This window comes from Syzygium oleosum, unplaced genomic scaffold (genome assembly GCF_021117445.2).
Source record: "Syzygium oleosum isolate NSW1041296 unplaced genomic scaffold, Sole_v2.1 Sole_v2.05, whole genome shotgun sequence".
NCBI classification, from domain to species: domain Eukaryota; kingdom Viridiplantae; phylum Streptophyta; class Magnoliopsida; order Myrtales; family Myrtaceae; genus Syzygium; species Syzygium oleosum.
The window spans coordinates 11,516,025-11,633,706 of NW_026607489.1; the positions used below are offsets into that span (position 1 = coordinate 11,516,025).

Below are 117,682 nucleotides of genomic sequence, written 5' to 3' on the forward strand. Positions count from 1 at the left end.
TAAGAAGGAGGTGAAGTTTGAATGGGATGACAAGTGTGAAAGGAGTTTTCAGGAATTGAAACACCGGTTAATGACTGCCCCTGTATTGACCATTCCGTCGGGCCTAGGAGGATTCGAGATTTATAGCGATGCTTCGCTAAAAGGATTGGGCTGTGTGCTGATGCAACATGGAAAAGTGGTGGCATATGCGTCACGTCAGTTGAGGCCGCATGAGATGAATTACCCGACGCATGATTTGGAATTAGCTGCTATCGTGTTTGCACTTAAGATCTGGAGGCACTACTTGTGTGGAGAGAAATTCCAGATTTTATACTGATCATCAAAGCCTCAAGTACCTATTTTCGCAAAAAGAGTTGAACATGAGGCAGCGCCGATGGATGGAGCTTCTAAAGGATTATGATTGCGACATTCTGTATCACCCTGGGAAAGCCAATCGAGTGGCAGATGCTTTGAGTCGAAAGTCTAGTTTGGCGCATTTAATGGTCAGGGAGTGGACTTTGTTGGAAAGACTTAGGGATTCCGAGTTTAAGTTCGAGATGAGTCGAGTATCGAATTTACTGGCCGCCTTGAGGATTGAGCCAGAAATTCAGGTCAAGATTAAGGAACTACAGTCTACGGACCTAGAAATCCAAAAGATTATTGAGATGGATGCAGTTAAGAGGAAACCGGACTTTCAAGTGTCCGAGGATGGAGTTTTGAAGTTTAGAGGGCGATTGTGTGTGCCGGATGATATAAAACTTACGGAAGAAATCTTATCGGAAGCTCATAGGAGCAATTACAGTATCCACCCGGGGAGTACGAAAATGTACCAGAATTTGAGACAACACTATTGGTGGAATGGGATGAAAGTAGATGTGGCCAGGCATGTAGCTAAGTGTTTGACGTGTCAACAAGTGAAGGCACAGCATTGTAAGCCTGGAGGATTATTGAGACCATTAGAAATCCCGAGTGGAAATGGGAATATATTACAATGGATTTCGTGACGGATCGCCAAGAAGCCGAAAGGACATGATTCAAACGGGTAATAGTGGATAGACTGACTAAATCAGCGCACTTTCTGGCTGTGCGAAAGGACTTTGAGTTGGATAGATACGCAGACTTGTATGTGAGGCAGATTGTGAGGTTGCATGGAGTACAAATAACGATCACTTCGGACCGTGATCCGAGATTTACGGCCAACTTTTGAAAAAGTTTGCAAACGGCCTTAGGAACGAAGTTACAGTTCAGTACGGCATACCATCCACAGACAGATGGCCAGTCTGAAAGGACCATTCAAACCTTGGAGGATATGCTGAGAGCTTGTGTAATAGATTTCCAAGGCAAATGGGAGGAGCAGTTACACTTGGTGGAGTTTGCCTATAATAATAGCTATCAGCAGAGCATTCAGATGGCACCGTTTGAGGCCTTATATGGTAGGGCGTGCAGGACGCCAGTGTGTTAGAATGAAGTGGGTGAACGGAGTATCACGGGTCCAGAGTTGATACAGTAAACCGTTGAGGCAGTTGAGGTCATTCGAGACAGACTCAGAACGGCGCAAAGTCGCCAGAAAAGTTATGCCGATTGAAGACGACGACCTTTAGAGTTTTAGGTTGGAGATCACGTGTTTCTTAAGGTGTCGCCTATGAAGGGATTATCTAGATTCGGCAAGAAGGGAAAACTGAGTCCTAGGTATGTCGGGCCATTTGAGATTTTGGAAAAGATTGGAGATATGGCTTACCGACTTGCCTTGCCGCCCAATTTGTCCCAAGTGCACAGTGTTTTTCACGTGTCGATGTTAAGAAAGTATGAACCAGACCTGACTCATGTCTTAAGGTATGAGGAGATAGAAGTGGACGATAAAGTGTCGTACGTGGAGAGGCCAGTCAGGATTGAGGATAGAAAAGAGCGCGTGCTGAGGAACAAGACGATCCTGATGGTCAAAGTTGTCTGGGAGCACTATGAAACAGAAGGTGCCACGTGGGAAAGCGAAGAAACTATGAGACGTCAACACCCCCAGTTATTTGAGTAGATAAGGATATATTGCAAATTTCGAGGACGAAATTTTTGTAAGGGGGAAAGAATTGTAACAGCCCGAATTTAGATGTAATTCCGGGATCAATAAAACTGATATTAATTCGCATTTCATTTTAGTAAGTCTCGCCCAGAGCTGATCACTCTCGAGATACTAACCAATAGGGTATGGCTAATTAAGAAGCAGTACGTGGACCGGGGACCCTATCGTGAAACGGACACCGATCACGAGAGACGCTGAGGGAATATTTTGGGCCAACGTGGGCCGATCGTAGGAAAGGGTAATGGATTGGATTTGGCTAAGGCCTACGATGTACAATAGGGACGCAGGTGATTCTGCAAGACCGAAAGTACACATGGCCAACCAGTCCTGAACTTGAACCAAACGATCGTGACCTCTGGAACTAGTGATAATTTCTCATTCTCTCAATGATCGAGACCATTACGATACGGATAGCCCTAGGTCGATACGCGTAATCCCTAAACAGCCGCCCGTTAGTGAGAGACCCTGAAATTGAAAGTTTAGCGAGTTTTGTTCACGGAATTGGGGCCGGATTTCGATGTCGATTTTTGAAGGCTTAAGAGACATTGGAATTTCGGTCCGGGGATGAAAAATTACGATTTTGCCCCTCGGGACGCCAGCGTTGCTTTTCAAGGCCAAATGAGGTTATTTTTCGAGGCCGACGCCATTTTTTGGTGGCCACGCATACCAGGAGTCGTTATGGCCAAAAATTGAAATTTCGACAAAAATTAGAAAAATAATATTATTTTATTCCCGAAACTTTGGCGTGGATTTTCGAGGGCTTGCGCGATGAATTTCGCGATTTCGACACCGCATTATGTTGGCCATGCTCATGGAGGGTTGGTACGGGCGAAGAATGGAACTTCGCCCCGGGACCGGAAAAATGACGGTTTTGCCCCTGGGCTATTTTTGGTTCCGAATTTTGGGGGAAAATTAAGGAAATTAATTAAAATTGGACTTATCCTAATTATGGCAGCAAAGGACCAAAATGCCCTTGAATTATTGGATAAAATTCAATATTAGCCCTTGGATGAGGGGTAAAATGGTTACTTTAGGCTAGATCTTTGACACTTGGCACCCTAGCCCCTATGGTTTGACCAAGATAAGACTCTCTCTCTCTCCTCTCACCCTCATCTGGCCAGATCAGTCCTCCCTCTCCCGTAGATCACTCCCCCTCTCTTTTTCCTTTCATTTTTCTCTCTTGTTTGGCCTTGCCGGAGCAAGCCGCCGGTCACCGGAGCACCGCCGCCGGCCGCCGTTCCCCACTGTCGACCACCACAGCCCCCAGCCTCAGCCTTGCCTCTGTCCGACCCCTTTCTCTCTCCTTTTCTCTCTCTTTCTCTCCCTTTTTCTCTCTCGGGTTAGCACCGCCGCCGCGCCGAAGCCTCAACGCCGCCGCGTCGGAGCCCGATCGGCTGAGCTGCTGCCACTGTGACGTTGCCGACATCCGTACGTCACTGTTCATCTTCGTCCGTACGGTCACTGTTCATCGCCCGTCCGTACGGTCACTGTTCATGCCGTCCATACGCCGTTGCCGGGAATTCCGCCGCCGGGTTTCACTTGGTCACCGGTGATCGGCTGCCGTTCCCGTCGTCGTGACCTTGGATTAAGTGAGTAAAATTCCTAAACCTGGATTAGGGACCGATAGTGCGTTTTACGGGTCGGCTTAGGTAGTATCGGTGTGTATTTTTGATGGGTTGAGGGCGATTGGTAGAAATTGTTATCGGGAAAATTTAGTGGATTAATGAGAATTATTTGGGGAGATTAATTGGATTAAATGACCAATTTAGGAGCCCATTGAAAAATTACCGGGTATGTCCGGGTTGACTGGTTGTACGTAATTTGTGCTTAATTGTGATTGATTTCGTACTACCATGTCGCATGTCGTGTGGCTGAATTATGTGGAGTGCGATTGACCAATGATTGGTTTGAAATTAATTATTGAATTGTGAATCGCACGTTGGGCCACACGGTATTAATTGGGCCAATTGAGCACGTGTTGTGATATTGAGTGATTGAATTTCATTGGTGCTAATGGTGCATTGCATCGCATAACATGGACACGCATTATGTATGCCTAGAGTGAGGCATGTGGTGGAGTTGTGCGAGAATGCGTGCCTGCCATGAGTGTGTGATCACCTAAAATACCCCAAAGCGTCATACGCTAGGTTCAGATAATAATGAGTTGTGTGATCACCTAAGGACCTTCGGGTCGATACCGTCCTCATGCACTTTGAAGCAGGACGATGCCCGGTACGTCCGGAAGACGACCATCCTCATGCACTTTGAAGCAGGCTCTGGTTCGTAAAGAGATCAGTGTTGCGCCTCATGCACTTTGAAGCAGGCTAGAGACACTGGGCCAGATCGGTTGCCGCGCCTCATGCACTTTGAAGCAGGCTAGACGCACTAGGCCGTGAATATTGTTGACTCGAGTCGTAATAAATAATAAATTGGGCGATTGCCAGTGTGTCAGTGTGGGCCAGTGGGCCGGAAAATGCATATGACATGTCAACGACATTTGCATGCAGGAACATGCATAGACTGGCATGCGAGTGTGTGAGACTCGGTGCATGAGCATGTGATTGGCGTACGTGTGACTATGTGTGCCACGTATGTGTCGTGATGATTATATATTGAACTGTCTAACCTGCAGGGTTAGAGAATCATTGATTGTTGTTGTGTTATGGTTTTTAAATATTTGTTTCCGATCAGAAGATTGCATGCTAGCCTAGCCTAGGTTTAGGGGTTGAACTCACTGAGATTCGTCTCACGGTTGTGTAAATCGAAACTTTTCAGACCCCCGGCCGTAAGGATGGAGAGACCACCGCCTCTTTTTGGGATTCACGTACAAATTCGGCAGTATACTAGTACCTACCCCTCAGGAAATGGGGAGGCTTTCGTGAGGTATTGATCAGAACTAATTGTGAATATAGGCGAGTATTTTTACCAGAAGCAGGAGTACATGGCGTGGTGCCACCGGAATGCCAATGGAAATGAGGGAGAGCCCCTCAGGACCTTTGATATCCCAGTCGATAGTGTTGGGTTGTTGCACCCAATTATAGCTGATGGTGAGGTGATAAACCCTGAGGTCATGCTCGAGTGGATGAGGCAGGAGGAAGAGATAGATGAGGAGCCCGATGTACTAGTGGAGGACCCCGAGCCTATGGATGAGGAGGAGGATGACGAACCCGAGGCCATGGAGCAGGACGTAGGGGAGGACGGAGAGGTTGCAGAGCTGGGATCAGACGAGGAGGGGTTCGAGATTTACCTGGACCCGGAGTTGGAGCTGGACTCCGAGGACGAGCGAGCTCAGGCTATGGATTCAAAGGAGTCGGGGACTAGCAAGGATGCCTCCGAGGAGCTGTCAGATGATTCTACTGAGTCGTCTGATCCTAACTGGGAGCCATAGAGTCGTCCCGTGTCCTTAGCCAGTAGTGAGGGCCGCTACTTTTTGGACTGTAGCCCTCTTCTCAAGTTTTAGCCTAATCTCCCTAGCCGCTTACCATTTTTTGACAAAGTGGTTACTGATCGTGTGTACCTTTTGTTTGTACTTGTAAATATTGTACAAATGGTTTTTAATAGCAATATAAATGTGTAATTACTTTCTACGATGGTGTTTGATGTATGGCTATCCTTGGCTCATATTGTAGTTGTCTGGGTTTGTTTATTTTATGCTTCCGCTTGTGTTTGATCTCTGTATGGGTGTGGGTCGGCGACGCTTCTTGGGACGTCGCAGTCAAACGACCGAAGGTGGGATGCTCGCGCTTCGTGGGGTACGGGGCGTGACAAAACTGGAATCTGCGAGCGGAGGAGAGGAACCCATTTCTAGCTGCAACAATGCCTTTGGAACTGCAAAAGGAACCGTCGAGCCCCAGTCCTGCCTTCAATGATTATGAAAAAGAAAGCTGCCGGTGGTTGAGAACCCAGAAGTAGATCGAGCATGTCTAAAATGCGTACATATCAAAGTGAAAAAACAGAAACTTCCTTTATTGCATTTGTAGATTTGCAAATGTTTTGAGCGCAGACTGACTAGTGTGTATGGGTGCTCATCACCAATGACCACAAATATGAAAGGTGAACTTCCACCTCCGCTCTCCTTACCAAAAAAAAAAAAACTTCCACCTCCACTCCAATGAATAAAATGAATGCTTCATTTATTTGCTCGCTACGTATACTTCGTCCTCATGATACAGTTATTAAATAACTTAACACAGCTTCATGAACTTATAATTACACGATGAAATGGGAATAGGTTTACAGTATCCAGAGACAGGGAGGACGCATATGGGAACTATAAGAAGGATGCCAGTTGAGGGAAGGGTAAGTCAATATACTCCATTATCTTCAACGCATCGTCTGATATGATGATATATGACCTGAAATTCATGGAAAAGTTTATGTTTCTTGTTTGCTTTGTTTTTTCACCATTATCGAACGGTGGACATTTCTTCAGAATCTCATCTCTAGCTGTGAAGGCGACAAATATTCAAATTGAAGGACTTTCCCATCGTTACTAATATCATCTTAAAATAAAAATAACAAGAGGCCAAACACGTGAGGTAGCCTTCCTCTTCCTTGAGCTTAGGGTTTCGAATCTGTTTCTTCCTTTGTTCCAGATTGCGTAGCACAAGCTAACCCGAGCGATTGCAGTAAGCTGATCCAGGAATCACAACTCATTAATTTTACTGGTGTTGGTGTCGTAAACTTGATGCTTTTCCTAGCTCGTGGTCATGAACTTGTCTAGTCATTCACCTCATCTGTTTTATCCTGCTTGATGATGCAAAAAGATAGGAATTGCAGGGCCATAGACCATGAGAACGCGTCTTCTTTCTGGCAGTTACTGGGTAGTTTTGTTTATTAGATTTTTTTCCATAGTTATATCTTGTTCTTTGAAACTGGGTTAAATACAAGCATTATATCTGCGTGTATTGTGTATATATATTGTGCTGTCTGATTTATTTGGACCCCCGGTTTCTGCTGATAGGTCTGAATTGTATGCATTCCACGCGCTACATTCTTCCATTTGTTGGTCTCAGCAGTTGATCGTCCTTCCTCACACTAACTGTTAGGACAAGTCGGTCTGTTAATTAATGGCCTTGCGCCGTGAGCTTCTGTACGTCGAAGAAGTGCCATTCTTCATGCGTTGCTGGTCTTGCTGCACGTTTAACGTGCCCGTTGTATTATTAGTCCGTAGTCAGCACAGAACGGGATAATCTACTGTAATTTGCGAAAATGTTGAACAGAAACAATGGGACGGATTCTCACCTGACTAATTAAGCAGGCGTGCGTACTCATCAGGATGCATCTAATATATGTGGATTCTCAGCCGACAATTGAGCAGGCATGTGTACTTTAGACCTAAGGAGGCTAGGAGGTCTGAGTCAAGGGTGGAGGTTCTTGACCCAAATAATGGAAGTTGGACTTGTCTTCCTGAGCTGAAATCCCCTTGTTTGGAATCTCCTCATTATAGAGAATCTGATGGGTGCTGCTATGAAGTTTCAGCTGTTGCTGTACACAAGACGAATATTATTTTATCGATGTTCTGTATGCGAGTGATCCAGACGGTGGATGGAAGCCACACCTTGAGACAGCGCCTTATTCTATGCGGCTTGCATATCATGTCGACGAGCGACGGTACGCTGTTTCTCTTGGATCAATGACATGGAGGGCTTGCGATTTAAGACCTGGGAAACCTTTCGTCGAAGGAATTGACGTTTTGAATCTGGAGCCACGGTCGACCATGGTGCGGTGCGAGCGTGATCGACAGTTGGCCAATATGGGAAGCCGGTTGTTGACTATCTTGTGTGTAGGTTCTGGTTCCAAGTCCTTCGTGCAGGCTGTTATAGCTCTAAAAAAATTTGAAGAACATAAATTTAACTTGGAAAAACAAATTAATTTCACCTAACATAAACTTAAATAAACATAATTGCTATCATATTCATCATCCTCTCGTGAAACTTTTGCTCCTGGTGCGATTACGATCATCTATGGAACTATCTATATCTAAAAAGTCTACATATTATATATCATCACGGACCAAAAAATGAATGGAAGTTGTCTTTTTCCTATTTAACAAAAAGCATCTTCATCAAATAAGTAAGTTCCAAACTAATACAATGCTCTATTAACACAGTAAAAGTATGTAGTTAAATTTTTTGTCTACATGTCTTTGATAACCATACATACCAATTCTCTTGATTATCCATTTAGTCTATTTATATTTTGTCCGGCTAATTTGCCAAACCATCTCGATATTATATCCTTGAAAGTGTTTTATACAACCTAGTAACAATGAAACACCGATCTTATATTGCATTCGGGAAAGAAAGATCAATTTTAATATTTTCATAAAACTTTATCAATTAGTATACTCTATTGCAGTTTTAATTTTTATCTAATCATAAATGGCATCATGGGCTTTCAAACTTGAATGTATAACGTGCATACAGCCCTTTTGGGATTGGAACGTTCATTCACAACACTGTGTTGATGAATACATGATCCAATCCATGGGACAGTGAGCCGCAAGATAGCCCTTCACTTACAAACAGAAAGAAAAAGGATATATGTCAAGTATTGAGATAGGGCAAGAAGTGCCCTCAGATTTTCAAATAAGAACTTGAAGTGGTTATGTCGGTCTCAAATAAGGACGTGAAATGATCGTGGAAGTTTAAATAAGGGACTGACCTTGCCGGTTGCCGGCCGGCTAAATATTCCGACCGATCAAGGGCATTTTCGTCCAAAGACAATTTTAATTATTTTTTCTTTTTATTTTTCTCATTTCTTTTTATTTTTCTTTTTAACGAGGGCCCGGCGACCCTCGTTGGCCGCTGGGGCAAGGGCCGGCCACAAGCGAGGGTGGCCCTTGCCCATGGCTTTCGAGGGCAACCACGCCCGGGCAAGGGCCATTGATCATCCGGGAAGTTTGGGCTCTTCTTTGAAATTAACATAACTACTTTAGACACTTATTTAAAATAAAATCCATTTCAAACCCTTATTTGAGAAAATGATGGCACTTCAGGTTCTTATTTGGAATTTTCACTGAGTTTAGATCTTGATGCGTGATAAATAAACAAGGGAAAGCAACAATTTTAACTTCTTATTAAACCATTCACAAATCTTCAAATGCAGGAAATAAAGCTTCAAACTCTTTTCACTTTGATTTGTACACATTTTAGATATGCTCGATCTACTACTGGGTTCTCAACCACCGGCAGCTTTCTTTTTCATAATCATTGAAGGCAGGACTTGGGCTCGACGATTCCTACTGTAGTTCCAAAGGCATTGTTGCAGCTAGAAATGGGTTCCTCTCCTTCGTTCGCAGATTCCAGTTTGATGGTGTCCAAGTTGATGTTGGTGCATGGGACGTTGTTGCTGCAATTTAGGTTGATGGCCACTTTCGTGCTGGACGTCCCGAATGCCATTTGGTAATGCACGTCGCTTATCTGTACTCCCGTTTCCTATCAACACGTCCACAGATGATTAAGTTCAATTCGGCTGACGAAGCTAAATTCGGAAGCCTTGGCAAACATAATCTTCGAACGTATACGTTGTCCGTGATCGTGATTACCGATGATAGTCACTAGTTCAGTCAACTTTAATCATTTAAGGATTATTTGTTCTCGTCTTACCGTTTTGGGACAAGCATCCCGAGCATCGCAGTAGTACTGGTCAATGATGATGGGGTTTTTCACCGCGGTGAACCTGAGATTCGAGAAAAAAACTTGGCTAACTCGGCCTCTTCCCTCCTGTCAATTTCGTAAATTTTACTTCAGTTTTATTCCAACCTCATTTCTTCTAACGCAGATAAATGAATGTATTGACAAACTCGGACATACCTGCCAAGTTTTAATTCTAGCTCCATTAGTTGACCCGTAAAAGTCGACGTTCTTCACGTGGATGTTGCTGACACTTACTTCCTCTCCATCCTTTCCCAAGCTTCCAATGCTGTCCCCACCAAAATTGCACCAAAAGCATGTACATTAATACACCTTCACAGCTTACAACTTGCCGCAAACCCATGATAATAGGGTTGCTGTTTTATACCGTGTTTGGCACCATCTATCACGCATGAGTCTACCTGATATTTTCTTGGATGTTTAGGTTTCGTATAGTAACGGTGCATTTACCTTATTCCATGACCAGGTCCACACTGGATGTCAGAAACACTGATATTCGAGGTCTTGTCGCTGATCGAGATGCAATCGTCGCCTGTCGATGAAACACCATAAGGCGATGAAATGTTACATTCATTTTCACAAACGCAACATGTCCTTCAATACAACTGAAATTATGAGAGAAAAGGAATTGAAATGTCTAAAAGTCTTGAGATAATTAGACTGATTCTCTCCCGAAAGCAAATGTCAAGCAACAAAAGAAAACACACACAGATAGTCTCAGAGGAAAGCAATGCATCACCGGTGCCTATAATTGAAGAACGAACAGAGACACCATGAGAAGATCCAATGTGGATTCCGTCGGTGTTGGGGCTCTCCTCGGGTGCGGAAATGTTCAAGGACTTCATGTAAACGTCGCTGCTTCCATAAACAATTAAATGCATCTGAGGACTGTTCTTGAAGTGCAGATCTTGCAAATACACTCCATTGCACTTTTCGATACGGAGCGTCTGCAGTAGCCCATGTCATTCAAGTACCGGACATTAGCTTTTTTCGTTCGAAAGTGCTATAGTTTTAATGTTATATTGACGAAACATTCCCCTTTTACATCTTTTGTTAACAAAAGCTGCTTTTCCTATACATAGCTACTAGTTAGATTAAAATTATTACTGCCTAATATTTAATTTGTCCTTACGATTTTCAAGTTGTAATCGAGAGTACATGAGATTATCTGGGAACAATTGTCACTAACAAACTTACGAGGAAAAATTGGTGAGAAATCAACTGAATTTCCAAAAGAGTAGAACAGTGGCAGAGTTTGTGACAAGGAGTTGAAACTTTTTCTAGCCTAGGTAAGAAATTGTTGCTCGTCACGGTGATCGGGGCATTGAGTCTGGCCATCCTCAGATTGAAGTGTATTGAGACTCAATTTATCAGCTAGAACTAGAGGAACACAGAAGCTGCTACATTGTGCAATGCTATTTGGAAAGACTGGCTTAATTTATATGTACGTATCTATTTGCATTTCTTCTCTTAAACGAATCCTCATAGGATCTTAACTATAAACAGCAATGGAAGAGAGAAAGTATCATGAATATTGCGCGATACTTACAGTCGGCGCGTACGTATTGCATCCCTGGTCCCCAAACAAATCAAACAAGAGAAAGAAGGGTTAGAAGTACAAAAGAAGTAGCATTGCAATTTGGAAATTTGAAATTACAAGCGTTTTGATTCTTAATAAAAAATTTGGAAGAAGAAAAAGGGATGATTTTTCGTTACGGTCGTGGGGTTCAATTTGCAGGAGAGGTCCCACCAGGGCTTGCCATTTCCATCAAACGAGCCCGGCCCACTTATGGTGAGCCCATTTATACTGTCGAAAATCAACCATTGATTCTTCTCCTTCCAAGCACTTGGATCTTTTGGTGCTATGATCTCTCCTAATACCTGCAATCCAATGTAAACGAGGATTATCGAACTCCCAAACCCCATTAGATCTGAACATGTAAGTTCGTTAAATCCTAGATCCGGTACTTTTCCATGCAATAAGAGTTGATCTCGTCGACTTGAGATTCTGTTCCGTTTATAAAAGAAACACCATCCATGTCGATATCTTATCTTGAATATGATAATCTAAAAATCTCGAGTTGGCACTTTGGTGCGGAAACAAAATGAGACTATGATCAATCCCCTATTCGCTCGAAAAGGATTCGATAGGTCGATGTATGGACTAAATAAGGGGAAGCAAGAAAAAGAGATATGTTGTCTCTATTTCACTTACTGTGAAATTGATATTCGACTTGCAAGGGCCTGCAAATTCCATAATGTTCAAAAGGTAGGTCTTTCCTTGTGGAACGTCGATGGTCGACGTCCCTTCTTCTGCGTTGCATGCATCATTCCACGCCTTTGTAAATGCCTACGCGTATTTCAACATGAAATCGTGAGATTTTTCGAATATTAATCTCTTATTGTCAAGTCACAAGGAAATCTTTTACACGGCCTACCGATATGGACAGGTACCAAATACTAATCACAGTGTTACCGAATCTTAATACGTATAAGTAAATAGCTGGACATAAAATTATACCGAGGAGTCGTCGGTTTGCCCATTGCCAACTGCTCCATAGTCTGAAACGCTGAACGTTTTGTCAGCAACACTGACCTCGATTTCACTTGCTAACAGTAGTGTAGAGACCAGGATGAACAAACATACAAAAATCGAGAAACCCTACACACACAAAAAATCATATTAGGCATGAAAGAATCCAAGATGACAACCACCGGGGCCTTGCCCTAGCGGTTACTATTCCTCATGGAAATGGGGAGTTGGGGAGTTCGAAACTCCCCTCCTCCGGATAGGGGGGGTTTATGGGGTGGGCCCGCCAAACTCTTTGTAGAGGAGTTCCAAAGTCCGGAAATAACAGATGGCCGACCAAAAAAAAGAAGAAGAATTCAACATAATATTTCATTTGCAGCTCGTTTTGACATATTTACCATAAGTACTTCCTCTGGAAGAAACAAATCGCAAGGCAAAGAAGCAGATAAAAATGTTGTAAAATGGAGTGATATATAAAGTGGATCGTACTTATCTTCCTAAGGGAAAGAAATCTAAATTCGATCGGTACAATCTTCAGTTTCCGCAATGTAAAATTGCCCTATTGGAAGGAATCGAACTCATTCATGCAATGCAATCAAGCAAAATTTATAAAAAGAGAAAAAAGAAGAACAAAAACAAAGATAGGTTGTTCTAACTCATCGACTGGTGGATGAAAGATCAATCCCTAATTAGCAATTAGTAGTAAAATATTTCAGATAAATCCTCAATTTTGGCAACTATTCTAGATTCTCTAATTGGAAAATGCTTAATTTGCCAATTTGTCCACCACATCAGAGGAATGTAGAGATTGCCTATCTGAATTTAACAACTATCCTTTCTCGACTCCACGCAAATCACGTTGTAGTAAATACAACGTGGAACAGGAAGCTATCTGAACCTTTTTGGGGAGGATTTGACATTTTAAATGCGAGCTCCAATGCTTTTTGGGGGAAATCTGTGTGCATTTCCTTCTTTCTTTCTTTGCTTCAATTTTTGCAGTTTTTGTACTCCCTCGCGACCGTTACCCACCTGTAATCAGGAGAAAGGAATCTCGAATTCAATTACGTTCGGGGAGAGCCGTTCGAAATCATGCCATGATTATCGAGTGGATGATGAGTCGGGCCGAAGATGTGGCATGAGGCAACCGGCTCGATATTTTCTCACTTATGTGTGTGTGTTTGCCATGCATTCTTCACGTTGAAGGGTCGTGCAATAGGGGAATAGTGAAGGGATTGCTTCAAACTTCAAAAGGGTTGAATCTTCATTCTTCACGTTGAATGCCTTTTAGTTTGGCAACATATATTTGAATTTTTTCTACTTGCTTAGAGACAGATTTTCCATAAATTCAAAATGTTTCAAAGCAACATCTCTTGATTCCACAATAATATTAGATTCAACATCTAATAATCGATAAGCTTAACCAACAAACACATCTTCTAATGCCCTTAGTCCTAATTTTGTTTGCTTAGGATCACAAATTCTATAATACGCAAGGCGTCCTCATTCTTTAAAATATTGGATATTCGATACCTTTCCTTTTCATAATTCATGTGGAGATATCTTGAATTTTTTGATAGGATTTTGTTGTGAACATGACATGCGCAAGAGGTGCTTCTCCCCACTAATTGATTAGTGATTTTGCTGATAAGATCATGGAATTAACCATATGTACAAAAATTCGATTCTTTCTTTCTGCCATTCCATTTTGTTGTGGTGTACAAGGTGTACTTACTTGATGCACAATACCATTTTCTTCACAAAATGGAGAAAAATCTAATGAGAAGTATTCTCCTTTCCGATCACTTCTCAAAACTTTGAGTTTTTTACTTTTTTTGCATCCTTTTGATTTTCAGCTATGGCCTTATATCTTGAACTCATCAAATGCTTGATCTTTTGATTTTCAACTATGGCATAATATCTCAAGACAACGCCTTATTCTATATGGCCCGCGTATCATGTCATAACTCTAAATTGAGGAAAATAAAATTTACTTGGAGAGATAAATTTATTTCACCTAACATAAACTTAAGAAACATGATTACCATCGTATTCACCATCCTCGCGTGAAACTTTTTCTCCTATTGGTTTGAAATTCAAATGCACATATAGTGAGCTCACATTAATTTATGAAAATTTCAATGTTTAAATAATGTACGTATCATATATCATCACCTGACCAATATATAAATGGATAGAATGCCCTATCAATACATTAAAGTACTTAGTTAAATTGTTTGTCTACATTGCATGTTAGTGTTTTTGTATTTTGTCTGGCTAATTTGCCACAGTATTTCTATATTATATGGTCAGAAGTATTTTTATACAACTTAGTCACAATGAAACACCGTTCTTATATTGCATTCGAGAAAGAAAGATCAATTTTGATATTTTCGTAAAACTTTATGAATTAGTATACTCTATTGTAGTTCTAAGTTTTAACCAATCATAAATAGCATCCCGGGCTCTCAAACTTGAATATGTAATGTACATACAGCCTTTTCGGGATTGGAAAGCTCACTCACAGCACTGTGTTGATGATCCCATGATATCATCCATGTAACAGTGAGCCGCAAGATAGCCCATCACTGACAAACTACAAGAACAGGACATATGTCGAATTTTGATCTTGATGCCTGAAAAATAAACAAGGGAAAGCAACGATTTTAACTACTTTTGAAACCGTTTGCAAATCTTCATATGCAGTAAAAGAAGCTTCAAATTCTTGTCACTTTGATTTGTATACATTCTAGATATGCTCCATCTACTACTGGGTTTTCAAACGCAGGCGGCGTTTTTCTTATAATTGTCGAAGGCAGGACTTGGGCTTGACGATTCCTTTAGCAGTGCCAAAGGCATGGTTGCAGCTAGAAATGGGTTCCTCTCCTCGGATTGCAGAGTCCAGTTCGACGGCGTCCAAGTTGATGTTGGTGCATGGGGCGTTGTTGCTGCAATTTAGGTTGATGGCCACTTTCGTGCTGGACGTCCCGAATGCCGTTTGGTAATGCACGTCGCTTATGTGAACTCCAGTTTTCTGTCAACACGTTCACAGATGATTGAGCTCAATTCAGCTGAGGAAGCTAAATTCGGAAGCCAGGCAAAACATAATCTTCGAATGTATACGGTGTCTGTGATCGTGATTACCAACGATAGTCACCAGTTCAATCAACTATAATCATTTAAGGAATATCCATTCTCGTCTTACCGTCCGGGGACAACCATACGGAGTATCGCAGTAGTACTGGTCTATGATGGTGGGGTTTTTTACCGCAGTGAAGTTGAGATTCGAGAAAGTAACTTGGCTTACTCGGCCTCTTCGCACCTGTCGATTTTGTAAATTTCACTTTGCAATTTTATACAAGCTTCATTTCTTCTAAATGTCAATGAGAAACTGTCACACAGATAAATGAATGTATTGACAAACTCGGACATACATGCCAAGTTTTAATTCTAGCTCCATTAGTCGACCCATGAAAGTTAATGTTCTTCACGTTGATGTTACTAACACTTACTTCATTTCCATCCTTTCCCAAGCTCCCAATGCTGTCCCCGGCAAAATTGCACCAAAATCAAGTACATCAATACACCTTCACAGCTTAAAACTTGCTGCAAACCCTTGATAATTGCATCGCAGATTTTTACCATGTTTGGCACCATTTATCCGTATGAGTCTACCTAATATTTTCTTCGATGTTTAGGTTTCGTATGGTAAAAGTGCATTTACCTTATTCCATGGCCAGGTCCACACTTGATGTCAGTAACACTGGTATTCGAGGTCCGATCGCCGATCGAGATGCAATCATCGCCTGTTGATGAAACACCATAAGGGGATGAACCGTTACAATCATTTTCACAAACCCAACATGCCCTTTAATCCAACTGAATATTTTGAGAGAAAAGGAATTGCATTGTCTAAAAGTCTTGAGATAATTAGACTGATTCTCTCCCGAAAGCAAATGTCCAGCAACAAAACAAAACACACACAGATAGTCTCAGAGGAAAGCAATGCATTACCGGTGCCTATGGTTGAAGATTGAACAGAGACAGCACGAGAAGCTTGAATGTGGATTCCGTCGGTGTTGGGGCTCCATTCGGGTGCAGAAATGTTCAAGAACTTCAGATAAACGTCGCTGCTTCCATCAACAGTTACGTGCACCTGAGGACTGTTCTTGAAGCGCACATTTTGCAAAATCACTCCATTGCAGTTTGCGATACTTATCGTCTGCAATAATCCATGGCATTCAAGTACCAGACATTAGCTTTTTTCGTTTGAAAGTGCAATGGTTTTAATGTTATATTGGCGAAACATTCCTCGTTTACGGTTTTGGTTAACAAAAGCTGCTTTTCTTTAACACAGCTACTAGTTGGTTAAGAAAATTATTGATGCCTAGAATTTAATTTGTCCTTACAATTTCCAAGTTCTAATCGAGAGTACATGAGATCATCCCGAACGATTGTCACTAACAAACTAATGAGGAAAAGTTGGTGTGAAATCAGCTGAATTTCCAAAAGAGTTAAACAGTGGCAGCTGAATTTTCTAGCCTAGGTGAGAAATTGTTGCTCATCACAGTATTTTGGGGCCTTAAATCTGGTCATCCCCAGATTGAAGTGTATTAAGAGTGAATCTGTCAACTTGAACCAGAAGAAGAATTAGGTAGCTGCATGATGCAACATTATATGGAACTAAATTAATTTAATCGAGGGGCTACTAATTAAAGCCCGAGCGCATGAACGTCAAAATTTTCACCCCATCAAATCATTTCCTAAACTAGTATCGTGTTAACCACAAGAAAACCGGATGCATTAGTGGGTATTAACTAGTAAGAAAGCAATACGCTTATGTTATGTACATGCCTATATGTACCTCTTCTCCTAAATGAATCTTCTCAAGAACTCAACTGTATATAGCAATGGAAGAGAAAGTATCATGAATGCTGCAAAAGACTTACTGTTGGGGCGAGCTTATTGCATCCCTGGTCCCCAAACAAATCGAACATGAAAAAGAAGGGTCAGAACTACAAAACAAGTAGCATTACAATTCGGAAATTTGAAATACAAATGTTTGATTCTTAATCAAAATTTGCTGAAAAGGGGTTGAAATTTCGTTACTGGCTTGGGGTTCAATTTGCAAGAGATGTTCCACCAGGCATTGCCATATCCATCAAACAAGCCTGGCCCACTAATGTTGAGCCCATTCACATTCTCAAAAGTCAGCCACTTGGCTGGATCGTACCCCTTCCATGCATTTGGATCTTTTGGTGCTATGATCTTCCCTGATACCTGCAATCGCATTGAGGAAGGATTACTCACAAACTTCATTAGATCTGAATGATTAAAGTCCACTAAGGCTTCACTTGTTCGCGGAAAATGAACAATTTGAAAAATATTTTTCTAAAAATAATCTTTTGTATTATTTAAAATAATTAACCAATTAAAAATGTTTTCATTATCGATAACAATTTATACCAAATATTTTTCGCTTATTCGTTTTTGTAAGCGATATAAAACGATCATTTTTTAAAATTGTTTTCGAAATCCTTCATTTCCCGCAAAACAAACGCACCCTAAATCCTAGATCTAGTACTTTCCATGCAATTAAAGCTAATCGCATTGAAGTTAAGACTTTCTTTCATCTATTAAAGAAGCACCATATGTTTTGACCTTTTATAAGTGGAAGAGAGAAAAAGAGATATGTTGTCTTTATTTTACTTACTGCGATATTGATATAAGACTTGCAAGGGCCCACAAAATTGATAGGATTTAAATGGTACTTCTTTCCTTGCGGAACGCTGATGGTCGATGCCCCCGCCTTTGAGCTGCATGCATCCTTCCACGCCTTTGTAAATGCCTGCGCGTATTTCAATATCAAATTATGAGATTCATTGAATATGATCTTTTATTGTCACGTCACAACGAAATTCTTTACACGGCCTACATACATGGACTGCTACAAAAAAGTAGTCAAGACGTTGCTTAATCTCGGTACGTATAACTAGATAGATCAACATAAAACTATACCGAAGAATCATCGGTGAGCCCATTGCCAACCACTCCATAGTCCGAAACACTAAATGTTTTATTGGCAACACCGACCTTAGATTCATTTGTCAACAATAGTGCAGAAACTAGGATCAACGAACATATAGAAATCGAGAAACCCTATACAGAAAAAAGCATGTTAGGGGCTATAAGAATCCTAGTACATGTTTTTTGCAGCTCATTTCAAGATGTTTACCATAGCTACTTCCTCCAGAGGAACAAATTACAAGGCAAAGAAGTAGACAAATTGTTAAATCCTTTTATTTAACCCTTGTAAACGTAAAATTACGCAAGGAGTTGATTTAAAGGGGATAATTCTTGCTTTCATAAGGGAGAAAGTTGTAAATTCGGCATTATAATTGTCAGTTTCCATATGTATAAGTACCATCTTGGAAGGAATCGAACCTATCCACCATATTAGAGGAAAGCACGTTATTGTATGTCCTCCTAGGCTAAGTTTGATAACTGTGTTTGGTTCCTGCCCAAAACAAGATAAAGTCATATATAAGAAGCATATACCCAAAATAAAATTATCCCATGAGGGGAAGTGGGATAAAGGTGGATAAGTAACCAATGTATCATGGTATGAAAGCTATTTTTCTTAAATAACAAACTTCTTAGATAATAAAACTAAAATAATAATAAAATTTGAATTCTAATATAAAAAATAAAATAAAAAATAAATTTCATTTTTATTTATATATTTGAATTTCTTTCTACTCTATAATATTTATTTTGTGTGTGTGTGTATTTAGTGTCTATATTATTACATATTTTAGGTATATAGTATAGTTTATTATTTGATAAAATTTTTATGAAGAAATGATAAAAGGGAATAGAAAAATAAAAAAAAGATATGGAAAATAAAAATAATTTGTAAATAAAAATGAAGTAGAAGAATTCAGATTTTAAATGAACAAATTCAAACTTGAAAATAATCTTTCTAATTCTAGAAGACTGACGGGCACTGGAATTTCTAAAAAAAATGGGTAGCATAGAAAAATGAAAATATCTAACTTTATATCATATCTCATCGAATCCTATCCTATCATATTCTCGTTAGAAATCCAGACCACCAAACGCAACCTTAATATTTCTCTTCATATACCACATGAATTAGGAAGTTATCCCAACCTTTTGGCGAATTGTGACACTCCAAAAATGAGCTCCAATGCTTTAGGGGAATCTATGTGCATTCCCTTCCTTCCTTCCTTCTTTCTTCTTTGCTTCATTTTCTTTAACAGTTTTTGCACTCCGCACCTCTAATTAGTAGATAGAAATCTCGAGTTCAATCACATTTGAAGAAATCTCGAGTTCAATCACATTTGAAGAGCCATTCGAAATCATGTCGTAGTTTTCGAGCGGATGACAAGTCAGTTGATGATGTGACTTGTGGCAGCCGGCTCAATATTTCCTCGCGCAAAGTACCTTAGCTCAACTCATATCAAGAAAGTAGAAGAGATGTGTGTTTGCCATGGGAATAGTGAAGCGGGGTTGCTTCAACTCCAAGGGTGTTGAATATTCGTACGACCGTGAAGCCTCCACTCCGCTCTTGATTTTGACCCAGCGCAATTCAAGATCTTACGGTACGATGCCATCGTTCTATAAGTTCGTGACACTCGTACTTCTTTAAGAATTAAGCAAGGAATGGAATAATCAAATGAGAAGGCACCTCTGTATAATTCTAAATAAACCGTTTCCCAATCCCTAAGAACCCTAGGCATGGAAGCGTTCTTCTAATAACCAAGCTGGCTCAAACTTTCACATATAGTCAAGCAACCGATACACGTTAGGTTCTAGTTTCCTAGTTACTGCTTATGGAGGCTTTGATTTATTTTTTGGTAGTTGCGTTCAAATAAATTCATATCTCTGCTCGGGTTGAAAGCCGGTGTTCGCAATCGAACTAGGAGTTTCGCAAGCAATCGCCATCATTTCCTCTGTAGGTCCGAACACCAATCATTTCGTCGACCAAAATTGGAGATGACTAGAATGGTAACTTTGCTGTTGCTTTTGCATGCTTTCGAGGCATTATCTTCTCTTCCTCCCATTACCAAAATTTGACCAGACTTTGAGTTCATATCTGTTTTCATTCTTGCGAAAGCTTATATTTGTTGAGGAAAACTCCTATTGATTTTGAAGTTGACAAAACCTTCCATGTTATTATAAATCTGATACTTATTCTGAACTATTTTATTCCAGGTATGTATATATATTCTGGAAGCTCAAAAGGAAGTTTTTCAGACTTTACAAGCTGGCAAAATAAGAAGTTCATATCTTATTGAAGACCCACATAATCTAAGTTCTGAGACGCAGACGCAGAAGTTATTCAAATGCAGACGCAGGTGCAGAAATTATTCAGACGCAGACGCAGACGCAGACACAGAATTTCTTCAGACGCAGAACTCAGAACGAAACATAATAGCTAGTGATCTGGCTTGGATTTCACAGAAGGAAAGTTTTGATTGTCTTAATCTCAAACAAATTGATTGACAATCAAACACTACGACAAGTATGCATTACAACAGATAAAGCTCTACTTATGGAAACCAAGATTCTGATTGTATGGGCGACCAGAATCAGCGGGATTCAGACTCTGTCATCCAACGGCTACTCAATCCATTTTATACAAATTTGTCCAAGGTGAAGATTGGAAGATGATCCTCTGAAAGCTGTCCAACGGCTAGTTTGGAAGTTGAGGAGTATTTAAAGAGATCAACGAGCAGCAGAAGATAGACACAGAATCAAGAATCAACAAGTCCAAAGTCTGAGCATACTCCGATCATTTCTCTTTTCTTTCTAAGCCAAAAATTAAGATCTTGAGGGACACTTTGTAAGAGTGATTGTGTAAGATAGAGAGTCCTATCATACACAAGAGTGCTGTCACTCATAAGTTGTAATTCCTCTTGATTACATAGTGAAATTCAGCCGGTAGGCTGTCAGCGTGGGAGAGTGGACGTAGGCTTGCTATAAGCCGAACCACTATAAACTTGTGTGCAGTTTTTCTATCCCTTATCTCTTACTGTACACACTGCACATCAAGAGCACTGTCTATATAAACTGTTTTGAATCTGAATTTTATTCAGACTCAACTGTGATCTTTCATTTCAGCGTAAATTGATAAAAATTGTTTAAGATCACCTATTCACCTCCCTCTAGGTGATCCTTGCTAGCTACATCAATTGGTATCAGAGCAAGTTGCTCACTTATTGAAGTGTTTTACTTCTAAGCTAACGATCTATATGGCTAGCTTGAGTGTCCCAGGTCTCATTGAAGGACAAAGCAACAACAGACCACCATATTTCGATGGCAATGAATATAGTGTCTGGAAGAATAAGATGAAGGCATTCATAAAGTCAATTGATCACATGCAATGGGATGTCATCATCAGAGGAGTCAATCCAAAATCTTCTGATTCAAAAGAAAAGGCAAACGGAAGCAAAGCAGCAGATCCTCCATTATCTCAAACTGAGATATCTAAAAGAGAAACCTTAGATTCCAAAGCAATTTATTCTTTCTATTGTGCCTTATCACCTATTGAATATAAAAAAATTGCTGCTTGTGAATCAGCCAAGGAAATCTGGGATACTCTCCTCACTACTTATGAAGGAAAAGATCGAGCCAAGGAAACTCAAATCAATCTTTTGCTTGGTTAATATGAAGCCTTCAAAATGAAGCCTGAAGAATCAGTTGCTGATATGTATGACAGGTTTACTGACATAGTAAACGGTCTTGCATATCAAGGACAACCAGTCCCAGATGCGATGAAAGTCAACAAACTACTGAGAGGACTGACAAAACAGTGGGATAATATCAAAACATCTCTTTGAGAGACACAAAGGATCAAGCCTCTATCAGTGAATGAGTTAATTGGAACTCTTCAATCATATGAGACTGAGCAACGGAATGAGGAAAATGAATCCAGAGGTAATAAGTCAATTGCATTAAAAACTAACATTGATTCTGATGCAGATTCTGAAGATGAAGATGTTGATGATGAAGAACTGGCCCTCTTCATAAAGAAGTATAAGAAGATGAAAATCAAAGGAAGAAACCTCAAAGGGAGGAAGCCTTTTGAGAAGAAGAAGACTATTGATGAAACATATAAGTCAAAGGAGGTGATTTGCTTTAATTGTAGGAAACGTGGACATATTAAGCCAAATTGTCCACTTCTGAAAAAGAAGACCAAATTTGAGAAAGCAAAGAAAGCCTTAAAAGCATAAACCTGGAGTGATACAGAGTGTGAAGACAGTGATGAAGATATCTCAAACTTCTGTCTGATGGCCAAGTCAGACTCAGATTCAGATTCTGATGCTAAAGTTGAGATTGAGGTAAAGTATCCTGATATGCCAATTGAAGTGTCAAATTACATTGATGAATTATGCTTTGAATTTAAGACTGCTCTTAAAAGAATCTCTTCTTTGAAAAAGGAAAATTCATCACTAAGGCAACAGAATGTTTCACAAAAAGAAAAAATCGATTTCCTTCAAAAAGAATTTCATCAAGTCAAGGAAAGTTGAGATTTTCTTTCCAAAGAAAATGCTGTTTTGAAAAAGGAAGTTTCAGAAATTACTTCCAAGTTTTCAAAAGGTTCAGAAACCTTGGAGCATATCCTTTCTATCCAAATTCCTTATTACAACAAATCTGGTCTCGAATTTTGTGAAGGAAAGTGATAGCTTAATTGATTTTCCAAAGGTCAAGGAGAGATTAAGACAAAGACCTCCTCGACAAGCTTATAAAAATCATTTCAAAAGGAATTTTGTCAAGTCTGTTGGCCGGAGTGCTCTTAAGTGCTCAAAATGTGGAGATCCACAACATTTTGAGAATGAATGTCCTAAGGTCTGGAGATCTATTCGAAGAGACTTTGTTAAAACAGCCTATACTAATGCTCAAGGACCCAAATAAATTTGGGTACCAAAGAAAACTTGAGATGTTGTGACTTTTGCAGGTTACCACAGAGAGAAAAAGAAAGTGGTACCTAGACAGTGGATGTTCTAGACACATGACAGGAGATCCAAGCATATTCGTTGAACTACAAAGCCTGAATGGTGAAAAAGTTTCTTTTGGAGGAAATAACAAAGGAAAAATAGTTGGCAAATGAACGGTTGAAATTGGAGGACTCACAATCAATGATGTTTCATTGGTAAAAGGACTCAACTACAACTTGATAAGCATAAGCCAACTATGTGATACAGGTTTCAGAATCAACTTTCAAGAAGATACATGCTCAGGAACAAGCAAAGATTCTTCTCAAACATTCACAGGAAGAAGACATGGCAATATTTATCTTCTAGATGTCAATCCAAACTCCACTCATTGCTTGATCTCAATCAAAGAGGATGAAGAACTATAGCACAGAAGATTTGGGCATATCAGTATGAAACAAATCTCAAAGATCTCAAACAAAAAATTGGTTCGAGGTCTGCCAGATTTGAAATACAAGAAAACAGAGTTATGCAATGCCTGCACTCTAGGAAAACAAGTAAGAAACTCTTTTAAGTCTATACATCATGTTTCCACTAATCGTGCTTTGCAGCTTCTTCATATGGATCTTTTTGGACCAACCAGAACACAAAGTATTGGTGGTAAGAAATATTTTTTAGTTATTGTTGATGACTTCACAAGATTTACTTGGGTGTTCTTCCTTGCTCATAAAAATGAAGCATTTTCATATTTTTCAAAATTTGCAAAAAGAATTCAGAATGAAAAGGGCTATACCATTTCCTGCATTAAAACTGATCATGGGGGAGAATTTGAAAATCAAAATTTTTCAGATTTTTGTGAGGAAAACGGCTTTCAACACAATTTTTCTACTCCTTATACACCAGAACAAAATAGTGTTGTGGAGAGGAAAAATCGTTCTTTGCAAGAAATGGCAAGAACTTTGTTGATTGAAAGCAAGATTCCTTCTTATTTCTGGGCAGATGCAGTTTTTACAGCATGTTATATCATTAACAGAGTTTTTCTCAGACCTATTCTTGAGAAAACCCCCTATGAGCTTTACAAAGGTAGAAAGCTCAATATCTCACATTTTCGTGTGTTTGGTTGTAAATGCTTTATTCTTAAAAATCCAAATGATCGCACTGGTAAGTTTAATGAGAAAGCAGATGAAGGATTTTTCCTTGGATATTCAACTACAAGTAAAGCATTCAGAGTCTTCAACAAGAATTCTCAAACTGTGGAAGAAACAATGAATGTAAGGTTTGATGAAAATATTCAGACTCACAAAGATGAATCTGAACCATCTCCCAACATTCAAGAGTTATGAGAAGCTCAACAAGAATCTCCAAAGATCGTAGAATCTGTAGAAGAAGGAAAAGAAGATACAATACAGACTCAACTAGAACCTTCAGAGTCTGATGATATTCAAAAGAAAGATTTGACAGAAACTGAAAACATAAATCCAGTCATCCGAAGAACCTTATCATTGGAGAAATAGAAGATGGCATCAAGACCAGATCTAAACACAAAGAGAACATTAGCAACTTAGCGTTGATATCAGAAATAGAACCAAAAGAAGTTGGAGAAGCATTATCAGATGAAAGCTGGATCGAAGCTATGCAGGAGGAACTTCAGCAGTTCAAAATCAATAAAGTATGGGAACTTGTGCCGAGACCCAAAAATCATCCTGTAATTGGAACAAAATGGGTATTCAGAAACAAACTGGATGACAAAGGGAAAGTCACAAGAAACAAAGCAAGACTGGTTGCAAAAGGCTATTCTCAAGAAGAAGGCATCGATTATGATGAAACATATGCACCAGTTGCAAGGTTAGAAGCCATTAGGCTACTATTAGCTTATGCTTGTTTCCATAACTTTAAATTGTTTCAAATGGATGTGAAAAGTGCTTTCCTGAATGGCTATATCAAAGAAGAAGTATATGTGGAACAACCACCTGATTTTGAAGAACCAAAAAGGTCTGATCAGGTTTATAAACTCAAAAAGGCCCTTTACGGTCTAAAACAAGCTCCTCGTGCCTGGTATGAGAGGTTAAGTAACTTCCTTCTGCAGAATGACTTCACCAAAGGTAAGGTTGATACAACTTTATTCATTAAAAGAAAAGGTAAGGATTTCTTACTTGTTCAAATTTATGTTGATGATATCATTTTTGGATCATCTAACGAACTGCTTTGCAAAGAATTTTCTAAGAATATGCAGAATGAGTTCGAGATGAGTATGATGGGCGAAATGACATTCTTTCTCGGCCTACAAGTGAAACAAACCAAAGGTGGTACATTCATTTGCCAAGAGAAGTATGCAAAGGAGATTGTCAAGAAGTTTGGATTGCAGAATTGCAAGAAAACAGACATTCCTATGTCTCATTCATCCAAACTGGACAAAGATGAAAATGGTAAAAATGTTGATCAGAAGGTATATAGAAGCATGATAGGATCATTATTATACCTTACTGCATCTAGACCTGACATTCTATTTAGTGTCTGTATGTGTGCAAGATTTCAATCAGACCCAAAGGAATCACATCTTTCTGCAGTTAAAAGGATAATCAAATACATTGGAACTTATCCAATGTTAAGTCTTTGGTATTCCAAAGATTCAGATTTTACTCTTACTGGTTATTCTGATGCTGATTTAGCTGGATGTAAAGTGAACAGGAAAAATACTTCAGGAACATGTCCACTACTTGGGAATATGTTGGTGTCCTGGTACTTAAAGAAGCAAAATACAATTGCACTTTCTACAGCAGAAGCAGAATATGTGGCTTTGGGAAGTTGCTATGCACAGATTCTGTGGATGAAGCAGCAGTTGCGAGACTTTGCTATTGAAGATTCAAATGTTGCAATCAAATGTGACAATACAAGTGCTATTAATCTGACCAAGAACCCAATTCTTCATTCACGTGCTAAGCATGTTGAAATTAAGCATCACTTCATTAGAGATCATGTTCAGAATGGTGATGTGAATATTCAATTCATTGATTCTAAGAATCAATTAGCTGATATATTCACAAAACCTCTTGATAAGTCTTCATTTGAATATATTAGAAATAAACTATGCATTACTTACCCATTTTCTTGAAAGTATTTGTTAGACAGGAATTTTTCAGACTCAAATGATCTCCATCTGAAAAGTCTATTTCAGACTCAAATGTAAGGTACGTCCTTAATTCAAATTTTGGCGGGAATATTTTTGGCATTTCTGGCAGGATATATTGGTATATTTTTCAACTCATGTATGAATTCTAATTTTATTTCATTAATTGAGTGTGCTCAAAATATTTTTTTCTCCTTCCAAAATTCCTAAATATTTGGTTCAATTTTTTTTCTAAAAGTGTCTTTCTTTCTAAAAACCGTACTCTCCTTTTTATAAAACCCTACCAGTACGAACCTTTTCTCTTCCGACTCACACCTTCTCGGAGCGGTCTCCTTCTCCATCTTCCTCCTCTCAAAGATCAAAACTTTCTGTTCCAAACACTCTCGCTCGATCATCCATGGCTTCCAAAAGACGGTCATCGAGAATTCAGAATAGAGTTTCACAGTACTCAGGACCACCAGAGTTCATGGAAATCACTGATTCAAAGACAGAATCTGAGAGACAGACCTCTTCGAACGACACTCCTCCAGCATCCTCTCAAAGAACTTCTGGTAAAACAGATTTCTTTTTTAAAGATCTGAAACACGTTTGGAAAACTTACCAAAGATTGAAAAGAGGTAATGCTTCCGAATCTGTTTTATTTGCCTGTTTAAAGGATAATGGTTTTAGGTTAGAATTGCAGCTTGTGGAAAAATATTCCTCTCTTCAGAATGTATCTACTTCTGAACAAAGGAAAAGTTCTTCTGAAAAAGGGAAAGCAAAAATTGGTGAATCTTCTCAAAAGATCACTTCTGTCTCAAGCTCTAAGTCTCCGAGCCGATATTCTAGTTTTTCGAGAATAAGGGAGGACGATGACGCCAGGATTGTTCATCATTTTGAAAAGAAATTGGGGATTGCTTATGGAGTGAAAGGGAAAGGCAATCTTTTTAGGAATCGACAGCATAATGATTTTTATAAAACGTTGCTGTCAAGAGGAATAATGAACCATCGAAGCGTTGATTTCGATTTTCTAGAAAAGACTGGAATTTTTGTCAAACATTATTTTGACAGGTTGGAATTGACTGAATTCTGTCGTCAGTCTGCGCCTATGTATGCAGAAGTAACTGCATATTTCTACTCCAACTTGTTCATTATGTCCCCTGATTGCATTCAATTCTCTGTTGGGTATAAGAACTATAAACTATCTACTGCTCAATTGGGTGATATTATTGGGGTTCCACATCGTCAGTTTCTTCCTATAGAGGTCATTGAAGAAGAAGCCTCTAAAGTTGCCTCAGAAAACCCAAACTTTTCCATAGGTTCAAAAAGGCTGATTACTTATCCTGATTTGACAAAGAAAACAGTGATCTTACATAAGATCATTATCAATTGTCTTAGGCCCAAAGCATCATCAAAGACTAATTTATCCAAATTTGAGGTCAAACTTATTTGGGCAATTCTGCATGCAGTCTCATTCTCTCTTCCACACACAATTATTCTTCATATGTATAGAACTGTGCTAAAGGACAAAGGTCAGCTTCCCTATGGTGCATTAATATCTAGGATATTTGTTTATTTGCACATTTTTGTCCCTGATGAATTGTGCAAGACATTTGTCCCTCTAATGTTTGTTGGAGAAAAGATGTTGGCCAAAATGAACTTCCAGCAGTTTGCTGCCAAAGAAAATAGAGAGACACCAGGACAAAGACCAAGAGAAACCCTTGGAGTTCATTCTGAAGCATCATCTCCTCAAGGAAGACCTTGGAGAAACCCTAGGCTGTCAGCGTGGGAGAGTGGACGTAGGCTTGCTATAAGCCGAACCACTATAAACTTGTGTGCAGTTTTTCTATCCCTTATCTCTTACTGTACACACTGCACATCAAGAGCACTGTTTATATAAACTGTTTGAATCTGAATTTTATTCAGACTCAACTGTGATCTTTCATTTCCGCGTAAATTGATAAAAATTGTTTAAGATCACCTATTCACCCCCCTCTAGGTGATCCTTGCTAGCTACATCAATATTTGCGGTCTAGTGATGGGAATCTATCCATGCAGGAACATTTCGCCGCATGTTGGCTCTTTTTCGTAGCACTGCATCGACTTCTTTCGATGTGTTGAGTTATGGAGCGGTTGGCAATGGAAAGACTGACGATTCCCCCATAATAGTCCCATCTCTTTCTCTTGAGTTATGTATGTACAATGTTTAGATTTCGCGACTCATCGATGTAGCGTCACTAGTTATTCACATTGCATTACACATTCAGTAGCAGCAATCAATGTATGTGTTTCTTTTTCTCTTTTGGTGAAGATGATGTGTTTGTGGTTCTGCACATGAAGACTTCGTTTCGAGGAACATCTTGTACGAAAACATTTTCCTTCTCCATCTGTTACACATAAAGAAGTTACTGAGAACTCGGCAATATTCATGGACTTGGAGTCATATGAATCGTAGGCCTTCCTGGAGGCATGGAAGGCCGCCTGCAAATTTTCATCGAAACTGTCCATTCTCGCTGTACCGGCAAAGAAAATTTTCTTTTTGAAGCCCGTGACGTTCAGCGGCCCATGCCAACCCGATTACATGTATGTTCTGGTAAGTCAAGCCTCAGACATTCCTTAGTCCTTCATCGCTCATCGCAAGCAAAATATTTACACGAGACCTACACTTGACGGCAGGGATCGTGCTTAAATTCTTTGAATTTGCCTGATTATTGTAGCTCATTGTATAGCACAGTTTCTTTAAATGCTGAATCTTTATTTTCTTAATTTCACTCGACGAAATGTCTCCGGCAACATTGCTGCACCCAACTCAAAGACAGAGTACGGTGGCTACCGCATCAATAGTTGGCTCGTCTTCTCTGACGTGAACCGTTTTAATGGTCACTGGCACTGGAATCATCGACGGGAGGGGTTCGGGTTGGTGGTCACAGTCTTGCATTGGAAATGCATCTAATGTAATTCAATATATGACTAATTGGATTTTCACATATTCTTTTGTTTCTTGATATTTTTGTTCTCATAAACATGAATTTGGAAATTCTCATATTGTTTTCTTGTTTATACGTTCACCGGGGTGCAACATGCACAGGACCAACCGTAAGATCTTCCTCTACATATAAGCTTTATATAGTGCTTCAGTAGCTCCCCTTTTTTTTCCTGGAAAACTACAGTCAACAAATTCATTCAACTTGAGCAACAACGGTTTCTCCAAAATAACGGTGTAAATGTTCAGTTCTGCTTCATGACAGTACTTTAATTTCTATGGCGCATGTGCATACATTGTACAGGCATTGGCATTTTATAGATGCAAGAGACTCGTGCTCAATGGATTGAGACATGTGATTAGTCCAAGGACACACATCACCCTCACCAGCTGCAAGTTTGCCACCATCTCCAACATCCATATCTCTGCCCCAGCAACAAGCCCTAACACCGACGGGATCGACATCTCTGGCTCGACCCATATACAAGTTCGCGATTCCTTCATCGGAACTGGTAATGCTGGTATCAGCTACAGCTAATTTAACTATTCATCTGTTCCTAACTCTTCGCAGTAACTTAATGGATGAGTTGGATTTTATGCAATTGCAGGTGATGATTGCATCGCTATTAGCACAGGCTCGTCACACATCAATGTCACTAGGATCACATGTGGACCTGGCCATGGTATCAGGTGAATATTGCAAATACACAGTCCATACTTCCACATAAATTAGAAGTATTTGATGCAAAGACCAATTTTTCTGGAGGTACATGTGAAGCAAAAACAGTTTTCATGAGAGAATTAATATTTTACCTCTTAAGCACGAGAAAATAAAAGGCAAAGCATGTTTAAGTATCCATTGGTTGAGATTGACTATTGTTAATGCTGAATTATGCATCGTTTTGCTGAATTTGGGAGCTGAATATGATCAACAATGTGCCATTTAATAAACGAGAATCTAGCATTGGATCTTTAGGAGCACATGGGGAGAATGACACAGTTGAAAATGTGACCGTGCAAAACTGCACATTGAAAGGTACGATGACAGGAGTGAGGATCAAGACATGGCAGGTATGAGCTCAAAGAAATATATTCTTCCTTTATGAAGAATTTAAGCAACCTTTACTTTTTACAACCTCTTAATGAATTAGGATTGAATACATTATATAGGGAGGGAATGGATATGCAAGAAAAATATCCTTCAATAAGATCAGATTCTTTCGGGTCAATAACCCCATCATCATTGACCAGTACTACTGCCCCACCAAAGTCAATTGCCAAAACAAGGTCCTTTCTTCAACTATAGTATTCCCTCTCTTCGAAGTTCATGAGTCCCTAAGAAGAAAGCTTGCATTTTCTTGCCGACTGATGGTGCTCAGACATCAGGAATTAGGGTGAGTGACATCTCGTATTCGGCGATATATGGGACATTGGTCACAGACAAGGTCATAAACCTGAGCTGTGACCAGAACTTCGGCTGCATTAATATCGTGCTGGATCATGTTTACATAACATCCACTGTTCCGAAGAAGAAAGCTTATTCCTACTGCTTCAATGCTCATGGAATACAAAGCCACACCAAACCTGCAGCCACTTGCTTGCTGAAATAATTGTAGGCTCTGTATCAACTGCTATATGTGAAATTTACCTTACACTCGTAATGTAATCGATAATAGCTATCCATATTATTACAAATGTTATTACATTAGGTATCTCTATATACCGAAGCCGACGTTTCTCTCTCAACATCAACCATTCTTTTGTAGACCATCTGTATTTAAGTCACAAACATTCACGTAATTCTACAATATTGACCACTATTAGTAGCTGAATACATGAAGACCGGAACAATTTCTTCACTCCATACCTTGAAGCTTTACTTGTACTAAATGCTTCAAGTACTTGCGCAGGTCAAGGCTGAACCCGGTTTTAGCTCTTACTTGCAGTTTGAGTCGACAGGTCTACACTTCACACAAGTCTGAGAGGCCAAAAACTGCGTAGCGATTGTTCGCCACATTGTCATACGCAAAGTCTAGTAAAATCTGCAGAAGTAAAAACAAATTTTAGCCTTTTAGGCATTAGTTTGATAAATTCAACGTGCAGAGAGAGATGATTAATCAGAGGGTCCTATGGACTATGGTTTCGGACAGAAGTTTGGACATTTTGGAAGGATCAGCAACATTTGAGAAACAAACAACGGGGATTCAGTAGAGGGACAGTTGGCTGATGGTAACTTCTGCACGATGACTAAGGTAGGTCTGCTCTCTTCTTTCTGAAGCTCACAGCGGCTTGAGTATTTATAAACCCTATGACTTGCATGTGATAGAATAGACCAATCTTGCAGCAATTCACAACATAAGATGGTCACTTTCTGAAACTTCTATGTCATGCCCCAAATCTGTGTCCAGAACTTAGGGAATGGCCGGTCATCCTTCATAAAAGGAAGGACGAAAAATTAACCAAAAATTAATCATTTTACGAAAAACGTATTAACTGGATAAAACCTTGCATTAATAATGGAAATAACCATAAGGTCCAAAAATGCCATATATGTACCAAACCAGAATTTCTTTGAACTCAGTATAATAAGCTTCGTTCAAGTGGTACAATAGATCCTAAACCACCGCCATCACGACATCTGAGCAAAACCATAGCTCCATAAGCGACAATCACCACTTCTACGGGATCAGATGATGAATGATGCAATTTTACAGTAGTTATGCGGCACATCAAAATCACACTCAAGCTATTACGGGACACTCCTTATCACAAGTCATTTCAATATCACAAACGGATATAAATATCAAATTCATTGTCTATGTCAAAATGCTATGGTCTCGCTCCATCGTGCGATGAGGTCCGAAAATTACATTAGCTGTAGGTAAGCTCCAAAAATCACATCGACTGTGATCACGTCTCAGAAATCACATCGAGTATGTGCAATGCCATAATATATAATCTTCCTTTTGATAAACATGTAATGCAAATTTTATTGAAGCATAGAAGAGGTAAAACTAAACATGATTTAAGGCCCATGCATCGTAAGAAAATATTTACTTAGTACAACATGTAGACTCTCTTTTGGCCAAAAGCCCCCATTTTAGTGAATATTACGAAAATGCCCTCCGGGGTTCGGTGTTAGGTTCGTGAGCCTGGCACATATCCAAATTGCTCAAAAATATTTAATATTTATTAGTGAGTTCCATCTATTGAGAGCAACAAATCTTCAAGTATGCCATATTTACCAGAAATTCATAAGATTCCAATAATCACCAAAAATTGCAATAATTCCAAAAAATGCAGAAAATTGACACAATGTAGTATGTGTTGTTCCCACAGTGAAACCGGCGTCAATATCCGATGCCGGAGTAAGCCGTACGAGTCCTTCGATGTTACTCCTTTCGCGAAGGACATAAAATTTCCGGATTTTCAAAATTCTAGTTTCGGGTTGTCCAATTTGAAGGGATCGATTCTCACTCCATAGCTAACCAAATCAAGGGTTCTAGGTGTCTATGGAAAGATCTCACGTACCTCTACCAATATGTTGCAGTCCTCAATTGACAATGTTTGCAAGAATTCCAAGTCCTCCAAACCTTGCATCTCATTTAGCAACGGGCAACGTTTTCACTGACGACACCTAGAGCTTCTTTAAGCTTGAAAGACTGGAAAACTTCACGAGCAATTTACAAGCTGACAGTTCTAGATGATGCACATTCTCCAGCTGCCCAAGCACATCGTGAAACTGAATCTCTCGTAGCCAACATGTGCAGAGGTTTAACCAGGACAAATTTCTCAAGTTCGAAAAGAGCGACCATTCTATAGGTGACTTGACATCATACAGAGTCGATTCTTCAACACTGGATGGAAGCCATGTCATGGATCGTTGTAGGTCGAGACATGTTATTGTGAGTTGTTGGGGCCGAGAAAGGGAACTCGTGCTAGTCGGAGGCAAGGTGAGATTTGGAAAAATGAGGCCCAAACGCTCCGGCAACATTTGAAGTCCACTACCTTTCAGTAAATGAAGTTGTTCGAGATGAGAAAGCTTTGACTTTGATAGTTGTTAGCAATCTCCTAAAGTTGCTCCGTGAGAAGTCTGGGATTCTCAACAAAAATAGTTGCCCAATTTCACTAGGAATTTCCTCCATATCACCGCCAACACAAAACTCTTCAAGATTAAGATTCTTCAGCTTTCCAATGGCCTTTGTTACCTCCCTTATATCATTCCCAATCCGGTACACTTCAACATTATAGGATTTCTAATGGAATAGGGTAATTTCGAAATGTTTGCTTCATGTAAATTCAACTCAAGCAGCGATTCCAGTCCTCCAATTGAGTCTGGTAGCTGTCTCAACTTGCAATCAGATAATCTATCACCCGCAACCTATTAAGGTTGCCGGTAAATTCCAGTAATTCAATAATGCATGTTCACACAAATCCAACTTGAGCAATGACTGAAGTCGTCCAATCAAGTTTCGCATCTCTCTTATCTGACTACCATGCAATCCATTACCTCCGGTCTTTTCACATTGCCGATAGAATCAGGCAATTCTTTAATTTCTGTATCAGGTGGTGCCATCTTAATTAGCGATTCTAGTCCCTCAAACAAAAACCGTAGACTTTTATATAGAACTATTCCAATTGTTAGTTAGACCATGGCCAATGTTTTCTTTTTACTGCACGTTATTCTTGATATAGTAGTTCTTGCATTACTTCATGGTCTTGAGTGTGTATATTGGTGATCTCAATAGGGATGTACTCTGTTGCCTCGTATTCATGCTGGTGATCTGTTATTTTCCTTTCCTTTAGGTTTTCTCTGCAGTACGTAAAGACAGGATTTGTATCTGGATAACTAGTTGTGTAGATATTTATGGATTCCGGAAGATGAATATCCTCGGAACAATATCTTGTTTACAGCGACTCGCCTCCTTTTCTTAAAGTATAGGTATCACAAAGTCATTTTTTTCTGTTTTAACATTCATGTAGAACAATTTTACAGGGTTCAAGTTAGCATACAATTGCCAGAAGGGACAACAACATGAGAAATATTGTGAGTTTTTGAAGCTTTCAAAGGAGGTGAGTGTTCTGTTTGTCTCGTGATTGCAAAGTGCATCATTGCTTGGGCTTTTTCTCTACTCTAGATGTGCATTTACCAATGCATGTAATTCCAGGAATTACGCTCATAAGCTCCTAAATCCTCTTCAACAGTGAGATGGTTAATCATTCAAGTAAATTATTCTGGTAACTGGATACCTTTCTCCATGTTTCTCTCTCTCTCTCTCTCTGCGCATTAGTTCTTTTTCTGTTTCATTAGAAGTGTGTTTTTCGTCGATCTTTTATATTTTCTTTTGGTGTTTGCTTCCGATTTACAATTTGCTCAAACTCTACATTTTTTGCTTTAAGGGCTTATTTGTTTGTTATCCCCAGATCTACTGTTAAATAATTCTCTCTTTGGTGCTACCTTCTTTCATAATTAATTCATTCCCATGAATGATACTAGTGATGTGCTCAAACATTTAGTTCACTGCGGAGAAGGTGTTCTCTGAGGAGTGGATGGAAAATTCTCATCTGATATCGATATATCACGATCTGCTGTGAGCAAACTTTGATGAGCTTGAAGCTGCTGCGAGGTCATGTAGGTGCTCATTTGATGAATCCTCACTGTTCATTATTTCTCTTCACTTGAACCAAGATTGTTGCATGACAGACATAAGTGTAATGGTACCGGTATAGATTTTCCTATATTATGCAGATTTTGGTTAGGTATATTTGCAATGCTCCAATGCTAATTTGATCGCCACCAGTGCAGTTCCACTGCTAACACCACACCCTGTAGCTGATGTTTTCAATAATGTTGTAAGCGCATCTGTATTGTCAGATCAGGGCAATGATTCATCCAATGAGATATCTGAAATGGGATCACCAAGACTTGGGCATAGTGATTCTGCTGATCTTGGCATTGATAACTCTGAACATGAGTTCACCTATCTGGAAGCAAGTTCGAAGTATGGACTCTGTAATAGAAAGTTCATATTGGACAAAATAGAAAGATTTTGCTGGCTTAAAGAACGCAACAGAGGTGTAAATGGCATTGTGAGTGCCAGAGTAGCCCCTAAGATAATGCTGCCATGGTCAAAGATCAGTATGACAAGGACTAACAGAAAGTCACTAACAGGAAGTCATGTCATTCACGCTCGAAGACTATCATCAGAAAGTGTTTGTAGCGACTTAAGCTCCGGAAAAGGGAGCGAAGGAGCTGCATTTAATCCCATTGCAAACAGCACTATGTACAATCCCGAATTCGACGTGCAAAATCCTGCCACCGCAAGGTTACAGTTCCCGGTGGGACTTAGATGTCCCTCTTCCATCAGAAGAACGGCAAAGTTGAACAGAGTTCTTACAACTGTGCAAGAAAGGTTATCTACAGAACAACAACAGACATGGAAGATCTCATAGCCAGATTGAATCAAGACACTGCTGTGAGACAATTCTTAACAACTAAAGTATCTTCTTTGATCCTGGATAATTGGTTGAGTCTTGTATCCACTCATTATCTCCAATCAAGAGAAATGGTTGCTGCCTCTCCACCATTTTGTATTTTGAAATAAGAATTGTGATTTGAGCCATCCAGAAATTTCGCTTCTATGCAGTAAGTTATCGGTACTTCGTTCCCCAGCCGGTCACTCCGAACTTCTCCCTGTACTCTGAAATATATGCCACTCCAGTAGTCATTTTGACAGTATCTGCAGGACTAGTCGGATGTACTCAATGGATCAAAGGAAGTAAAGGATCAATTTAACGAATACATCACATGTTTAGCCCTCGAAAGCTTGCAGTATTCCGATCTGTTATATTTTGTGCTGTTGAGCTCTCCAATCGAGCTTCCAGCTTGCCCATTTACTCCAACAATTAACCCTCGTGCTTCCACAAATCATTATCCGATGACTCTGCCTTCCTTGAAGGACCTTCTTCTCTCCTGCACTACATATGTGACTAGCTAAATTAATCTCCTTACACAAACACCGATTTAAGTGAGGCCAATGGTATTTCCACTCCCTTAATCACTTTTCCCACAGCTATTAAACGGGTACATTGCATATTAAGTTGTAAAATGGTTGTGGACGAATTTGTTAGAGCCGTGAAAGAAACTTTCTAGACCTTAGATTGTGGAAAAAATTATTGTTATCGTAAAAATATCATTACCCTTTAAGTAATCGAGTTAACAATCCTTATTCCATCAACTAGTACTTCTATAGTCATCATCCCATACATGAACCACCATATAATTCCCCCGATAACGTAAATAATAATCCATGAATTATGAATAAGACCTTCCTTCAATCATGTTAATACTAAAGGTGAACATGGATGCATGCTATATACTGAATATTTCTAACAGGAACAAATAGAAAATTGCTCAGGAAGAAAAGGAAAAATAAAATAAAGGGGAAGAAAAAACCAAAGAAAGTATAACCAACTATAAGAGAATATGAGATGTTTCTTTCTTTCTAGAGTTGGCTGTTGGTATCGTCCCCACTATGACTGTAAGTATCCTTCCATTTTTTGTAATCGCCAGCAAAACCAGGCGAAATCCCGCATTCTTGAACTGCCAAAAGACACGTGTCTTGAAGTCGTAAAGCAGGCAAATTTTGCAATGGACAGTACGAGAGACTCAATAGCCGCAGCTCCTTTAATTCTGATAGATCAGGCAACCTTCCCAAGCAACTGCATCTGTGAATATTTAATGTCTCTAGCGATCCCAATTCCTCCACACCTCTAATCTCCATTATCCATTCGCAATCAAACACTCTCAACGATTGGAGCCCCTTTAATCTTGATACGGATAGCCTCTCAAGCAATTCACTATCGCTCACCTCCAAATTATGGAGTTTCACGAGCTGTTGTCCAAGCACATCATCAAATTCGACCTCCTTCAAATGACATTTACAAAGGTCCAAACTGGACAGATTTGTCAAGTTGGAAAAGAGGGACATTTCCATCGGCGACTCGACATCGAATAGAGACAATTTTTCGAGACTGGATGGAAGCCCCAATAGAGATCGGGGGTCAACACAAGTAATCTTAAGTACACGAAGCCGAGAAAGAGTAGCCAAATTAATTTGAGGAAAAGTGACATCTCTCACGACAAGTGTCAATCTCTCCAGACTAGATAACCCCTCGATCCACTCTATCTTTGGAGCTCCATGTCTGAATTCGGACAACAGAGGAGTGTCATCATTATCACGTATATGAAGATTGACTAAGGTAGTTAGGTATGAGAGGTCAATGGTGGTCCACAATAAATGAGGTGAGAACTCCAACTCCTTCAAACTCGTGGGGAGCTCTGGAAATTGTTCAAATTTATCACACCCATATAGACAAAGTTGTTGGAGATGAGAAAGTTGATCCATAGTTGTGGGCAATCTCCTAATCTTGCTGCTTGTTAGGTCTAGCATCCTCAAAAAGGATAGACCCCCAATTTCACTAGGAATTCCCTGCTCTAAATTTTGACAACATCGGGCTTTCAACTCTTTAAGATTCTCCAACATCCCTATGGCCCTTGGTAGCTCTCGTATTGCCGTCCCGTCTAGACGTAAAATCTCCAACCTTTTGAGATTCCCAATAGAAGAAGGTAATTCTGTGATATTGGTTGCCCTCAAATCTAGGTCAAGCAAGGATTGTAGCCCTCCTATTTGGTTCGGTAGCTTCTTTATCCGAGTCTGAACAAGACTCATCTTCCTCAACATTTTAAGATCTCCAATAGAATCAGGTAATCCTGTGATTCCCGTGTTATCCAATTTCAACTCAAGCAGTGATTCCAATTTTCCGATAGAGTCTGGAAGTGTTGTAAGCAAACAACAAGTTGCTAAAGACAAATACTCCAGACTCTTCATCTCTCCAGCGGAATGATGAAGTTCTCGAACTGGCGTCCCTTCTATTTTTAGCGTTGTGAGGGATTTTAGATCACCTAATATAGAAGGTACAGCAAAAAGGTTGCAATCATCTCTCTTGAGAGGACCCATCGGTTTGATTTGCAAGTGCTTAAGGTGCTCTAGTTTCGAGAGAGAACCATCAACCACTAGTGAGGTTGTACAACCTTGGAGAACCAATCTCTTCAAATTCATGCATTTTAAGAACTCGGGAGTCCTTTTTAAGCTTGGGCAATGGGTGATTTGTATAACCTTCAAGTTCTCGCTCACCTAGAAAAACAAACCAAGAATCAGCCAAGTCAAGAAAGGCAGATGGGTCATTTGGCTAGCAAGACTAATAAGAGAAAAAGTAAACTGTACGATGTGATGTTGTACCAGGCATGGCCCCCATCCGTCCCAATCTTCAGTAATGTTACTTCCAGAAAGCTCGAGCACGGCTAGTTTCTCAAGACATAAATTCGTCGCGTTTAATTTCGAAGGGCAATCACTCCAAGAGAGCCATTTTAACTTGGAGAGAAGATTCTTAAAATCCCCTTCTAAGTTCCCACCCTCAAATTCCAAGAATCTTAGATTGGGCAGCTTTGAAAATTCTTCACTAGTGAAGTTGTACACTTTTGAGTGTCCCGTTAGTCGGAGTGCTACCACTTTGTCTGTCCCCTGGTGATAAGGAAAAGCATAAGTAGACATTCAAACTGGATGACAAACATGGTGTTGTGCAAGTCTAAGAAGGTGATTATATTCAGTAATGAAAACACACATTATAGCTTAGCGCATATCTAAATTGAGAAAAGCATAAGAAAGAGTCAATCAAATTAATCTGACTTGTTCATACAGTTGGAAAGTATTCTTTATACTATATGAAATATTTTCAATCCATCGGTTTAGTTAGATCTTGTTGCAAGATGGTAACAAAGAACTTCATTATCACTGAGCAAAATCGTTTGATAGAAAATATTGCCTCCATATCTAATTTTTCTGAAACATAAAAGATCTGCAATGGTTTTGCATTTAAGAAAAAGTTGTCACACCAATTTCTGACTGTCTTGTCTTTATAACTGGATTGCGACGCTGTGGATCAAAAGCTACCTTACATTTCATGAGTTGTATGACAAGATGAGGACATGAGCTGGAAAGTCCTACTCGTTTTAGGACTCCTGGGGAATTCTACAGAATAAAGGATCAATGCACCGAAAAGATTTGCTTTCATAAAAGTCTCCTATATATTGTTTAAAAATGTTAGAGATGGACCATTAATTACTAAATCCGTATATTGTAGGATTACAATTAAATAAATCTATTACCAAATTTCAAGAAAGGGGTCGATGTCTCAATGCAGAGTGATGTTGCTAACGATTACCAACTTAGCAAAAAGGAATAAAATCAGCCTTGAAAAGCATTGATGGCCTCGGAAGTGGCAATTTGAACAATTTTCGTATTCAAACGTATTCCTTGAAGTGTTTGATACTAATTACTTTCACGTTGTAAGTGTAACTCATCAATACGTTCTAGATATGATATGTAATGATATTACCATCAATGAAACTTTGATGCAAATCTTTTCTTTTATATTTGCCAAAAGAATAATTGAACCAAAAAAGTTTACCTACAAGAAACTAACTCCACAACCGTTGGTAAATGTATTGGTCTTTTTTCTATGATGAAAATAGCAAAGTGACTGTAGCCTACCTCTTTCATCCGAACCACGTCCAAGGCAATCTTGGGTACCCATAACCTGCTACGCTTCCCTGGAACATTGACGTCCTCGCGTTGAACAATTTCTCTTCCAAGATCTCTAAGTTGGTCATGCATCCACAGTGTATCATTTTTTACTATCTTTATCAAAGACATACGAGTAAGGACAAGTACTTCACTTGTTGGGAAATAGTTGGAAGCTTTCCACATATAGTACGGGTGGAGTCTTTCTTTTCCAATGAAGTAGCATGCGATGTCAAGAAAGATCTCTTTCTGATGACACACCAACATGTCATAGCTGATCTTTAATTTATCGAAGACTTCCTGCCTGGGTATCAAATCTAGCTTCTTCAACGTGTCTTTCCAAAACTTTTTGCTTTTGCAGCAAAGTGAGGAACCGATAACCTCGAGAGCTAGTGGAAGTCCACCCGTTTTACTAGTAATTTTGCGTGAGATATCATCATAGTCATCTGGTGGAAAATCCATCCTGAAAGCATGTTTACTAAAAAGCTGAAGAGCATAGAAAGTATCCATTTCCGTCATTTCATATATTTTAAACTGTTCAAAATGTGCTTGGAAATTACTCTCTTCGTCCTCCTCTTTGATTGGCAAAAAGTTGATGTCCCTCGTTGTAATGATGATTCTGCTTCCTGGACCAAACCAATGGCTCTTTCCTGCTAGTTTAGCGAGTTGGTCCCACTTATCCACGTCATCAAGAACAAGGAGAATTTTCTTATCACGAAACCTTTCTCCAATTACGGCAATCCCTGCATCAACGGAATCGTGGATCTTTGGAGAGCTGCCTTGGAGAGTTTCTGATAAGAACTGTTTTTGTACGTCAATAATTCTACCATGCTGCGCGGATTCGCGAATGTCCAAGAGGAAGCTACAACCTTGAAATTGATTAGAGATTCGATTGAAGACAGCACTTGCGAGAGTTGTCTTACCGATACCACCCATTCCATGGATGACTAGGTAACGAACATCACGAGAACCTTCGTTTAACAAGTCCATGATAGCTTCCATGTGATCATGAATCCCGACTAAATAATCGGGCAGATTTCTCCTCCTTTTCATCAGCTTAGTCAAAACCTCGTCAATAATAGTGTTGATGATTTCACCATGGCTGCCATATTGACGGAAGATTCTTAGCATAGAACAGATGAAGGATAAACTGTCAAGTTGAGGAATATGGCAGACATGAACCTAGTCGGATTTCTGAATATGGTGGTTTTACCGTAAAGATCACTTTCCTAAGGATAAGGAAATCTCTACTTGTGAAAGAATTACGTCTGCACTATGTTTAGATGTGGGGTTTGGGAAAGGAAGACAATAATTACTAGGAAAAAAGAAAAAAAAATTAACTAATAAACCGTGTTGGTAGGAGTAAGCACAAGAAATGGGAGAAAATTCTATTCCTTATGATCACTTCACGTTTGTAGAGATCTGCAAACAGATTTAACTATGAAAGTCGTATTGTATAGAAGGCAAAGACGCACTCGATCTATCTATCCCGTCTGATTGAGGAAGTTTTTAGTTCTACATTTCCGACATATACCTATAAAGGAGTGAAACCGCTAGAAAAAAAAAGAAGAAGAGGAAAACAGCAAGCGGCACTCAATCGAAATCCGATTCTCTTCTTTTTCTATCCTTCAATTGATGTCTTAGAAAGAGAATTATCATTCCTTCTCTCTGAATCTTTTCAATCCTGCATCGTGTAAAAGTGTCACAATTTTCTGGAAAAGAGGCAGTATACCATTCTTTCTTCCGTGTGATATTCATACAGCTTACTGCCCCCAAAGGAAAAGCATCACGAGTACGCATCATCATGTCAATCCAAAATCTACTTTTTTTTTATCTGGTGAATATTTGTAATTATGCTTTTAGTTAAAGCAGCTTCAGAACCCAGACACTTACCCTCTGTTCTTCAAGCTCCATCCCTTGATTCTTGCGACCTCGATCAGGGCCTCCTCCCATTTCCGTACATCATCACGGCCAAGCTGCTTGTGATTCTCCAGAGCGTCTACGTACAATTCAGTTTTGAGCTTCACGTCGTCGGGATTCACGTCGTAGAAAATGGGTAGGATCAGTTTGTCATCCGCTTTGCGCCTGCACTCCACCATGTGCGCGAGCTCCCGGAGACACCACGCACTGGATGCGTAGCTCCTGGAGAAGATGGGCACGTATATTTTGGAGGACTCGATGGCACGCAGTAGCTCGCCTCCAATCTTCTCGCCCTTTCGGATCTCCTCGTCGTCTCTGAAGACGCGAATCCCAGCTCCAACCATGAAGTGGTAGAGGCAGTCGGTGAAGCTGAGGCGGGTGTCGGGGCCTCTGAAACTCAAGAACACCTCGAACTCGGCCCCCGACGACGACGACGACGACGAATGGCCGCCGCCGTCGACACAAACGGACGTCGTGGCCGCGTCTGGCGAGTCCCTCTTTCTCTTCATCCTCCTTCAGGGGCTCAAGATCTCCACCGGCTGTGATCACGGCGAGATGTGGAGGAGTCCTTTCTTTCCGAATCTGATCTGGGGTTTCCTCAAAGAGGAATTAGGAAAGCGAGGGAGGCAGGAGAAGGGCAAATGCGCTGTCGCTGTCGCTGTACTTTCTGGGATACGCTGGTTCTCGTCCCACCACAGAAACAGAGAAGAACAGTGACGACGACTTTGACAAAGTGGAGCCAATGAAAGTCCTCCAAAGTGGCGGGGGTCCTAACTTTATCAGCTTCAAGGGGGTTCGTTCGCTGTCGGGGAGGTGTTCTCTGCAGCATTGGGTGAACAAACTCTGTCTGTGTCTGATGCTGAAACCAAACATCGGTCGGAGCTGCTTTGAAGCACGGTAGATTGGAAAAGCCCCACATACAAGGAACGGAGGAGGTTCTCTGGCTATCCAAGCACATCAAAGTCATATCCGATTCGGACTAGCCTGGTCGGGATGAGATTCATACAGAGATTATCGCTATTCAAGAATCTCTTTCTATGTTAATTATCGGAGGCAGGCTTTCACCTGCCCCGGATGGTAATCCTGTTATCGCCTCTAACCGTCCGTCCTGTCTAATCTTGATTTGCCTGTACCTATATGTAGCCAGCTGTGCTAGAAAGGACATGAGATTTTTACTGAGCTAAATTTGATAATTATTGATTTCTCCTAATGCCATAGTATCGGAATTCAAATTCACCTATTTAAACAATACAATGTATCGAATTTCCTTGATTCCTCACCGGCAATTATATTGCAATTGTCAATATCATCACAAATGTTATTGCATTAGGAGATACAGGAGCTGAAGTATCTCTCTTAACATCGACTATTACTTTATACTATCTGCATATGAGCTAAAACATTTCGACCACTATTTGTAGCTAAATGCATTAGAAACAGAACAATTTCTTCAATCCGTAGCTTGAAGCTTCTGCATATCAATCCCCATACTTCTCTTGAACGCTTTAAGTATTTGATGAGGTCGAGACTGAACCCAAGCTTGCCCTCTTAACTTGCACATCAACTCGACAGGCCTATATCTCGCACGACTCTGAGCGGCCAAAGAATGCATAGCGGTTGTTCGCCACGTTATCGTATGCAAAGTCTCGTAAAAATCTGCATAAAGGATAAAAGGTAAAATTCAGACTGCTCCATCAAGTTAAAATTCACAGGATGAAATAGGAATTGGTCAACATAGAGGATAACAACATTGGGTGATGGGAGGACTCACATGGGAACAAACTGCAATAAGAATGCCAGTTGAGGGAAGGGCAAGTCAATATACTCCATTATCTTCAACACAGCATCCGATTTGATATATGACCTGAAATTTACAGTAAAGTTTACGTCTCCTGTTTCTTTCTTTTTCACGTCTATAAGCTATTCTGTCGCGACACTTCTTGATATTTCATTTGCAGCTAAGCATATTCAAATTGAAGGACTTTTTCATCATAATTAATGACCATATTGCCTCTGTTCTTCAGCTTCTTCACAAGTCGCAACTAAATAGACTGCTTGAAGTTGTGATTCCTTCACATCGACCTGTTGTTATTACCTTTCCTCTTCAACGAGTACAACACTTGATATATCATCCGGATCTCTTCCAGATCTCCTCAAAAGCTTCTTCCCTGCTTCACTCTGGAGTGCTTCAAACCTGATTCTCCTGAAAATCACCCGAAAAAGGGGGGGGAAAGATGGGTTCATGATAGAGCCAAAAATTTAAACAGAGGTTTGTGTTCATAAGCAACTAGAGCAGAAAGAGAAGGAAAAAAGACAACAAAAACCACGCAATTTTACTTCCCTGCAGCAACAAATAAGCTTGACTAACTAAATACTGATAGAAATGCAAATGGGATGCACCTTCAGATCGCGTCACCAATATTGGGAGCAATGGCTAAAACGTGTTTACGATGCTTCAGTGCACAATCACCCCAAAAGTTTTTAATATCTAGACATGGTATGTCTTAACAACTAACACGTACAATTGAGCAACAAAGCACCCATCCCTTAACTGGGAAAGGAAACAGATGCTCACCTATTTCTGTCATTTGCTCGAACAAACCTCACACCTCCATTGCATAAGTTGCACACACCTATCAAAGCACATGTATTCCATCATAAGAAAGAACACAAAGTGGCCTTATGGCCAATCATTCAGCTCATCCATTTATTAACATTCTACCGCAATAACTTAGCTCCCCTTTAATCACAGTTCAATTTCCTAATAATGAAAGGCAAGCAAGTCTATTAGCAATCCACCAAGCAATGGTACAAAGGATCTCAGCTTCTAACCCGACTCAACACGAGTAGGAAAGCAGATATTAATAAACGCAAAAAACAAGAACTCAAGTTAAATCTAACTGTTTAACATGTTCAATTAAAATTGTTATACTTTGCAACGACACTAACACCCATTCATAACCGGAATCTCTCGCGTGAACATGGATAGACGTGAAAGCAGAAGAATCCACCCGTCCTGAAAAGAAGAACCTCTAAAAATCGGTCCAAACCGTTCTCTGAAGCACAAGACCGAAACACGCCTCTGCGACATTCAATAAGCCAAGGACTTAACTTTGAGCTCTCTAAAAACCACACGTTTCAATCAAACGGGAGAGCTCACCATCGAACAACATGATGGGTCTCGAGTCTTGCTCGAAGAAGCTCGAAGTGGCCGCGACCCAGTCCACTGCATCCTTTCGAGGCGTCGATAGAGCAGCGAACGTACCGAATCTCCTACTCCTTACTCGCGAAGAGCTGGAAGGGCTCAATCTTGCACACCCACCAGGAACAAGAAGCGCCATGATAAATCAAAGTTCCCCTCGTTGCACGTTCAGTAGTGAGTTCTTCTGGTTACAAGAAAAGTTCTATTTCATTCGGAATTTCTTCTTTTCGTGGAGGAAATCTGCAGGGAGTCCAGACTCCAGAGACTGAAAAGAATGGCGGAGGTATGCGTGTGGATGTGTCCGCTTCATGACGTGGAGATCTACTGGACAGGTGTTGGATCGAGAAGGCTCAAACGATCCTGTAGACCCATCTTGTTCCGAAAATTGAACCTCGCATGAACAGGCCATGTTTTCATATTCATTCCGATAATAATTTGCTGTTCGAAAGAAACCTTAAGTTTTGGCACAATTGCAGCAAATTTCTTTTTCAAGAAGTTTGTGCACTCAAGGGTATTTCTTCGCTATACTCCGTGACATATTCATCTGAATTATTAAGTGATACGGTGTCTTAAGTTTATCTTTTGTATATTAAAAAAAATATTAATTTTATTTATTTACTCTTTCTTCATAATAAGATAAGATTACTGATACCCACCAGGTATTGATGATTACGATGGATTTTATTACCATAATTAACGTGCCTAGATTTTATTTTAATTACTCAGGATAGCAAAAAAATGCATTGTGATGAACAACAATTAGTATTTTGCAATACTAACATCAACATTTCCTACAAATTTGTCTATTTCTCCACCACTTTCTTACTTATAGCAATGTTATAGATGGTAATGTATTAAATGTTAAGAAATTATCCTTTTCTCAAAACAGGAAATATGGAACGATAGGCATTCCATTCCGTGTAATTTTACTAGAATATTACAATCATAAATAGAGCGATACGTAATAAAGTGTGAGCAATTTTTTTAATATACGCTTCAAATTAGGAATGATATATCGTTCAATCGGTATAGGATAAAAAGAAAATTAAATAGCGAATAAAACATAGTGAAAAAAAATCAAAGAATACCTTTTTCATCCAGAAAAAGGTATGAGAAATTAAAAATAAAATGAGCTCAGAATTACTAATAAGTGAATATTCGAGGTTTTTTTCTTTAATTAATTTTTTTTTCCCATTTTTCTTTGTCCCAGAGAAATTGACGAAGCAACGACCCCTTTTGTCCGAGAGAGGGAGAGAGGGGAGAAAAGGAAACGGCAAAAAGCTCGTACGCGCACGCACGGCGCCGTCGCTCTCTCTCTCTCTCTCTGCGCAAGCCTTGAAGCGAAGGTGAATTCGCAGCTGAATTTTCTTGGCGGAGGGAGAGGGAGAGGAACAGGGAGAGGGACAGGGAGGGCACGGTGAAAGGGAGCGAGAGATCAGCATGGGTTGGATCGGAGAGACCGTGGACTCCATCCGGAGTATTCAGATCCGCCAGCTCCTCACTCAGGCCGTCAGTCTGGGTTCGTACCCACGATTTCTTTTCCTTGTTTTCCCCTTCATTTTCGGGCATTCTCCTCGTGCTGCTTAAAAATGGAGATGAAATTGGCGGATGGAGTTTCCAAAGTTTTGATTTTTGATCCGGAGTAGGCCTGGTGGGAAGTGAATTCGATTTGGGTTTTCTTGAAAACCTCTCTGTTTGTCGATCTTTTCGGAGAAAAAACGTGTTGATGTAGATTGCAAACGGTGGTAGGTTGATTTTCAATGGGCTTTCTGTTTTGATTATGTGGGTGTTCCAATTCTCGACATAATTTTATCTCTTATTCTTGTTGACAAGGAGATATTGCTCTCATAAGTTGTGTGTGCTTTTTTTTTGTTTTATGTTTTGGGTTTAGGCATGATTGTCACGTCGGCTCTAATTATATGGAAGGCTTTGATGTGCATCACTGGCAGCGAATCTCCTGTTGTTGTTGTTCTCTCTGGGAGCATGGAACCAGGGTTTAAGAGGGTATGGCGATCTATTTCTTCATGGCTTATGTGAGAATTACTTTAAAGATCCTTCATTTTTTGTTTTGCAAGCTGAAGTGTATTGAATTTGGTTCATTATCTACAATCTTATTCCATAAATTCATCAAGCCCGTGTTGTGGATTGTTGAACCTACGAAGCTTATTAGTCAGAGTTGCAAATATTTATGAATCACCGGTAGTTGTTCTGTGGTTTTACTTTTCATGTCTTTCGTTTGTATCCCACTTTCTATCAAAGTCGCTGTAGGTAAATATGTGCCACACCATATTGTGATCATTGAACACACGGTCGCTTGTGTTAAGTCCATGACATTCTGTAATTGGTTCTTCTGAACCTGTCATTATAACACTGTATCAGATGTTTGCATGACATGCATGGAGCTCCATATTTTGGTGGTGATCTATGTATTGTTGCTTGACTCTTCTTAGGGGTTACAATGCTTTAAAGCAGGCATACTAGTGTACATGGTTATCATGACCACTTTAGCTGTTAGAACCATGGCCCAGGTTCTCTGTATTGTTTTTGGTTTTTTCAGTTCATGTTGCCTATAACCAGTTGGATCTGTCTCCTCATGCATCCTTTGTTAAAGTTGCAAGAAATATTGGGCCAATCCACTTCAGTGTTAAAGCTTTGATAGATAGATAGATAGATATATAACTGTCACTCTGACTTCATTTTGTTGAACCACTAGACAAATTTGTACATATATATCAGGGAAAGAAGTGCAATTTACTATTGAAATCATCTGATTTTATCATATTAAGTACTTGACTTCCTTACTAGCCTGTAACTGGCAAATGCATTAGCAAAACTCTGGTTTTCAGATGCTTTGTATTTCAAATTTTATAGATTCATGTTTTTCTTTCATTGCCAAACTCTATGTCGAGAATCCAGACCTTCAAATTAATTTGTTTGTATTGTTTCTTGCCTTTGTCAGCTAATGACTCCCTTAAACCTGATTTGCAGGGAGACATATTGTTCTTGCACATGAGCAAGGATCCTATTCGAGCTGGAGAAATCGTTGTTTTTAATATCGATGTAAGCTCCTTTTTCCCTCTATGTTTGGCTACGTTAGTTCTTATTACCTTAGAATTACGAGCATCATACGGTACCTCCTTTTCTCCCGATAACTTGTGATTCTTGCTTTTCTATAGCTCATTTTTCCACTGCATTTTTTGGTTCATTCTCCTCTGATAATCTTTTGTCGTGTTCAGGGTCGTGAAATTCCGATTGTGCATCGTGTAATAAAGGTATCTTTCCTGCTTATTGAGTTATGTGATTTCTGGTTTTAAGCAACTCGAGAATTTGCCTTAAAGGAAGAAAGTCATACCCAAGATATTCCATCTTTCAGCTCATTGTGTAGAAGTAGTTTACTATTATTCCTTAACCACTATTATTCCTTAACATACTTGTAATCTCCAATTTCTTTGTGGACATTTTGGCTCCCAGTTTGGGAGCATGGAATGCCCTTTTTCTCTGTATCAGATACAAGTTTTTTTCTTATCTCATAGCTCAGCCTTCTTTTCTTAATCATTTACTTTGATTTCCATCCCCAATTTCTTTTTGCATATCAGCTAATTAAATCAGCTCATAGTTTCCTTGCTTGACATTCCACCTCAATTATGTAAAGCCTATTCGTCTCTTTATGTTGAACCTTCTTGATTAGTATGCTTGAGTTTTTTTTTTTTTTTGGTAAAGGTAAGTAGTATGCTTGAGTTTGTGTCCTGAAGAATGAGAAAAGAGAAGGAGAGGGGAAAATGCATCTTTTCTACATCAGTTGAATGAGTAGCATTCTGTGCTAGTTAAAATGACCAATTGTCCCTGCAGGTACACGAACGCCAAGATACTGGAGAGGTCGATGTCCTCACGAAAGGTAGTTTCTAAATTAACGTTATTTGCCTAATGTTTCGGTTTTGTGTGGTGAGACTACAGCTTGGTTTATTTGTCTGTTCAGGTCCTAACATCTCGTCTTATTTCGTTTTATATTGACAGGTGACAACAATTATGGAGATGACAGGCTCTTATATGCTCATGGGCAGCTGTGGCTTCAGCGGCATCACATTATGGGAAGAGCTGTTGGGTAAAGCTTTTGTCTACGACCTCTTTGAGTGTTGTGCTAGAGTCTCTTGCTTTCAAAGCCTTCTTTTTTCTGTTTTACGCTTTTTATTTCTCATATTCCTTTTATTTCTCATATTCCTGACCCTGATTGTATGCAGGTTCTTACCTTATGTCGGTTGGGTTACGATCATAATGACTGAGAAACCTATAATCAAGGTACGTCTTAATAAATCTCTGGCAGGCTCAAGTTAAATGGTTCTTCACTCTAATGTATTTTTCGTGGATACCCTAGCGGATTTGCCTTCTGCGGTTGCATTCACAGTTTTGTTGCCGTAGGATTTGCATTATGGATGCCGTCATGGCTTTTGCTAGCTATTTTTGAAGATAAGGGACTCTTTTTTACTTCTGGTTATCTTGTTCCTTGCAGTATATACTTATCGGTGCGCTGGGGCTGCTTGTAATCACTTCAAAGGACTAATGGAGCCTGTTGTTCTGGGTTTAGTGACTCTAAGGAAAATCAACTCTGGCTGTCATTCTATTGGGTTTCAATTTTCCTTTGTATCTTGGTAGTTTGACAAAAGAGCGGATCTCAATATAAAAACGGAAAGCGAGTTTTAAGGATTTTTTTCTTCATGATGGACGTTAGTTGCAGCCATATTACACCATATTTAACTGTTATTTTCATTTTGTCGACGGTTAACTCTTCCCAGCGATACCTAATGATGCTATGTCTGGTCTCACCCGAGTTCTCATTCGATTTCAGAACAAATGGCTGCTCGAAACTATATTGATGTCTAACAAAGCTGCTGTCAATTTTCGTTGAAACTGTTTCCATGGTATAATAACCCCAACAGGTTCTTGTGCTTGGCACTATTTAGTGACTAGTTTTTTAGGAGCTATTTCATCAACATATCCAATTTAAAAACCGATTTGTTTCCACAAATCTGTAGCAAGAAGTGCCATAACTCGTGGAAACTCTGATTGTTGCTACATTCATAAGTGCAGCCTGAACAGTTCTGGCCAGTGACCCCGGCAGCGCTTAGAAAATCAAGACAAGATTCGAAGGCATTCTGAGCCAATATGAAATCTTCATCTTCTTGCGATGTGAATGACCAGGTTTTAGTTTTCGTGTGATGACGTTGAAAATATCTTCCTGATGTCTAATCTTCCATTCTACTTCGTCGGTGTTAAGTAATAATTCTGCAAAATGTCCACATTTTGAACTTTCCACTCTGCACTACATACGATTCCACAATTTTCCAATCAGCATGGTCAAAACTCAAAACATGAAGTTCCAAGGACAAATGGGAAGGTAAAGAACCTGCTCTCGAGCTAACCTGGGTTACTGTTGACAAGAATACTACGATGCTCTTTGGTGATGCACTAATAGAAGAAGATAGAAAAGAGACAAAGGGAAAACTTTTCGAAGCGCAGACATCAAGATCATAATTTGAACTCGCAAAAGCAGTCGGGCAATGCAGATCCTCTTCCCAAAACAAAATCATCCCTATGAGCCTCCCATAGTGCTCGCGCCAACCTTTTCCCTCTCAAGCCCTTGTAAGTAAGTTCTGAAAATGTTCTTCTGCTCAAGAAAAGAGTTTTGTACAAGCCCTTGAAGGCGCGCATGGCTGCAACCATCTTGTCCATGTTCCCAAAGTATGTAGCCATGTAGGCATCGCTGTTTATTGAAACGTAGTAATCCAAAGCAGCTTTTGTGTTCCCGTGCATGCTTTTGAAATCTTCACCGCTGAGAAGCACGGATTTGGTGACCACGTTAGTGTAGATAGATGTCAGCCCTTCAATTTCCATGACACCATCACCGGCAGCTAGATAAATATGTGTATTGGTAGGAATCCGAAGAGCTTTCAGTATATAGGCCGTCTCTTTTGGTGTAAGGGGGCATTTCCCCCGTCTCCTCCAAATTTTGGCCAGATCACCAGTCCATGGTTTTTTATCTCCCCGAGCTGCTTCAATGGCTTCCATAGAGGATGGTGAGAGACCTGTATACTCACATTGGCTGTAGGCAACCATGTCGGGTTCAAAACGGAGGTGAAGTGCAAGAAAGGGCTTGGGTATGGCCAGGAGAAGCTCCAAAGCTTTCTTCTCCAAAGATTTGGTCAAGCGTAATGCACTGTAACAGCCTTGACAGAGAGCAGCCTTTGCATACTCTGGATATCTGCAAATTATATGATAAGCATCAGAAGAGAACAAACAAATTTCCCTAAAAAGAGGGACACAGGTTTACATCTTTTGCTTTCTTAAATCTCAGGTTGATGAAGGCTTTCTAAACACCAGTAAAATGGAATCGTCCCAAAAAGAAAGGAAGGTGGACCAACTGAAACCTTTTTCTTTAACCATGAGACACATAGACCAAGAGAAAAAGCCAGTCGATCAGTGTTAACTTTGGCCGTAGTTGTTAATCAGTTCGAAGACCTCTTGGAACCAAAACATCCATCATCCACTTAAGACTACACCCCACACATGGGAAACTATGATAAAGAGCCATACAAACATGAGAAAGGTGCAGAATCATACCTATCCCGTCTTTGGCTCATTGCTGGTGTAATAGAAATATAACGATGTTCCAATAAAGATGGAAGGACACTTTCAAGGTAATCAAATTGGCCTTTGCGTTTGCTACAATCTACTGGAAAGGGTTCCTTTGATGCAAACTCTGGGGGCAACTCTTTAGCAACTCTCACAAAGCCAGTCATTTGTTGAATGAAGTAGTCAACATCAAAGACATCTGCAAAACCGCTGAAGATAAGGAATTGCATTAGATAACGTTGATGAATAGTGAACTTCATAATCTTCTTCCTCAAAATCTTAGAAGACATTAGTCATCCTTGTAAATTCTTATTATGCTCTCTCCATATCCAAAAGGTAATACACAGAAAGGTGTGCATGTTCATTTGAGATAGCTTAGCCTCATGCCGCAACACTCCCTTACCATTTCTTTTTCTTTTATTTTTGGCCAACTAGCCAGAGGCTAGGAAGCACGGACACTCTCCAAGGGCCTCCGTGTCGTGTCGGACACCAACACTCGTCCGACGCTATTTTATTATTATTTATTTATTTGTGGATTTGAATCGAATTTATTTTATTGAAATAATTAAAAAAGTGATAATTTATCATGTATAAATAAAAATATACATTTAATATACAACGTGTCCCAACGTGTCGGAATTCTCTATTTTTGAGAATTGATGTGTCGGCGTGTCGTGTCGTGTCGTGTTGCGAGTCGCGTGTCGGTGTCGGTGTCGGTGCTACTTAGGCCAGAGGACCAATTGAACCTCTGTTTATGAAATGCCCCAAGTTCCCAAAAAATAATCTTCATCTCTCTTTTGTTTTCTCATATTTTTCTTCTTTTCCACATTCCATAGCACGGGTTCCACAAATACAACTGTATTTTGCTCAAGCTACAATTCTACCAAACTTACTAGTTCCAATGCCATGGAGAAAAGAAGATATGGGGTAATACCTTGATTCATTCCAGTACGCAGCAACTTCAAATTTTGGCATAACAAGTGTGGCGTTCAACAGACGAGCAATGCCGACACCATCACATAGCTGCAGATATCATATTTAGCGAAATTAGCGAGTGATACTTGAATCTTATCCACGAGGATATGAAGCCTGCAAACGAGAGATTTACTGAGCTCTCACATCTCTTCTCATCTGATTGAGGCCACCATAGCAATTGATGCGGATGTATCCATTACTCTTCTCTGGTAGAGCTGCAGCAATTCAACAAAAACCAATGCAATTGTCTGCAATGAAAGCCAATTAAAATGGTTCTCAGAATATCTATAATCAACCGGATATCCTAATCAAGCCTAACTGCATCCCTATCCCAAGAAGTGTGAGAACCGAGTTGCAACGAGCCCAACCACCAAACAAGAGCTCAGTTTCACATTCATCCTCAAAAGGACATATGGACCATACGAGACACGATAGACGCACCCTGTATCCATTGGCTTTTGCAATCCACCCCAGCAAATGCATCCCTATCCTATGGCTTTTGTAATCGACCCCAGCAAATGAATTGCATTTTGGAAGTTCAAGTTCTTGTTTCCGCACCCTGTATCCATTCAATGCATTGCTACTTTATAGTTTAAAGGACCACGATAGACGCTGGAGGGTACATGAACACAATAATCGCGCATTCTGGTGTCAATAAAGAAGAAAGCAAAAACTAACCGGTCAGATGTCCCTGAAGCCACCATTGGCAAGGTCTCCACTCCGCCATCCTCCTCACGCTCCATATGTCGACATTCTCTCTGCGACAGATTTCAAAGTTCTCAAATTTTCCGAAATGACTTTGTAAGTGCCAATTCAGACACGCTGCCGACGCATTGAAAGCGCTGCTGCGCAATTAAACTGTCCTAACGATTCGCTTATCTCGAGCTGAACTCAAGCAGCTCAAATCAAGACCTTAACGAGAAAGGCTTGGACCAAAATCTCCCGCGAATGAACCGAACTAAAGATGCTACTCCCTCGAAAAAAAGCAGGACGAGACAAATCACACGTACTACATACCTGGAAAGGTAGGAGAAGGAGGTCTGGGAGAAGATGGAACGAGGAGCGAGCACGGATATGGCGAGGAGGACGGAGAGGGTGACCACCAACACGCTGAACAGCGGTTTCACCGGCACCGCCGGGATCTGAATCATGCCGGCGACCGGAGACGCGAGGCCTCGTGCGGTTCCTTCTCAAGATGGGATCGGAAGTCGGGCGTGACACCGGAGGACGATCGATAATCACCGCGCAGGTAGATCGGAGATCGCAGAACCGAACGAAGAAGAAGAAGAAGAAGAAGAAGATGAAGATAGCCGTGAATCCCGCGGCAGGCCATCGAAACTCTGGTACTGCACGAGGTTGGGCTCAGGCCCATGCAGCTTCCCCAAAGCCCGGCCCGATAGGCCCAAAATGAATGGTACGGCACCCTCGTATCTCCGTGTCATACTTTGCTTCTCAAGTATGTGCACAAACACCGTCTCTTTTCAACACATGCATTGATGCACTTGGATCATCCAAGCTGGACCAAACATAATGTTTTACTCGAAATTTTCTAATGTCAATCTCGTCAGAAGCGCAATTTTACCGAAATTAGATCGTATAGAACATAGGAGATTGTTATAAATGATTCGGCCGAGTAAAGAAAAATCGATTAGCGAAGCCCGGGTGTTAGTAAATTCAGCATACATCAGCAAAATTCGGTTAAAATAAGGTGAGGACTAGGAAGAAGATCGTGGCATTTCTCTTCTGAATGACGAGACGAGAAATTAATGAGAGAAAAGAGTGAAGCCAATTCTGTAGATGCATGCCAAAAACTCTAATGACTATATCAATTGAATAGAGACCCTAACAATGAAGTCACACTTTGCATGGCGCATGCTTGTTACAAAAAACGGCAGCTTTAAAAATCGCAGCTAACATGTAGTTCTTTTTAATTGACTAACAAGCATATCTTAGAGCGTTCCGAGTCCAAGATATCAGCAAAACTAAGCGAAACCCATCCGGCAACACGCATATTCAACATAAACAACAAACATGTGACTGAGCACAAGACGCCCCTTTCTCAGCTCTGCTCCTCCGCCTCCGCGGCTTCCCTCTCTTCGGCAGCAGCCGCCATAATCTCATCAAAGTTTGCCGTCTTCCCAAGTACTATCTCGATCTGAAACAAGCATGAACAACAGTAGTTCAGATCAGTTGACATAGGAACTCCGTAGAGGAACTTCTGTGCTCAGAGCCGATTCATAGGCAGACAGAGAATCGATCGATCAAAATGCGATCTCGAACATTAAATCACAGAGAAAAGCCAGCAAACAGGAACGAATTTTCCAACTCAAGTACTAAATAAACCTTTTTCATCCCTAAAACCAAAACTTGCCATCCTTACATTAACACATTCAGCCAAGATCAATCACATATCAAGTTTGAATTTATTTGACAGAGTAGTCCGTGTTTTCCTTTTCTTTTTTTCTCTAAAGATTGTGGAGGAAAATTATCTATTTCTCATATGCCCTAGTTGCTTTCTTTTAATAAACTTGTGTTATGTATACCTTAGCCTTCTGCACCGGTCTTCCCCTGGAATCGTCCTTGATATCGACAGTAGATGTCATGATTTCTGCATTCGTATTATGAGCAACCATTACTAACAGTCCTGCATGTTCTTAATCAGATATACACAGAAAGACAACTCACTCTTCTCAACAGCCAAGCCATTGTTCTTCAGAATTTCTGCCACTGTCACCACCGTCGCAATAGCTGCAGAAGCAAGATGGATTTCCATGAAGGATATGTAGAATGAAGATAGCACAAACTGCCAATATGAACTACATCCATACAGACAACGAAATTCAACTTGTCTTTTCTCCAAGTAAATGATTCCTAATTTTATATTTCCAAGAGCGAAAAAATTGAGATTACATGATTAAGCATCTCAGCATTCACAACAAAAGGTTAGTCCTTCGACCATTTTACATGCTACACAAGCCCTCAAACGACACATTCTGTTGTGTTATTAAACTGCAGGATCACAGTGAGCTCTCATAAACTTAGGTATAATTTGAAAGGCAATTTCCCTACTTACAATATCCGCTGACACATAAACACCCATTTGAGTTAACTGCATATAAGCAACTGTTCTTCTCTTTCATTTCTAAAGGGTTATAGATAGAAGGACCACGACTACTTTACTAAAAAACATATTAAAATGAAGTACAGTCATGTGAAAATTTACGAAGCAACAAATGGCTGAAGAAATGGCACCATGGCTATGTCCTGAACTAACTAGATCTGCAAGGTTACATTAAAGCAATGGAACAATCAGGATAAGTCCTGAAGAAAGGTCTAAAAAGGAACTGCTCAATTAAAAAACCCAAGGGAGGCACACGAGTTAAGATGTCTACTTTGAATCTCTCTTCACACTGTAGCCGGTGTACATAGCTCAAATGGAGGAAGTAGCATAAACCAAGACTTCTAAACAATTTACACAAACAGAAACAACAAAACTGAAAGGGGCTAAGAAGGGTTCCTCATATAGCTTCCAACCATTTCAGTCCCAAAATACCACAGAAGCAGCTAACCAGCATGTCGATCGACTACCGACGCAGCACAGTATGCATGCACACACACTAATCAGGCCGACAAATATAGCAACGAAATGAATTACAGACACTCAAAAAACGAAGAGAAGCACAAATTTCTTGCAAAAACACCCAGATTCGGTCAGGCCGGTATCTGGCAACTGTTGCATCTACACAGGCCGCACGTCGGAAAAAAAAAAAAAAAAACCAACAAAGCTTGCAGAAGCTTAGATATGGGGTCAGAACACAGTACCCATTCCCAAAGCCGAGAGCTCGACCTCATTGTGCTGCTGCATATACCTCTGCAAGAAACCAACCAGAACCCAACACGCGTCAAACCCCCCCACCACAACGCCCGGAAACTACCAAACAGCAACCAGACGACCTCAATCGAAACGAGGAAAGCGAGAGGGAAAGGGACGGGGGCTCCCGTACGGTTACCTTGGCGAGGTTGACGTAGAAGAAGAGGGGCTTCTTGGTGTTGGACACCTGAATGCGGTTCTTCTTGTGCGAGTCGGTGATGGCGATGTTGTTGATCCCCTCGGTGACCTCCTCCATCGGTGGTACCTCCGAGATGATCTCTCCCTTCGGTGCGCGCACGAGCTGGCAAAAACCCTAACCCCCCCGCGAATTGCTCTGCAACCTGCAACCCTCTTCTTGTCTCTCTCCTTCCTTGCGCAGTACCTTCGCCTTGAAGGCGCCATCTTGGAGCTAGGTTTTTCTATATAAGGCTCCCCCCCAACCCAAAACACAAAGGGCCCAATTGTTCGGTGCCGGGCCCATTGATCGGCCCATTGGGCCATCGGATGCTGCCCCTGTTAGAAAGAGAGGCCTGGTGAATTGGGCTTCGGCCGAACTCCTTTCGACTTGATGCTCAATTGGCCTAAAAATCGAAACACTAGCGTAGCAAGGAGATGTCCGCTTTGTTTGTGCGCGCACGCCAAGGGTGTGCAAAAGAACTGGGAACTGCCCGAACCGGACCGAACCGGCGACGGTTGCCGGTAGAGAAAAAAAACGCAGAAAAAGAGGCAAAGAAAAATAAAAATATTAAAATATCGAAATTATTAAGAAATTATCCACATCAACACCGGCTGTGCCAAGTAAGACGGCCGGCGTCCACATAAGCGAATTCCGGAAAAAATTGGCCGGATGGACTCGATTAACAAAATGTGAAAAGGTTGAGGACTCAATTGGTAAAATTGAAGGATTTATGACCGAATTGGCAAAAGTGCAATAATTTTAGGATTTTTTGGACAATTTTCCCTCTTTCTTTGTGTGTGTGTGTGTGTGTGTGTGATGGGGGGTAGAGAAGGGATTGATTTGTCGAGAAGGGACATATTTGAAGTATAGTTTATCATTGGGTGGATCCAGATCTTGCCTCGTGCTAAACCTATCAAAGTGGGTCAAAAAACGATTTCTTAGCTCATATATGATGAACTAAATCATAATATGGGTTAGCTATGTTCATTAAAATGTGTCATAAATGGGTTAAGAATGGCAAAGTCCAAAAATATATGGTTGTTGAATGGTTCACAATTTTACCCAAATTTAATCTACCTTTACAACTAACTGTTCACTCTTTATGAGAAAAAAATGGACTTCTCGGACTGTTCTAAATTTAGAGAAGACTTTGTGGACCTGCAAGAACGGCTTGACTTCACCCTTATTAAAAATATCAAGATGGCTTTTTTATCCCCATTATTTTTATTTTTATTGCTCTGTAAGTTTCGTCTGTTAATTATTGAAGTATACCTTTTATTTGTTGCATTTGGCATTGCTACTTTTATGTAATATTCTAGTCTTAGTTCTTGTTGTTGCAAGCCATCATTAGCATAAATGATCTTCTTCAATATCTTACATTCCATTTAATTAAAATTTCAATTCCTCCAACCGCTTGATTAGCATAAAAGATCTTCATCATTTTATTGGTTGAGTATGGGTCACTGAATTCAAATTGCATATAAATGAATCGATTTGGATCAGACCATATTCAACCCCACCCAGCCACTCATTTGACGGTCCTACCCTGCCCTTAACCAGGCCTAATTTTCGAGAAAAGTGTCAAAAAAGTCCTAAACCTTTTTTTGGTACCAATTCAGTCCTAAACCTTTTGTATTGGCGCCAATTTAGTCCAAAATATTTTTTTGGTACCAATCCAGTCCTAAACATTTTGCATTGATGCCAATTCAATCCTTCCGGTCAATTTTGGTCATATTTGCTGACGTGAATTCTGACCGGTCACCGAAGCTGACGTAGACAACTTTTAATAATATTTTAATATTTTTTAAATTTTTATTTATTCTTTTCTTTTCTATTTTTTTCCTCCCCTCCCTCCTTCCTCCAGCCGGTCGCCGGACCGACGACCGACCAGAGGCCAGAGGCCGGCGAGGTCGCCTCGCCGACCACTGGCGAGGCTCGCCCTCGCCGGATGGCCGTGAGGGCGGCCTCATGCTAGGCGAGCAAGGCTTGAGCTTCGCCAGCAGCTGGGCGAGGGGTATTAGAGAAGTCTCGCATCCAAAAATTGATGTGATGTGAAGTATAAATATTCTAATGGTATTTTAAGTGAAGGTGATCCAACTTGACATGCCAATAGTATCAAGCTTAGACTCTCTTTTGATAACTCCCTATGCTGACGTATCAAGCTTATATGCGTGTCAAAAGTACCTATATATTTCTCTCCTGCTAACTTCAAGTGCATATGACAGCTTTTTTTCTTGTGGAGAGGTGAGGGGGTTTGATTAGGCCTAAAGGAAACCCTTCGAACTCTGCCAAGTGAAAACAATTTAAGCATTTATGGCCAACGGAAAACCCTTCGAGCATTTCCCACTTTTAGTTTGGGAGAACATTTGGAAGTGATTATCGAGATAGTGTACCCTCCTTAAGCATAACTGGAGGAGTTTCATTCCTGTTACCAAATGCTTAGATTGAGCCATAACTTCGGTCTGCCGGAATCTTTGTGGATGAACCCCGGAGGGAACTTCGAGATGGCCAAACTTGTCATTGCAGCACCGTGGATGTGTTAACCGGAGGGATTAAGATGGATTGGTCCGAACAACTACGATGATTTGGAGCACAGTGTAATATAGATACCTCTAGTTTGGAGGGCATGTGCAACGAGTCTTGGTTTGCTAAAGTTGATTAATTAGGGTTTCTTCATGATGCATTGAGTCCTCTAGTAAGCAACTAAGGTACCATGACAAGGAGTTGCAATAACTAAGGGTTTTCTCATGGTATGTGAAACTTAACTTCACAAATATAAGTCAAAACTCAAATTTATGCTGATCAACGGGCTGCCAATTCTCTTTCATCTCGTTACAAATTCTCGTTCGTGCGTGTTGCTCAAATACGGTTCTTACCTTCTAGACGCGCCTAAAACCGCACATAAATGAATAATCCACATATCTCACTTCCTTTTGCACAATCCGACCGTACCAGAAAACAAAACCTCATCAAAGACGACACTGTCGATCGACTATCACTTCTAACGACCCCTACGAACATTGCGCGAATCCGATAACCATATGTAAACATTAGATTAAGGTGATGGTAGCATCTCCCCAATTATTAATAGCGAGAAAGCAGAAACAATAACGAAGAGAACGGGGGAAAAAGACGAAAAAAGATTTGAGTTTGCTTCAAAAGATGGAAACTGACAATTATTAAACCACACCCCAGCACACCATTAAAAATTTACAATTATTTTGCCCCCAATCGTGTGCATATTCCAACCAGCATTTCTTTTTCCTCTCCTTTTATTCTTTAAATTTTGGAAAACTTTATGATTTTTTTTTTTTTCAAGTTGGGTGGTGTTTGGGCTCACACAGGTACTTGCCAAGCCCCGCCCCACCCGCCCATGTGTTAAGGTCCCCATTACAGATTGTCCCGATGCCCCAGCATGCTTTTGTCCTTGCCCTTGTACCATCCCACCCACGCCCCACCCGCCCCACCCGCAAGATGCCCAGTATGCTTTTGTCGCTTGCCCTTGTTCCTTTCATCATCCTCCCCCACCACACCCCGCGCCCCCAACTTTATGCTATTAATAATTCCATTCAATTCCAAGCTATTGTCTTGTTTCTCCCTCATTTCAGGAAAACTTCACTGCGCAGAGAAGGAGGGGGTGGTACCATAGCCATGTGATTCGGTTGACTGCTTGGCCCTATTGGGGATTGCCCACGAAATTTCAAGTGAAAAGGGCGTTTTGAGGCTTAGGCCCCCCCCCCTCCATTTGTTGTGTGGTAGGGCACGACCCCCATTTCGTACTTGGAAGAAACAAGACCCCATTTGCGAAATAGCGTCCAAACCCTTGCATGTTACCCTTCCCCCTCGTGGTGCCACGTAAGCCGATCGGCGTCCACGTCAGCAAAATCAGATCAAAATTGAGCGAAATGACTGAATTGGCACAAAAACAAAAGGTTTAGGACTAAATTGACACAAAAAAAAGTGTATGACTAAATTGGCACCAATACAAAAAGTTTAGGACTGAATTGGTACAAAAAAAAGATTTATGACTAAATTGACATCAATACCAAAGGTTTAGGACTTTTTTTACACTTTTCCCCGTAATTTTCGTATCAAGCCTGTCCATAACATGAGAATCACACAAGAACTTTTGGGCGAGTCCTGGCCACAGCCACGTACAAATTGGCCAAGAGTCGATGGCGATAAGCATCGGAATGAACAAGGAGAAGATGGCGGCTACTTTGCAAGAGATCACAGTGGCGATCGACAAGCTTCAAAAAGAGAGAGAGAGAGATATGCGTGTGGAAGGAAGGAGAAAGGACCAAAAGGGTATAAGAGGTTTTTTTTTTTTATTCATTTCTGTGCGCGTGTGGTTGACTATAAGTTAGATGAACATAATTATCTTTCAATTATAATAGGTCGTCGTTAATACAAAAAAGGATAGATGTTTCCACCTGAGAAAGCTACGACGTCTTGTTTAATGACTCAATAGCCAGTCAGTCTACCTTCTCATTCCTTGTTTCCTCCCCTGTGTGTGTTTTTTTCTTTCAAGGGGAAGTCAACATCCCGAGGTTCGGATAGTTCATTTTAAGGACTTGCTCAGGTCCAAGCTACACTAGGGGCGTTTGTTGTCCAGGAAACATGGCAAATCTTCCTCTTCTTTTTCCAACCCTGCGTCACACGAGATTTCAAATGGAAAGTGATGGCTACCAACTAAGTTCCACGCATCTCCTCCTCCTCCTTTATCTTTAAATTCCAGATCTTTAGGGATTTTACATACGTCATGAGGTCGAGGAATACGTGTGCGATGTGTCGAATCTTGTGGGCTAAAACCAAAACAGCTGTGTCGCACCAACGAGGGACGTGTCTTGTTTTTCATGTTCAGCTTTTCCTGCTCGACTTCTTCTTCAATGAAATGAATTTCGACTATGGCAAGAGAGATGGAAAAACCCTCTTGCAGAATTCCAAATCCCAAATCCAGTTCAATCGATTCTGGAAATGCAGAATTCGGTAACGTTTGAAGCACGTGAGCACTCTCCCTCGAGGACAAATTCCGCCCCTTCACATGGTTCGGAAACGTGCATCGCGACTATCCTCCAAGATTCGACGGACCTTCTAAATGACAAGCACCCAGCTGTTTTGGTAGAACGAAAATGAAGATAGAATTTATATCATGTTGTATGAAGTTCACCCTTTCTAAGCACACTTAGTAGAAAGTCAAAAACTCCATACTATGTACTATATACGAAGTTCAATTGTCTATCAACGATGGCCAGCAGTACAAGTTGATATCTTCTTGAAACTCAAATGGGTCGACCAACTTTGATCACAAGGACCCCTTATCATGTGCTCTCTCTCTCTCTCTCTCTCTCTCTCTCTATATGGCCAGCAGTACAAGTTGATATCTTCTTGAAACTCAAATGGGTCGACCAGCTGTGATCACAAGGACCCCTTATCATGTGCAGTCTCTCTCTCTCTCTCTCTCTCTCTCGCTCTCTCTCTCCTTATCATGTGCAGTCTCTCTCTCTCTCTCTCTCTCTCTCTCTCTCTTACCATATGCGTTCATCAAATTGTATTTTGTCCCATTGATTTTGTCGGTGGGATAAATTTGAGTTTGATGAGTTGAGGCTTAATCGCTAAACTAATCGTGCGACACTAAAGGAGAATCAATTCGTCGATGACAGATAAGCATCGCATTACTCAAATCAAACGAGCCAAAAGAAGATATAATAAAAAATTAGGGCGAGTATAATCATAGCTAGTGAAAGCGACTGACTACCAAACATGCATTATCTGTCTTAATCGCTCGCCCAATTCGATTAATGTTAATTTACTATTGGTGCGATGTCCAGAGCCAGAAGAAGCAACTCACGTGATACACTTCCCACTGGGACCATTAGTCTCCATCGGTCGCTTTTGCTCTGTTTGTCAGCATCGACCCGAAGTTACTTTAGCTAAATATTTCAACTTTGCACATGCTATGCAAGGCACGAAATTAACAATCTCGTGCGCATATCGCGCTCGATTTCCCATTCCTTCAGCCCAATTACCTGATGCCACTCGAGTATCTCGTCAGAGTCCACGTTCGCTCGGAAGAGTCGATTTCGAAAACGTTACCGACACGGCCCCGCCTCCATGAGTTCGCAGCGCTCCTACGTGCCTCGGTGGTCGGGTCCACCGGGGGTCGGTCGCTCGAATGTCTATTTTCGAACCCATTTCCTACTTGTAATTCAGTGGTCTGCACTGGAGTTTGATTATCTTGATTAATGGCAGTGGACCAACCCTCAACACTCCGCTACAATTTCATTAAAAGTCAGTGACAAGGACTAGGAACAGCAACTTGCGATCCAGAAAGATCCAAACACAAAAGTCGACGAGGATTGACGGTCATCCAATCCGATGCGGCGCTTCACGAATGATTAACAAGAGAAGGCTGGTGATTAAAATAGCACTTGAGCTGAGTCAGCATAACATGCACGCGTAATTCGGGGACGATTTCTTAATACCAAGAGGGACAAAAATCGATTAGAGGTTAGTTGTCATTCCTCATATGGTCATAGGCCCGAATCCCGGTCTTGTACCGCACGATCTTATATCTGCCCATGTATAGAAAGTAGACTTGTCATAAACGCATTTCTTCATCCATATTTAAGGGATTGAGTTATAATACGTGTTAGTTATATTCAATAAATGAATTTAAAATGGTAAAATCCAAAATAATATGGATATTAAATGAGTCAATAATTTAATTAGACCAAATCCATCTATATAATTCTCTCTTCACTCTCTCTTCACTTTCTCTCAATCTCGCGCTCGCTCGCTCTGAGTTTTCCTGAATTTGATTAAATATGCAAGTATTTTAGCAATATGAGTTAAGTCGAGTATAAGTTACTACATTTGCGTTACATGGAAATGGGTCAATTTGGCTCCAATTATTTTTCACTTGACCCGAACTCGACCTGACCCAATCCACACATTTGACAAGTCTAATACCAAAAGGGACAAAAATTAATTAGGTCTTAGTTGTCATTCCTCATAAGGTCATAAGCCCAAAACCCGGTCTTGTACCACACAATCTCATCTATCCGTGTATAGAAAGTAGACCTGTCAAAATGGGAACCCATATCTGACGGATTATGTTGTTATATGGATTTATTATATTTAGTGAATGAGTAATAATTGGATTTAGAATAATAAAATCTAAAATAATATGGGTGTTAAATGTGAGGATAAGGATACTAGGAGTGTCATAACTTTTGTACAACGCTTACTTGAGTGCCATAACTTTTTTTTCACTCACTTAAGTGCCACTTCCGATGAAAATAGATTATTTGAGTGCCATTTCCGACAAACCATCCTACGTGGATTTTTTTTATTATTTTTCCATCCGATGTGGATTTTTTAAATGTTTATTTATTTATTTTTTTGAAAATTTATTTTTTTATTTTTCTTTTCTTTTTTTTTCCCTTTTTTTTTTTTCAATGCCGGCGAGAGTCACCGGCAACCCTCACCAGCTGCGAGGGCCTCGCCCAGATTGGGCGACGGTCGCCTTACCCTCGGCCACAAAGGCAACCGCCTCGCCGGCGGCGGGCGAGGCCATAAAGGCCATCACTAGATATGGGCGGCCACGAGCAAGGTGGTCTCGCCAGATCTAGCGAGAGCCTTCATCGCCTAGCTTACAGTTGCGAAGGCCCTTGGCCAGGCCGTCGAGGCCTCACCGATCGCGAGTGAGGCGGCGAAGGCTCTCGCTAGAACTGGCGAGGCCGCCCAGATCTGGCAATGGCCTTCACAGCCGAGGGCAAGGCAGCCCTCATCCAATCTGGGCAAGGCCTTCGCAGCTGCCGAGGATCGCCGGTGACCCTCACTGGCATTGAAAAAAAAAATTAAAAAGGAAAAATAAAAATAAAAATTCAAAAATTCAAAAAAATATTAAAATATTATCCACGTCGGCTCCGGCGAAGACACGTCGGATTTTCCGACTGCCAAATGGCCGATGGCACTCAAGTGATCACTTTTTGCCGGAAGTGGCACTTAAATGAGCCAAAAAAAAGTTATGGCACTCAAGTGAGTGTCGTATGAAAATTATGGCACTCCTAGGGCCCGTTTGGTAACGTGTCAAACAGTAAGAATTTCTGTTCTTTTGTTCCCAGAAATAGTTTAGGAACAGAAATGCGTTTGGTAAACTTTTTGTTTCCGGGCACATTTTTGCAAAAATTTGTGCCTGTAAAAGTTTTGGAAGAGAAACAAGTAAGTAAAAAAGTTGCTTCTTGTTTCTAAGACAATTTTGAGAATCAGTTTTTTTTTTTTTTTTTTTTTTGTTTTCTTCTTTTTGTGTTGCTCTTCTTGGGCTGTGGCCGGTTGCCGGCTGCTGGTCGCCGGCAGCCGGCGATCGGCCACAGCCCAGGGCCGGCGAGGGCGTCACGGCCCTCTCCGCCGCCGGCGGAGGCGAGTGCGAGGGCGGACCTCGCCGCCCGGGTGAGGCGGCTCGCCGTCGGTCATGGAGAGGTCGGCCTCGCCCGATGGCGAGGCCGGCGGCGAGGCAGGCGGCCAGGGCGGCGGCCAGGGCCGCGACGCCCTGGCCTGTGGCCGGTCGCCGGCGCCGACGACCGGCCATGGCCAAAGAAGGAAGGATAGAAAGAAAAAAAATATTAAACAATTTAAAATATTATTAAAATATTATTAATAAAAAGAAATTTTGTGTAGTTACCAAACGTATTTCTGTTCTTTTCTATCCCAGGAATAGAAATTTTGGACAGTTACCAAACGCCTTCAAATGCTTAGAAATTGTTTCCGGGCACAGAATAAAAAAAAACCATTTCTGAGTAGAAATAGTTCCCCGGCATAGAAACATTGTCATGCGCACCCCTAGTGTCCTTATCTCGTTAAATGTGTCTTACTTAAACCCCATTCACCTCTATGGCTCACTTTGTGCTATCACCGTAGTTTGGGTATGAGTTTTCAAGATTTGGTTAAATATGAAAGTGTTTCAGCAATATGGGATGCCATATTTTCCCATCAAAATCTATCTCTCCAAATATGCTAAACCTATCCCTCTTATTTTTGGACCAATTCAATAAATTGGCTTGACAGCTCTGATGATGACAACATCAAAGAACCCATCCATAAATATAATCTCTGAATACCGACCAAGCAAGTTCTTTTCTCCCAAGAGAATTCTGCCAATAATGAAAGCACTGGCTCCAGTATCTATAAGGGCTACAAGTAGAAAATTTTCCCCAGCTAGCCATTCCATCATGTCCCGCTAATATTGCCTTTAATTCTGCAGACGTTCTAGGTACTTTCTATCAGTTTCCACGGACCGGTATACCATTTGGTAATGTAAAGTTGCAGCATGTCAACCAAAAGGTTGATCAAACGGCTTTGGTCTGCTGAGGTCCCTATGAAGGGGCATTCTTTTTTAGCATTTGTTGCAGTGGACTCACTAACTTAGAGAGATCAAACGGCTTTGGTCATAAACAAGTTGTTTGAGACGTTTCAGAAAAAATTGCAGCAGAGACAGATTTCTCGAGATCAACTAGTTAAGTTACTCCCCGACACTTGTGTAACTTGCTACAGTGCCAAACTGTGATGAACAGTACGTGAATAGTGCGTGAACAGTAATATCAGCGGGACATGATAGAATGGCTGGTTGGGGAAAATTTTCTACTTGTAGTGACAGACTTTTTTTTGTCAAGACCTAGGCTAAGTCATTAAATTTGTGTCAATGGAAATAAGTTAATTTGGATCCGATCATATTTTACCCGACCCGAACTTGATGAATCGTCATTTAATGGATCTAGTCTAATAGAAAGGCGAGTTAGATGTAATGTCCCTGGCCTACCCCTTTTCAAGATGAATCCTCTAATTCTCAATAGTTATCAGATTATTCGCAGGCAGAAGATGCTTCTTTCTAAAGGTCAACATTTATAACATGAATGTGACATAGAAACATAGAAATATATAAATGTAAAGACACGCAAGCTATGAAAATACCATCCATCTCATATAATAATACGGGTGATACAAAGGTGAGTTCAAAACACGGGGAGACTACATAACTACTCCAACCCGACTAAACACTGTGACCCACCAGCCCTAACCAAAAACAAACAAGGCTATCACCCAACACTATACGACTCTATCTCTAAAAAAGACAGTCGTGTCTTTCCCAAAAACTTGCTCCTTCCTCCTCCTTCTTGATATTGTCTTCACTCAACCCCGCTACTAGCATCATCATCAGCTCCATCCGGCCCCTGGTATGGGAGTGGCCCTACCAACCGTCCACCTGTACGAACGTAGACGACGACAAACCCCAAAAGAATGGGTCCCATCGAGGACCCAATGTCTGCGGTCAAGATGGAGATGCATTTCACAAAAACAAGCTCAGGGAAATGTGGATTCACAAATTCATACGGGTGGCCCTCAAAATTAACGGGCACCCCGTAGCTAATAGAGGTTGAAGCGGGGAGTATCGGCATGGCTATTAATCTGTAAAAAGTGTCAATAACAAACAGTGGGCGAAAGCTCAGCAAAGTAAGCTCCATCACGTCATACTAAACATATAATATCGTGCACCTCGAGAGGGTCAAATAGATAGACAACTAAACCAATCCACAACTAGCCATAGCATACATAAACTCCCTTTTTCATTCGAGCACTAATCACCAGGTAAAAAGATTGTTAATCAATGAACAACCATTCACACGAGCACACATTGCAGGCGTTGTGTGACATTCATCAAACTTTAATTACCACTCCAAGAACATGTGTCCGGTGCGCTTCCCGGCTACGCACCGGACACATGTTCGAGGTGTGACCAAATTTTTATATGTCGTAGACAAGAGCTTCCTTAACAAATTTTGTGAAGGAAGTTTGACCAAATTCGAGGTGGAAATGTTTATAAAAATTTGAGAAGGCACGAAGGTCATGGGTTCTGCCGTATAAAACAGCTTTGGTTCAGTAAGAAGTTGGACCTTCGTGTAACTCATTTGAACTTAAAAATATATGAAATTTAAATATGTTATAGTCCAAGATTTTCTGAACAACTTTGACGGTGAACATTTCGCAAGATTCGAACCACAAAAGGTGCTATAAAAATGGAAAATCAGGAGTGTCAAGTAAAATCAGTTTTGGAACCAAAACAAAAACTCCAGGAAACACTTTCAACTTGCGGTTCACTACTTCTCAGCCAAGAAAATACCAAGCCACAAGTTCAATTCAACATGAAACATCCCTTTCCAACTTAGTCTAGTGTCCTATACTCACAAAACTCATTCCTAGGGGTTCAAACCATTATAAACATCAACTATGAGACCAAACCATTCTCTCCCACCCCTAACCAGCCAACTCATTGCCCCATCCAAGACCCGAAATCAACATGCAAACATTATCATGGTTAGTATAGAGTGAGAGAGCACACTTGCCTCAACGGCGAGTGCGGCGGTTACGGCGTGCAACCTAGGCGAAGAGAAAAGGGCACACCGGTGGTGGTTTCCCGAGCTCATGCGGCTGCTGCTGGTGGTGCAGGTGAAACGGGACGGCGGAATGGACAGCTGCTGGTCGGACGGCTCTGGGCTGTATACTCAAGCGGCAGGCGGCGCTCCGGCGGAGAGACGAGCGAGAGAGAGAGAGAGAGAGAGTTGGTCGGAGAGTGTGAGAGAGAGTGAGCCGGGGGAAACGATAATCCGGTGGATGGTCACCTACCCTACATGCATGGGCATGCATGGGCGCCACCTGGCAGCACTCCTCCAACAAGTGGCAGAGGGAAAAAGAAGAAAAAGAGAAAAGAAGGGATAAAGGGAGAGGAATGGTGGGTGATGGTGGTGGTGTTTTCCGGCGGTGAGCAAGAGAGAAAATGGGAGGGAAGGAAAAGTGAAAGTGTTGGGTTTGGTAAGGAGTCGGCTCGCGCGAATGGTGTGACATCATAAATAAACGATCCAGTGTAAATGAACCCGAGAATTAAACTTTGCGATTCCAAAAACAACAAAGGCGACATTAGTGCGACACCTGAACTTCCAATTTCATTTTTCCTAATTTCCGTCGACGAGCGCCCTAATCCATTAGAGCCATTCATTCTTTTGACCGTACCAAAGTTCGGGATGTCACACTAGATGCGCGACGCATCGGGAGTGCAGGACATTAGAACTATTGAGGCGGAGGATTAGATTGGCTTAACTAACTAATGAGATTAAGCTTCAGCTTAACGACAAAGAGCGAAGAGATTAATCACAAGGTGTTTGTGCAGGAGACGAGACGGAGCAACAAGAAACGGACGGTGTAGTTTCAGTCGATGAGGACTTTTCCCTCTTGACTTGCATGATCGGTCCTTACATTGTACTTGTCTATGAAGAACTTGAACGTATCTCGACCGTACACGTGTAGGCCCTCCTAATTTCTCTTAATTTTGCGCTGTAACCAAGTCAAAAGCCCTAGAAAGCTCTTAATTACAAATGCGAAAATAAATACTTTTTTCCTGTGCGCTAATAATTGAAATCTTAATTATTCGTGCTCCTTCGTCTTCCTTAACATTGGACTATGGACTAAAACGAGTGAACAAAAATATATGAATTGATTTGAAAAATATTTTTCTAAAAGAACGATCATTTGTATTGCCTACAAAAATAAATGAACGAAGAAATATATTTATTGTCCACGAAATTATTTAGATACGAATTTTTTTTTATAATGAAAATATTTTTTAATTGATTAATTATCCCAAACGATATGAATAATTATTTTTAAGGAAATATTTTTTTAATTATTTATTTTTTCGTAAAACAAAAAATCTGTTTTGAAAAGCAAGTACAGCTTGTCGCGAGGTGGCCTCTAGGAAATGTCAGATCTAAAGGTTCCTATTATGGTTATCAATTATTGGCCACTTGAGATTACGATTACGCCCATCGCGCAATATATTAGTTATTTCATCCATTGTTAATTGATTAAAAAAAGGGGTCTATTAGAATTTTTCGGCGAGAAGTTTGAAATTAAAGTTAAACGATGAGGTTGTTATTGTATATTTGGGAAATTATTTTTATTTATTGGGCTCGAAATCGAAAAAAGGAAACAAAAAATGAAAGATGACTAGATGCGTTGTCACATGATATTACGTATTTACGTGCACAATTCGAACACAAATACAATCTTAGAGCGTAATGGGTTGGACTTTAGATACCTAAAACGGGACTCCTGTCCTTGATTTCCCCTCAAAGCCAACAAAAGTTTCATTTTTAAAATAATTAATACCACAAATTATCCTAAATTATATTCACTGTGACACAAATTCCCTGAATTTTTTTTGGATCACTAAAAACCCTAAACGTGCTCATCGTGATACAAATAATCTGAACTTTTTTATGAACTTATACCGGTGAGACAAATATACCCTGGATGGAACTGAAATAGAGGGCATATATGTCACACATGTATAAATTCGAGTTTTTTCGCGACACAAGAATAAGTTGGGGGTATTTGTGTCACGGTGGGCAAGTTTAGGGTTTCTGACGACGACCCAAAAAAAAGTTTGGATATTTGTATTACGGTGGGCATAATTTGAAATTTTCTTTTTATGGTATTCGCACTTTTTTTAGAAAGACAAATCCTTCGCGAATTTAAAGCTTGGTAATAATTTAAAATAAAAGTACAAAAAAGGAAAACAGGAAAAAAAAAACCAAAACGTGTTTGTAATTTTTTTTTTTGGGTCGAAAAACACGTTCGGTAATTTGACTGGCATTATTCCCCTATTCACCCAAAAGAAGAAGGATACGCTGCATATATATGTATAGGGGAAAATTTCAATTAAGAACCTAAAGTGGGTCTCTTTTCTCAAAAAAGGACCCAAAATGGATGGTGTCTCAATTAAGGATCCAAAGTGCCCAAACTTATCTCAAATAAGGACCTCAACTTGCCGGCCGGCCAAATGTTCGCCAGCCAGCGAGCATGAGACATTTCCGGCGGCGGAATAGGGGCAATTTTGTCTTTTTCTTTTTCCTTTTTTCTTTTCCTCTCTTCCCTCTTGTGGCCATCGCCGGCGACGTCCGCCAGCATCGGGCGAGGGCCGCCTTCGTCGGCGTTGGGCGACGGCCGCCCTTGTCGGCATCGGTTGAGGGTTGCCCTCGCCCTCGCCCGCCCAGATATACACAGACATCTTCCCCTTCCCTCCGCAGACATCTCTCTCCCCTGAGCTTCCCTCCGACCGCCATGGCCAACCTCAACCGGAGGACGACGCAAGGCTCCTCTGTCTCCGTCTCCTCTGGTCCTGGTGAACGGTAAAATCGCCCCCCATCTACTTGTTTTTGCAATTTCATTTCTGGGTTCGGTTCTGCGACGAGCAATTGTCGTCAAAGGTCGGAACTTGATCTTCTTTTTGTTTCTCTTCTGGCTCCGGAGCTGTAGCGGTGGCGGGCGAGGGTCGCCGTCGCCCGACGCCGGCGAAGGCGGCCCTCGCCTGAGGCGGGCGAACGTCGCCGGCAATGGCCACAAGAGGGAATAGAGAAAAAGAAAAAAGAAAAAAGAAAAAAAAGAAAGGAAAAGAAAAAAAAAAAAAGGCAAAATTGCCCTTATTCCGACACCGGAAATGTCTCACACTCGCCGGCCGGCGAATTGAGGTCCTTATTTGAGACAAATTTAGATACTTTCGGTCCTTAATTGAGACACCATCCACTTAATATCTTTTTTTTAGAAAAGAGACCCATTTTGGGCCCTTAATTGAAATTTTCTCTATATATGGTATCAAATCAATTCTGAACTCTTTTCATTGAATTGCTGGGCGGAGGAGGTGAAAAGAGTAATTTCCGTCTTTCCGCGAGACAGCGGGAGGGCCGCGTCAGCACACGTGGAGCGACGTGGCACCCTCATCACATGAGCGGGGCCGGGGGTTGCCGACACGTGCTGTGCGCATCAGCCCTCCGTCCCCTCCTGCCTTTATATACGGGAGGCCATCCCGGGCCACAGTCCCTCATTCCCCACTCGCTCCACTCTTCTTCTTCTTCTTCTTCTCCTTGGCGATCTTGCTCGGTCTCTTTCAGTTCCTGAAAACTAGTCTCGTCATCGGGCCTGAAATCTCTCGACCCTTTGGGTACTTTTCTTGCAAAGATGAAGAACAACCCGCTGCAGCTTAAGTCCCTGAACCACATTTCCTTCGTCTGCAAATCCGCCGAGGAGTCCATCAACTTCTACCAGAACGTTCTCGGCTTCGTCCCCATCCGTAGGCCCGGTTCTTTCGATTTTGATGGCGCATGGTAATTCCTTCGATCGCGTTAACACAAGCAATTGTCGCGTGCCCGTATGACTGTTCGTTTCTTTTATGTCGTGAAGATTCGAGTTTTTATCTTTTCAGTGATTTTGTGCACTGGTAGTGTTCTATATGTGTATTACGATGCGTTTACAACTACTGTTCTTATGTAGGCCCTGGATCATTGGATTATGATGGGGGGAATGTGGTAATTGGATCAAAATGAATTACCAAATTTCGCCTGACTAGTTTCTTGATCTTCAAAACTCATGCCTTTCTGCTTACTTCTCTTCTTGTTTTGGTGTTTTGGGTGCGATCTGTTTCCAGGCTCTTTGGTTTTGGGATCGGAATCCATCTGCTGCAGTCGGAGGACCCCGAGAATATGCCGAAGAAGACTGAGATCGACCCTAACCACACCCACATCTCTTTCCAGGTTGCAATTTTCCCAAGAATATATCTTCGTTTTTTCGGCAAAGCTTGATCTGAAGTTTTGAGTTTGAGGGACGGTTCTTGGGTTTTTGCAGTCCGAGAGCATGGAGGCGGTGGAGAAGAAGCTGAAGGAGATGGAGATCGACTACGTGCGGGACAGAGTAGAGGAAGGGGGGATGCAGGTGGAACAGCTCTTCTTCCACGACCCGGACGGGTTCATGATCGAGATTTGCAACTGCGACATCCTCCCCGTCATCCCGCTGGCCGGCGAGGTTGCCCGCGCATGCTCCCGGGTCAACAGCCTCCAGATGCCGCAGCCCCGGGTGAAGCAGGTGCTCCAGCAGTAGGAGCATCCCGATCAAGGTCCCCTCCCCCCAACAAAAAAAAAAAAAAAAAAAAAAAAAACAAAGGAACTTTCAGTGTAAATCTCGTGGTATTTGCATGTTTCGATTCGTCAGTTTGTAGTGATTGGATTACCGGACGTGATCCGAGACAGGGAAAGCTGAAGGAAGAAATTTGAAGAGTGTCTCTGTATTGGTGAGGAAGAACGAGAGACGGGTCCTTTTGCTGCCTTTTGTTTTGTTCTGTTTCTTTTGTTTTTTGTTCATGTTGGATTGAAAATAAGAGGGACAACGTTGGAGTTTCAAACTTCGACGGACAGCCATTGTTCCTGGGCACATTTGCCGTGATGTTTGCAGTGAGTTCTTGATTGTGATTTTGGTTCTTGGCGTTCTGTTCGGATAGGCTACGACCATTGACGGTCCGTTCTCTCCACTAAGGTTTGTCCGTCTTTCTTTTGGCGCTGTGCATGATAATGGCAATCTTTGCCGGGATCAACCGGTGCTTTGTCCATCGAACTTCGGCCCTGCAAATTGAAGAGAGAATTCTCCCGACTGTATTCGCTGACCAGTGATTGGACTGGTGGCAAGAATGAGATCACGAGATCAATTTGCACATGGAAAGTGTTGGACATTTCAAACGGTTATGGATTTTATGAAAATTAACGGCTTTAATGGAAAGTATGATCGCAATCAATTTGTGGCGATTTTGTGACGATTTTGTAAAGTTTGATTTGATTTATTTCTTTATTAATCCTCTTCTTTATTTGGTTATAAAGAGAATTTTCAAATCACAATCAAAATTTACCAAAAATAAGAAATTCTCTCCTTTTTTTCCTATTTATTTGTTGGATTTTGCGTATAACCCGTATTCCAACAGGTGAAATTATTGCTTGCTCGCCTCATATGTTCGATCTTATTTTCCATTTTCTTTTTAACAACAGATTTTCCAACAAAGGGTAGGAGAGCTTCGTAATATTTATCAGCTAAAGTTGATTAGTTCCATATTTTACATTGTATTTTTCCGCTGTTTATAAGGATAACCACTTGATCTGGTTGAGGCTTATCCGATTAGTTGAATTCCAAGTTTTTTTCGTAGTCTGAACATACTCTATCCCATAAGAGTTAATCTCGACTTGCAAGAACTTCATTTCCGTATCACTTATACGAAAATGAACGAACGAAAAATATATATTAATTATTGCCATTAATGAAAAATATTTTTCATTAATTAATTACTTTCAGTAATATAAGTGATTAAACTATAAAAGGCCCGCCTATTCTATTTGTCAAGCTTGGAGGACATAGTACTAGGACTTACTAAATGAAAGCTCGTGATTAGTGAAGGGCTTAAAAGCGCCTTAGGCAGTTGCTATCTATCGGATCTTTTCTAAGAAGTTAGGTAGGTGGTTGAGTCAATATAGAGAAGGAGATTAAGTTATCGGTCGTACGGTGATTGATTTTCTACTTCCGGCAACGAGGGCCACACAGCCGTCAACCCTGCTGGAAGAACTTTCTAAATCCAATGTCAACCCTGCTGGAAGACTTTCTAAATCCAATGTCAACCTGCTGGAAGTACTTTTTAAATCCAATGTCTTTCCTTCGCTATTGGAATTATGAACCAGTTGAAATGTACGAAAGGTGGTCTTGTCTTCTTCTTTTTTAAATATTTTTTAAATTATTCATTTTTCTCGAAATGAATGGAGTCTTAAATTTGGTGAGTTATTCCCTTATAAAGAAAGAACCAACATGCAAATAAAAAAAGAATAAAAGTGGCGTCATATTGATTGGTAGATGTTTAATCAAACCTAAATATAAACACAAAGAAGAACGAAAAAGCAAACCGGCCTTTTGTTTTGGTTGAAAAGAGTTAAAATTGTGTTTCCCCGGAATTTAATGAATGACAGAGTCAATTTTTCATCGAAATTAGTTTTCGATTTTCATTAAATAAATACGGGTATTGTGGCAACTTGGACAGGAGTATCAATGGATCCCAAGGAGCGAGTCAAGTTACCGATAATTCTGTTTATAAACTAAGTAATCAAAAAGTTGATCAATTTTTTGTGCAAATAAATGCCCCTTTTAAAATAACTGAATAATTAATCGGCCATTCGATTCTTTTAAATTAAACAATTAAGAGTCATCATGTCCTCCCTTGTCATCGGCAAATTTTATGTTTTCTTATCGAATTATCCGTTGAATTGTTTTTCAGAAAACAATACAATTAACTGTGTTATGGCTTCGCGAATGGTGCTACTGGCAATAAATTTTGTTTACAATATTGTCCTTACTTGAAATTACTTGGCCTTTGGAAAATATAATAAGGTAAAAAATAAGTCAAAAATTTCGACCAATTTATCAATATCAAATGAGCAAATTTGAGTGTCTTTAGCCTTAGCCATTATTACATCTTTTATTTTGGCAGGCTTTAAGGATCGACAAACGTAAGGCTGGTCGAGCACCACTTTTGCCACAACAAATGTAATATTTTCATTTTGGTCAGATTTATCCTCTGACTCATATTTTTCCACGAAAAGCAGGTTTCATGTAAAGTTATAATGGTTATCTTTCTCTGTCCTGAAGTTGTTGCTAATACTTAGACACTTTTGTTGCCCATTGGAATAAATCGACAAAATCTTTGCTTTCGAATCGTTCTCTAAGATTGTATTTCAATTCATTGAAAACCAAATTTTCGAATTCTTTCTCGGACGATGAAGCACGGCATCCATTTCTAACCTTTTTTAATCGAGCAACAAATTGATTGACTCGTAATTGTATTGATAGAGTATGACCAAATTAGCACTTGATACCTAATTATCATCCTATGGAATTATCTTTCCATCTCTGCGCAATCACACACCCAATTAGGTAGTAAATTAGTGTACCATGTAAAAACAGTGTTCTACAAAGACAAAAGAAATAACCTAAGTCTTAAAAACTCATTTGTCTCTACTTGTCTACACTACTTTATAAATTGACCAATGTGTTTAGGCCCCGTTTGGTTCAGCATTTAGAATACTCATTTAGGCTCTAAAGTCCCTTGGCCAAATGCAAATGGTGTTTGGCAACTTTTTTTACTCACTTTGGGGAGATGCAATTGCATTTCCAATGCTCGTCAAGGGACTTTTGGCCAATGCAAAGTTGAAGGTGCCTTGGAAAGTTGCATTTTCGGAATGCAACTTGCACTGTTCATCATCCCCACACAGCAGGTTCGCGCGGTCGGTGACCACCGCTTGGGGGTCGCGCGACCCCGGCGACCGCCGCCTGAGGTCATGCAACTCCAGGCGGTGGTTGCCGAGGTTGTGCGACCCAAGCGCGTTGCCTGGGGTAGCCGAACCTCGGGCATCGCCCGGGTCGTGTTGCCTGGGTCGCGCGACCCAGGGCGTCGCCCGAGGTTCGACAACCCCAGGCGGTGGTTGCCAAGGTTGCGCGACCCAGGCGATGCTTGAGGTCGCGCGACCTCAAGCCGCCTCGCCTGAGGTTAGGCGCCGGTGGCCGGCGACCAAATCTGGCCGTCGGCGGTTGGCCGGCGACTAGATTTGGCCGGCGGTGATGGCCGGTGACTGAGCTCCACCGGAAACTTTTTTCTAAAAAAAAAAATCAGCAAAAGTCCTTTACAAAATATGGTTTTTACCAAACGGTATTTAGGTCAAAGTTGCTTTCAAATGTGATTTTAAAAAACACTTACCAAACACTGCTTGCATTTTGAAAAACCCCTTTAGCCCAAAGATATTTGCATTCCCCCAAAGGCATTCCCCCAAAGTCGAACCAAACGGGCCCTTAATGGTCGATTGTTCACCATTGCCAGTAAAAATGGCAAATTCATAGATTTTAAAGCCTCTTGGAAAAGGCTAATTATCAACTCATTCAAGATGTGGTTTCTTGTAAAGAGGAATGATAACACCCTGTTTAACCCTAATCGTTGTGGAACTTATTCAATAAACTATGCCAGGTTCAATTGTGGATTTGGTTGACCATTTTGTTCCCTAGGAAAGTTTTCCCTCTCATGTTAGCCTTCTTCTGCTGCTCGTTTAACGGCTAAAGATTCGGAGTGCACAGCCCTATCACTGCCATTGAGATTGTAACTCGCACTATCATTAGGCTCTGGACGATTCCTTGTTCTTGGCATCTAAATTTCCTGAAATCGAACCACAAGTTGTCCCACTGGGTTTGCCAAAAAAAAAAATGTTTCATCGGAATTTAGTTAATGACGAATTAATCTTTCACCAAAACTCATTCTTCGGTTTTTATTAGATAGATACGGGTTGTATGGCGACTCGGACGGGAGTATCAATAATCACAAGGAGCGACGATGACATTCTGTCAGAATTTAATAAACAACAGGACAATGGCTAAAAGATGTGTTGCTGAAATTTAATAAACAAAGAGAAATCTTGAGATTACAACTAAGAAAGGGAAATTAAAGATGATTGAAAGAGTGCATTGATAGAAGATAATGGGTTTTTCTCATGATTGTTGAGGCTTTACAATGAACGCACTTGGAATATTTATAATCGACGGTTACATGGTTACTAATTTAAATAAATAAGGCGTAACTTTTAAAGTTGGAAAAGCGCTTCTGGTATTCGAGATTGAATGGAATATCTATTGCCATTCGATGGAATAACTTGTCTGTCCATTGATTAGCAAATATTTTCTTCAGTAAATCTGTGTTAATGGGATTGTTTATCGACTTTCGCAGTTCCAATCTCGTCGATTCTAGGAGATCCAAAGTGTGTTTTTATGTCAGACTCAATCCAAAAGGCAAAAAGAAAGAGCACTTATCAGATAAACTAAAGTTGGTGAGGAACAACAATATCTATCGAGGATCAATAGTTTACTAAAATTCAACTAATCAATATCAAATCAACCTCACTAGTGACCAGTTACAATATTTCAGCCATATCAACCCCAAATCGGTAAATATATTCCTAAAAAATAAAGACGAAGCAGAAAAACAACATCCGCAAATTTTACGTGAAAAACTCATTGCAGGAAAAATAACGAAGCCGCTAAAAAACTTCCGCTAATCACTAAAAGTAAAAAAAAATGCATAATAGTTCATCCTTAGTTACGTAACCAGAGGCTCAACACATCAACAATACAACAATATATCATTAACATAAAAGGTAGATTAACAGATAAGTGAGAAAACTCTAAACACTGTCGGAGAAATTGAGAGACAAATCGGAGAAAGGTTTCAATTATTAAAACCATTCACTTTGTAAGGACAATCATAGTTGATTCCGACAAGATTTCACAGTCAAATCTGAATCGATTCTGATCCGCTGTCTCTCTCACTCTTTTTTTCTTTTGTTTTCTGTTTCTTGGAAGGCACCTTTTTCTCTCTCCACACTATGAAGGACGTTCAGCCCTCCCTTTCTTTTCCTTTCATGACTTTTCTTCTTTTAAGATGTATGAGGCGGACCCAACCCATCAAACTACTCATGTCGATATTATCAACTCGTGAGAACCTTTAACTTTGGTGAGCATTCTTGCAATATCCTTCGATTTTTGTGGTTCACTATGGGGAGAAAGAAGTAGAGAAGTCGCCACTTCTTTTCGAATGGTAGAGCACATAATGTTTTATCCCATGTCCAAGAGATGGGTCGAGAAGCCAAAAGGCCAGTTCCTTTTAAAGCAGCCCCATCGACCAGCTAGTGAAACCACCCATGCTTTCTTTTATCCATAAAGGTGATTGCCATTTACATAACATCAAGTTCTTGTTCGAGTGGTCATTCATTGCAATCTTTTTTCTTCTTACAAATTATCTTTCTTTATCTTCTATGACGAGGCTTGGTATAAAGATGGATGTTTTACTTTCTGATTTTATATGATCTCTTTTTGCCGAATTCTACTTCAATTTAATCGCTACCGTAATGTTGAGCCTCATCGGAATATGTATTCTATTTCCCTATTAGGTAAAGCACAAGACCGTCCCACGACCTAATGACGTAACTTTGTTCGAGTCTCAATGTAGTTGAGATGGGTTGGGAACTTGATCATCCTCGACCCCTTATTTCCTATCCTGACTAAAGTTAGCCCTCGATCGGAGGACGAGAGTTCGTGCGTTTCTCAAATCAATCTAATGCAAAAGTTTGTATGATCCGTAAGTTATAAAATGCTGTCGTTTTTCAAGTCAAAATTTGAGAAATTGCACCCGGAAAATATTCTAGAGATTTTCTCTGGTACACGAATGGGATTGATAGATAAGCGGCTCAAATCCCTACCTCGACAACAAAATATCCATACCATCAACCATCAAGGCATCAAAGAAAGAACCAAACAGTCTATTTTCCTTGACATATCAAGTTTGTATAGTATGTTATGTGCTCATCAAAACTGGTGGAAAAATAAAGGGGGCAAAACTTGGTCATGTGTAAAAAGAACCAAATGAAGGTTGTGTTCATCACTATACTCTTGTAGGTAGTAACTAATCAAAAAGGGTGTCCCCCTGCAACATGCATGAGATTTCAAGATTAAACAAGAATCGAAAGTTTACAGAACAAATTGAATAATTGTCCAGATGGGTATGCACACACACACAGATGGAAAGATTAGTGTCAGAGCCCTCTTGCCAGCATTTTCTCATAGTTCTCAATGGACTCGAGCCTTTGGATCATCAACTGTTGCCTGAACTTCTGGATGAATGCTTCCGCGCTTTCATTGATGTCCTCTGTCGTCTTCCTCTCCAGCTTAATCATATTATCGTCCTTCTTTGCCGTCCCTATTGCCTTCCTTTCGTTCGCCGTGACGAAGCCATGATCGTCCTTCTTGTTCCTGAATAGGATGTTTTCTCCTGCCTGTTCTTGTTTCTTCAGCCTCTGGTCTTCAGATCTCGGAGGAGGAGTTCCTGGGCTGATCTTCTTCATTCTCTAGTCTTGCTTAGCTTCTTTCCTTATGCCTCTGATCTTGTATTATTCTGACATGAGGATGAGGAGACTTTATCTCTGCTTTATCATGCTTTTGTAAGTTTCATATTTATAGAGGAGATCTGGGAGAAGGAATATTCTCTGAGTTTTAAAATCGATCTGGTTCCACCGTGCTTCCTTTTCTTCGTCAACCGGTCTCCCCTAGCATATTACTATGCGTGTGTATAAACCAAGATGATGTTATTCATATAACTAGGGAATTTGGAGAAACTACTATGCATTCGTAAACTACAGCTTTGACCACGCAGCTTGTTTTCGTCGATCCTTTACCGAATAATTTGAATTGATTTTCATACCCTTGTTCCTAAATTCATCCAGGAAAACGTGAAAAAAGAGAAATTAGCCAAGGGAGACCATGATGCTGAAGAAGCGACCGTCTTTGCTGACTTGGTGCCGAAGCCACCTAACGAGAGTTATCAAACATCATCACCCACACGCATGTGGCTTTTAGACCATTCAATTCTTAAAGTGCGGCTCAAGGCATGGTCCTTGGTTAGGCACAGGAAGGTCCTCTTCTCTCTGCCTAGGCGCCATTTTTGGCCGAGTCAAAAAGAGAGAGAAAGGAAAAAAAAGTTAATAGCTTGCGCCTTTGTAATAACTTGAACTCATATACCCACATAAAACACGCTTGGATAGTATATTATGTTTCATCCCCTTGGGGATAATCAGAAGTTTTCTAGGCTCGCATTGTATTAGAAAAAGGGGCTTGGCATCTCTGCCTAACTCTTAGGGGATTGCTTCTCTTTGGGGAACTCTTAAACGAAGCTTGCTTGGGCAGGTCGGTTTCGTTGCAATGCTCATCTTCATCTTTATCCACTTTCACATTACATGGCAAAAAAGAAAAAGAAAAAACTAGAGTTTTAGGAGGATAAGAGAGGTTTGCACATGTGGAGCATTGAATGTCTATGTGCATGACAAGCCTTCGTGCATATGGGTTGACCTGAATCGTGGATACGGCATCACTTGTTAGGTCTCTGTCTTTCCTTCCTAGGGAAGGAGTTCCTACTTCTTAAAAGTCTTATTTTGAATTTTTGGGACCGTGTGCAACTGAAGGCTTGATCATGGGTTAGTAGCTAAAACGGGCTCGAAAACCAATTTGGTGATGGGGCGAACTCCGGATCATTAAGTTAGGTCGGACCTCATGATTCGCCCTCTCCCTCCCTCTCGATAAACATCTCTATGTCGAGATAATGTGATTCGTTCAATTGAGCAATAGCGTCGGTCGGGACCTGAATTAGGCCGATGAAGAAAGGACGAGGCACGAAATTGCAGCCCGATGCTCCTCCCGTGTCGAGCGACATTGTCTCCCACTCTCCCTCTCTTGCTGATAAGTGATGATCTCAGTTGTCAAGTTGCCGACTGTAAATCTTGCTAAATCATTTGGGTATGAATGTTAGAGAAAGAGGGAGAGATGGACATTCTTCGGCCCGGCCCGAACTAGAATGCAGGCCCGCCGAGACTTGTTCGGAGACGGCTACAATGCCGCTGCAGAGTTTGTCCGACGGTCTCTGCTTGGTCCGACCGAACTCCCCCACCCTTCTCCCCGAGCAAAACATGGAGTCCCTCCACAGAGCTTCACTCCAGCTCCGCTTGCTCCCTCTCTGTCTCTCCTCACCTCCCTCGAGAACCCTCGTCTACCGCACGCTGCTCGAGCCCGCGGCTCGGCAGCTCGGCACGGACTCGCCTCCCAAGTTCAGCCTCGTCTTCACGCCTCGGAGGCGTTACTGCAACTCCCCTTCGATTGCGAGGGCGGGATGGCTTCTGGGTCTCGCGGGGGACAAGAAGAAGAGCGCGGGCCTGCCCGATATCGTGAAGGCCGGCGACCCAGTCCTGCACGAGCCGGCCCGGGAAGTCGACCCGGCAGATGTCGGGTCGGAGAGGATACAGAAGATAGTCGACGACATGGTGGTGGCGATGAGGAAGGCCCCCGGCGTCGGGCTCGCGGCTCCCCAGATTGGTATTCCTTTGAAGGTCGGTTTGATTACGAACTGTATACGTGTGTGTCATTGATGTTTTGGCGTGGACACACTGGGCAGCGTGGTATTTCTGTTATTGTTGATGAATTTGCGTAGTGGTGGTTCTTATTTTTGTGATGATGCGCTGTTAGTTGCTGAGTTTTCTCCTGTGGTGTTGTGTCATTGCAGTTCGAGATTTCGTTCGTAGTGGCTTTTCTGAGGTTTACTCTCCTAGGACCTGACAATAGCATTGTTCAATTGTCAGTTGTGATTCTCTCAATTTGGGGCATATGCATTTCGTAGGCCCTGTGACATGACCACAGGAAAGAGGATCTTGTTCTTTGCCTTTTTATCTGGACTCTTAAGGAAGGTTTAGCAAGAAAGTCGAACCTTTTACTATGGATAAAGAAATCTTGTTACCCGACCACACGGTGCATATAGTCCCTTGCTTCTAATCCTGTTGGATGGTAATTGTGAAGGTTCCTTCGGTTTTGCTTCTCGATCATCTTAGCAGAAGTATTGCTAATGTTGCTTCTGTCTACCACATTGTGCTCGATTAGATTAACCGATACTTTATCTCGCACCTTGTTTGCTTTGCAAGTTATTGTTGTCATCTTCTTGCAAAATGCTGAAAGTTTACCGATTCGCTCATTTGCTGTAGTTTATATGTCAAGGTCCTTCAACAAAACCATCATAATGGCTGCAAGCTGTTCCCTGGTTGCAGCTGAAATTTATGCAATATAGTGGTTTGGGATTGGTCTTATATTGTGCAAAGGCAATTGCTCTTTGCCTGATTAAGACTTCTTCTGTAGTGGACACTTAGTTAAATTTTTCAACTTTGGGAAATTTGATCCACCATGTGTTGTGACCAGAACAGCTAAAGGAGGTCATCTTCAAATGGAGGCTTCAGGCAATGATTGATCTGGTTAGCACCAAGAATTTTTTGGGAATATTAGTGGTGGAAGCAATATCTTCTTCATGAAGTAAAAACTATCTAACAATGAAGTTCAAACCTGAGCAGATTGGAAATAAATTCGAATGACAAATGTACCTAGGATGACGGTTTACAAGCTAATAATTTTTTTTTTCTAAATTTGATTGGATATGGTTGTTGGAACTCCAGACTAAATCAATGCGTTTATTTACGGAAAATTTTGCGATAAAATGACAAGTCTTGACGAGTGCATGTGGTTGATTGCATGTGTTCTGCAATCCCAAAGTCATCTAATATATCATCCAATTTGGTTGTTGTAGAAATCAATCTGCTATTATAGGGTAGTGATCTTCTTGCTTTGCAGATTATAGTGCTAGAAGATACCAAAGAGTACATAAGTTATGCACCAAAGGAAGAGACTAAAGCACAAGATAGGCGCCCATTTGATCTCCTGGTATGAGACAATTTTGAGCTGAACCACATCTCACCTATTTATTTTACGGACAACAATCTTACTTGGCTTCTGTGATTTGCTGGTTTTCCTGAAACAGGTAATCTTGAACCCAAAGCTAAAAAAGAAGAGCAATAGGACCGCCCTTTTCTTTGAGGGCTGCCTCAGGTGATAATCATGGTTTGAGAACTGGTGTCTTAAGCATAATTTTTTCATTCTTCTGTGATGGTCATTCATTCATGGAATGAACTAGAAATGTTTAGGGGTCAATTGATTTTCTGCTTTAGTACACATCAAGGAAAAAGGAAAGAAAAATCTTTCTTATGGCATGACATTGATAGAAGGGATGGCAGATATTAAAATCACTCCTTCAGAAAGTGTCTTTTGATTACTTGAAAAAAGTGTCTTCTGATGTTTGAGCTTGTTTTCTTTTTTTATCTATCAGAGAAAAACACCTGCCAAGACTTCCTGTCTGAAGGGCACTGTCATTGCCAAAACTACAAAAAAATTTACTGAGCATGAGAAGTATGAGATTTGTGCTATTTTTCAATAGGAGAATAAGAGTGCTCCTGTGGAAATCTGACTTGTAAAGTCAACTCAAGAAATATTTGTAATTTGACCAGAACTCCATAGATCTGCTAGATGCTAAAATGCATGTTGAGATACAAATTTCATTAATTTCTGATATTTTTGTTTTCCCTTAAAAGAGGAAAACTTTTGCCTTTTTGACTCACATTGTCTGCTGTTTTCTATGATACTTTTCAGTGTTGATGGATATAGAGGATTGGTGGAAAGATATCTCGATGTGGAGGTTACAGGATTGGGTCGCGATGGTAAGCCTATCAAGGTTGATGCTTCGGGTTGGCAAGCTAGGATATTACAGCATGAATGCGATCATTTGGACGGAATTCTCTACGTGGACAAGATGGTTCCAAGAACATTCAGAATTGTGGAGAACCTGGACTTGCCTCTAGCGGACGGGTGCCCCAGACTCGGTGTATGTGGCTCATGATCATAGCCAAGTAGGAAGTCAAGGTTCTGAATACTCAAACTCAACCACATTTGTTTTATTGCAATTAACAAGAGCCATGCATGATGCTGGGAGGAATCATTCTCGGATCACAATCACATAACTTGGATATAGCTGGTGTCTTGAGGATGTGTAAGTGTGTGCCGTCATTGGTTGTGCATGTGGAATAAGATTTAGTGAGCAGCGATCCTTCCTATTCCAGCGCATGAGCACTTGGGTTGAGTTATTCAGGTAGCCCATTGATATTTGAGGATGCTGCAAAAGCTAAGAACTTGAAAATCTTCTGCTGTTATGGAATTCGTTACTTCAGTTTTGATCCGCCAATAATTGTTTTAGTTAAATAATTTTGTGTAGTCTTTCTTTTCTTTTGTAATATTTGCGCTGGTAATAATTGTTGTGATACTTGCGACTTCCACATGTTTATGAAGGTTCTTTAACTGCTGGTCATATGCTCGATCATTCACATTTACTGTGAACAAAGAGATAGTATTGCACAACTAATATTCATCATAGAAAAGCTTCTTTCATCATCTGGAATGGATGGTCAATTTCCAAAGTAACCCATCTAATGAGATTCCAATCTAGGAAATAGCTAAATTTACTAGAAATGGTTTATAAATTGGTTTACTAAATGATTTGTCAATCTATGATTGATTCTTGAATATGACCCACTTGTTTAAAAATCGTTCATTGTCCGACATATCACTTAGTAAGCCAATTTTGTAAACTGGTCTTAATAAGCCTAGCACTTCTCATCCAGTCTAACGAGATTAGGGCTTTTTTCTCTGGTTTTGGCTGAAGACTGGGCATGGTTAATCCCCCATAAATCACAGAAAAACCTCATTAAGCATTTCTTTTTTTTTTTTTGCATAGGCTTTGCCATTATATGGCATGGCGTAGCCACTTGTGAATGGTACCTGCTGATTTACCAAACAGAAAGGAAATACTATAGCAGTTCTGGAGTGTTTTTGGTATATTTAGCCTTCACAGCAAGAGCTTCGCGATTCAACGATGACTTCTATCTTCTTACCCTGCCGTTTAGAGTGGCCGGATGATGCAACTAGTCCATGTTGTAGCCTATAGAATATGACGCTTTCGATGATCCAATGTTTGATTGATCTTATCGCAGGTAAAGATGCACACCTCAACAAGATGGCTGGCTGGACCTTGCGCAACGGTCTAATGTGGCTGCTGGGTACACATGCACACATTGACCACATGGCAGACCAAAATATAAATTAAAGATCGTCGTGTTCGTGGCACTGTCTTGCACTTGCATTTATCATCGAAAAGTCCACGCTATAAAGAGAGACCCGTTTTTTCAAACTTGAGGGACCCTTTTCTTGTCGGTTGTTTTTGGACTGCAAATGCCCGAGCTCATCGTCTGGACGCGACTAGAGTTAGAGAAAGTTGTCTGTCCTTTAGAAGAACGCACACGCTGTTCATTAAAGAGGCAAAGTTGATCTCGTGCTGAACGGGGGGGACATTCATACTTGAGATTACATTGCGAGAGCAGAAGTCGTCCTCGAGGCTAAGAATGAAGTGGCTGTGATGCTCCGGGAAAATAATCCAAAAAGTTGTAAACCTGATGCATTTTTGCCAATTTAATATTATATTAATTGTGCTAATTGAGTTATAATCCTTTTCACATTTTATTAATTGAGTCTATCCGGTTAATTTTGATCGGAAATCATTGATGTGGATGCCGGTTGTTTTATGTGGCTTGGCCGGCGCTGACTTTGACAATTTTTAATAATATCTTAATATTTTTTCAATTTTTTTTTATTAATTCCCTTTTTTATTTTCTTCTCTTTTCCTTCTTTACTCTTTTTTTTTCTTTTTTCCTTTTCTCTTCTTTTCTTTTTTTTTTTCCTTTTTTTTTGCCTCTGCCAGCCCTCGCCAATGGCCGGGGAGGTCACCGCCCCCTGGCGAGGACTGTCCTTGCCTTGATGATGGCCGGCGGAGGGAAAAAAGAAAAAACATGAAAATATTCAGCACTCAATTGGCACAATTAAAATGTTTATGACTAAATTGATAAAAATGCAATAAATTTAGAACTTTTTGGACAATTTTACTGTAACTTGGGTGTGACCAAATGCACTCATCTCTCTCTAACGTGAAGGTTTTTTCTTTTTTCTCTGTTTTGAAGATAAAATTAGGGGAACTTGGTGATAATTGAGGGATTGGAAGATGGTGGTGGAGTCTTTTATTGAGGTGGTCCATAGATGAGTCGTCCTATATCATACCCATCACATTGATTGATCCATTATGGTTTTGACACTTTAGTGGGGGGTTGGCCCCCTCATGGTCCTTCATCTAGGTCCCCTCATTCACCATTGATGATTTTACTTATAAAAAAAGGAAGAAGAACAAATCAAGATAAAGAATATTCCCACAGTCTCTCCCACTTCTCTATCTCCTAAATTTCCCCAATTGAAAGGAGGAGAGTACAGCAACTTTATCGGCATACCGTTAATTTTCTCCATTTTCTGAATAGAGGAAGAACTCGACCGAATGTTCATAAACCAGAAGAGAGAGGAGGAGAAGAAGAACAAGAAAGAGGAGAGCTTGAGAGATTGCAAATTTTAGGAAAAAATTGGTCAAAAACATTGGATAATCTCTCAGTTTCCTCTGCTTATTGCAGCTTGAGCGAGAATGACGATAAAGATGATGCGACAGAGGAAGAGATGGTCGTGATCATTTTTTCTGTTTGGAGAGTAATTGGTGGGTACTTTGCTTGGCATCTGTCGTCCCTACTTCACATGTTTCCCACGGTACGAGTTGGCTTTTGTGTCTCAAGATCCTTCTAGGACTGTGTAGACGTTAAAAGGCGTTGGGGATCACATCATCTGATTGTCCTGAAACTACCTCGGAGCTAAAATGCGCAGCTACACGAACACTAAGAATAGGATGTGTCAGAGAGGAGCCTTTCTTGTTCGAGAAAAACACCAACTTTGCTCAGAATGTCATGGAAGATCTTAAATATAGCCAGCAATCGTATTTCCTTCATTGCACCGGGTAAACATCTTCGTTCTGAACTACTTCCAAATGGTCGGTCCCCATCAATACCAACAGATCACTTGACCTCTAGCCCAACCTCAGCTTCATATAGCGCCATCTTACAGGACCACAAGGATGTCGTTGACACACACATGAGTGGTTTCAAGAAATTCCAGTTTCAAAATCGGAAATTTGTCTGTAGGAAGTTGAACCCTCGACCTCCTAACCTATTGTCTCGCTCCAACCCGAAGCCACTGGGACCGAGATCTTAATTAAGCGTTCCATCAATTTCGGCGGACGAACGCATGATCCTGTTCACCGGAAGATGCGACAATTCGGTGCTAGAGCGCCCTTTTTTTCTCTTCAAGCTGAATTAGTTGATTATTTTTACATTTCGCCCGCGATTTTTATGTACCTAAGGAAATGAATTAAGCAACAGGAGGAGGCCAGAAGCCATGATTTCATAAGCAAACAACTTTTAGACCAAGCTCTATTCACATGGAGGCCGCGCAGTACGCAGTGTGGACAGAAACAGAGAGAGAGAGAGAGAGAGAGGAAAGAGTTCACATGGAACTTTGACTTTTGTACAAAGATTGAAATTTCACGTAAAATTCCAGACAGATATACACATGATCACATAAACAAAGGCCATCATACGAAAGAACAGAGCTTCTCTGGAATCTAAATCCAACCCAAAAAGGAAGAAACAGCATATTGAGCTCCCATAAGAAAGAAGAAAGGGTGGACAGAAGCAGAAAAAAGAACCAAAGTACCAAACTTTCCCACTTCTTTGTTCCCAAAACTCCCACAAATCTCAGTTTATTGAGACATAGACCACGCTAATTATCATCTAAATCTTATCTCATATATCACTAAAATCCTATATTTATACCCAAAAAAATAAAAATAAAAAGAGAGAAGAAAATTTCAGTTTCACCTCCTGAAGCAGATACACCCTGACCAGTCACCAGCAGACAACCGGGCGCTACCCATGGAACCCGATCCTATCTCGATCTGCGCTTCCCAGGCTTGGTTTTGCGGTTCTTGGCTTGCTTCCCGAAGGCGCCGCAAAACCCACATGCAGACACCTTCGGCGACGGCGGCTCGATCGCCGGGGACACCTTCCCGGTCCGGTACCCCCGCCCCCCCGCGGCGTTGCTGGATCGGCTCCGGCTCAGCGTCTCGATGGAAGGAGGAGCGGCGGCCCCCCTCGCCGGGGTCGACGACGGCTTGACGTTACCCGGGTCGTCCCCGGGCGCGGCCCTCTCCTGATCCTGGTCGAGCTCGTCCCGTCGCCGGAGCTCGCCGGACAAGAACCGGTCGTCCCACACCAGCCCTGAAGAGCCCTGCCTCCTGAACGAGACTTCAGATCTCTGCAACCCAGCCATCACACCTCCCTCTCTCTCTCTTTCTCTCTCTCTCTCTGTGGACATTTCTTTAGATTAGTTTAACTAGCAACAGGTCCACAATGCGTGCAGTGGCGATGCATTTAAGACTTTTCAGTTTGACATTTATATAGAGAGAAGGAGGGAGAGGGAGAGGGAAGGGAGGGTGGAAACTAGCGAGAGGGAGAGAGAGTCTGGGAAGAGGAAAAGGTCATGATCTGATGTGTCTGCTAGTCAAAATTGAAGTCGTTTTGTTTGTCATTTCTATTTGTTTTTTTAACGGTTAACGACACAAACAGTCTCTGAATTTTGACAAAATATACAATTTAGTCCATAAAATTTTAATTTATTTAAGGGTTAATACCACGAAAAATCCTAAACTGGTACACTTATGACACATTTACCCCAAACTATTTTTTTGACCATAAAAAACCCCAAACTGGTATACCTGTGACAATTTTACCTCGAACATACCACAAAACCCAAACCTGCACTGTGACAATTTTACCCCAACTAATTTTTAATATTATTTTTTTATTTTTTGAATTTTTTGAATTTTTCTTTTCTTTTCTTTTTTTTTTTCTTCACTTCAACCTCGGCGGCCGCGGTCCCGGTGGCCCGCCAGAGGCGGAAGCCGCGAGGGCCGCCCTCGGCGGCCGGTGGCGAGGGCCGCCCTCGCTCGACTCGGCAAGGGCGACCCTCGCCGGATCTAGCGAGGGCGGCCCTCGCCCGACTGGCGAGGGCCATCCTCGCCGCCCGAGCGAGGGGCCCTCGCCCTTGTCTGGGCGGGCGAGGACAGCCCTCGCCCGACGCCGGCGAGGGCAACCCTCGCCCGACGCAGGCGAGGGTCGCCCTCGCCAGATCGCGAGGCGCCCTTGCCCGATCACGGCGAGGCGCTCTCGCCGATACGGCGAGGGCGCCCTTGCCTCGAGTCGAACGAGGATCGCCCTTGCCCGGGCGGGCGAGGACGCGCTCGACGCCGGCGAGGGCGGCCCTCGCCCGACGCAGCGAGGGCGGCCTCGCCGACGCAGCGAGGGCGGCCCTCGGGACGCAGCGAGGGCGGCCTCGCCGATACGGCGAGGGTCGCCCTCACTGGATCTGGCGAGGACGGCCCTCGCCCGACGCAGGCGAGGGCAGCCCTCGCCTGATACCGGCGAGGGTCGCCCCTCGCCGGATCTGGCAAGGACGGCCCTCGCCCGACGCTGACGAGGGCGGCCCTCGCCGGCTTCCGCCTTTGGCCGGTCGCCGGACCGGCGACCGGTCAGAGGTTGAAGATAAAGAAAAAAAAATAAAAGGGAAAAAATAAATAAATAAATAAAAATTCGAAAAAAAATAAAAAATAATATTAAAATTTTAATTCAGGGTAAAATTGTCACATATGTACCAGTTTGGGGTTTTTGTGGTAAGTTCAGGGTAAAATTGTCACAAATGTACCAGTTTGGGGTTTTTGATGGTCAAAAAAATAGTTCGGTGTAAAATTGTCACAGGTGCACCAGTTTGGGATTTTTTATGGTCAAAAAAATAGTTTGGGGTAAATGTGTCACAAGTGTACCAGTTTAGGGTTTTCGTGGTATTAACCCTTTATTTAATACAGTTCCTGAACTTTAACCCAATGTGCAATGTGGTCCATGAACTTTTAATTTGTATCGAAACTATGAAAATTGAACGAATCCTCAGAAATTACATGAAACAAAAGGACGGAGGTAGTTCGAACAGCTCTGAATATAACAATACCGAAGAAACTATCCATAAATATGACTTCTGAAGCTGTGACAAGCGCAAACTTTTGGTATATGTTCAATTCAGTGGCCGAACTATACGAAAATATTTAATGTAGTCCCTGAACTTGAATTAATGGAAATGACTGCATTGAACATTTTCATATAATTCAGGAACTGAATTGAACATGCATCAAAAGTTCATGAATGATATTGAATAAATCAAAAATTCAAGAACCACATTGCACATTGTGTTAAAGTTCAAGGACTGCATTGAATAAATTAAAAGTTCAAGGACTAAAATGCATATTGGGCCAAAATTTAGAGACTGTTTGTGCCATTTTTCCTTTTTTTAAATCGTGTGTGTCCCTCTCTCTTTAGCAAAAAAATAAAAATAAAAATTATGTGTGTGTCTCTCTCTCCATCACAGGAGAATTGTTTTTTTTTAAGTTAACAAAAAGTAATTTTTTTTTGTCGAATAACGAAAAGTGAAATGAATTAATATCACGAAAAACCCCGAACTGATATTACTGCGATAAATTTACCCCAAAACTAATTTGTTGACCAACAAAAATCCCAAACTGGTACACCCGTGACAAATTTACCCTCCGTTAGTTTCTGTTAAATTTTATTATCAAATTGTTGAGCTGGATGGCACGTAATAATTTATGGGTGTATCAGTTTTGGGTTTTACCTTCTGTTTGTCACATGTGTACCAATTTGTGATTTTCCGTGGTATTAATTCAATTTAACGGAAACTAACGGAGGGTAAGTTTGTTGTAAGCGTACCGGTTTGGGATGTTTTACGGTCAAAAAATTAGTTTAGGGTAAATTTATCACGAGTGTATTGGTTTGAGATTTTTCGTAGTATTAACCCTAGTGAAATTGGATTTTTCATTTTGCTGGTCAGAGCCTTAGAGCAAGCTACATAAGGGTAAATTGGAGAAGTCATGACTAAAAAAAGAAAGAAGCCTAACAACATTTTTTGAAAGATTTAGTATTTAATTACATTGATAGAAAGGTTTAGATTTGAGCCGCACATATGTTGATTTTACATCTTGTTGGTACCCAAAATGACCAACTTTTGATTATATGCGATAAGTGATAAACTTAGTCGACAATAGTAATAATCAGTTATCGATGAGAACCTTCACTAGGAATGAAGTAATCGGTATTGACGTGTGACTAGCGAGTAACAATATTTTCGAATATCTAAAAATCTTACTTGATAATAGGTAATTGTTGGGTGGTTTTGTTTAGTCCCACTATTTTAGGATTCTTGTAATCGCAGATAGGATGAAGAAATTATTTATTTTGAATATAGGACTATTTTAAATTCAAATACCATTTGTAACCATCTATCGTAGCATTTAAATAGTCATACCATACTGTTGTTAGGATATGGCATACAAACACAACGAAATAAATAATAAAGGTGAGAAAAAGAGATCAAGGTACTAGGTTTTATCTTAATTTACCCTTAAATTGAAGCTACATCTAGCAGAAGATTCCACTATAATTAGCACATCCCACCACTATATTTGAAAGGCATTCCATCGTCGATCCAATTCTAGTCAAACGCACTAACACGCGACGACAAATGTTGTGTCTTATCGAAGGATGCAATGAAACACTAAAAACATAATCTTCTTTTGCAAGAAGATGACGAGCTTCGACTCGAAGCGATCCTTGTTTTCTTCTAGGGCATGCCAGTCGCCGAGCAAAATCAACATGTGTAAACAGTGAATATGCAAACATTGCATGTTGGGAACGTGTTGCTCGTAGTAGGCCACGCTTGGATACGACTCAGTACATCTCAGATCAAAATTCGAGAAAGTCCTTGTAGATTTTTTGAGTTGGGTGCTTGGCCCACTCATGCAATGTCCTCCTTTCGCGTGGGGGTGATAGGTTCTAGACCTAAAATTTAGAACATATACCGTTAGAGTCGGCTTCTAATTTTTGGAATACGAAAACTACTCGGTTCGTCCTAAAATCGACCTTAGATCTTACAATGTTTTTCCGGTCCGGTTCCAAAGTAGTCTACCTGAGAACCTGTTTTTCTTTTATTTTCCTTTTTTTTTCACTTTTTACGGTAAAATAATATGAGTAATAAAATGGTTCAAAGTAAAAGATGCATGAGGGCAAGTGAACGAAAGTGAGTCAATGAGCGAGGGCTGCAAGACTCGAACGAGCGAGGGCAAGCCATAGGCGAGTGAGGAGGAGGGCAAGTCGCGAGCAAGCGAGAGTTTGGAGAGAACAAAGAAAAAAAGATAGTAAGAGAAAAAGATGCCAAGAGACATTATGATTTTAAAGCTTTATGAAATCGGTTCCAAATTTCGTCTGGTTCCCAGATGGTTCTTTACTTGGAATCGGAATTCAGATCGGTTCTCATCGGTTCCAATTTTTTAGAACCGGACCGATTTCTGGACGGTCCGATCCGGTTGAATAGTCCTACTTTCACATTCGCCGACGATGCGGCGTTTGGAAACTGAGACTATGGAGGAATCTCCTCTTGTATTATTAGTGACGATAAGGCAAACATTTGGGATGCTGAAACGATTCCCTATCTCCTCCAAGAATCAATCATGCCCTAGAAGAAAATAATATGAGTAATAAAATGGTTCAAAGTAAAAGATGCATCAGGGCAAGTGAGCGAAGGCGAGTCAATGAGCGAGGGTTGCAAGGCTCGAATGAGCGAGGCCAAGCCACAAGCGAGCGAGGAGGAGGGCAACTCGTGAGTGAGTGAGAGTTTGGAGAGAACAAAGAAAAATAGATAGTCAGAGAAAAAGATGCCAATAGGCATATTATGGTTTTTAAGATATGGAACTGGTTCCAAATTCCGTCCGGTTCCCAAGGGGTTCCTCACTTTGAATCGGGATCTAGACCGGTTCTCATCGGTTCCAAAAAATTAGAACCGAATTGATTTCTGGGCAATCTGATCTAGTTTTTTGTTTTTTTGGGTCATAGTTCCAATCTAGTTGAATAGTCCTACTTTCACGTTCGCTGACGATGTGGGGTTTGGAAACTGAAAATATGGAGGAATCTCCTCTTGTATTATTAGTGACGATAAAACAAACATTTGGGATGCCGAAACGATTCGCATCTCCTCCAAGAATCAATCACGCCTTCTAGATTATTGCAATTGCTTTCCGAAGAATTAAGCACAAAAGCTCAAAAATCGCGATGGATGGTTCTCTTTCCGATGGTTATTTGGCAATAGGGTTAAATTTAGCTGTTGCTCGTTGGGTGGCGCTCGTCCATCGGCGCTCTCATTGTGTTACCTATCGATTCAATCACTTGCTCTCCCTCTCTCTCTCTCTCTTTTTCCCTCCCCGTCTCGATTTCCGATGCGCACCAGATCGATACATTGACTTTCTGAAGATAGGACCGGTCCGAGGCCGGATGGCTACCAAAGGTTCGAGAATCGTACGTTCTGGCAAAGGTTGCTTGTCTGACTCGGCCATGGATTATTTCTCCCCCCGGAAACATTCACGAAGTTGCCTTGCGTCCTTTGCCGTGCTTCGCTTAAATTAAGATCAGCACCATCAATCATTGGGATTGAATTGAATTGAATTCCCAAGTTCCACCAAGTCTTCCCCGTGACGCCGTGGAAGAAGGAAAGCGACAGGACGAGAGAGAGAGAGAGAGCGAGCGAGCGAGCGAGCGTCTATGTGAGTTTTGTAAATGTGTCCCAACTAGACATGGTCTCGGGGCTAGCGGAAAACGAGCTGCCAGGTCTCGACCCGAGGCCGGCCGAATCATTCTTTGGACGGATTTGGGTAAGGTCGCTTAGCAAGAAAGTTCGGCCCTACTCGATAGTTTGATGATTATGAAGCGATGAGCGGTCTTGTGCGAAATTTTGGCCCGACCCTATCGAGGCCTACATCTCGTGACGATGGCTCGGGTTTGCCGTTCCCGACCGGAGAGAGAATTGAATCGAGATGATACGAGGGTCATTGGCAAATTCTGAGCAGCTAGCGATCATCAAATACCATCCGGCGCTGATCGATTTCGAATGCAGCATTCGAATGACTCGATCAACCGCGGAGAACGCTAAAGTAGAAAGTCATATGCGATGCCGAGTCAACGTGACCTTCTTCTTCCTCTTCCTCTTTGGCGTACATAAGTCGATGGGAGTTAAACAAAGAACAAAACAGAGAACCATCGCATTTTGTTCCTTGGAACATTCAAAGTTTCGAATTAGACAGCCAGCCCTTCGTCAAACATGGCGACTCGCTCTGCTCTTTTCTTGTTTTGGAACAATGCCTCCCGTGGTGAATAACGACATCGACAGTGAAACCATGACACCAATGTTTGACTAATCAAATCGAGCCATACGAACCTCATTATAAATTTTTTTTTTTTATGGACTTAGCAATCCGATTGACTGATGTGCGGAACATTTGAGTTCTCATCGATATTTTCGAATGAATTTAGGTATTTAATTCTTATAGCTCGCTTTCATAGTGACTTCTGGTAGTAATTCATAGGGATAAGTGTCCTGAAAGTTTTAAAACTTGTCATTAAAGTGCAATTAAGTCTTAAAACTCTCAAAAGGTGCAATCAAGTTCTAAAATTTGTCACGAAAGTGCAATTAAGTTCTAAAACTCTCAAAAAGTGTAATTAATTCCTAAAACTTGTTTAAGCACTTTTTGAGAGTTTTAGGCCTCAATTGCATTTTTATGACAAGTTTTGAAGACTTTCATGACACTTATCTCTAATCCTCATTATAATGTCCTTAAAAGGTAGTCCGCTGATTCAAAAGAAAAGCTTGTACAGGTAATGTCAAATTGGCGATGCATGTACGAACTTATCAACAACCAAATGCAATCACACCCCCCTTCGTTGATTATGAAGGTACCCACAATTTTTCATGAAACATGCGGTGAACAAAATTTTGGAAAAGATAGATTAAGCTTTCGAATTATATACAATTTAAAGATATGATTACACAAATAATCAATGAATTTTGGTTCAATGTGCAGTAACATCCTTGAACATTTAATTTATGGTTCATAAACTTTTGGTATATGCTCAATCGAGTCCTTGAATTATGTGAAAATATTCAAAATTGTCTTTTTGATTTGTTCAATGTGGTTCATAAACTTTAGGTACATGTTCAATTCAGTCACTCGGTTCATGAATCACATTGAACAAATGAATAGGTCGGGACAACATCGCATATTTGATCAAATTTCATGGACCATTTGCGTCATTTTCCCTAAGTTTAAAAATGTTCCAATTCGAACGATCCTTTTTTTTTTGGTGATTCCGCACCATCCTCGTGAACAAGCTCCTTCGGTGCCTGCCCGTTAGCTGGACCGGGCCGGTCATTAGGCCCAGGCCCAATATCTTTCCCTAAGCTCGGGCCCGGCCCGGAGGCCCGACAGCGCGCTCCGTCCTGCGTGTTTTTGGTTTCGACTTCGAGCGTTAAGACAAAATCAAACAAAAGCGGTCTTATTTCGGAATCTCCGTCAAATTTCACCCGCCAAAACTCGAAAGCGCAACCCCACCATCTTCTCTCGACCAGTCTGTCGGCGCAGTCCGTCGATTCTTCCTCTCGCCCCCTTTTCCTCTCGCGCGCGGAGCAGCGATAAGGAGGGCGCTTTTTTTGCTGCATTCGCCCTCGCAAAGTGCGATTCTTTGATGCCTGTTTTCCCCTAGATCCTGAATCAAGATTGGTCCTTCCGAGAGCGCTTGCGGCCGAGAGCTCAGATCCGGAGGATTTCCTGGGTAAGCTGGCGTTCTGTGACTGTTGGGTTCGGCTGGGATTTTTCATGCGGGCGACGTGTTTGATGAAATTACTAATCTTTTTTTTTTTGGGGAGGGGATGGGTTCTTCTCGGGCACTGTGACATAACTGAATTGTGAGCTTCTGGCAGCTAGGACGAGATGTACGGGAGAAAGGCGAGCCAGTTGGTGAAGGAACTCACTGGCGGCGAGAAGGGGCAGCTCAGGCCTTTTAATGTGAGTTCCGTGTTTGATATTGTTGTGCTCTAGCAATTCGCATTCCGTGGTTTCGATGTGAATTCGCGATCTGATGCTCTAGCATTTTGCGTGCTTCCCCGCGTATATGTATTTCGGCTTCCGGGTCCCAATATCGGAGTTCTTTGATTCTTGTATGCCTTTCGATGTCTTTTGGAACTTTCAATGGGTGTTCAAATGCTAAAACCCACATTTATTTGGATATTTGTTTATCTTATTGCCTTCTGCCTTAAAAATCGACTCATACCTGAAGCGTGATATGTTTGCTTGAGAAAGGTGCTAAAGTCAAAGTATGACGAGAATCAGAGCGATAGGGAGGTGTAGTGCTTCTTTCTACTATGATTTGTAGTTCAGTCTTGCTGCAATTGCACCACTTGTAATTTATTGAGATGGACTTAGCTGTTGATTGATTGATTATTTCGTTCTTGACTTTATAAACATGTTACCATAGTAATCTCTCTTGATGCAAACGCCATGGCCATATTGGACACTTTCTATTCATTATCCATGTGTCGAGTTTGGGCATATTGTCGATGTACCATGTAGAATGTAGTCTTTTCTGGGGAGCCATATAAGCAATACATGCCTTTGTGTTTAACTTCTCTAATAAATTCATAGCCGATATCTTGTAACTCTAAGGTTGCTTTTAAGGGTTTCTTTTTGCCACTGCATGTTCCAGCACTATTAGTCATTGTCCTTTCGCCAAACCCTACCTGCATATTTAATCAAGTGTTATCTTATCTTATCTTTTATCAAGGCAAGATTCCATGATTCTCTATTCTACTCATCTTACTCTGGAATATTTGTGCGTTTTACTAGATCAAATGACTTTCACATGCTACATATAACCATACTCTCTCACTATAATCATGCAGGATGACTTATTTAATCAAGTAATTAAAGAATGTAGTTCACATCATGTTGGGCTTCAGGCCTTGTTCAGGTAATCCTATTTCCTCTATGTTTCTTATAAATTTGTGTCATTCTCTTTATGTGGTCAAGTATTGGCTATTGAGCAGATTATTTTCATACATTTCTCTGTCTTTACCAGAGTTAATTTTTAGCCAGAAAGAATTTTGAGCATATAAAATCTAGCTGGTATGACTGCCATAAATGCATAGCATCATGTTATCATCTAGTATGGGCATGCAGCAGAATTTCATGTTTTACCCTTTTCAACTGAAAAATTTACATATCGACTATGGTTGTTATAGAACGAGAGGAACTTCTAACCAGTGCAAGTGTATTTTACCGCAGTGAACTTACTAGATCTGTTCATGGTGATCTCAAGGATTCACATCTTTTTACTTTCTTATTGTCACTACGAGTTTGGCTCTAGCATCATTTCAAGTTGCTCAACTGCATTATGCAAAAGTTTGGTCTTATCAGACTTTGGATTTACATGAATATGTTGCAATAGGAATATGCAAGAGGAAGGCTTGGATATCCAAACAACCAGAAATGCAGATTACTATGGTGCACTGATTCATCATCTTTCTCTGACCCGGAATAAACGCTGCCTAATGGCATACATGTAAAAATAATAGTATTCCCTGTCTTCTCCACTTTTCTTGAATTGCTCCATGTAATTGTTGTTCAACTCTTTTACCCTAAAGTTATTTTTCTTCATGATTTTGTGAATTGAAGGTGCAATAGAGCAGATGTTATTCGAAGTTTGAGGTGGAAGTTAGGGCGTGTGCTTCCCAATGAACTCGTTACGAAGTTAAGCAACTCTGAGAAGGAGTACTTTAAGGGTTACTCTGCTGCTCTGGATGCATATATGAATGAAATGAATCTGGATTTGACAGTGGTAAGCCCCACTCCTCTCTATCCGAATCTGGTCCTCCTGATTTGAGACATCTGTTTAAAAATATGTCAAGTCAACGTTAGCGTGGTTTTACTTGAGAAGTTTGGCTTGACGAATACTTCATGTGCTCCTTGGTACGGTGGGAAAAACAAGGAATGTACTACTGAGCATATAGGAAAGTGAGATCAAAGTAGGAATATGTCCAAAGATTTTGTCGTATCATACAGTCGTTGGTGACAATTACAACATTTATATGCAAACAGCTAGAAATGTTAATCTTGAGATATGATCACTGCATCTTGACATATCTAGTTAATGAAAATTTGGCAATGCTTAATTTGCTGGGAAGAGCTGAGGGATATCTTAAGACTCACTTTCATGTAAAGATAATCAAAGGAGTCCAAGTTCGCTGTTTCTTGTTTTTGAATTCATTGACTTTTGAGAAATGTTGTTTGTGGCTAATAGGGGTTTGTCTAATTAAGTGATTGTTTCTCTCCTTCCATCTGTTGCATTCTTTTCATATGACTTTCGTTGTTGGAAAGCATTCTGATCTTTGCTATCATGTATTATTGTTAGGGAAAGGTTTCTTGTGATGACATATGATAGTGCAATTGACACTTTTAGTTTGTAATTTTCCAGCATTGTCACCATGCTTATGGAAGTTATTTTATATCTCTTGCTTTTATTTCACAGAGTTAGCAGATGGTACAGCATGTCTTGCCTTTTTCCGTTGTTGACTTCATTACCTTTTATGCTTACCAGTGGTAGTTGCCTGCTTTTTGAACTTTCAGCCTCATCCCTGTACTGTTGGCCATGATCTGGATTTCACTGCTTTCGACCAGAAATTTCCAACTCTAAGCCTTTTTTTTGTTATCCACAAGCTTCACTACTTTCAAATCTCGACATAATACTCATTGCCTCAGTTACATCCTTCTAACAGTTAAAAGCCACGATATGCATACAATTATCAATGCATTATTTCTTTAAGTTACTTGCTTCAGAGTTTAATATGTTCATCACGTTTATTTATTTAAGGGATGTAAGGACACTGCAATTACATCTGATTCCAACATCTATTGTCAAGCCGTGTGCATTATTAACCTCTGTAGTTGTTGGAGTTTTGACCTGTAAATCAAGTCATACTTTTAACATTTTTTTATGTATTTTGATCCTTGTTTGTGTTGCGCCGGGGATAGAGTGCCAAGGGATGGCATTATCAGATTGGTTGGCCGAAGAATATGACGATTCTCTGAAATTTTACTTGTGTCAACGTTTTTGCTTTTCTTATAACTGGATGTGAGCATAGAATTCTCAGGTAAATTAGGAAGTGCAATACAATGAAGACTAAAGAGCACTTAAATAATTAATTTCTTCGAGAGAAGATAAGTAAGAAGTATGTGCTTCATGGGATATTCAATGCATGATTAAAGTCTTTGCCAGGATATGGTGCCACCGAAGGATCCGTACATCCAGGTTAGAGTTCTTGATGATATAGGTGAAGTGTTGCTCACTGACCGGTCTGCCAATCTTGCTCGCTACTCGATGCACTTTCTCAAACGAACTGATGCTGAACAATATATTTGTCAGGTTTGTTGTTCCGTCAAGTTGCTGATATTATCTGGTTTTATCAAATTTTCCAATCAATCAGTCGCTCTGGATTCTATTAACAGGGTTTAATGGAGGAACTCTTGAGCTGACCAACGGAGTTAACCCAGTCCACGCATTCTCGATGGGCAGCCACAGGCTCTCTAGCTGAACTGCAGTTGCATTGTGCCGCTGCTATGAGCATGAGCTAAGCAGTTGGTGGAAAAACAAGCAGAAGTGAGTCAGTCCAGAATACTGATTATCTTACCTGGTCAGACAGCTGGACATAGTTGACAATGCCCTAGAGAAAAGATCAGACGTGATTACTGGTTTAACTTGCAGAAATAAGTGTAAATCATTCTAGCAATGAAGTGACATACTGCCTAATTTTTCTGCTTTTGGCTTTCAGCAGAAGAACGCAATGGCTTTTTAGCTATAGTAGAACTCATTTAAGAGCCAGCAAAAATATGATCACCACAGATGTACAAATACATGAAACTTTGGATGTACTTGAGAGTGCTGTTAGCAGGACGGATTACTCAATAATGGTGAATTATTGTATCTTTTCAATAGGCTTTGTGCAAATGAATGATTTTGGTCCCTCTTGGCTTTTTGCATGTAATTTAGCAAATGCAGCTGCCTCTCCACAAATTTATTGATTGCCAAGTAGCCATATGGGGTAATGCATCTCATCATATAGCTGTCTCACTTTTTCTCCCAATGATATTTTTAGTGGAATGATAGTCCATTGGTACTGGCAAATTACCATGGGGATGAAGTGGCATGCAAAAATTTAAGGGATGCATTTGTACATTTGTTCATGCCCACACAATTTTGACAGCATGCCTCTTTGCTTTCCACATGAAGTGTATTTATGTAATTTTGCTGTAGATCTTTGCATTTTTGTCTTCAGACTCCCTGCATATATACTTATCTCACCTTTAATAGTGAGGAATAATTTTTTTTTTAAGTCTTCGTGTCTTCATGAGTTGCACCAATCAATTGTCCATCTTATGGTTATGTTGCATGTGCTTGAGACTCCTTTTCTGAGTGCTAATTGGTAAGGTAAAAGCTTCATAATTTCCATTGCAGTTGTTTCTGCATGCTACAATAGTGTAATCACATCAGCCATACTTAAGTTATTCCACTGTGAAGTCCATCGTGCATGTTATGTTACAAACTCTATAATTGAGAGGATACTTATATTCAGAATTTAGTGATCCCACGCATTGATAAGGTAAGCAGCTAATTCGTGACTATATCTACAGCCTGATCATCCAAAGTGACAGGAATACCCTTGTTGAAAAGTTCTTCAATTGTGTTGCGTCTGGTCTCTCCAGTTCCTATTGCAGTATGTTCTTCAGTGTTCCCACAACTTGAATGAAGTCTAACATAGGAAGATTATTTTCATATCTAGTTATATGAGGGGAAAAAAACTAAGAGAACTCAAAGGGCAGTGCCTTTCTAATTTATCCCAAATATGGACTGTTATAGTATCTTTTCTTCTTCTATGTTTTTTTGGAAAGAAAGCATGTCCTGCTCAATTAGTATTCAGTTGGTCATGTGCTTATGGCGGGTGCTATCAGTATGTCCTTGAGGTAGAGATTCATGAAATCATCGAATTTTGGGGCTTGCATGTAGCAGGTAGAGGAAGAAAGATAGAGGCTTATCCTGATCTGTATACCCACAGTAATTGGCTTTAATCTTGCTCCACTCTTCTTAAAAACTGTCGAAGCTGCTCTAATGAGAGCATCTTTCATGCACTTGATGGTTTCATTTTGAACTTAGTAAGCATTCATATCAACGTTCTCATTCTCATAAACTGTTCACAATTGTTGAGAGCGCAAGCTGTAAAAGTTTGATTTCAGGCAATAACACCACCTTATCCATTTGAGAGCTGGACTGTTTCCAGTCGTCTAGGTATACTTGAAGTATTCAAGGCCATCATTACTACACTTTACGTGATATTATGTGAATAAGAAGTCTTAGAGCATGCTATTTTCTAAGATGTTCATCTGGTATGTGGTTTCTCGGCATTCATATAGGTAAGTTTCAAGGTGATATCCACCAGCCAAATCATCAAAATTATGTGGATGGACTGAATATGGAAGAATAGCTTTGTTGGGCAAGCACTCTTGAAATTCCTCGAGAAAGGCGGAATGTGCACCTCAGGATGCTGTATACAGCTTTGCTGAGATAGATCTGATAAGTGAGAACCATCATCGCAGAACCTGCAGATGATAATGTATGGTTGACTAGTTCGGGTTGGGTATTTTTGACACCCTTCGACTATCCACTCTACCCTTCTCACTCATATCCCCAATCATATTTTGACAAACAAGGGTCTGCTATGTGAGCCCTTGTAGTAGGGTATCATGCACCAAAATAAGATCATGCGGGGTTTTGGCAGCAGTATCCTCTGTACATCTTCTTTGAGCACTATATGACCTTCTTAATCCTTCCTCTTACTAATCTTCTCAGCTGAAACAAAAAAATGAGTCGTCTCCTCTCTGATAATCAGAATTTGCGTCATTGAGACTTAGGAAGATAGAGTGGAACCATGGAATTGTCCGTCACACGACGTGGCTCAGCCACACCACCCTTGGTGCGAGCCACCAGAGGAGCTAGCAAGTAGCTATTACAGGGCGCCAGAACCTTGCCTATGGTGCTCCAGCTGCAGTTTTGAATTTATTTTCCATTCAGTAAGAAAATGCTCCAGGCTTTGTTCCATGCACCATCAACTATAGAGTCATATCCGCACAGTTGCTTTGACAATTCTTTATAATCATAGTTTGATTGCAGGGATCCTGTTTTCTAGACAACCTGCATCTAATCTTGAACGACATCCTGAGTTTTTCCCGTTCAGTGATTTCACTACTGCAGAACAGAAATGAGGAGTCATGGTGGAAGCAGGACGATATCTTTGATACTGATTAACAGCGATTACATTTTTATACAAAATTTTGCTGAGAGAATTCCCCAGGACATAGACATTAAGATCAATGCTTTGCCAAGTCTACATTAATCGGGGAAGTGAGATGGAGCAAGATTCGGATGAAGGAGCACTGCTCTTATTGGGAAATTCTGCACTTTTTTGCCTCTGACAGAACAACATCCTTCAACCCAAAACCATTCCCATCTTCCCTTATCTTTCATTTCCCTCCAAACTACCATACCTGACCCAAGATCTCTATACAAACAGATAACCCCATCGGTACCCACACATTTTGTACTGCCCCAATTCGCCTTCCTGCCTAACAATTTCAACCCCAATTCACATGGCGTTTCCTCAACCAAACTCCAAACCTCACCTTCACCGAGCTCCCACATGGATACTGCTCCGCCGCATGTGCCGCCAACTAGCGTCAGCCTCCCGTTTTGGCGAATCAGCGCTGCGAATTCGAGCCGATCTGCTAACGGTACGCTTAGTTCATGCCACTTATTCGTCCCGATCTCGAAGCCCATGATGCTGTAGGCCCTGGCAGAGGTCATCCAGTACAGCACCCCATCACAGCATACACTTTCATTAGGAGTCCAGACCGTCAGCCTCACCGCAAATTCCACTGGCATCAGCGTGATAATCCGCCACCTCTCATGAACTGAATCATAGGCTTCCAACGTGGACTCATACGTGCCACAACTGCGTGGGGCATCAGACATTCCTCCAGCAACGTACACCCTGAAAGCAGGGGCCGAAGCACCTCGGCTCGGGTCTAACATTACTATTCCTGTGGCCGGATTGGTGCGCGAAATGTTCAACTTTGGCAATCGCTTATATTGCCTGGTAAAAGGGTTACACAGAGCTAATTGGTGGACTGTGGTATTTGTGGATCTTAACAGGATAAGACCACCACCAATAGGAGAAATGAGCCTCACTGGGTCCGGCAAGAAATCAATGGGAAGGGCATGCCAATTATCCGAATTCGGATTGTGGACATAGCAACATGCACTGAGGCTGCGAATAGGCACCGCCACAAACCACGGTGGATGCTTCCAGGTCAGCGCAGATCCGGTGCTCAGCAGGTAACCTCTGCCACACCTGTGCCAATGCCGGCAAGCCGAGTTGGCCCGGGCCAACGATTCCGTAGAGAGGAAGGAGAAGATTTTGGCAAGGATGTCTAACGGAAGGTTGTTCCACATTTTTTTTTACAGAAGACGGTGAAGGTTTTGTCTAGCTGAATTGCGCAGCTATATCTATACATGCTTCAATCCAACAGCAACTATGTGGTCACCGTGCGATTATTGGTGGTGAATCATTGAAGATGGGGGTATTCATGGGGATGCGTGACCCACTTGAATTCATTTGTCTGACCCACATGTGATGATGTGATAATTTATGCTTTTCTCGTACTAGTTTTCATTTTAAAAGTGAGAGAGGTTGGTTCTTGGAAGAGCCCTCAAGAGGAGTTGTGGAGTGAATATAAAGAAAACGAAGCTACAATCTCTGTGCCACTTCTGAAGTTCTGAACCAGTCATTTGCATCTATAATTTCTTGGGTGCTTACTTCTGACTTTTTCTGAAGGTGGTAGGGCCTTCAGAATGAGATGCTCCAAATGTTCATCATACTACTCTATGCAAAATGTTGGCTTAAACTAACTAAAATCCACCAGGAAACCATTAAGAAACCATTGACTGAAGTGAGAATTTTTCACTCACTTTCTTCCGACTTAGATTTTCTCTGCCTTCTTCCTTTTACCAGTTTAGCGCAAATTCACGGAAGTTGCTCAGTTGCTACTTTGCTCCTATAGTCGGCTCGCGTAATCTAAATCCAAATCAAGACAGTTTTCGAACCGCGAAATGGATTTTTCTGACGAGTAACGACATGTGACAAAGTAAACCATTTATTTTGCATTTTTTTTTACAAGTTTCGGACTGAAACTCAATTTCTTTCTCTTAGTAACATGTCATTACCCATTATATCTTTTCCACAAATACTCTTTAAGACTTTCGATTAGGATAAATTCATTGAATTTTTTGACTGATTATATATATCGCAACTCAACACTCATGAAAGCGTTTTGATCTTCATTTTCGAAGAATTTTAGCTCACGAAACTTATGCAATCAAATCTTATTGCAATCGGGCATGAAACTTTTTCTCTTTTTTTTTTTTTTGGGGGTGCTGCCTCCCTCGCTCGTCACATCTCATTTAATGTTACATCAGAATTACAAAGGCTTACGCGACGGTAAGCCATCGTACAAAGGATCTGGATGCCAAAAATCGAAAATGAGTTTTGCAACTTTTGAACATCTTCCAAAAAGTCGACGTGGCTACCAGGCAACAACGACAGGTCGTTTCTCGCGGAAAACGACCAATCGAAGAAGAACGGCGGGCAGGAGCCCGTGGGACCGCGAAATTTGGAAGTTTACCGCCATGATCTCTCGCGAAAAGCAACCTCCCGCTTCAACTCGGTTTCGTGGGGGTCTCCCACCAAGATTTTGCTGATTTTCTATTCGCAAAGCTTCGATTTTTTTCTCAATTAAAGGAAGAATGTCTTCTTCAAGGAAAAGGGCTCGAGCAATCTCTTCCGTTGCTGCGTTTGCGTTCTTTCTCCTCATCATTCTTCAGGTCCCTCTTTTCAGGTAATGTTCCGCCGTTTATCTCCCCCCACTTGAGCTTCTCTTTTCCCGTTCCTTTTGTACCCTTTTCGGCTGACATGATATGGTGAACGTTTGATCAAGAAATTAAGAATCTTTTTATATGGAAAGATTGGTGCCATGATGATGTCGTTTTCTTGCTCCGCTGTGATTGGGTCTGCATTTGGTGATCTGGGTTTGATTCCTAGCGCAAATGGGTCATTCGTTTTCGGTCTTTGACAAGGACAAGAGAACAAATGCATCAACGATTTGTTCACCCTCGTACTGTAGGAAAAATGTCCGGTTCTTGATGATGACAGAAGCGATGTTGTGTTTTCTTTGGGAAGGTGACTGACGTGTTCGATTAAAAGCAAACACTACATTTCCACGAAGATAAATATGTGATCTTGATAGTTTGCTTCTTCCAGTTTCTTATGCCCTGCTTTTAATGCGTTTTAATGTTTCCATCTAGAATATGGCTGTGAGAGAGGGAAAATGGAGGAACGTGAATGGTTCCTAACCTGGCGCTGGCTAGAAGTGAATCCCTTGATTGATCGATTGTTGATGTCGTTATAGTTTTCCGGGCGGTCGATTTTTAGAGTGCTGATGGGCAATTACCTATGCGGTAATTGCCACCAATCAAAGTATCATTTAGTAGTTTCATTTTATATAAACACTTTGAGAAGATTATAAAACCAGAAATGGTTGGACTATTGAAAGGATAAGGAATGAAGAAAAGATCCAAACACGTTATTCTATTAAGAAAACCAGCACATACAAGACGGTGGGTTCGAGTTGATGACAGGTGGATGTGATTATGGGTCTGGTTTGTTTTCTCCGATATGTGGCTTAGAGGAAGTTACTGTATGTTTTCAGTGTTCTGCATCTGCAGATTCAACTATGTCGTTTTTCTTCTGGCTCTGCAGGGTTCCATGTAGGATTGGAATGTGCACAACACCAATGCAGGTTACATCCTCTCAGTTGTTTGCGAGCGAACTCTTCCCTCAGTCTGTAGTTAAAGCTCTTCTCTATCCGGGAGCTGTTGCCAATGCTTTTGTGATGAGCAAGACCATACCAAGCTATGATGACTTGCTAGACACTTACAATTTCGCCAATTCGAAGGCGGTTTCATCAGCTATAGATCTTCGACGCATTGAGGTCTTCACCGTTTCTCTAACAATGGCATTTTTAATTTACTAGTTGGGGTATTCTGTGTTATTTGGAGTTTTTCTTCATCTGCTGAAGGTTAAGACTAGAGAGCAGCAAACTCGGAATGATCTGGAAGCTCCTCATGTGTCATCTAATCACACATTGACTTTTGTATCCTTTGCACCATTCTTGTCTTATGTAGGATTCACGATCTTTATTTTCATTTTTGTTTTTTGCTTTAGTTGAACTCTGGCAAGCATGGCCAGGTATTGAATAAATCCTCTCTGGAGCCTCTAGTTATAGGTTCAACACTTTCTATCACAGAAAAGTTGCATTGCCATGCTTTTCTGTAATGCAGAGTCTACACAACTTTTTGAGTTTCAAGCTGAGCGCATTTTGCAAGTTGAAAAGGCCATTTGATTCTTTGTCATGGCGAGCTTCTTTATAATTTCTCCTTCTCACTCTGGCTTATACACCAGGTACTCGCGGGGAGCTACTTAATGGTGGCAGGAGCTCTTCTTAGTCTCATGAAGCCAGTGAAGATGAGCTTTTTCGGTGCGCTTCTAGTCATTTGGGGCCTGGCTAGGGAAGTCATGCTTGCAAAGACTGCTTACTCCAATCCAACAAAATCCATTTGTATGTACCCGGCGTTGTTCTTTGCAGCAGTTTCTGCCTACGCCTCAATGCGGAAGGATGTGAGAAAGATAGTACGTATGTGCAGAACTAGGGAGGTCGATATGCATAGACTGAAACATGAGAAAGCAAAACACAAATAAAAGATAGTTATATCCATCTGTATATGACATCTAGTACGATTCTTTGCAAAATACTAGAATTAGAAGGATTAACTGAGAAATCATATTTTTCGCTGGGCGAACCAGCCTTGTGTAAAGCAACTCTAGAAAAAAATATGACATGATTAGGAGCTGCATTAGAGCATTTCATCAAGTCGTTGCCCAATGATTTTGATCATTTGATTTTTTTTAGTTTCCAACTTCTACCGCTGGTTTTGTGATACTGAACACCTTCCACTTTCATGCTATGCTATTAGGAACTGCAATTATAGTCTATCAAGCTTCGTGCTCCACTCCCGTTCATTCTGGTTGACTAGATTAACGTCAACCATACAGATTTTTAAGGCCAACTCCATTAGAGTGCATCCCCTGTCCATGAGTAAAAATTAGAGAGAGATGCCGGAAAAAATATCGGCACCTAATTACTCTTCCCACCCTCAATACATGATCATGTGACAATGGTTGCGGTACGAATGTTGTGATCTCACATTGTAATGTTCTGTGATAAGCTGCCCCAAGTAGTAGAAACTTTCATTTGAGGTGCTAAAAAAATCCGTGTGATGATGGTTAGAAATAAGATGTCTCTTAATGATCTTCCAAGGATGTAATTGTGGACAATAGCTGATGAACGGTTTAATTACCATATCTTTCCCCACCAAATAAGAGCATGAAGGAGTAAAAAAGGACAGGATAAATGCGCAATTGCTCCATTATCGCAGAGCAGTGGTCATATACTGAAGATACAATCACGGACTCAGTCAAGTAGAAAGGGGTTTTTGACCAAAAAAAAGGTACAAATGGGCCAAATGAAAAGGTCACATCTGATTTGGGTGAAGTCAATAAGAGATTCAATCAGTTGGCACGGATAATTTGGAATTGTGAAACAAATTCTAGAAAAACCATCTACTGCAACATCTTTATTTCGGGCGAAATAGGAAGAATGGTTATGAGAGCATCCTCGTATCCAACCGGATCTGTAAGATGAACACCACGAATAATGAGATAAATGAAACTCACCAGAAATGGGCGAGGGAAGAAGAAAAACAGCAAGTTTAGAAGTAAGATACCTCCATCCTCCAGAAGGATCTTGATGACCTCCCCAGATACATCAGCCTGTGGTTAAAAAGAGATTCACCATCTGAGACCGCAAACTGAACTTTTATTGCAATAAAATGCGCTAACGCATGTGAAATGGAACAGAAAAGAACATAAGAGCAGTAGAAAAATCCTCTTGACCTTGATTGGCATCTCTCCACCGAGTTGATCGATGTAACAGACTACTTGTCCCTCCTTCACCATTTGCCTCTGCAAGATAAAAGTGAGATTTTAGTTTAGAAGATAGATATACACTAAGCGTAAGTTGTTGTGTATGAGAAGTTTATTTCCATTTTGGTAGTCTCGGTAACACCATCCAGTTCAGCAGAGCTCAATCTCTAAACAAGTAACAAGCCGGTCGGACTTGTTTTCCAAGTCATTGATCCGAAATAGTAAGTCCATGGCTAAGTATAAAGGTTTCAATGGAGCTCTGTTAGCTTTACAATGGTAGGCCTGGCTACCGAGTCGCTTGGTCGTCTTTGGCGGTATTGGAGTTTGCAGAAGATGGGTTACTCACTCTCTGAACCAACTACTATAAGAAAATTAGCTTATGTGTCAAACTTCTTTCCTTTAATTTGCTAAACCCTTTTCGATAACTTAGATGTTCAGAACTTAGACATGAAAAAATAATGACAAGAATTCACGATGCAATTCGGAACTATAGACGGGCCTTATAACCTTGTCTTTTTACCTCTTTACATGCAGGCGGAGCACGCGTCCCTTTTATAGTACGAGATCTTTTAAAAAACCCCACCTGGTTCAGATAAAACTTTGATAAGTAAGCTCAGAGAGAGAGAGAGAGAGAGAGAGAGAGAGAGAGAGAGAGAGAGAGAGAGAGAGAGAGAGAGAGAGAGAGAGAGAGATTATTACTTTCAAACGTGGACTTACCTTAGGAGACTGAAGTACAACCAAGCCTTCATTAGCGGCTTTCTTTAGCGTTATCTGCCATCTACTTACGGAGAATATCGATTTGGTGATAGCTAAAGAAGTTTCTGGGAGTAAAGCACTTGCAACAGGTTCCTCAGCTGTTGCATCGGCTTTAGCAGGAGCATGCAACTGGGGAGATGGAGGTAAGGTGGTAGTTTTTCTGGTCGGATTCCTCAGCAAATATAGCTGAAAACCTTCGAGCTAAATGCAGAGAGGAATAAAACAAAGAGAACTTTAATTGGATCTGAGTATCTTTAAAGACTCCTACAAGTTGGCTGGAGCCCAAATTGTGAAATCCTCTTAGTTTACATGAATTTGTGAACCCAACCCAGGTCTTCTTACCTTCATTTCAAATTCTTTAACTGAACTTGCCTCGCATATGCCAGTTATCAGAGATCCAACCTGCAGATAAATCTCAACTGACTTAGCAAGGTAACTACTTGTAAAGTTTCCTGTAGAAGGGTACTCTTATTTCCAAAATTCAGAAGTTGAGAAACTTGTCCCTGCATTAAGCGTGCCTATAAATCAGAGCAAGATACTTTGTTTAGAGTCATCATCATAAGCATAATCTGCAGCCTCCTATCAAAATTTTAAACTGCTAATTATACAGATGCTTAGATCTCATCATACTTTGCCTCAGAAGTTAACTAGATTATCAAGTAGAGCAAAGATGGAGAGACAGGAAAATCTGGAGAGCAAAGTCTAACACATAAGACGTACGTATGTTGGAACTTGACCAGAGTTTCATGGAGTCTTTTTATCGTTTAGGGTTAGGATTGGTAGAAGTAGATTCTCCGTTAGTGTCATATTCAGGCAAATCATATTATGAACATATATTCAAGGCAGAACAAATATGAAATAAAGCATTATTTCTTCTCTTTCATTTTGAGTATGCTTGTCTGTATTATGCCACAATCCACTTGTGCCTTTCTAATTAAGGAGCTTGGGTAGAAGAAAAGCTGTATATAGTCTTAATGAAGCATAAGAGGAAAACAGGAGATAAATGAGTTGTGCACCAGCAAGAAGGAACTCAACCTCAGATAGATCTGGTGCGTGTCTCCTTGGGAAACCAGACGTTTTGGAACCGTCTACATGTACAAAGTAGCAATCAACGTCAACAGTAATCGACTATAGGCCAGCCCACAGCAAAATTAGTCTTCAAATAAGACAACTTTATTTAGTTTCTTTCTTTGACTATGTTCTGATGATTTTCAAATCGTAAGTGCACAAAGGTTCATTAAGTGAAACTCTGGTAGATTAGGATTTTTTGAAAAGTAAAAGGCAAAGGATAGACATCAGTGATGAGTACTTACATTGGCTTCCAGAAGATGAAGTACTGTATATTCTCCATTGGTCATCTGTCCTGGAAGTTATCCTTAAACCTGCATGATTCTGTGATTTGTGCACTGTCCAAGTTATCCTCAAATGGGATTCATGTGCTTCTCCAACTCTTGCTCTATTGAAGTTGAGATTTGATATCTTAACTCTTGAAGTTCCTAGGGTACCTGAAAGAAGTAATGCCAGAACATACGACTATCATCTCAAAAAATGAATCATGTGCGTTAATTAGATCAGAATCAGATTGTATAATTTGATGCCAATATCGACTGCATTTGTTGGACATAGGTCATGGATGCTAATATGCCGGGCGCTGTTCAGGTGTTCTATATCACAGGAGAACACTAAGAGCACCCTTCAATGGTATGGAATTGCTCAAATTCATACTCATCAAGAGCTATGCCGATACCTTATGCAAAAAGCGATTCATGTAAGCCCTCCCAACTTGTGATAACCTAAAATAGTGCCAGAGCGCCGGTATTCAAGAAGTGTGACCCAGAAAGTCCAAAACCACTGCCTGATTTCATTGACGATGGAGTCTCCTGTATGGTCCTGGTTACCGTTTCCACTAAACAATGGAAGCAATAATCATTCTATTATAACCACAATAATTCACTAGGGGATTAAATCATGCTCGTGGGTCACACGGCTGCAGTGAGACATCGAAGGTGATATGTAACGGATGAAGGGTGTTGCGGATGTGAATCTCCATCGAAAACCCAAAACTTAATAAAAAAACTTCCATTTGATGGATTCTGAATGGCATATAATAACAGAGGAGCGACATAATTACTAGTGCCACCATTTCTGTTGCATATCAATCAAATAAGACAGAGGGCAACCATCCTTTATGAATGAAAATCACATGGGCAAGGCAAGATGAAAGATTGATGCTCGACCAGACAGAAAGAAGTAAGACAGAGACAGAGACATCACCAGAAGCCATTCACCGTGCTTTGACCTCTGAGGCAGCCAGATGAGTTTTGATGATGTTGATGTACAAATTTAACTCTGAAACTCCAAAACCAAAGCCAAAGAGAGACAAAATCTCTTGTGAAAATGGCAAATTAAGTCCCATGGAAGTGGCATCATAAACGCATAAACTAAAAATTTCTCAGGGAAGACGAGAGAATATGATTTGCAGATCGTTCGCTTATACTGTCTCCAGCTTGCAGAGCCAAACTAATAACGACTGCTGCAATTGTCCAAACGAATTGCCTTGCTTTCTTCCCACTGAAGTAAAAAAGAGAGACGGAATTCTGCAATTTGTCTCCAGTGCAAGATGTACTATCAAGACTGTAAGAGCGAATCGTCTTATGCTGACCCCAAGGTAGATTACACTTTGGGATGTGGATATGTCTCTTTGGTACCATGTTTGAGTTTAGTTTGGTATGTGCTCTTTGGCTTCTACAGAAAAAATTTCAAATCGTAATCATTAGTTGCACCTTCAATTTGTTTTACTGGGTTTGAACAAGTTATTTCATTCCAAAATTCGGACCTTTCTCATTTTCTTATTTGAACCAAAAACAGGAAACAAGCAACTTAAAAGTCCAAACAAAATACTAGATGATAAAACATGCCGCAAATCTTTTCACAATATTTTCCGGGTCGAGATGATCTTTCCTATGATTGTCAGTCAAATTCTTGTTGGGGTATATTAAGACATTTGCAGTGCAAAAAAATGACACAAAGTACACAACTTTTGATTGGGTGCCAAACGTTGGTATCCATTCCATGAGGAGAGCCGGACGACAAAAAATTTATTATGAATTTAGAGAAAACAAGGTTTACATTCACTAAGAGTTTCCAAACCTTAGATTACACCCAAAGCGGACCTACAAATGTTATCTCTCAATCCCTCATAGAGAACTCAAGAAACACACCAAGAGAAAACACTAACACTCTTCTTGCTTGCTCTCGTGTGGACAAGTGGAATCCCCTTTTTATATGTTCTAATGTGACTTGCCGACTCAAACCTATGGGATGTACTTTGATAATTTTTTTGCTTGTTCCGATATCAACTCACGAGTCTCATTCGAGTTTGGAATTTCAATTGGTACAAATTTTTTATGGACTCGAACTCGAGACGTAATTTAACATAACTTACTTATCGTATGCTGATGGTACCTGGCCCATGAGCATAAAATTTTCAACTGATGAAAGGAGATGATCAATCTTTCAACTAATTTCCCCACACCTGGTCAAAAGTAGAAGAAAAATGTCCTATCCAATCGTCACTGTTGAAGATTAATCTCATAGACGAATTGCAGCATATGCATCATCATATATATTCAACATTATTGTTATATCCTCGCTTTGGCTGTCAGGGATTGATCATGCTACATACGATATATTATACAATAGTACAGATTTACAGTCGATAGCACAGCTGTTGATTTAGATTGGGTACTCCGTCCGATGATAATAACACCAATCTAGACTCGACAAGGAACCCAAAAAAACCATCTTCTTCTCTTATGCAGCATTCAGACACCGACAAAATATGACACCAGCTCAACAATGGCGACAAAGTGATCTTACTGGGGACGGTAGTTCTTATGATGAAGTGAAATTGATATGAAAAAATCACCCCACTTTATAAGTTTCTTAATTGTACTACCCTTTTTGGCCAAATAAATCATTCTACTTAAAAACTTACATGATTTTGTTTTTTTTGCCAGGAGGCACTTATTGACTTAACAAAACGAAATCTGATGCGAGTAAATACTCGGTTCGTCGTATATAATTGTACGCGCTAAACATTTCTAGTAAGATGGCCGGTGTTGATTGGCTAATCTTCTAGGATTTAAACAGGAATGATTTTCAAAATGATAATAGTATGCGTCAGGTGGTATCAAAGCCTATGGCGACTGGCGGTGGTCTTCGTGACGATGCTCAGGAGACTGGAGCCCCAACCCTTGGGGACGCCGCGCTGCAACGTTTGGAGTAGCGTTTAATGGAACGCTTGGATCAACGATTCGATCAAAGTCTTCGTTGTTTCGAAGAATGATTTGACGAGTTAATAGAACGATTCGAAGGTCTCGGCGTTGATGTGAACCGGAATCGGCGGAACGACAGAAGGCCGGGTGCAGAACTTGCTCGCGGTGATCCTGTTGATAGGTCTATTCCTGTCCGCAGGCAGAATAACCCTCTGTTTTCAGAGAGTTCGGAAGAAGAAGAAAACGATTATTTTGATGCGGAACGTGCTGATTATGGCGGCATACGTCGTCATGGAGGATTTCAAAGAGGATATGATCGGAGAGATGGAAGACGACGTTACGACGATCGTGAAGGTAACGACTTTAAATTGAAAGTCGATATTCCTTATTTTAATGGAAGTCTGGGCATAGAAGAATTTCTGGATTGGATTGCTGATATAGATAGATTTTTCGATTATATGGAGATCCCTGGTGAGAAAAGGGTGCGATTAGTAGCCTGTAGATTAAAAGGGGGTGCATCTGTATAGTGGGATAGGTTGCAGAATAAGAGGGAGCGAGAAGGGAAAGATAAAGTTCGAACTTGGACTAGAATGAGGAGGCTGTTGAAGCAGGAATTCCTTCCATCCGATTATGAACAGATTATGTTCCAACAGTACCAACATTGCCAGCAGGGCAATCGGACTGTGCATGAGTATACGGCCGAATTTATGAGATTGGCAGAGCGAAATAATTTATCAGAGACGGAGGGACAGCATGGTTTGAAACCCTTCATTCGAGATAAAATTGGGGTGCAGTTTCTACGAAATTTAACTGAAGCGAAGAATATGGCGATGAAGGCAGAATTGATGTAGCAAGATAGGGGAAGAAGAGGCTACGAAAATTATCGAGGTAGCAGTTCGAGCAGTTCGGTAGAAAAGAGCAATTTCAATAATCGCTTTAACGCAGGGCGAAATCAAGTAGATGAAGCGAAGGTCCTGACGCAGCGTTCAGCGAGTAATTCAAGCAAAACCTTGCTTAGAGAAAGAAATCTCGAAATTCAATATTGATGATAATGTTCTCAATGTCAAAACAAACCCTTAAACAAGCTTATATACCTATAACATAACCCTACTAAAATTGGAAAGCGTAAAACATCAAAATTAGGAAACCGCCTTTTTAAATTAACTCATAAAAAAAATCCGATGTCGTCGACCGGGTCCGCCGGTTCTAGTCGCATCACCGTTTCGCCTTCTGTTTGGACTTCGGCCTGTCCAATCGGTCCAGAAACGCACCACTAATATATTCCACATCACAATCGATATAGTAAAAAAACATATAGTTAGTATTTTTGATTAAAATGGGCAGGAGTTTATTCTAAACTTATGTTTTGCTTCTTCTTTCGTTTATCTAGAAGACGATACTATCCCCCTTCAAATCAAGGGAGATAATAACAGAGCAATAGACGAGAACAAAATGACAAGAGAAATAGGGAAAATTGTCCAAAAAGTCCTAAATCTATTACACTTTTGCTAATTCAGTCCTGAACTTTTGAATTTTGTTAATTGAGTCACAAACTTTTTCACATTTTGCCAATTGAGTTCATATATCCAATTTTAGTCGGAAATTGTTAACGTGAATGTCGGCTGTCCTACATGACATAGCCAACGTTAGCATGGATAATTTTTAATAATATTTTAATATTTTTTTTCGAATTTTTTAATTAATTAATTATATTTTCTTTTTCTTTTTTACCTTCCTTCTTCCTTCGCCAGTTGTCGGGCTTGGGTGATGGTCAATGATCGGCCAAAGGAGGTCACACCCCACCAAATGCTGGAGAGGGCAACCCTCGTTGGTGGTAGCCTTTGGCCAGTTGCTGGCCATCGCCCAAGCTCGGTAACCAGCAAAGGAAGAAGGGAGGGAAAAGGAAAAAAAATAAGAAAAAAATAAGAAAAATATTAAAATATTATTAAAAATTATCTACGTCAGTGTCGGACGTGCCATGTAGGACGGCCAACATTCACGTCAGTGATTTCGGAAAAAAATTGGCCGGATGGACTTAATTGGCAGAACATGAAATTGTCTAGGACTAAATTAGTACGTTTAAAATGTTTATGATTGGATTAGCAAAATTGAAATAGGTTTAGAATTTTCTGGACAATTTTCCCTTTTCAAAAAAGTATATTCCAAAACATTCATTTTTCGCGAAACAAACGGAGATTTAAGTGAAGGAAAAGGTCACGGTTGTCCATGCAACAGAAGGGACAATTTTGCTTCTCCTAAAGAGAGAGCTTGGTAACATCGATGAAATAAAGCCACTGGTCGTTTGGGATGATGCATTCTCGACAAAAAAGGAGGAGCATGCACGAGTAACTATCGACTTTGTTGCATGCTAGCAACAAAGATGAAGACAGTGGACTAAAGATATAATGACAAGTGACAAGTAACAGCCCCAACAACACATGATGTAACACAAAGCTTAACTCGAAAAGAAGACACGAATCTTTCTTTAAAGGCTTCTCCATGGGGAGTCTCTGGCCTTAAAAAGAGAACCCCTTTCCTTTTGTTTATCGAGCGAGCCTTAAAGAGGCACTTTCTGTGTTGATAGTGGCATTTTACTAAGCACAACAATTCTCAGGGTCTAAAGAAAAAGACATTTGGTCAATGAAGAGGATCCTATGTAGACGCCCCTCCCCGACATATTGTTCCCTTTTCACTTTCTGTGACTTGCGGTACGTATAAGATGCAATTGGCTTATTCTTTTTTGGGGTGTGAAAATGGCCTACTGATGATCTAAAACATGGTTTTCTGCGTTGCTGTAATTCCTCTGATGAAATCTGCGCAAGAAAATCATTGCACAAGCTGATACGAACTTACGTCGATTTGATTTGCATTTTACGACCCGTTGATGGTCTTTGTGTGATGAGGAATCAATACATGAGTGTTATACGCGTACTAAATCGACTATGGACCATTGAAAATGACAGGTCTGTTAGGGGATGTTAGAAGTTATCTAAATATCTCTAACATGTCTCGTGTAGATCTTACTTAAATCCTCCCAAATTTAATGGTCCAGTTTCATTTCAGTAGATGTACTAAGTCCACCGATTAATGATTTCACGTTTGCGATTCACTGTCTTTCATCTCTCAAGTCTCTAAGAGTGCTGAGTATCGCATGAGGGACGGGTGTAACGCAAGTTTGGATATAAGATATCGCTCTTCCTAATTTGGTTCTCAAACACATATGAGAGAGAGAGAGAGAGAGAGAGAGAGAGAGAGAGAGATATGAAGATCCATTAATAACAAATTTCCACTTAGGGGAACAAACTCAACATAACAATACGATTCTATAAGATAAATACTACAAAAAAGAAAAGCACCAAAAGCACGTGAAGTGCTCTTCTCTCCTCTAGCTCGAAAACTAGTAAGTAGATTTGGTAGCACTCACACACCCAAATAATAAATGGAAACAACGATCAGCCTTATGACAGCAGACCTAAACAAATGTTCTTAGAGACACAGATTATAGGGTGGACATGCTTCTCTGCCAAAAGAGGTTTCGCAGCCTATTAGAGAAACCTCCCAAAAGCAAAAGTCGAAGCTCCTGTCCCTGGTCTCTCTTGGTGGCCGCAACGCCTGCAAGCAATAATAAAGCATGCACCTTTACATCTGCAAATGAATTTTAGAATAATCTTTAAAGAACCTAAGATCAGAGTAACACTCGGGATAGAGCATGTTCACATAAAATGGGAATGCAAATTACTGTGTCGCTTCGCAGTACAGAGGCGACCATTCGTAGATGATCGCGTAAAATATTTGTGTGCCGGTCTTTGTAAATCTTTTGTATATGTTGCTTTACTCGCGACTAATCAGCATCGAGGTGTTGTTGCATACCCAAAATTGAAAAGCACTTTGCATGACCTAGTAAGATCGGTTGGTCGAGTAGTCCCGAGGGGCATTGCACCGGAAACATTCCATTCTGCTGGCGAAGTTGTGCTCATTGCATCCGAACCTGGTGAAATGGAAAAAAATAAGTTAAATTCTTTTAGCGGGATATTTTCGCAGAAAGCAAAATTTGATGAGCTTTTAGAATTTTCGTGACTAGTTCTTTTCCTTAACTTTGAAATGTGTTTGTCGATCTAATATAGTGCATCGGAATTTAGTTTACCTAGTGCAGATCCAATCGCCCGATTTCCATCCGGATCGGCTGCTACCGCCATTGCCTGCACCTCTAGAGCGCGGCATGTCGAAATCATAGCCGCCAGCCAAGTCTTCCTTATTTGCGCCGCACTTGAAGCAGGTCGAGCGGCTGGCAAAGTTATGAGTCCCGCAGTTTCCGATGGTGCAATACCAATCTCCGGGACGGACATCGGAGCCGGTGAACCCCAACGAGGATCCACTTCTCCCACCAAAGCTTGCAAAGTCGCTG

At 40.8% G+C, this 117,682-nt stretch overlaps 16 protein-coding genes across 23 annotated transcripts in view; 6 read left to right on the top strand and 10 right to left on the bottom strand.

Annotated features, from left to right (window-relative positions):
- Positions 1 to 9,101: 9,101 nt before the first annotated feature.
- LOC115678502 (polygalacturonase-like) lies at positions 9,102 to 28,813 on the bottom strand. The gene is made up of 16 exons (XM_056311658.1): positions 28,715 to 28,813; positions 18,257 to 18,397; positions 17,952 to 18,086; positions 17,348 to 17,518; positions 16,253 to 16,460; positions 15,963 to 16,044; positions 15,673 to 15,781; positions 12,233 to 12,373; positions 11,927 to 12,061; positions 11,428 to 11,592; positions 11,261 to 11,284; positions 10,451 to 10,658; positions 10,162 to 10,243; positions 9,871 to 9,979; positions 9,664 to 9,780; positions 9,102 to 9,492 (listed from the first exon to the last, which is right to left on the bottom strand). Exons 1-16 carry the CDS (start codon positions 28,811 to 28,813, stop codon positions 9,265 to 9,267), a joined length of 2,154 nt encoding a protein of 717 aa, XP_056167633.1. The 3' UTR covers positions 9,102 to 9,264.
- Positions 28,814 to 28,886: 73 nt separating this feature from the next.
- Positions 28,887 to 30,898, top strand: LOC115678501 (probable polygalacturonase At3g15720). Its single transcript, XM_056311659.1, has 6 exons — positions 28,887 to 28,898; positions 29,593 to 29,800; positions 29,897 to 29,978; positions 30,251 to 30,359; positions 30,459 to 30,575; positions 30,668 to 30,898. The coding sequence occupies exons 1-6, from the start codon at positions 28,887 to 28,889 to the stop codon at positions 30,896 to 30,898; spliced, it is 759 nt and encodes a 252-aa protein (XP_056167634.1).
- Positions 30,899 to 35,450: 4,552 nt separating this feature from the next.
- Positions 35,451 to 42,579, bottom strand: LOC115678387 (disease resistance protein L6-like). 2 transcript variants are annotated; one of them, XM_030601768.2, is made up of 5 exons: positions 41,825 to 42,579; positions 39,902 to 41,033; positions 38,591 to 38,872; positions 36,760 to 38,485; positions 35,451 to 36,261 (listed from the first exon to the last, which is right to left on the bottom strand). In XM_030601768.2, exons 1-4 carry the CDS (start codon positions 42,358 to 42,360, stop codon positions 36,794 to 36,796), a joined length of 3,642 nt encoding a protein of 1,213 aa, XP_030457628.2. In that variant the 5' UTR covers positions 42,361 to 42,579; the 3' UTR covers positions 35,451 to 36,261; positions 36,760 to 36,793. The 2 variants fall into 2 exon arrangements, with proteins under 2 accessions (XP_030457628.2, XP_030457629.2); XM_030601769.2 differs by having other exon boundaries at positions 35,451 to 36,266.
- A 535-nt stretch (positions 42,580 to 43,114) lies between these two features.
- On the bottom strand, positions 43,115 to 45,363 carry LOC115678262 (DCC family protein At1g52590, chloroplastic). Its single transcript, XM_030601604.2, has 5 exons — positions 45,012 to 45,363; positions 44,427 to 44,484; positions 43,947 to 44,054; positions 43,623 to 43,715; positions 43,115 to 43,507 (listed from the first exon to the last, which is right to left on the bottom strand). The coding sequence occupies exons 1-5, from the start codon at positions 45,190 to 45,192 to the stop codon at positions 43,426 to 43,428; spliced, it is 522 nt and encodes a 173-aa protein (XP_030457464.1). The 5' UTR covers positions 45,193 to 45,363; the 3' UTR covers positions 43,115 to 43,425.
- A 921-nt stretch (positions 45,364 to 46,284) lies between these two features.
- LOC115678299 (uncharacterized) lies at positions 46,285 to 49,826 on the top strand. Of its 2 annotated transcripts, XM_056311433.1 has the most exons (9): positions 46,285 to 46,442; positions 46,476 to 46,572; positions 46,945 to 47,057; positions 48,042 to 48,113; positions 48,290 to 48,325; positions 48,903 to 48,948; positions 49,068 to 49,155; positions 49,292 to 49,349; positions 49,561 to 49,826. In XM_056311433.1, exons 2-9 carry the CDS (start codon positions 46,494 to 46,496, stop codon positions 49,609 to 49,611), a joined length of 543 nt encoding a protein of 180 aa, XP_056167408.1. In that variant the 5' UTR covers positions 46,285 to 46,442; positions 46,476 to 46,493; the 3' UTR covers positions 49,612 to 49,826. The 2 variants fall into 2 exon arrangements, with proteins under 2 accessions (XP_056167408.1, XP_030457509.1); XM_030601649.2 differs by having other exon boundaries at positions 46,295 to 46,572.
- Positions 49,827 to 50,095: 269 nt separating this feature from the next.
- LOC115678298 (O-fucosyltransferase 13) lies at positions 50,096 to 53,944 on the bottom strand. 4 transcript variants are annotated; one of them, XR_008816593.1, is made up of 7 exons: positions 53,673 to 53,944; positions 53,334 to 53,413; positions 52,800 to 52,870; positions 52,615 to 52,703; positions 51,669 to 51,890; positions 50,471 to 51,309; positions 50,096 to 50,365 (listed from the first exon to the last, which is right to left on the bottom strand). XR_008816593.1 is itself a non-coding variant. In XM_030601644.2 (6 exons), exons 1-6 carry the CDS (start codon positions 53,804 to 53,806, stop codon positions 50,577 to 50,579), a joined length of 1,329 nt encoding a protein of 442 aa, XP_030457504.1. In that variant the 5' UTR covers positions 53,807 to 53,944; the 3' UTR covers positions 50,367 to 50,576. The 4 variants fall into 4 exon arrangements, 3 of the variants coding, with proteins under 3 accessions (XP_030457504.1, XP_030457505.1, XP_056167407.1); XM_030601644.2 differs by lacking the exon at positions 50,096 to 50,365 and having other exon boundaries at positions 50,367 to 51,309; XM_030601645.2 differs by lacking the exon at positions 50,096 to 50,365 and having other exon boundaries at positions 50,367 to 51,309; positions 52,800 to 52,903; positions 53,673 to 53,734.
- Positions 53,945 to 54,453: 509 nt separating this feature from the next.
- Positions 54,454 to 56,911, bottom strand: LOC115678301 (uncharacterized protein At2g34160-like). The gene is made up of 5 exons (XM_030601651.1): positions 56,666 to 56,911; positions 56,478 to 56,526; positions 55,341 to 55,403; positions 55,199 to 55,263; positions 54,454 to 54,810 (listed from the first exon to the last, which is right to left on the bottom strand). The coding sequence occupies exons 1-5, from the start codon at positions 56,780 to 56,782 to the stop codon at positions 54,715 to 54,717; spliced, it is 390 nt and encodes a 129-aa protein (XP_030457511.1). The 5' UTR covers positions 56,783 to 56,911; the 3' UTR covers positions 54,454 to 54,714.
- A 14,737-nt stretch (positions 56,912 to 71,648) lies between these two features.
- On the top strand, positions 71,649 to 73,018 carry LOC115678300 (glyoxylase I 4-like). Its single transcript, XM_030601650.2, has 3 exons — positions 71,649 to 71,919; positions 72,240 to 72,345; positions 72,437 to 73,018. Exons 1-3 carry the CDS (start codon positions 71,774 to 71,776, stop codon positions 72,686 to 72,688), a joined length of 504 nt encoding a protein of 167 aa, XP_030457510.1. The 5' UTR covers positions 71,649 to 71,773; the 3' UTR covers positions 72,689 to 73,018.
- Positions 73,019 to 79,057: 6,039 nt separating this feature from the next.
- On the bottom strand, positions 79,058 to 79,737 carry LOC115678425 (uncharacterized). The gene has a single exon (XM_030601821.2). The coding sequence runs from the start codon at positions 79,549 to 79,551 to the stop codon at positions 79,243 to 79,245; it is 309 nt and encodes a 102-aa protein (XP_030457681.1). The 5' UTR covers positions 79,552 to 79,737; the 3' UTR covers positions 79,058 to 79,242.
- A 1,284-nt stretch (positions 79,738 to 81,021) lies between these two features.
- LOC115678477 (peptide deformylase 1A, chloroplastic/mitochondrial) lies at positions 81,022 to 84,428 on the top strand. Its single transcript, XM_030601879.2, has 4 exons — positions 81,022 to 81,582; positions 82,865 to 82,954; positions 83,052 to 83,119; positions 83,717 to 84,428. Exons 1-4 carry the CDS (start codon positions 81,091 to 81,093, stop codon positions 83,961 to 83,963), a joined length of 897 nt encoding a protein of 298 aa, XP_030457739.2. The 5' UTR covers positions 81,022 to 81,090; the 3' UTR covers positions 83,964 to 84,428.
- Positions 84,429 to 87,561: 3,133 nt separating this feature from the next.
- On the bottom strand, positions 87,562 to 88,530 carry LOC115678471 (uncharacterized protein At1g15400). Its single transcript, XM_030601872.2, has one exon. The coding sequence runs from the start codon at positions 88,412 to 88,414 to the stop codon at positions 87,986 to 87,988; it is 429 nt and encodes a 142-aa protein (XP_030457732.1). The 5' UTR covers positions 88,415 to 88,530; the 3' UTR covers positions 87,562 to 87,985.
- Positions 88,531 to 95,538: 7,008 nt separating this feature from the next.
- Positions 95,539 to 100,061, top strand: LOC115678441 (uncharacterized). Of its 2 annotated transcripts, XM_030601847.2 has the most exons (7): positions 95,539 to 95,817; positions 95,966 to 96,050; positions 96,944 to 97,011; positions 97,489 to 97,602; positions 97,716 to 97,878; positions 99,316 to 99,462; positions 99,546 to 100,061. In XM_030601847.2, exons 2-7 carry the CDS (start codon positions 95,976 to 95,978, stop codon positions 99,570 to 99,572), a joined length of 594 nt encoding a protein of 197 aa, XP_030457707.1. In that variant the 5' UTR covers positions 95,539 to 95,817; positions 95,966 to 95,975; the 3' UTR covers positions 99,573 to 100,061. The 2 variants fall into 2 exon arrangements, with proteins under 2 accessions (XP_030457707.1, XP_056167881.1); XM_056311906.1 differs by lacking the exon at positions 99,316 to 99,462 and having other exon boundaries at positions 99,463 to 100,061.
- Positions 100,062 to 101,562: 1,501 nt separating this feature from the next.
- On the bottom strand, positions 101,563 to 103,685 carry LOC115678440 (F-box/kelch-repeat protein At5g15710-like). Its single transcript, XM_030601846.2, has one exon. It carries the CDS (start codon positions 103,597 to 103,599, stop codon positions 102,481 to 102,483), a length of 1,119 nt encoding a protein of 372 aa, XP_030457706.1. The 5' UTR covers positions 103,600 to 103,685; the 3' UTR covers positions 101,563 to 102,480.
- A 1,163-nt stretch (positions 103,686 to 104,848) lies between these two features.
- On the top strand, positions 104,849 to 107,132 carry LOC115678290 (uncharacterized). Its single transcript, XM_030601634.2, has 3 exons — positions 104,849 to 105,041; positions 105,962 to 106,193; positions 106,664 to 107,132. The coding sequence occupies exons 1-3, from the start codon at positions 104,950 to 104,952 to the stop codon at positions 106,958 to 106,960; spliced, it is 621 nt and encodes a 206-aa protein (XP_030457494.1). The 5' UTR covers positions 104,849 to 104,949; the 3' UTR covers positions 106,961 to 107,132.
- A 531-nt stretch (positions 107,133 to 107,663) lies between these two features.
- Positions 107,664 to 111,603, bottom strand: LOC115678456 (uncharacterized). The gene is made up of 9 exons (XM_030601862.2): positions 111,275 to 111,603; positions 110,314 to 110,505; positions 110,036 to 110,088; positions 109,343 to 109,402; positions 108,962 to 109,201; positions 108,765 to 108,827; positions 108,215 to 108,283; positions 108,046 to 108,091; positions 107,664 to 107,952 (listed from the first exon to the last, which is right to left on the bottom strand). The coding sequence occupies exons 1-9, from the start codon at positions 111,282 to 111,284 to the stop codon at positions 107,882 to 107,884; spliced, it is 804 nt and encodes a 267-aa protein (XP_030457722.1). The 5' UTR covers positions 111,285 to 111,603; the 3' UTR covers positions 107,664 to 107,881.
- A 4,926-nt stretch (positions 111,604 to 116,529) lies between these two features.
- LOC115678266 (transcription initiation factor TFIID subunit 15) overlaps positions 116,530 to 117,682 on the bottom strand; it is a 1,796-nt gene continuing 643 nt past the window's right edge. For both annotated transcript variants that reach the window (XM_030601611.2, XM_056311766.1), the window contains exons 2-4: positions 117,422 to 117,682; positions 117,148 to 117,265; positions 116,530 to 116,889 (exon numbers count right to left, since the gene is read on the bottom strand). The exon at positions 117,422 to 117,682 is cut by the window's right edge and continues 114 nt beyond it. In XM_030601611.2, coding sequence (XP_030457471.1) covers positions 117,175 to 117,265; positions 117,422 to 117,682 — 352 coding nt within the window. In that variant the 3' untranslated portion in view covers positions 116,530 to 116,889; positions 117,148 to 117,174. The remainder of the gene's footprint in view (positions 116,890 to 117,147; positions 117,266 to 117,421) is intronic.

Coding starts and splice junctions, on each gene's coding strand:
- LOC115678299 (XM_056311433.1), top strand. CDS start 46,494: ATGGGTTGGATCGGAGAGACCGTGGACTCCATCCGGAGTATTCAGATC. Junction 46,573..46,944: donor CACTCAGGCCGTCAGTCTGG/GTTCGTACCCAC, acceptor TTTTGGGTTTAG/GCATGATTGTCACGTCGGCT. Junction 49,156..49,291: donor ATTATGGGAAGAGCTGTTGG/GTAAAGCTTTTG, acceptor GATTGTATGCAG/GTTCTTACCTTATGTCGGTT.
- LOC115678440 (XM_030601846.2), bottom strand. CDS start 103,599: ATGTGGAACAACCTTCCGTTAGACATCCTTGCCAAAATCTTCTCCTTC.
- LOC115678456 (XM_030601862.2), bottom strand. Junction 109,403..110,035: donor ACGCACCAGATCTATCTGAG/GTTGAGTTCCTT, acceptor ATTTATCTGCAG/GTTGGATCTCTGATAACTGG. Junction 108,092..108,214: donor GTGGAGAGATGCCAATCAAG/GTCAAGAGGATT, acceptor TTTTAACCACAG/GCTGATGTATCTGGGGAGGT.
- LOC115678425 (XM_030601821.2), bottom strand. CDS start 79,551: ATGAAGAAGATCAGCCCAGGAACTCCTCCTCCGAGATCTGAAGACCAG.
- LOC115678441 (XM_030601847.2), top strand. CDS start 95,976: ATGTACGGGAGAAAGGCGAGCCAGTTGGTGAAGGAACTCACTGGCGGC. Junction 97,879..99,315: donor TGAATCTGGATTTGACAGTG/GTAAGCCCCACT, acceptor AGTCTTTGCCAG/GATATGGTGCCACCGAAGGA. Junction 99,463..99,545: donor CTGAACAATATATTTGTCAG/GTTTGTTGTTCC, acceptor TTCTATTAACAG/GGTTTAATGGAGGAACTCTT.
- LOC115678298 (XM_030601644.2), bottom strand. CDS start 53,806: ATGATTCAGATCCCGGCGGTGCCGGTGAAACCGCTGTTCAGCGTGTTG. Junction 53,414..53,672: donor TCCTTCTCCTACCTTTCCAG/GTATGTAGTACG, acceptor AATCTGTCGCAG/AGAGAATGTCGACATATGGA. Junction 51,891..52,614: donor GCGTACTGGAATGAATCAAG/GTATTACCCCAT, acceptor CCTTATCTTCAG/CGGTTTTGCAGATGTCTTTG.
- LOC115678387 (XM_030601768.2), bottom strand. CDS start 42,360: ATGAAGAGAAAGAGGGACTCGCCAGACGCGGCCACGACGTCCGTTTGT. Junction 41,034..41,824: donor TGGAGCTTGAAGAACAGAGG/GTAAGTGTCTGG, acceptor TCAATATGGCAG/CCATGGTGAAATCATCAACA. Junction 38,486..38,590: donor ACGGATGGGGGCCATGCCTG/GTACAACATCAC, acceptor TTGTTTTTCTAG/GTGAGCGAGAACTTGAAGGT.
- LOC115678471 (XM_030601872.2), bottom strand. CDS start 88,414: ATGTCCACAGAGAGAGAGAGAGAAAGAGAGAGAGAGGGAGGTGTGATG.
- LOC115678502 (XM_056311658.1), bottom strand. CDS start 28,813: ATGGACAGTTTCGATGAAAATTTGCAGGCGGCCTTCCATGCCTCCAGG. Junction 18,087..18,256: donor GGCTCACCGATGATTCTTCG/GTATAGTTTTAT, acceptor AAATACGCGCAG/GCATTTACAAAGGCGTGGAA. Junction 11,593..11,926: donor AGTCGAATATCAATTTCACA/GTAAGTGAAATA, acceptor ATTGGATTGCAG/GTATTAGGAGAGATCATAGC.
- LOC115678300 (XM_030601650.2), top strand. CDS start 71,774: ATGAAGAACAACCCGCTGCAGCTTAAGTCCCTGAACCACATTTCCTTC. Junction 71,920..72,239: donor TTCGATTTTGATGGCGCATG/GTAATTCCTTCG, acceptor ATCTGTTTCCAG/GCTCTTTGGTTTTGGGATCG. Junction 72,346..72,436: donor ACACCCACATCTCTTTCCAG/GTTGCAATTTTC, acceptor GGGTTTTTGCAG/TCCGAGAGCATGGAGGCGGT.
- LOC115678477 (XM_030601879.2), top strand. CDS start 81,091: ATGCCGCTGCAGAGTTTGTCCGACGGTCTCTGCTTGGTCCGACCGAAC. Junction 81,583..82,864: donor AGATTGGTATTCCTTTGAAG/GTCGGTTTGATT, acceptor CTTGCTTTGCAG/ATTATAGTGCTAGAAGATAC. Junction 82,955..83,051: donor GGCGCCCATTTGATCTCCTG/GTATGAGACAAT, acceptor TTCCTGAAACAG/GTAATCTTGAACCCAAAGCT.
- LOC115678301 (XM_030601651.1), bottom strand. CDS start 56,782: ATGGAGGAGGTCACCGAGGGGATCAACAACATCGCCATCACCGACTCG. Junction 55,404..56,477: donor GCTCTCGGCTTTGGGAATGG/GTACTGTGTTCT, acceptor TTGCTTCTGCAG/CTATTGCGACGGTGGTGACA. Junction 55,264..55,340: donor TGGCTTGGCTGTTGAGAAGA/GTGAGTTGTCTT, acceptor ATACGAATGCAG/AAATCATGACATCTACTGTC.
- LOC115678290 (XM_030601634.2), top strand. CDS start 104,950: ATGTCTTCTTCAAGGAAAAGGGCTCGAGCAATCTCTTCCGTTGCTGCG. Junction 105,042..105,961: donor CTTCAGGTCCCTCTTTTCAG/GTAATGTTCCGC, acceptor CTGGCTCTGCAG/GGTTCCATGTAGGATTGGAA. Junction 106,194..106,663: donor TAGATCTTCGACGCATTGAG/GTCTTCACCGTT, acceptor CTTATACACCAG/GTACTCGCGGGGAGCTACTT.
- LOC115678262 (XM_030601604.2), bottom strand. CDS start 45,192: ATGGCGCTTCTTGTTCCTGGTGGGTGTGCAAGATTGAGCCCTTCCAGC. Junction 44,485..45,011: donor ACCCATCATGTTGTTCGATG/GTGAGCTCTCCC, acceptor GTGCTTTGATAG/GTGTGTGCAACTTATGCAAT. Junction 43,716..43,946: donor GTACTCGTTGAAGAGGAAAG/GTAATAACAACA, acceptor TGTAAATTTCAG/GTCATATATCAAATCGGATG.
- LOC115678501 (XM_056311659.1), top strand. Junction 29,801..29,896: donor CGATTCCTTCATCGGAACTG/GTAATGCTGGTA, acceptor ATGCAATTGCAG/GTGATGATTGCATCGCTATT. Junction 30,360..30,458: donor TGAGGATCAAGACATGGCAG/GTATGAGCTCAA, acceptor TACATTATATAG/GGAGGGAATGGATATGCAAG.